Source organism: Oncorhynchus clarkii, chromosome 26, assembly GCF_045791955.1.
Source record: "Oncorhynchus clarkii lewisi isolate Uvic-CL-2024 chromosome 26, UVic_Ocla_1.0, whole genome shotgun sequence".
Lineage (NCBI taxonomy): Eukaryota > Metazoa > Chordata > Actinopteri > Salmoniformes > Salmonidae > Oncorhynchus > Oncorhynchus clarkii.
This window is the reverse complement of record NC_092172.1, coordinates 8,052,826-8,197,004: the sequence shown is the minus strand read 5'-3', so window position 1 is coordinate 8,197,004 and position 144,179 is coordinate 8,052,826. Positions and strand designations below refer to the sequence as shown.

At 42.1% G+C, this 144,179-nt stretch overlaps 5 protein-coding genes, 1 non-coding gene and 1 pseudogene across 10 annotated transcripts; 4 read left to right on the top strand and 3 right to left on the bottom strand.

The window, feature by feature from the left end:
* The first annotated feature begins 31,100 nt into the window (after nt 1-31,100).
* LOC139385078 (anoctamin-1-like) lies at nt 31,101-83,625 on the top strand. The gene is made up of 25 exons (XM_071130123.1): nt 31,101-31,208; nt 33,159-33,331; nt 49,647-49,985; nt 53,889-53,987; nt 54,479-54,630; nt 56,747-56,801; nt 57,210-57,261; nt 57,446-57,501; nt 57,595-57,636; nt 61,633-61,697; nt 61,880-62,014; nt 62,855-63,015; nt 64,822-64,904; nt 66,298-66,369; nt 67,338-67,412; nt 70,999-71,200; nt 71,478-71,589; nt 71,781-71,838; nt 72,228-72,328; nt 72,504-72,646; nt 74,939-75,091; nt 75,649-75,701; nt 75,843-76,027; nt 81,869-81,974; nt 82,130-83,625. Exons 1-25 carry the CDS (start codon nt 31,142-31,144, stop codon nt 82,340-82,342), a joined length of 2,952 nt encoding a protein of 983 aa, XP_070986224.1. The 5' UTR covers nt 31,101-31,141; the 3' UTR covers nt 82,343-83,625.
* Nucleotides 83,626-87,483: 3,858 nt separating this feature from the next.
* On the top strand, nt 87,484-88,807 carry LOC139384873 (FAS-associated death domain protein-like). 2 transcript variants are annotated; one of them, XM_071129773.1, is made up of 2 exons: nt 87,484-87,818; nt 88,162-88,807. In XM_071129773.1, the coding sequence occupies exons 1-2, from the start codon at nt 87,521-87,523 to the stop codon at nt 88,449-88,451; spliced, it is 588 nt and encodes a 195-aa protein (XP_070985874.1). In that variant the 5' UTR covers nt 87,484-87,520; the 3' UTR covers nt 88,452-88,807. The 2 variants fall into 2 exon arrangements, with proteins under 2 accessions (XP_070985874.1, XP_070985873.1); XM_071129772.1 differs by having other exon boundaries at nt 87,495-87,830.
* A 1,020-nt stretch (nt 88,808-89,827) lies between these two features.
* On the bottom strand, nt 89,828-99,175 carry LOC139385296 (low choriolytic enzyme-like; annotated as a pseudogene).
* Nucleotides 99,176-106,702: 7,527 nt separating this feature from the next.
* LOC139384383 (low choriolytic enzyme-like) lies at nt 106,703-109,507 on the bottom strand. The gene is made up of 9 exons (XM_071129131.1): nt 109,405-109,507; nt 109,266-109,299; nt 108,980-109,057; nt 108,742-108,894; nt 108,246-108,363; nt 107,900-108,078; nt 107,455-107,536; nt 107,163-107,287; nt 106,703-106,974 (listed from the first exon to the last, which is right to left on the bottom strand). Exons 1-9 carry the CDS (start codon nt 109,471-109,473, stop codon nt 106,949-106,951), a joined length of 864 nt encoding a protein of 287 aa, XP_070985232.1. The 5' UTR covers nt 109,474-109,507; the 3' UTR covers nt 106,703-106,948.
* Nucleotides 109,508-119,536: 10,029 nt separating this feature from the next.
* LOC139384419 (mitochondrial carrier homolog 2-like) lies at nt 119,537-132,534 on the top strand. The gene is made up of 13 exons (XM_071129183.1): nt 119,537-119,720; nt 120,745-120,829; nt 127,858-127,964; nt 128,287-128,313; nt 128,435-128,491; nt 128,796-128,853; nt 128,976-129,027; nt 129,120-129,179; nt 129,444-129,537; nt 129,950-129,997; nt 130,317-130,384; nt 131,605-131,680; nt 131,827-132,534. The coding sequence occupies exons 1-13, from the start codon at nt 119,634-119,636 to the stop codon at nt 131,911-131,913; spliced, it is 906 nt and encodes a 301-aa protein (XP_070985284.1). The 5' UTR covers nt 119,537-119,633; the 3' UTR covers nt 131,914-132,534.
* trnaa-ugc (transfer RNA alanine (anticodon UGC)) lies at nt 130,107-130,182 on the top strand. Its single transcript has one exon. It is a non-coding gene; the product is annotated as a tRNA-Ala (tRNA).
* Nucleotides 132,535-132,759: 225 nt separating the features above from the next.
* On the bottom strand, nt 132,760-142,756 carry LOC139384417 (26S proteasome regulatory subunit 6A-B-like). Of its 4 annotated transcripts, none has more exons than XM_071129180.1 (13): nt 142,609-142,747; nt 142,036-142,287; nt 141,438-141,518; nt 141,150-141,275; nt 140,867-140,971; nt 139,217-139,279; nt 138,949-139,086; nt 138,710-138,853; nt 136,804-136,952; nt 136,575-136,671; nt 133,498-133,643; nt 133,272-133,353; nt 132,760-133,039 (listed from the first exon to the last, which is right to left on the bottom strand). In XM_071129180.1, exons 2-13 carry the CDS (start codon nt 142,075-142,077, stop codon nt 132,929-132,931), a joined length of 1,284 nt encoding a protein of 427 aa, XP_070985281.1. In that variant the 5' UTR covers nt 142,078-142,287; nt 142,609-142,747; the 3' UTR covers nt 132,760-132,928. The 4 variants fall into 4 exon arrangements, with proteins under 4 accessions (XP_070985281.1, XP_070985280.1, XP_070985282.1 ...); XM_071129179.1 differs by having other exon boundaries at nt 142,630-142,734; XM_071129181.1 differs by lacking the exon at nt 142,036-142,287 and having other exon boundaries at nt 142,630-142,756.
* Nucleotides 142,757-144,179: the final 1,423 nt, after the last annotated feature.

Genomic DNA, 144,179 nt, shown 5'->3' with positions numbered 1-144,179 from the left:
AATAAGAGGCACTTCCTGATTGGATTTCCCTCAGGTTTTCGCATGCAATATCAGTTCTGTTATACTCACAGACAATATTTTTTACAGTTTTGGAAACTTTAGAATGTTTTCTATCCTAATCTGACAATTATATGCGTATTCTAGTTTCTGTGGCTGAGAAATAGGCCGTTTCAAATGGGTAGGTTTTTTAGCCAATAAAGAAAATACTGCCCCTTACACGCACAAGGTTAAGGTCCTGGAGTAGCCTAGCCAGTCTCCAGACCTTAATCCCATAGAAAATCTGTGGAGGGAGCTGAAGGTTCAAGTTGCCAAACGTCAGCCTCGAAACCTTAATGACTTGGAGAAGATCTGCAAAGAGGAGTGGGACAAAATCCCTCCTGAGATGTATGCAAACCTGGTGGCCAACTACAAGAAATGTCTGACCTCTGTGATTGCCAACAAGGGTTTTGCCACCAAGTACTAAGTCATGTTTTGCAGAGGGGTCAAATACTTATTTCCCTTCATTAAAATGCAAATCAAAGCAACATTTCTGACATGCGATTTTCTGGATATTTTTGTTGATATTCTGTCTCACTGTTCAAATAAACCTACCATTAAAATGACAGACTGATCATTTCTTTGTCAGTGGGCAAATGTACAAAATCAGCAGGGGATCAAATAATTGTCCCTCACTGTATATATACATATACACAGTGCCTTTGGAAAGTATTCAGACCCATTGACTTTTTCCACATTTTGATACGTTACAGCCTTATTCTAAAATTGATTTAATCATTTTTTTCTCATCAATCTATACACAATACCCCATATTGACAAAGCAAAAACAGGTTTTTCGAAAAATGTTCAGAGGTATAAAAATTAGAGGTCGATACCGATTATTGGAGGACCAAAAAAAAGCAGACACCGATTAATCGGCCGATTTAGAAGAAAAAAAATGTATTTGTAATAATGACAATTACAACAATACTGAATGAACAAATAAATAATGAAACATGTTCAATTTGGTTTAAATAATGCAAAAACAAAGTGTGGGAAAAGTAACAGTGCAATATGTTCCATCTAAACAAGCTAACGTCTAAGTTCCTTGCTCAGAACATGAGAACATATGAAAGTTGGTGGTTCCTTTTAACATGGGACTTCCATTTAAGAACGATGGAGTCCACTGTGTTATTGGGGACCTTCAATGCTGCAGAATTGTTTTGGTACCCTTCCCCAGATCTTTGCCTCGACGCAATTCTGTCTTGGAGCTCCACGGACAATTCCTTTGACCCCATGGCTTGTTTTTTGCTCTGACATGCACTGTCAACTGTGGGACATTATATAGACAGGCGTGTGCCTTTCCAATCATGTCCAATCAATTGAATTTACCAAAGGTGCCTTACAAAAGCCCTCAGTCCAGCCTCTCTCAGCCTATTGTGGACAGTCTGAGCACTGATGGAGGGATTGTGCGTTCCTGGTGTAACTCGGGCAGTTGTTGTTGCCATCCTGTACCGGTCCCATAGGTGTGATGTTTGGATGTACCGATCCTGTGCAGGTGTTGTTACACTTGGTCTGCCACTGCGAGGACAATCAGCTGTCCGTTCTGTCTCCCTGTAGCGCTGTCTTAGGCATCTCACAGTACGGACATGCCTTCATGCAGCATGCCGAAGGCATGTTCACGCAGATGAGCAGGGACCCTGGGCATCTTTCTTTTGGTGTTTTTCAGAGTCAGTAGAAAGGTTTCTTTAGTGTCCTACGTTTTCATAACTGTGACCTTAATTACCTAATTACCTATAAAAGACACCTGTCCACATAAGCAATCAGATTCCAAACTCTCCACCATGGCCAAGACCAAAGAGCTCTCCAAGGATGTCAGGAACAAGATTGTAGATCTACACAAGGCTGGCATGGTCTACAAGACCATTGCCAAGCTGCTTGTTGAGAAGGTGACAACAGTTGGTGCGATTATTCGCAAATGGAAGAAACACAAGAGAACTGTCAATTTCCCTCGGCCTGGGGCTCCATGCAAGATCTCACCTCGTGGAGTTGCAATGATCATGAGAACGGTGAGGAATCAGCACAGAACTACACAGGAGGATCTTGTCAATTGTCTCAAGGCAGCTGGGACCATAGTCACCAATAAAACAATTGGTAACACACTATGCCGTGAAGGACTGAAATCCTGCTGCGCCCGAAAGGTCCCCCTGTTTAAGAAAGCACATATACATGCCCGTCTGAAGTTTGCCAATGAACATCTGAATGATTCAGAGGACAACTGGGTGAAAGTGTTGTGGTCAGAGTTCTTTGGCATCAATTCAACTTGCCGTGTTGGGAGGAGGAGGAATGCTGCCTATGACCCCAAGAAACCATCCCCACCGTCAAACATGGAGGTGGAAACATTATGCTTTGGGGGTGTTTTTCTGCTAAGGGGACAGGACAACTTCACTGCATCAAAGGGACGATGGACGGGGCCATGTACCGTCAAATCTTGGGTGAAAACCTCCTTCCCTCAGCCAGGGTAGGTCACGAATCAGAAAAGCAATCAAATTAATCGTTTACCTTTTGATCTTCGGATGTTTTCACTCACGAGACTCCCAGTTACACAGCAAAAAAAACATGGCTTAAGCCTGATGAATTTACTGTGTTAAATGAGGCCTCACCTCCTGGCTACACTAGTGACCATATCCCCCGTGCATCCCGCAAAGGCGGAGGTGTTGCTAACATTTACGATAGCAAATTTCAATTTACAAAAAAAAAAATGACGTTTTCGTCTTTTGAGCTTCTAGTCATGAAATCTATGCAGCCTACTCAATCACTTTTTATAGCTACTGTTTACAGGCCTCCTGGGCCATATACAGCGTTCCTCACTGAGTTCCCTGAATTCCTATCGGACCTTGTAGTCATAGCGGATAATATTCTAATCTTTGGTGACTTTAATATTCACATGGAAAAGTCCACAGACCCACTCCAAAAGGCTTTCGGAGCCATCATCGACTCAGTGGGTTTTGTCCAACATGTCTCTGGACCCACTCACTGTCACAGTCATACGCTGGACCTAGTTTTGTCCCATGGAATAAATGTTGTGGATCTTAATGTTTTTCCTCATAATCCTGGACTATCGGACCACCATTTTATTACGTTTGCAATTGCAACAAATAATCTGCTCAGACCCCAACCAAGGATCATCAAAAGTCGTGCTATAAATTCACAGACAACACAAAGATTCCTTGATGTCCTTCCAGATTCCCTCTGTCTACCCAAGGACGCCAGAGGACAAAAATCAGTTAACCACCTAACTGAGGAACTCAACTTAACCTTGCGCAATACCCTAGATGCAGTTGCACCCCTAAAAACTAAAAACATTTCTCATAAGAAACTAGCTCCCTGGTACACAGAAAATACCCGAGCTCTGAAGCAAGCTTCCAGAAAATTGGAACGGAAATGGCGCCACACCAAACTGGAAGTCTTCCGACTAGCTTGGAAAGACAGTACTGTGCAGTACCGAAGAGCCCTTACTGCTGCTCGATCATCCTATTTTTCTAACTTAATTGAGGAAAATAAGAACAATCCGAAATTCCTTTTTGATACTGTCGCAAAGCTAACTAAAAAGCAGCATTCCCCAAGAGAGGATGACTTTCACTTTAGCAGTGATAAATTCATGAACTTCTTTGAGGAAAAGATTATGATTATTAGAAAGCAAATTACGGACTCCTCCTTAAATCTGCGTATTCCTTCAAAGCTCAGTTGTCCTGAGTCTGCACAACTCTGCCAGGACCTAGGATCAAGAGAGACGCTCAAGTGTTTTAGTACTATATCTCTTGACACAATGATGAAAATAATCATGGCCTCTAAACCTTCAAGCTGCATACTGGACCCTATTCCAACTAAACTACTGAAAGAGCTGCTTCCTGTGCTTGGCCCTCCTATGTTGAACATAATAAACGGCTCTCTATCCACCGGATGTGTACCAAACTCACTAAAAGTGGCAGTAATAAAGCCTCTCTTGAAAAAGCCAAACCTTGACCCAGAAAATATAAAAAACTATCGGCCTATATCGAATCTTCCATTCCTCTCAAAAATGTTAGAAAAGGCTGTTGCGCAACAACTCACTGCCTTCCTGAAGACAAACAATGTATACGAAATGCTTCAGTCTGGTTTTAGACCCCATCATAGCACTGAGACGGCACTTGTGAAGGTGGTAAATGACATTTTAATGGCATCGGACCGAGGCTCTGCATCTGTCCTCGTGCTCCTAGACCTTAGTGCTGCTTTTGATACCATCGATCACCACATTCTTTTGGAGAGATTGGAAACCCAAATTGGTCTACACGGACAAGTTCTGGCCTGGTTTAGATCTTATCTGTCGGAAAGATATCAGTTTGTCTCTGTGAATGGTTTGTCCTCTGACAAATCAACTGTAAATTTCGGTGTTCCTCAAGGTTCCGTTTTAGGACCACTATTGTTTTCACTATATATTTTACCTCTTGGGGATGTCATTCGAAAACATAATGTTAACTTTCACTGCTATGCGGATGACACACAGCTGTACATTTCAATTAAACATGGTGAAGCCCAAAAATTGCCCTTGCTAGAAGAATGTGTTTCAGACATAAGGAAGTGGATGGCTGCAAACTTTCTACTTTTAAACTCGGACAAAACAGAGATGCTTGTTCTAGGTCCCAAGAAACAAAGAGATCTTCTGTTGAATCTGACAATTAATCTTAATGGTTGTACAGTCGTCTCAAATAAAACTGTGAAGGACCTCGGCGTTACTCTGGACCCTGATCTCTCTTTTGAAGAACATATCAAGACCATTTCAAGGACAGCTTTTTTCCATCTACGTAACATTGCAAAAATCAGAAACTTTCTGTCCAAAAATTATGCAGAAAAATTAATCCATGCTTTTGTCACTTCCAGGTTAGACTACTGCAATGCTCTACTTTCCGGCTACCCGGATAAAGCACTAAATAAACTTCAGTTAGTGCTAAATACGGCTGCTAGAATCCTGACTAGAACCAAAAAATTTGATCATATTACTCCAGTGCTAGCCTCTCTACACTGGCTTCCTGTCAAAGCAAGGGCTGATTTCAAGGTTTTACTGCTAACCTACAAAGCATTACATGGGCTTGCTCCTACCTATCTCTCTGATTTGGTCCTGCCGTACATACCTACACGTACGCTACGGTCACAAGACGCAGGCCTCCTAATTGTCCCTAGAATTTTTAAGCAAACAGCTGGAGGCAGGGCTTTCTCCTATAGAGCTCCATTTTTATGGAACGGTCTGCCTACCCATGTCAGAGACGCAAACTCGGTCTCAACCTTTAAGTCTCTACTGAAGACTCATCTCTTCAGTGGGTCATATGATTGAGTGTAGTCTGGCCCAGGAGTGGGAGGGTGAACGGAAAGGCTCTGGAGCAACGAACCGCCCTTGCTGTCTCTGCCTGGCCGGTTCCCCTCTTTCCACTGGGATTCTCTGCCTCTAGCCCTATTACAGGGGCTGAGTCACTGGCTTTACTGGGGCTCTCTCATGCCGTCCCTGGAGGGGGTGCGTCACCTGAGTGGGTTGAGTCACTGATGTGGTCATCCTGTCTGGGTTGGCGCCCCCCCCCCCCCCTTGGGTTGTGCTGTGGCGGAGGTCTTTGTGGGCTATACTCAGCCTTGTCTCAGGATGGTAAGTTGGTGGTTGAAGATATCCCTCTAGTGTTGTGGGGGCTGTGCTTTGGCAAAGTGGGTGGGGTTATATCCTTCCTGTTTGGCCCTGTCCGGGGGTGTCCTCGGATGGGGCCACAGTGTCTCCTGACCCCTCCTGTCTCAGCCTCCAGTATTTATGCTGCAGTAGTTTATGTGTCGGGGGGCTAGGGTCAGTTTGTTATATCTGGAGTACTTCTCCTGTCCTATTCGGTGTCCTGTGTGAATCTAAGTGTGCGTTCTCTAATTCTCTCCTTCTCTCTTTCTCTCTCTCGGAGGACCTGAGCCCTAGGACCATGCCCCAGGACTACCTGACATGATGACTCCTTGCTGTCCCCAGTCCACCTGGCTGTGCTGCTGCTCCAGTTTCAACTGACCTGAGCCATAGGACCATGCCCCAGGAATACCTGACATGATGACTCCTTGCTGTCCCCAGTCCACCTGACTGTGCTGCTGCTCCAGTTTCAACTATTCTGCCTTATTATTATTCGACCCTGCTGGTCATTTATGAACATTTGAACATCTTGACCATGTTTTGTTATCTCCACCCGGCACAGCCAGAAGAGGATTGGCCACCCCACATAGCCTGGTTCCTCTCTAGGTTTCTTCCTAGGTTTTGGCCTTTCTAGGGAGTTTTTCCTAGCCACTGTGCTTCTACACCTGCATTGCTTGCTGTTTGGGGTTTTAGGCTGGGTTTCTGTACAGCACTTTGAGATATCAGCTGATGTACGAAGGGCTATATAAATAAATTTGATTTGATTTGAAATGTTCCTTTTGTTCCATAAAGATTATTTTTATACCCAAAATACCGCCATTTGTTTGTCACGTTATGTTCAGAAATCCACAGGAAAGAGCGGTCACGACAACGCAGACGAAAATTCCAAATAATATCCATAATGTCCACAGAAACATGTCAAATGTTTTTTATAATCAATCCTCAGGTTGTTTTTAAAATATATATTTGATAATATATCAACTGGGTGTGTAGCTTTTTCAATAGGACCTGGAGAAACAATGGCCGCTTTACTCAGTTGCGCAGAACTCACTCTGAGAGCCCCCACCTATCCACTTACGCAATGTGATCTTTCTCGCTCATTTTTCAAATTAAAACCCTGAAACTATGTCTAAAGACTGATGACACCTTAGGGAAGCCATAGAAAAAGGAATCGGGTTGATATCCCTTTAAATGGAGGATAGGCATGCATAGGAACAGAGAGGTTTCAAAATAAGAGGCACTTCCTGATTGGATTTCCCTCAGGTTTTCGCATGCAATATCAGTTCTGTTATACTCACAGACAATATTTTTTACAGTTTTGGAAACTTTAGAATGTTTTCTATCCTAATCTGACAATTATATGCGTATTCTAGTTTCTGTGGCTGAGAAATAGGCCGTTTCAAATGGGTAGGTTTTTTAGCCAATAAAGAAAATACTGCCCCTTACACGCACAAGGTTAAGGTCCTGGAGTAGCCTAGCCAGTCTCCAGACCTTAATCCCATAGAAAATCTGTGGAGGGAGCTGAAGGTTCAAGTTGCCAAACGTCAGCCTCGAAACCTTAATGACTTGGAGAAGATCTGCAAAGAGGAGTGGGACAAAATCCCTCCTGAGATGTATGCAAACCTGGTGGCCAACTACAAGAAATGTCTGACCTCTGTGATTGCCAACAAGGGTTTTGCCACCAAGTACTAAGTCATGTTTTGCAGAGGGGTCAAATACTTATTTCCCTTCATTAAAATGCAAATCAAAGCAACATTTCTGACATGCGATTTTCTGGATATTTTTGTTGATATTCTGTCTCACTGTTCAAATAAACCTACCATTAAAATGACAGACTGATCATTTCTTTGTCAGTGGGCAAATGTACAAAATCAGCAGGGGATCAAATAATTGTCCCTCACTGTATATATACATATACACAGTGCCTTTGGAAAGTATTCAGACCCATTGACTTTTTCCACATTTTGATACGTTACAGCCTTATTCTAAAATTGATTTAATCATTTTTTTCTCATCAATCTATACACAATACCCCATATTGACAAAGCAAAAACAGGTTTTTCGAAAAATGTTCAGAGGTATAAAAATTAGAGGTCGATACCGATTATTGGAGGACCAAAAAAAAGCAGACACCGATTAATCGGCCGATTTAGAAGAAAAAAAATGTATTTGTAATAATGACAATTACAACAATACTGAATGAACAAATAAATAATGAAACATGTTCAATTTGGTTTAAATAATGCAAAAACAAAGTGTGGGAAAAGTAACAGTGCAATATGTTCCATCTAAACAAGCTAACGTCTAAGTTCCTTGCTCAGAACATGAGAACATATGAAAGTTGGTGGTTCCTTTTAACATGGGACTTCCATTTAAGAACGATGGAGTCCACTGTGTTATTGGGGACCTTCAATGCTGCAGAATTGTTTTGGTACCCTTCCCCAGATCTTTGCCTCGACGCAATTCTGTCTTGGAGCTCCACGGACAATTCCTTTGACCCCATGGCTTGTTTTTTGCTCTGACATGCACTGTCAACTGTGGGACATTATATAGACAGGCGTGTGCCTTTCCAATCATGTCCAATCAATTGAATTTACCACAGGTGGATTCTAATGAAGTTGTACAAACATCTCAATGATGATCAATGGAAACAGGATGCACCGGAGCTCAATTTTGAGTCTCATAGCAAAGTGTTTTAATACTTATGTAAATAAGGTATTTATGTTTTTAATACATTTTCAAAATAGCTGGTGTTGCTTTGTCATTATGGGGTATTGTGTGTAGATTGCTGAAGGAATTGTTTTATTTAATCCATTTTAGAATAAGAATGTAATGTAACAAAACGTGAAAAGTGAATACTTCCCGAAGGCACTGTATATAGAGTAGGTATGTACAGACAGTATGAACAGTATATGAATATAAAAGGTGTGTACAGCAGTAGTTATAACGGACGAGTCTTTCCTAGAATACAGTATTTACATATGAAGTGGGTAAAACACTATGTAAACATTATTAAAGTGACCAGTGTTCCATGATTATATACTGTACATAGGGCAGCAGTCTCTAAGGTGAAGGGTAGAGTACCGTGTGGAATCCGGCTAGTAACAGTGACTAAGGTTCAGGGCACGGTGTTCAATAGCATCTCCGCTGCACATGCAATCCCAGAAATATTGTTTTTCTACAATTTGGCCTACACGACTGCTGTATTTCCATCTGACCGTCGTTATATCATACTGTGTGAAACTGGGAAATCTTTTGGTTTTCCGGGGATACCGGCCAAGAATTATAGGCCATGAATTTTTGTATATTAAAGGTTTGTAAAATAGTGGTACACCAGTACGGGTCATTTGGAAATATGGCTGCCTCGACCCCAGGGGCCAAATCTGGGGTGGCTCCATATCTAATTATTTTAAGGGTACATTAAACAGCATCTCTGCCAAATTTGGTGCTTTAATTAAAAAGTCAGCTTAACCGCCCCAACCGCCCCAATAGAGGTGATAAGTGAACTAAAAATTAGCTTGTTTCGTTATGTTGAAATGGACAGAGGTTTGTATAGCAGCTGAAAACAGACATACTGTAACTGTGTGGTATTCAAATATGCATTCATAAATAAGCCTTAACAACAGTAGATAATATGATTTAATAATGACCTCTCACATACTGGGGATAATCATGGCAACAAAAAAATAGCTTGATGTCAAAATGTTACCTTAATACATAATGCCCAGGCACTTTGATGTCTCTTACAGACTATCTTCCAATAGGGAAGCTTTTTAAAATGTATTACTGATTTCACCCACAGTTGTTGCCTTTTAGAGTATTTGTTTTTCCTCTGCCTTTATGGCTGCAAGTGGACTTTAGAGAGGTAGTATACTGTGGTCGGATAACCTGAAAAGAGTGCCTCCCACATGTTAGGGCACGGCTTTTTCTAACATCACTTTGTGCAAACATAAAACACCATATCAGGCAACTTGTGGAAAGGCATTTATGACTACTGTTTAGAGTAGACATAGTGATCCCCCATAAAATAACACTTCACTTGCCCTTAGGGCATCACACTAACCAAAGTGATTAACTTGTGTGTCTGAGAGTTAGCCTGTGATATTTGCCTCCAAGTCTCCAGAAAGGGGAGAGCATCACAAAATGGAAGTAGCCAGAATCCACTACACTGCCCCTGTACTAGAGGAGAGTAGTGTATGTTTCTATTTTTGGGACAGCAATTCCTTTAAAGGGGCAGTGCCTTTTTTTATGACATTTTCGCACAATGTGGTCAAAATAACTCTGAAATTGTGAAAATTATGATAATGCCCTTTTAGTTTTAAGAGCTTAAAAAATAAATGCCTGGAATTTCAGCCTGTTCAGGTAGGATGGAGTTTTTGGCCCACAGCATGACATCACAATCTGCTCGGATTATTCTGGCCAATGACCAGTCATCTTTTCCTTGCATATGTATCCTACTTTGAAGGGATAAACTGGCCTGGGCAAAGGCCGGCCCAGGGGTCGTATGCGGCCCGCAACCTGATTTTAATACGGCCCGTGGAATCATGCTCAGATCACATAAAGAATTTGCGATAGTAAAGTTTTGAAAAACAGATTTGTTATTCAAATGAAAAGCCCAATGAATACTCGTCTTTGTGTAATGATTTAACTATTTTGAAGGCACGTATAAATAACAACTGCACGAGGACAGAGTGACTGACAGGCTGACACACACGTCACAGTTACAAATAGTAGCTAGCTAGAAATTGCGCAAAAATTAGTTTTTCAAAGATTTCAAAGAAAATGAAAGTAGACAGTTCGAGCAAGAGTGGACATCGACATTTTTATTTATTGCGGTATCAGGGCTTACCTTCACCGTTTACATCATGGCCCTCATGAATGAACTGAATTCCAAACTACAAGGGAAGGGCCTTTTTGCACATCAGATGTACAGCCTTGTCAAATCCTTCAAGGGAAAATGACTCCTGACCCGCCAAGTAGAAACCAACAATCTCACCCACCTTCCGACACTACTAGTCTGTTCCCTTTCAGATGATCAGCGAGAGAAGTATACATCACTGATGCGCGCTTTGAATGGTGAGTTTTCTTGTCGTTTTGAGGATGTCAAAGTGTTCAATGTGGATAACGCTCCCACTGACCTGCAACTTGAGCTTATCGATCTTCAGTCCGATGCAGCGATTGGAGAACTATTCAAAACAATGTCACTGACGAGGTTCTATGCATCTCTCGATGAACATTACTTTCCAAAGATTAGGAGTCATGCTCAGAAGATGTTTGTAATGTTCGGGTCAAGCTATGTATGTGAACAGATGAAACGCACAAATCATCTGTTACTGACTCTCACCTCTCAGCAATCCTGCTTATACCTGACTTCACTGCTCTAGTAAATGCCCATCAGAGACTTCACACCGATTGAGTAATTTAAATGTAATGTTGAGCTCTCTCTCTTACCCGTTAACAAGAGTTCTGTACGTGGTGCTGAATCCACAGTGTACTTTTCCCTCCATGGAGTTCATTGCATGTTTTATAATGAAAATACCTACCAAAAGGAGAACATGGATGTGGTTTATTTCTGTGCATGTTAAAAAGTTAAACAAGCAGCAAATCTGGACGTGATTTACAATCATACACATGATGTATAATCCTGTAATAAGATTCTGGCCCGTGACGGCAAAAATATATTCTAATGTGGCCCTCCATGGAAAATAATTGCCCAGGCCTGCTCTAGAGTAGATGAACCTGTCCGCCAATCAGGGCTGTGTACGGTATGTAAATATATTTTCAATTTGTATGAACATGCCCACAAGACTGAGCATTTCAATGGCAAAAGGAGGCTCAGGGAAATAAATGATTAAAAATATATATTTTTGAGCTATGTTCATGGAATTAAATACACACTGTGAATTCTTAGACAGGGAGATGATTTAAAAAATAACATTAAAAAAACACAGTATTCCGTTCAAGTTGAAAGAAATCTCCCCCACATCCAGCGGTGCTCTATCAATCTCGATTGACAGTCTCTATCTATGAGAAAATGGTCTCTCTCATTGTCTGCTCTAAGGGGTTGGATCTGCCAGCTTGTTTTCATTTCAGCCTTGTCGTGACAGGATGTGTGGGGGGCAACAGGAAAATGACAGTGCATGGGAAATGGGTAATACACTTAGTTTAGAAGAGAGTGTTTTGATGGTGTGAGGAGGACACTCAAATTGCTTCCCATGGAGAATTAGGAGGACCCATGTTCAAGACTCGTGGGCTTCTCAGACTCCCATGCCACGGTTGTCTCGCCAAGCTCCAGTGCGTCAGGCTGCTGGTCAGGTTCCTGTGCCTCTATGGAGGCGACCGGTCCGCTCCTGATCCTCGAACGTCCCTTTGGTCGGCCCCCTGCAGCTGAAGTCGCGCATCGGAGAGGGGGTTCTGTTTCGTCTGCTCCTCCTTCGGCGCTCTAGGTCACCGGCTCCCGCACCCCAGCCGGCTCGACAGGTTCCCACGCTCTGGAAGAGGTGGCCGGTCTGCTCCTGATCTCCGGGATCGTCCCTGTTGTCAGCGTCCTGCAGCTGAAGCCGCACATCACGTATACTCCCTCTCTGGCCTCTAGGTCATCAGACTGCTAATTATTACACACACCTGCCACCATTGTCACGCGCACCAGCGCTTATTGACGCTCACCTGGACTCCATCACCTCCTTGATTACCTGCCCTATTTATGTCACTCCCTTTGGTTCCTTCCCCAGGCTTCATTGTTTCTGTTTCATATCGGTGCGCTGTTCATGTTTCTTGCGCTGTTCATGTTCGGTATTTATTAAATGTATTCACTCCCTGAACTTGCTTCCTGACTCTCAGCGTACAACAGTCTCTATCCTGTAAAGTCTAATTGAGCATTGCATTAGCCTGTTAGTCTGCTAGCTACCCTCCCCCACAACTACACACACAGCCCAAGAAAGATATTCTGCACTCAATGGAAACAGAAACGCATCTTCCAGTCCTCACATTGTGTCCCAACATTTTTCACAAGTGTAGGGAAATATGACAAAGACAATATGAGTGGCAGAGAAATGTTGGTTTGTTCAGAGTAGGAATAGGCAACACCAGCCCTTGGGGGCCGGCCAATACTTGTTACACAGCACATAGTACTTGTTACACAGTACTCAAAATGAATCATATGATAAATGTTTACTGTTTTAAAACACTTATTACAGGTTTAAACTTTAAATCAGTTTATGAAAGGTTTTTGTCTTCTATTCTTTATTATAAGAACGTAAACGTCTCTGAGACCAAATCGTTTTAGAGAAGGGAACCCACTGAATAACTAGTTTTAGAGGAGAGGCGGGGACCAACTGATGAACTGAATGCCTCGGTCTTGCCCTGATCTGTTTCACCCCCCTCCCCTTCCGGTGTCGCCCATCTTCCCCTGTGTACTTATACCTGTGTTCTGTTCGTCAACCTTACCAGCATTTGTACTGTCAGCTCCTGTTTTTTCACAGACTGTTTTTCTCACCCTCCTGGTTTTTGACCCTTGACCCTTACCCTGAACTCGCCTGCCTGACCACTCTGCTGGCTCCTGAGCCTGCCTGCCGTCCTGTACCTTTGCCTCTGAGGTAATAAACGTTGTTACTTCGACACGCTCTGCATCTGGGTCTTACTGATAGCCTCCTCATAGCAAGGCATCTATATCCTGTGAGTTGTAAAGTAAAAAATAAATATCTGAAAGTAAAAAATAAATATCTGAAGATGAACACACTTTCAATATTCTACCTCGGAAGTTAAATGCTTCATGATCAACACCTATTTAATTTCTTCATGCAACATACCTTATTAAAATAAACAGAGTAGAATTTATTCCTTCAGAAGTTGGTACCCTGTACTTAAAACAATTACATTACAAGTTTTAATAAAGTTGAATCTGTTCAATTCTTTATAGTAACGTACAATTCCCTGAGGCCAAATAGTTTTACAGGAGGAGGGAACCCACTGTGATTAACTAGTTTTACAGGAGAGGTTGGGACTGACTGTGATTAACTAGTTTTACAGGAGAGAGTGCCTCTTCAGAGCAAGGCATCTATATCCTGTGAGATGTAAAGTTAAAAACAAATATCTGAAGATAAACACACTTTCAATATTCTACCTCAGCAGTTACATGCTTCATGATCAACCAATATGTATTCATTTCTTCATGCAACAAACCTAGATAGTTGTTTTAGGTCTGTTTACTGTAAACAGTTTGATATGTGAATGTAAATACATTGCTTTTTATTTTCTTAAAATGGCACTCGTCTGCTTTTCACCTCATGTAATACCTGATTTACTTAGAGGCACATCTCAATAGCTGGTCCAGGTAAGTCATGACACAGAAAAAGTGGGGGCTTTCCTTTGTTTTCTAGGTTTCCTTTATTGTTCCTCAAGCAAGATGACATCACAGACTCCCATCAGACCAACACCCTGAATGACTAAAACGTGTCCAAAAAACACTACTTTGTTAAACATGTATTTTGTAACCTGTGTACTTTACTGTATTTATAGTTGGGATATCGCTCAAAGGTAAAAGTAGAGACATCGCTGGAGGACGTCTTGCATTTGGAGGACGTTACATCTACCATTGTAATGCATATAAAGACAATATTAAAAAAACAAGAAGATTGCTTTATGTTGATGTTGTCACGTTCTGACCATAGTGCTTTTGTGTTTTCTTTGTTTTAGTGTTGGTCAGGACGTGAGCTGAGTGGGCATTCTATGTTGTGTGTCCAGTTTTCCCGTTTCTATGTTTGGCCTGATATGGTTCTCAGTCAGAGGCAGGTGTTAGTCATTGTCTCTGATTGGGAACCATATTTAGGTAGCCTGTTTTGTGTTGGGTTTTGTGGGTGGTTGTCTTCTGTCTTCGTGTGTCTGCACCAGACAGAACTGTTTTGTTTTTTTCACATTTGTTGTTTTGTATTTTGTAGTGTTCACATTTATCGTCTTTATTAAACATGATGAACACTAACCACGCTGCGTTTTGGTCCTCTCCTTCGTCCACAGAAGAAAGCCGTTACAGATGTTTAATTTAATGAAATCATACTTGAATAAAAGTAAAGTTACTTTAATAGAAAATTATTCGAGTAGAAGTGAAGGTCACCCAGTAAAATACTACTTGAGTAAAAGTACAATATTTTCTTTAGGAATATAGTAAAGTAAAATGTGTCAAAAATGAACAGTAAAGTACAGACTTAAAATCGACTTAAGTAACAATACTTTAAAATACTACTTAAGTACTTTACAGCACGGATAATATATACAGTGATATTTTTTTATTTTTTTTTTACCTTCATATACAGCAATGTATGTACAGTAATGTAAAAGAATGAACAGTACCTGTGAAATAAATACAAATCAAACAAGAGTCCAAACCACTTCCATCAATGGAAATATATCTTCAGCTCCAATTTATTTCAGGTGTGTGTGTGTGTGTGTGTGTGTGTGTGTCTGTAGAGTCACTCCCCCTTACCCACCATCCATCTCTACTTTTCAGTCTCATAAAAGGCAGTCTGTTGGCGTTCGCGCCAATGCCCTGTGCCAGGTAAAGGGAAAACACTTTGGCTAGGCAGTAGATATTTTCCTGCCACTCAAGGAAAGCCGGTGTGTGTGTGTGATGGCTGTTGGGGCCTTGATTCAGCGACTGGTGGCAGAACCTGTTGCTCTAAGGATTTTCTCTTTCCTCAGTTCGCTCCTTCCTCACTACCTCCCTCTGCTTCGAGGCCTCCAGCTTCAATTGAAAGAAGGCAGCGGCAGCAAAATCCTAAACTGGCATCCTTGAATTGGTGAGGCTTTCCGCTGTGTAAGTGCAGGTGGAAGGGAACGTGACTGGGACACTGACCATTTTACTCTCTACAGTAACATAATGTCACAGCTGTGTGTCTCTTGGAGCTTCTCTGGGCTGGTGATAAGAGCAAAGCAGATCTACCCACTTCAGGATCTCTTCCTCTCTGTGTTGCCTGGCCAGTAGGACATCACTGGCAGCTCTAATGGGCTCTGTCCATCAGCCGTGGTAAAAGATGAAGAGGCAACCTCCTCTCTTGATGGATCCAGCGAAAAGGCTGTCAAGGGCAGTGGTGGTGTGGCTGGCAGAGGTGTGCTTGGAAGATCTTGTCAATTTTGCTTTAATGACAAAGTCTTTATCATACACTAACCTAAATCAAGTGTGCGATTATGTGTGATATCAGCAGGAACTCTCAGAGGAATCCTCTTTTGTTGGGGCAGGAGCTGTTGCCAAAGGGGAGCGGAGCAGGACAGCCTGTAGAGAAGGCCACTGTTAGAGCTGGGCCTGCTCTGCTGGGGCCCGAGCAGAGAGGAGAGCCAGAAGGTCATGCATGTCTTTCCTCTCCTGAAATAGAGGCCCGATTATCTTAAATGAGGATAATTATAAAGCTAAACTATGTGATTAAGTGAGTGCGTGAGTGAGCGAGTGTGTGATTGAGAGGCGGAGGGTGTGCTATGTCATCATGTCGCTGTGCTGTTTTCTTTTTTGTTGCATTCAGTCACTGTACCCGCCCTGGCAATCCCTGGTATGTGTGTGTGTGTGTGCGTGTGTTCATATGACACAGAAGTTTGTCAAGCTGACCGAGTCCTTGTAGTAGGACATTCAATGATTAGCTTTGGCATCAACTACCATCAACAGTGTACAGTAAAAAAGGATATCAAACATTCCGATCTGTATTGACATAGGCTTAATCATGTGAAGTTACAAAACCTCTTGGGCTTAGTCATCACTCAAGTTTAACAATGGATGTAGGTCACAGTGTGTACGCACCTCTCGACCGTTGTGATACGCATGAATTGGCACAACGGTTGTTGACAAATGCATGACATATCCGTTGTTCCACCTGAGTGCAGACGAAGCCTGCTCCAATTCACGTCAGTTCCTCTAAATCTAAATATGAACTTGAAAGATATCCACACAACTTAAGTGGCTGCATTTATGAATGAAATTACATTTGAATGCGATATTTACCACCGTTGTCTACACGGCGCCCACAATGGTGGCAGCTTTTTCTTTGCGGTGTGTTTAAAAAAACAACAGCACATCGTTACACTATGAGCAATGAAAGATATGGAAATCATTCTCAATCTAAGTAACATCTATAATTGAATGAGACCAGGTGTGTCTCATCTGATTGAGAGTTGCTGATACTGTCCTTGTGTATTTTATGTAGAAAATCTGGCACTGAACCACACACTTCTATCTAGTGAGAGTGCACAGAACATTGTATCTTTAATTACAAAAACAAAGAAAGTATCGACAAGTTAAGGTTGGTTGAAAATGATCTGTGCTACCCCAAACAGTACCAGTCCTGTAATGGCTAACCACACACAGCCCCAGGAAAGATGTTCTGCACTCAATGGAAACAGAAACACCTCTTCCAGTCCCCACTTTTTTTTTCATTGTTCAATAAAGGGTGTGTCCAAAAAAATGTCGCACAAGGAGGTGTTGGGACACAAGGAGTGGCAGAGAAAATGTGGTTTGTTTAGAGTAGGGATGGGCACCACCAGCCCTCGGGTGCCGGGTATTAGTGCATAGCCATAGCACAATTTTGGTTGCCTTACTTTACCTTTTCTGCCTTGTTTTGAGATATGGTTCGATCCCACCCAGGGACACATGGCTATTTACAATAGTTGTTACACTGTACTCAAAACATGAATCAGATGATAATAGTTTACTCTGTTTATTAAAATAAACAGAGTAGAGTTTATTCCCTCAGTTGGTACACTGTACTTATTAATACAATTACATTACAAGTTTTAATAAAGTTGAATCTGTTCAATTCTTTATTATAGTAACGTACAATTCCCTGAGGCCAAATAGTTTTACAGGAGGAGGGAACCCACTGTGATTAACTAGTTTTACAGGAGAGGTTGGGACTGACTGTGATTAACTAGTTTTACAGGAGAGGTTGGGACTGACTGTGATTAACTAGTTTTACAGGAGAGAGTGCCTCTTCAGAGCAAGGCATCTATATCCTGTGAGATGTAAAGTTAAAAACAAATATCTGAAGATAAACACACTTTCAATATTCTACCTCCGCAGTTACATGCTTCATGATCAACCAATATTTATTCATTTCTTCATGCAACAAACCTAGATAGTTGTTTTAGGTCTGTTTACTGTAAACAGTTTGATATGTGAATGTAAATACATTGCTTTTTATTTTCTTAAAATGGCACTCGTGTGTGTGAACCTTGTGAAGACTTACAGAAAACGTTTGACCTCTGTCATTGCCAGCAAAGGGTATATAACAAAGTATTGAGATATACTTTTGTTATTGACCAAATACTTATTTTCCACCATAATTTGCAAATAAATTCATAAAAAATCCTACAATGTGATTTTCTCTTTTTATTTCTCATTTTGTCTGTCATAGTTGAAGTGTACCTATGATGAAAATTACAGGCCTCTCTCATCTTTTTAAGTGGGAGAACTTGCACAATTGGTGGCTGACTAAATACTTTTTTGCCCCACTGTACTATTTGGGTCGACCTTGGAGAGGACCCAAATGACACAACTCCCACTTGGCAAAGTCTGATTGAATCAGTGTTGTTTCCACATAATTTCAACCCCCCAAAATGATGTAATAAATTCTAGTTTTGTGATTCCAACAAACATAACTCACATGTGTTACATTAGCAAATCAAGTTGCACCCCAGATACCATTGTGACGTCTAGAAAATGTTGCCATTCATAAAATTGTTCTAGAGTAGTTCAAGTCTAGTGTACTTGGACCGTTGATGGTTGAAATGTGGCTTCTCAAGCTGAAGGTGTGCACTGAGTTTGAGCACGATGCAGGAACCCTGCAGTCAGAGCTAAGCTCTAAAGCAGAGGTGCCCACTGGGCACAGACATTCAACGTCTATTCCACATCTATTCCATATTTCAACGTAATTTAATTGCGATGATGTGGAAACAACGTTGATTCAACCTTGTGTGCTAGTGGATGGGCACTCCAATTTTGCCCCAGACCTTGCTAACACATCTACCATAACTCCAATAAATTGAAGGCCACTAATCATGGTCTTCAGTTTGGAATGCAGTTCGTTTTATCAGGTGTGTTTGCTATTAGGGATTGGGGAAAAAGTGTGACATCAATCAGGCCCCGAGGGCTGGAGTTGCCTATCTTTACTATAAACAAACCAAACTTTCTCTACCACTCCTTTTGTCTCTGTCATATATCCCTACACACCCTTGTGTGATTTTGTTCTTGACACACCCTTTACTGAATAATATATATATATTTTTAAAGATGCGTTTCTGCTTCCATCTTCCTGGGGTTGAGTGTGTAGTTGTGGGGGAGGGTAGCTAGCCGATTGTAAGGGGCTAATGTGATGCTCCTTGATCTGTTACAGGATAGGTACTGTTTGGGGTAGCGCAGAGAATTTTAGACCAATCTTAACTTAGGGATACTATTTTCGTTCTCAATTCGGCCAAACATGTATCTTCTAAAATGTCAGTGTTCAGTTGCAGGTGTTTCGTTTTTTTATTAATACATGTTTTGCTCCACGAAGTAATACAACATGCAGCCATCTTGTCTATTTTAAATATTTTCTCACTGATCGAGACAGCCCAATGGGTACAGATGTCAGTTCAACATCTAGTTTTGATTTTCATTTGTTTGAGTTGCAACTAACGTGAATTCAACTAGAAATCAACAAAAAATGTTTCCGTGTCATTGGATTTAGGTTAAAAGTTGGGTGAAGCCTCCCGGGTGGCGCAGTGGTTAAGGGTGCTGTACTGCAGCGCCAGCTATGCCATCAACGACTCTGGGTTCGCGCCCAGGCTCTGTCACGACCGAGAGGTCCATGGGGTGATGCACAATTGGCCTAGTGGAGGACTCATGACTTTTAGCCTTCGTCTCTCCCGAGCCCGTACGGAAGTTGTAGCGATGAGACAAGATAGTAGCTACTAAAAAACAATTCGATACCACAAAAAAGGGGTAATATTTTTTTTTTAATTAAAAAAGTTTGGTGAAAATAAGAGGAAATGCTCTTATGTTGATGACATTTTGAAAAGCCAATGAGTTTTCCACCGGTTTGTTTCAAGAACTGCAACGCTTCTTGGTTTTTCACACTCAAGTTTCCTGTGTGTATCAAGAACGGTCCACCACCCAAAGGACATCCAGCCAACTTGACACAACTGTGGGAAGCATTGGAGTCAACAGGGGCCAGCATCCCTGTGGCATGCTTTCGACACCTTGTAGACCTTGTCATACCCAGACAAATTGAGGCTGTTCTGAGGTTAAAAGGGGAGGGGTGTAACTCAATATTAGGAAGGTGTTCCTAATGTTTGGTATACTCTGTGTGTGTGTATATATATATATATATATATTATTTTTTTCAGGATGTAACATATCATACAACATGGATGACGTTGTACACAATTGTGCACGATTTTTGGGAACCCATTTTGTCGTGAGTGCTACTTTCAAAACTACCGGCTGAAATTATGCAAAATCATTAACGCATTTTTAAGAAGGTTGTACAGTAGACACCTAACAGCTGTGATTTAAGGTTGCTTGCGTAACCCTGGTTCACTGATAATATGATTGAGGTCTCTCACTATGGGAACACGCCCTTCTAGGCAGTCACAGAAAGCTACAATCACACAACATCTATCAGAAACAGACAGGAAGCATAGTGAAAAGTGGGGAACCCCATTCATTATAAGACGCCAGGATCCCATCTTGTTGAAGTCTCAAAATAAATGAGGGGTAACTAAAGTACCAGATAATACGTCTCTATACAGAGATGCTGCAAGCGATGCCCTTGAGTGGTCTTGAACACGGTAGCAAAGAAACCCTCAACCTCACCAGGGTAGCATACCCGTGCCAAATTAATGGGAGGCGTCATGCCCCTTGGGGCGGCACCCAGCAGACAGTTCTCTTGTCAAGCCCAACTCTGGAAAACAGATGCACCCCTCGTCCACTTTGGGGGTGGTCTGTCTTCTGCCCGAGAAGGTGCAGGGCCGAACACTGTATGAGCTGTGCCCTGTTCCGCTCCGCCTCTGGGGAAGGATCCCTAGGTCAGGACTTCGAAGAGGCTGCAGTGAAGGACAGCTTGACCCAGGACTGCGTCGATGGGGTCTGGAGCCCCTGGACGCCGAGAGCTGTTTACAGAGGTATGATTTTATAAGACATATCAAGGCTCTGTGCCCCTTTGCAAGGGGACATAGAGTGATATATTTCTGGAGGTAGGGTGCTGTAAGCATGAAGTGAGGACAGTGCATGGTGGAAACTGATATTTACCCATCCAGCCTCGGCTTGAACTTAAAGCGGTACTGAGGGGAGAGCTTTAGCTTGGAGGGCACTTGTGCCTAGAACAACCATGTTTTAGCCCAGCTTTGGCTACAGTTTGTGAAAACTAGCCTTGATGCGGGAGCTGCCTTGGTTTTAGAGTCACCCAGTGGACTACTAGCTTAGCTATAGCTAGCACAGTGTTAGCTGAAGAGAACCATGTTGCCATTCCGTCTAGAGAGCCTCTTTTGACCTTATTTCCTTGCTGTGTAACTGGTCAGTTTAACCTAAACTATTAATTCCATGAATTTGAGTGCTTGGCTTAGTTCGCCCAGTACGGGGAAGGTGTAGCTGTACCTCAAGGAGAGAGAGAGACTGTTCTGTCAGCCAGGTTGTGTGTGTACTAATCAAAGCCTGAACATGGGGCCTGTACAGCTTTGCTAGCTAGTAGCAGCCTAGTGGGTTAAACGCCTAGCTGTAGTTAGCACTTCGTTAGCCGGAGTGCACCGTGTGGGGGTGTTCCTCTATAAGCTGAAAATCTCCGACAACTGTAGTACGGAGAGGCAAAACCAGTTAGTCTAGCCAGTGCGGGCGCTGGTAAGCTAATCGAGGAGAGAAGTAATAATACCAAGTGTAGGTAGAAATAACTAGCAGAAAGATTGAGCTTTAATCGTTTGCTGGCCGACCTTAGCTGTGGAGCTAGTCCTGGCTCCGTGGCTAAACAGGTCACCTGTGAATAGTTACGCAGGACAGAAGTGGTTCAAGTCATGCTGAAGAGAGATAGAGATCTTACCTTTGCAGTAAGGAAGAAAACAAATCATAAAAGTAGAGGATGGAAGCGTGGCGCCTTATAAGGAGTGGGGTTCTGACAGACTGTGTGACTGGAGCTTCCCATGACTCTGCCTAAAAGGGTGTGGCCCCATAGTGAGAGACTACAATTAGTATTTGAAAGAGATGTTTGCATATCAAAGCACAAGGTGAGACCCAAATGCAGACACAGGAGGCAGATGGTTGGAGTCTTACAATGTTTATTAATCCAAAGGGGTAGGCAAGAGAAGGGTCATGGACAGGCAAAAAGGTCAAAACTAGATAAGAGTCCAGGAGGTACAGAGAGGCAGACAGGCTTGAGGTCAAGGCAGGCAGAATGGTCAGGCCGGCGGGTACAAAGTCCAGAAACAGGCAAGGGTCAAAGCCGGCAGGACTAGAAAAATGAGAATGCAAAAAGCAGGAGAACGGGAAAAACCGCTGGTTGACTTGGAAACATACAAGACGAACTGGCACAAAGAGACAGGAAAAGCAGGGATAAATAGACTGGGGAAAACAAGCAACATCTGGAGGGGGTGGAGACAATAACGAGGATAGGTGAAACTCATCAGGGTGTGACATGAAGAAAGAAATAAATTCCACAAATACATTTTTAAGAAGGCACACCTGTTAATTGAAATGTATTCCAGGAAAATACCTCATGAAGCCGGTTGAGAGAATGCCAAGAGTGTGCTAAGCTGTCATCAAGGCTAAGGGTGGCTATTTGAAGAATCTCAAATATAAATATACACTGCTCAAAAAAATAAAGGGAACACTTAAACAACACAATGTAACTCCAAGTCAATCACACTTCTGTGAAATCAAACTGTCCACTTAGGAAGCAACACTGATTGACAATACATTTCACATGCTGTTGTGCAAATGGAATAGACAACAGGTGGAATTGATTGGCAATTAGCAAGACACCCCCAATAAAGGAGTGGTTCTGCAGGTGATAACCACAGACCACTTCTCAGTTCCTATGCTTCCTGGCTGATGTTTTGGTCACTTTTGAATGCCGGCGGTGCTTTCACTCTAGTGGTAGCATGAGACGGAGTCTACAACCCACACAAGTGACTCAGGTAGTGCAGCTCATCCAGGATGGCACATCAATGCGAGCTGTGGCAAGAAGGTTTGCTGTGTCTGTCAGCGTAGTGTCCAGAGCATGGAGGCGCTACCAGGAGACAGGACAGTACATCAGGAGATGTGGAGAAGGCCGTAGGAGGGCAACAACCCAGCAGCAGGATCGCTACCTCCGCCTTTCTGCAAGGAGGAGCACTGCCAGACCTCCAGCAGGCCACAAATGTGCATGTGTCTGCTCAAACGGTCAGAAACAGTCTCCATGAGGGTGGTATGAGGGCCCGATGTCCACAGGTGGGGGTTGTGCTTACAGCCCAACACCGTGCAGGATGTTTGGCATTTGCCAGAGAACACCAAGATTGGCAAATTCGCCACTGGCGCCCTGTGCTATTCACAGCTGAAAGCCGGTTCACACTGAGCACGTGACAGACGTGACAGAGTCTGGAGATGCCGTGGAGAACGTTTTGCTGCCTGTAACATCCTCCAGCATGACCAGTTTGGCGGTGGGTCAGTCATGGTGTGGGGTGGCATTTCTTTGGGGGGCCGCACAGCCCTCCATGTGCTCGCCAGAGTGCCATTAGGTACCGAGATGAGATCCTTAGACCCCTTGTGAGACCATATGCTGGTGCGGTTGGCCCTGGGTTCCTCCTAATGCAAGACAATGCTAGACCTCATGTGGCTGGAGTGTGTCAGCAGTTCCTGCAAGAGAAAGGCATTGATGCTATGGACTGGCCCGCCCGTTCCCCAGACCTGAATCCAATTGAGCACATCTGGGACATCATGTCTCGCTCCATCCACCAACGCCACGTTGCACCACAGACTGTCCAGGAGTTGGCAGATGCTTTAGCCCAGGTCTGGGAGGAGATCCCTCAGGAGACCATCCGCCACCTCATCAGGAGCATGCCCAGGCGTTGTAGGGAGGTCATACAGGCACGTGGAGGCCACACACACTACTGGTTCTCATTTTGACTTGTTTTAAGGACATTACATCAACGTTGGATCAGCCTGTAGTGTGGTTTTCCACTTTAATTTTGAGTGTGACTCCAAATCCAGACCTCCATGGGTTGATACATTTGATTGATAATTTGTGTGTGATTTTGTTGTCAGCACATTCAACTATGTAAAGAAAAAAGTATTTAATAAGAATATTTCATTCATTCAGATCTAGGATGTGTTATTTTAGTGTTCCCTTTATTGTTTTGAGCAGTGTATTTTCATTTGTTAATAAAATGGGTTACTACATGATTCCATGTGTGTTATTTCATAATTTTGATGTCTTCACTATTATTCTATAATGTAGAAAATAGTAAAAATAAACAAAAACACTTGAATGAATAGGTGTTCTAAAACGTTTAACAGGTAGTGTACATATTCTTATTCCATCCCTTTACTTGGATTTGTGTGTATTATGGAGTTGAGGCGGAATTGTTAGATTACTTGTTAGATATTGCTGCAATGTCAGAACTAGAAGCATAAGCATTTTTGCTACACTCGCATAAACATCTGCTAACCATGTGTGACCAATAACGTGTGATTTGATTTGTTGACTCACCTTTGTCATTCAATGTCAGACTTGGATGTTCTTGGGTGTGACGCTACAAGCTTGGCACACCTGTACAGTGCCTTGTAAAAGTATTAATCCCCCTTGGCGTTTTTCCTATTTTGTTGCGTTACAACTTGTCATTTAAATAGATTTTTATTTGGATTTCATGTAATGGACATACACAAAATATTCCAAATTGTGAAGTGAAATGAAAAAATAACTTGTTTAAAAAAACTGCTAAAAAATAACAAACGGAAAAGTGGTGCGTGCCAATTGTCACGCCCTGATCATAGAGAGCCCTTGGTTCTCTATGGTATTGTAGGTCAGGGCGTGACTAGGGGGGTGTTCTAGTTTTTCTATTTCTATGTTGGTGTCTCTAATTGGGGATCATATTTAAGTTCTCCAATGTTCCCACCTGGGTTGTGGGATAATGTTTTGGTTAGTGCTTTGTTGCGCTCCGTGACTGCACGTTTGTTATTCTTTGTTGTAGGTTTCACTATTAAAGATAATGTGGAACTCTACGCACGCTGCGCCTTGGTCCACTCATTTCAACAAACGTGACAGAATATCCCACCAACACTGGACCAAGCAGCGTGTGACAGAGATAAAGGAGTTTTGGACCTCGGAGGAGATCATGGGAGGTTGTGAAACCGTTCCTTGGAAGGAGACACCAAGGAGGGTGGAAGGACAGCGACGACGCTAGGGACCGCGGCCACAGAAATCCCAATCTTTTTTTAGGAGGGGAAACGAGGGGTGGTCGGCGGAGCAGCGGAAGAGCGGTTCATCAGTCCCGTGCCATCTGTGCCAGCTCCCCTTACTCACCCTGAAGAGCCAGAGACCGTCTGGGAGGTGATGGATAAGTTAGGAGAGAGAGAAATGTTATGTAGGTGTGTTCTGCACGACATCCGACCTGAAGATCCTGTCAGCCGTCTGGTGACTCCTGTGCCAGCTCCCCGCACTAGCCCTGAAGTGTGTGTCCGCAGTCCGGTATGTCCTGTGCCAGCTCCCTGCACTAGCCCTGAAGTGCGTGTCCGCAGTCCGGTATGTCCTGTGCCAGCTCCCCGCACTCTCCCTGAAGTGCATGTCACCAGTCCGGTGCCACCTGTGCCGGCTCCCTGCACCCGGCCTCCAGTGCGCTTCCCCAGTTCCGCTCCTAGGCTGGACCATTCCTCTGAGCCAGTGCCCAGTCCAGCTCCAAGGCGGGAGCCTTCCTCTGCGCCGGTGCCCAGTCCAGGCACGGCGTCCAGTCCCGCTCCATGGCAGGAGCCTTCCTCTGCGCCGGTGCCCAGTCCAGGCACGGCGTCCAGTCCCGCTCCATGGCAGGAGCCTTCCTCTGCGCCGGTGCCCAGTCCAGGCACTGCGGCCGGCCCAGCTCCATGGCCGGAGCCATCCTCTGCGCCGGTGCCCAGCCCGGGCACGGCGTCCAACCCAGATCCATGGCCCGAGCCTTCCTCTGTGCCGATGCCCAGTCCAGGCATGGTGTCCAGTCCCGCTCCAGGGCAGGAGCCTTCCTCTGCACCGGTGCCCAGTCCAGGCACGACGTCCAACCCAGCTCCATGGCCGGGGCCCTCTGTGCCGATGCCCAGTACAGGCACGGCTTTCAGCCCGGCACCATGGCTGGATCCGGGGTCTGGGCGGTGGCTGCGACCCGCACCAGAGAAGCCACCGACACTAGTCAACCACCCTGCCCTCCCCATTTGGTTTCAGGTTTTGCGGCGGCCGGAGTCCGCACCTTTGGTGGTGGGGGGGGGGGGTTGGTTCTCTATGGTATTGTAGGTCAGGGCGTGACTGGGGGGTGTTCTAGTTTTTTCTATTTCTATGTTGGTGTGCTTGGTATGGTTCCCAATTAGAGGCAGCTGATTATCGTTGTCTCTTTTTGGGGGATCATATTTAAGTTCTCCATTGTTCCCACCAGCGTTGTGGGATATTGTTTTGGTTGGTGCTTTGTTGCGCTCCGTGACTGCACGTTTGTTATTCTTTGTTGTTTTGTTGTAAGTTTCACTATTAAAGATAATGTGGAACTCTACGCATGCTGCGCCTTGGTCCAATCATTTCAACAAACGTGACACCAATGTATTTATCACCTTTGCTACGAAGCCCCTAAATAAGATCTGGTGCAATCAAATACCTTCAGACGTCACATAATTAGTTAAATAAAGTCCACCCGTGTGCAATCTAAGACTCACATGATCTCAATATACATACACCTGTTTGGAAAGAGTCCCAGAGTCGGCACCACCACTAAGCAAGGGGCACCAACAGGCAAGGGGCACCACCAAGCAAGCGGTACCATGAAGACCAAGGAACTCTCCAAACAGTTCAGGGACAAAGTTGTGGAGAAGTACAGATCGGGTTGGGTTATAAAAAAAATATCAGAAACTTTTAACATCCCGCGGAGCACCATTAAATCCGTTATTAAAAAAATGAAAGAATATAGCACCACAACAAACCTGCCAAGCGAGGGTCGCCTACAAAAACTCACGGACCAGGCAAGGAGGGCATTAATCAGAGAGGCAACAAAGAGACAAAATTTAGCCCTGAAGGAGCTGCAAAGCTCCACAGCGGAGATTGGAGTATATGTCCATAGGACCACTTTAAGCCGTACACTCCACAGAGCTGGGCTTTACGGAAGAGTGGCCAGAAAAAAAACATTGCTTAAAGAAAAAAATAAGCAAACATGTTTGGTGTTCACCAAAAGGCATGTGGGAGACTCCCTAAACATATGAAAGAAGGTACTCTGATCAGATGAGACTAAAATATAGCTTTTTGGCCATCAAGGAAAACGCAATATCTGGCGCACACCCAACACCTCTCATCACCCCAAAAAACACCCTCCCCACAGTGAAGCATGGTGGTGGCAGCATCATGCTGTGGGGATGTTTTTCATCGGCAGGGACTGGGAAACTGGTCAGATTTGAAGGAATGGTGGATGGCGCTAAATAAAGGGAAATTCTTGAGGGAAACCTGTGTCAGTCTTCCAGAGATTTGAGACTGGGACAGAGGTTCACCTTCCAGCAGGACAATGACCCTAAGCATACTGTTAAAGCAACCCTTGAGTGGTTTAAGGGGAAACATTTAAATGTATTGGAATGGCCTAGTCAAAGCCCAGACCTCAATCCAATTGAGAATCTATGGTATGACTTAAAGATTGCTGTACACCAGCAGAACCCATCCAACTTGAAGGAGCTGGAGCAGTTTTACCTTGAAGAATGGGCAAAAATCCCAGTGGCTAGATCTTCCAAGTTTATAGAGACATACCCCAAGAGACTTGCAACTATAATTGCTGCAAAAGGTTGATCTACAAAAAATTCACTTTGGGAGGGTGAATAGTTCTGTACACTCGAGTTTTCGTTTTTTTGTGTTATTTCTTGTTTGTTTCACAATAAAAAATATCATGCATCTTCAAAGTGGTAGGCATGTTGTGTAAATCAAATGATACAACCCCCCCAAAAAATCTATTTTAATTCCCTCTTGTAAGGTAACAAAATAGGAAAAATGCCAAAGGGACTGAATACTTTCACAAGTCACTGTATTTGGGGAGTTTGTCCCTTTCTTCTCTGAAGATCCTCTCAAGCTCGGTCATGTTGGATGGGGAGCGTTGCTGCACAGGTATTTTCAGGTCTCTCCAGAAATATTTGATCTGGTTCAAGTCCGGGCTCTTGCTGGGCCACTCAAGGACATTCAGAGACTTGTCCCGAAGCCCATCCTACATTGTCTTGGCAGTGTGCTTAAGGTCATTGTCCTTTTGGAAGGTAAACCTTTGCCCCAGTCTGAGGTCCTGAGCACTCTGGAGCAGGTTTTCATAAAGGATCTCTCTGTTCTTTGCTCCGGTCATCTTTCCCTCGATCCTGACTAGTCTCCCAGTCCATTTCCAGCATACCAAACTGTTAGCTGAAGGCAAAACACACATTGATTGTTACTCAGTTGATTACTACATAAAGTTAATGAATGGATACATTCATTGGGATTGTGGTTTGAGAAGACCACAGCCTCTACCAAAGGACTGACATCATGAAAAGACTACAGACAATTCATCAAATGAACAATACAAGGATACCAATGCTTGGATACATTTTAAGGGGAAATCATTTTTGTTACCGCCCAGAATGATATGCCTATTATTCTATATTCCACTTGTATATAGTAATTACGGTGTTTAATGCTAGTGGTTATCAATTGAGATAGGCCTGTAGTTCATGCACCAGCATTTCTCCAGATCACTACAGGAAACATTTTGCATATGTAAAGTCACTGTTGCAGAAGCATTTGGTAGGAAAATCTATGCAGATGGCCTCATTGTCCATTGATTATTTGCATAAAATAAGGCCATCTGCTGAATAAGACTTTTTTTTGTTTTACGAATTCCATCCGTATTTCCATTCCATTTCCCATCAGTATCTTCAACATCTTAAACAAGACTGTATGCAGACACAGGATACTTTTTAGAGAACAGGTGGTTGAATCTAGATGTGAATTATGCACAATATAATACTTTTTTATGCATGTGCATTCACTTTAGTTAGAAGTCTCAGGTACTCTGGCTCTGATCTGAGAACAGCTGGGAATGCCATCCTTTTGGTTCTCATTCCCTGCTTCATAAGAGCCCCTACACGCCCAGGCTGGTATGTGTGTGCAGAGATTACATTTGAAAACATTCCTAATGTGTTGTATTGCGTTTCCTACTGTCATCCTAGGCCTACCTGATATTGACGTATCATTATTCTGATTCACAGACTTGCAAGACAATTTGTAAGCTTAATTCAATGCCAAACTCTGTAGGTTATTGTTTGTTGTGGCACTAAGGTGACGACGACAATTTTACATTTCCTGATTCTCGAGGAGGGAGTCGCAGGGAGGTTGCGAACAGGTAGACACAGGCAGAGAGGAAGAGGCGAAGGGAGAGTATTTACTCCGCTCAAAATCTGTCCGCGTGAGATGAGCCTTTTTTTGCATGGAGGTCTATAAGAGAGTGTCGAATTAGGTCAGTCATATTTCATCAAATATAAGTTTCGTAATGTTTAGGCTTTTACAAATGTATTGACATAAGTGAATGCAAGTGGCATTCTGGCAACTTTGAGAAAAACTACTTAGACTACGCGTGTGAACAACAGGCACAACTATCTGCCCTCTCGTTGCCACCTGATCGCGCTTTCCCCTAATAATTGAGGACATGCATTGCCATTATTAGAGCGGTCAGACGGGTATCTTGTCATTTTAACAGATCATCTTTGACACAGGTGAGTCGCCGACAAATGTGATACTGGAATAATTTGGGGAAGTGCAGTTTTGTGTACTTGTGTGTCTTGACATCATTGCGTTATTGTACTTAACTAAGGTAGGCCTAATTGCTGTCTTTCAGTAATTTCAGTAAATGTTGTTTGGTTTGACCAAGTTGGTTCAAAGCCCAGATGCGCCTTCTTGTCGGGGTGGGGGTTTCCCTATAAAATACCAGTTTTTCCCTGTGGCATCCTGGTAGCATAATTGTAAATAGTATACTTTCCAGAATGTTTTTAAAACTGATTATCCACATGTAAATATAGGCCTAACATCGTACACGGATATAGGCTATCAAGTGTGTTTTTGATCACGACGAACTATTGCTGATTATCCACATGTAAATATAGGCCTAACATCGTACACGGATATAGGCTATTAAGTGTGTTTTTGATCACGACGAACTATTGCTACATATTAAAACACGTTTAAAATATTTTGTTATGGAGATTTACATTTGCACCATGATGATGCGCCTGACACATTTAAGCATCATACAGAAGAACGAAGTCGTTTCAACTCAGGCTGCGTAAAATTCAAATTCCGCGGGTATCGAGAATGTCCCGCATAAAAGTTAGATATAGTGGGCGATTGGGCATCTACATTTGACATGCTGTACACGTTCTAGGCTACTTCTGACATTTTTCGTGAACGCTTCATCTGTGACTGTCGCTCTAGTTTCCTATTTGAAGACAGAGTAGCCTAAATTCATTGGACACACAAGCATTGCGTTGCGCACGGACTGTTGTGTCCAGGTATTGACGTGGTCGCCAGGCTCGAGGTAAATGAAATGCCCTCATTTGAATTCCTCTATAATGGGTTATTTCATTGAAAATATAACCATTGATTAAGTCCATTTTCTGAATTTGGGGGTTCACAAAATCAGCAATCAAGTTTTTTATACGAGTATGAAAACCTGAGTGCATGACAGTACAGGCCAAATAAGGTGCAGGTCAAATCATTACATTATTAGAAATCATATAACCATATGCGCTGTAAGATGTTGCCACGTTGCTCAGTCAAATTAGTGTATCGTAATTCATGTATTTCAAGCATGAAACATCCCCTGTGTTTGACGGATAGCCTCACACCTACCCATGTTGGAGGAGACATCAGATCGTGGCGTGGGCGGCACCAGCTGTCTCTTGCGGGTGCTCTCACAACCATATTGACCATCCTATTGATGCACTGCACTGAAATATATTACAGCTATTTTGCACGACGTGTTGTGGGAGGGCACATAATGGACATTATGTAGTTCGTAACGCGTATGGATTCGAATTCTTGTTGAGAGAGAGAGAGAGAGAGAGAGAGAGAGAGAGAGAGAGAGAGAGAGAGAGAGAGACTGTAGTAGGCTAGCCTTCGTGGGGAGGCAGGGGCACGTTCTGTGGGAAACCCATCGTTTCCATGCCTCACCACAGCATTGAGCCCACGGGCGCAGTGAAGGCATCGACTATATGGTTTTCAGAGCGTGGAGGATAGAGAGAGGAAAATCTGTTGAGATCACTGGTGTAAATAGTCTGTTCAAATGGAGAGACATGGTGATGATGATGATGATCCGATGCAAGCCATAAACAGTCATGATAAAGTAACTGGTAAGTTAATGCTGTTTGATGAATGGTTCATTTGAAATTATTTTCTAAATGTACAAGCTCCAATACAAGAAGAAGCGCACCACAGGTAGGAGGATATGGTTGCATAAGGTATAGAGCTACATTTGATGGATGGATATGCGGCAGGTTAGCGGTTAGGAGCGTTGGCCAGTAAGGTCGCTGGTTAGAATCCCCATGTCCATGTGCCTTTGAGCAAGACATTTAAACCTAATTGATCCTGTAAGTCGCTCTTGATAAGTCTCTGCTAAATTACTAAAGTAAATGTCAAATGTAGGAAGGCAGGCTGTAGCCAATATTTAATTAAATGAAAGCCCACTCGATGTATTTTTTAACACATCACTTTTGCATGTTTAGATTTTAGGCATTTTTTTTATGGGGTAGGCAACGATTTATTACACATTAATGACCATTCACTGTAAGGTTATGGCCTACTGAAATTTAGCTTTGAGAGGTTTGTTTACCTGGCTGTCAGTGCTGAGCAGTATTCCCGAGGCAAGTGTTCACTGTGTTCACACCCTCGGCTACAGTAGCTGATAGGGAAAGGCGCACAGACAGATTTATTTCTGAAAGCACGACTCCATTTAAGCATGCCTTATACTGTCATCCAAACCATTCCAACTTGAATTCATAAAAACAAATATGTTAATAAATATGTTTTTGATAGCTCTTATTATATACAGCATCTATCTACGACTACTGTTGAATTATTCTACATGTTGAATGGGATGAGGAATGGAATTAGCAAAGAAAGACGTTCTTTCTGATAAGTATGAAGACTGGATCATAGTTGGGAAATCGAATTGGTGTAATTTAATGTTGCTTTAGCTACTCCGTCACATCATATTCCTTCAGCTCTCAATAAGTTCACATAGGTTAGTTTCATGTTGATATAACAAATCAAGCATCTAAATCAGAAAAAAGGACTTTACTATTTGGCCATTTTGATCAATACAGCATCTTTATGGAGAGATACAAAACATTTCTTTGTATCATTACTGAATATCAATGAATTGTAAATTCCAACATACAATTTTGCAGTGCAAGACAACATCAGGTCACTAGTTTTGATTGAATGGAGTTGTCAGTGTAATTATATAATGTAATCCTTCAACCTATTATGGTCCATATCAGGCTCCTGCTAATTTCAGCACACACTCCTTTTTTCTCCTGAAGAGCACTCAAGGGCCCTTATCTGTGAAGGTTATTACAAGGACTTGACTTACAGCACATATGTGTCTTTGACTGTCAGAAGCTGTCCCTGGCATTGCCACGGGTAGGGAAATCCTTGTGAGTCATTGCCCAAGAAAAGGCAGATACTTGGTGGAGCTCCTTTGTATTCCCTCTAAAAGGTTTTCTCAACGTAAAAGGATTCGTAATGTTTCGTGATCAAAGACCAGATGTGTACGTTGTCTAGGTACGCTCAGATATTCAAATATTTATAGAAATATTGTCATACAGGCATGTGGGGTGACAAATGAACAAAAGACCAATCGGTAAACCGAGGCAACATTAGCCTTTAGGCCATGAGAGATTCATGGACGTGCTTACACAACCAATGCCTTTACATTAGCTCTTTGGAAGAAAAAGAAAACGTTTTTGCTCAACATTCACACAACATGCACGTAGATGTTGAGTGTAAATAAACTATGGTCAGATTCTCAGTGATTATAGTCAACTATATGGGTACTTCCTCATCCACGTTGTTAATTTACCCTAAAAATGAACACCCAAAGCATGTTGGTTATTTTATGTGGCTGTCAAGAACCTCATCAGACAATATACCGTACAATGGTAGAATGCTTATTATGCTTCTCGTGCCATTGAGCTGGACAGTACACTCTTAGCACCATTTGACCTGGAAGCACATATCAGAGTAACAAATACTTACAGTATATTGTTCCATGCTAATCATATCTTTTTCCTCCCTCACAGGTCAAACTTTCCTCGTACACGACCTCTCTGGTAGTCTTCTCCCTGAGTTGGAAGAGCAAGGCGCCATGAGGAGGAATGACTATTATATCCCTGTATCCTGCGAGGAGAAGGCAGCTGACTTTGGGAACACTAAGGATGGTGGCGATAGCAAATATAACAAGTATGACTCCATCGTAAGTGGTCTTCTCTACATTGAGAGTTTGTATTTGTATTTATTAGGGATCCCCATTAGCTTTTGCCAAGGCAGCAGCCGCTCTTCCTGGGGTCCAAACACATGAAGGCACTTGAATTGTAATATTGTTGTATGGTGGTATTATACAGTTTGTATTGTAGATATGTAGTGGTGTAATAATGTTATATGATGTATTGTTTTATCGTTTGTTTTATGTGTATAGAATGCTTGTGCTAGTGTGTGTGCGTATGCGTGTGTCTGTACCTGTGTGTGTGTCTCTTCACAGTCTCCCCTGTTCAATAAGGTGTATTTTGATGTTTTTTAAAATCTGATTCTACTGTTTGCATCAGCTACCTGATGTGCACCTCTCATAGTCTGTTCTTGACTTGGGAATTGTGAAGAGACTTCTGATAGCATGTCTTGTGGGGTATAACACAAAATCATTTGACTTTTTTTCTCTCAAGATCAAAGCATTTAATAAAGTAGTTCAAAGTGTGTAAACAGCTGATGGGCATACACAGAAGTTAATCTTAGTGTGGTAAATATGAAGATCAAAACAAAGATTCCACCCATCTAATCATGGGTGGAATCTTTGTTTTGATCTTCAGTCATCATATTTACCACACTAAGATTAACTTCTGTGTATAATTACTGTATGTTAATAACCTAAAACCATTCATAATCATTTAAAAAATATATATTTTTATTTGATTTATTTCACCTTTATTTAACCAGGTAGCCTAGTTGAGAACAACTGCGACCTGGCCAATATAGCAATTCGACACATACAACAACACAGGAATAAACAAAACATACAGTCAATAATACAGTAGAAAAAAATAAAACAAAAAGTCTATATACAGTGAGTGCAAATGAGGTAAGATAAGGGTTGTTCAGGAGTTAAGGCAAAGTTATTACAATATAGCAATTAAACACTGTAATGGTAGATGTGCAGAAGATGAATGTGCAAGTAGAGATACTGTGGTGCAAATCTCTTCAGCACTGTTCAATTGGCTTTTATAATTTATTTATTTAGCTGGGCAAGTCAGTTAAGAACAAATTCTTATTTTCAATGACCGGCCTAGGAACAGTGGGTTAACTGCCTTGTTCAGGGGCAGAACGACAGATTTTTACCTTGTCAGCTCGGGGATTCGATCTTGCAACCTTTCGGTTACGCCAACCACTAGGCTACCTGCCGTCCCATTTTGAAAAAAGAAATGGTGCAAATAACGAATTATCATAGGAAGTCGCCCTCATGTACTGCCCTGTGTTAGCAGTGTAGAAGGTTAAAAAGTCAGAGTTGGTGTTCCTCTCTTGATGAGGACTACTGCCCCATCACTATGGAAACTGTATTGGGTCAAACTTGTGTACCTTCTACTGGGTCAGAGGGTCATTTGGACAGTAATTGCAGTCTTGTTCTATCTAATCACAGACACACTGGAATTATTAAGCAAGCTGATATACGCACCTAAAGCAGGCAAGAAAGGTCAAGTACATTGTTTGAAACACAGAGTCAATTAAATCAGTGCAGAATGCGGATGTATTGCTATGTATCAAGTGACTGCTAAAACAGACACTGATGGATGTTTTGTTGTTGTGAGGACCTATTTCCAGAATTAGTTTATGTATTCATTAGGATATAAAAATGATGCAGTATTGTTATTCAGCTATCCTATAGTGACCCTACGGATGTTATGTCCAAACCTCTCTCACAGGACTCTCAGATGGCTTAGATCTAGTAGCTATACAGCTGTAAAGGTTTATATGCAAATGTGTAAGAAGATATGCATGCCTCCCTAGATTAGAGGGCCTGTGGCTGAGTAATAACACTATTGATATGCATGCTGGTTTTTCTCACAGCACAGGAGTTAGGAGGTGGGTGGTTGAAGGAAGGGTTCTGGTTCTCTCCATTCCTGTATCTGCAACATGCCGTAACCACAACCTTATTTTCCCCTGTGAGGAGTGACCTTTGCTGTGACTTCCTGTTCTGAGGGGGCTGAGGCTTGTCGTCCAGTGGGATGCTTGTATTGAGATGTTTTCCAACAACTAGAGCTCTTTTGTCTCTCAATTATCAAATAGGTTTGTTTTCCATAAGAAAGCTACTGTTTGTTCTCAACAAAAGCGATGAATTTCAAGCAAATAATTGCAGAGCAAATATTGTGTTTGGGTGTGCCGTACCAGTAGAGAGAACATACAGGTGAGGCCATTAAAACTAGAGTCCATAAAACAATATCTACACGTGTTTAGTTTGTGTTAAACCTTCAACATTTAGAATTTATTATCCCTTGGGCCAGGGACGGGGGCCTCGCCGGGCCAGTGGCTCAAGGTGGGAGGGGTCGAGGGCACGTTTTGACAGGGGTGACCTAGGGGAACTCGAATCTGCCCTGTTTCTTTTGTTTGTTTGCATTTTTAGATATGGTTTTATTTTGATGTTCCTTTTTGTTTCTGTTGTACAGTACCAGTCAAAAGTTTGAACACACCTACTCATTCTAGACTTTTTCTTTATTTTTACTATTTTCTACATTGTAGAATAATAGTGAACACATCAACACTATGAAATAATACATATGGAATCATGTAGTAACAAAATAAGTGTAATATAAATTTAAATAGATTTTTAAATGAAATAAAAAGGAATAAAAACACAAACAAAAGATATACAAAATCTAGTTACCACACCTTAATCGTCTAATTGGACTCGATTCTATGTACGTCCACGGTCTAGGCTAAATGACTCTATCATGGCATTTTGTCTAATGTCATATCTAGGGCGATCCTACTTAGTGGTGTGTTGCTTAGGGCACTATCCTAAGTTGATAACTACATGATAAGTCTACAGCTGTAAGGCACTAGCTTCGGACAGTCTACAGGGATGACCTATGGACCTCTGGGGAGAAACTGGTGATTATTGTAGCTGTAGAATCAAAGGGGCTTTAGGGTCTATTTTCAACTTTACCAAGACTGGTATTTTACTCAGACCCTTAATTGATCCTAGTATAAATCCTCATTAAATGTTCTGTTGTGCATATGCATTTATGCTTGCACAAGCGCACATGCCAAGGGAAAGAACCAAGTATCATGTTAGGCTGCAACCTGTTCAGTAAGAATCGGTGCCGACCTCAAGCCATATGCTAAGGGGGCCTGTAATGGTTTGACTACAAGTCAATGTGTCTTACACCATTGTAGTGGCTGGAATGACTGTTGCTGGGGGATCAGCTACCCTACCAATTTATCCAGAACTGTTATCCTACCGAAACACATGATTAGAGCAAATCCAAGTTGCATTGTAGTTGAGACTACACATGGCAAGGAATTATTATTGTTACCATTTGTTTTTGGAGGTGGAAAGACCACTGGACTTCTTTTACGACCTGTATGGACACCTCAGTGATATTTCAGATGTATTCCAAGGTTATCCCCGTTGAGGGGTTTGTCTGCTCCTCTCTGTTCTCGTGGGGAAGTTTACAACTTGATTTGTTTTCTGATCATACTGCCTTGTACAGTGAGGCTCGACGAGGCTTATCATGGGTCTGGGCCAGTATTTCTCCCCTTTGTACCTCGGGACCCCCCCCACCAGCGGTTGCTGTTGGTGTCCGAGTGTAACGATGACACTGTGAGTCGAGAAGCAGGTGCAGAGGAAACGTTTAATAAAACAACAAACATGAAACAAGACAGCGTATCAGTGGCGAGATAGCATGAAAACAGGAAACAATACCGACTGAGGAATGAACATAAGGGAGGGACATATAAAGTGGAGGTAATGAGGAAGGTAATGGATTCCAGGTGTGATTCACGATGATCTGCAGGTGCGCGTAATGAAGGATGCCAGGTGTGCTTATTGATGAATCCCAGGACCAGTGGTTAGTATTCCGGCGACGTTGCGCACCGGAGGGGAGGAGCAGGAGTAGATGTGACAGTACCCCCCCCCCCCCCCCCCCTCTGACGCGCAGCTCCTGCCGCAGGTAAGATATGACTGGGCAACTGTAACCTATAGGTCACCTCGTTGACCCTCCGGAGAACCTTGAACGGCCCCACAAACCAGGGGCTCAGTTACTTGCAGGGCAGGCGGAGTGGGAGGTTCCTGGTAGAGAGCCAGACGCGATCCCTAGCGTGGAACACAGGGGTCTCACTGTGGTGGCGTTCTGCCTGTTCCTTTTTACGATGGACAGCACGTGGTCTGCCTATTCCTTTTGACAATGGAACCACTCATCAACCACAGGAGCTTCGGTCTAGCCCGGGGTCCATGGACGGCTGAAAACCCAGAACACACTGGAAGGGGGTCAACCCAGTGGAGGAGTGACGCAGCAAGTTCTGGGCGTACACTGCCCATGGACGGAATCGTACCCACTTACCCTGCCGGTACTGGCAGTGACTGAGGCCGGTACTCGGAAGTGAGGCTGAACGTGAGCCCGAGCTTCTCCATGAAGGCACTCCATACTCATGATGTGAATTGGGGGCCACGGTCAGAGACTTTGTCCTCCGGAAGGCCATAATGCCGGAAGACCTGCTGGAAGAGTGCCTCAGCGACCTGGGGAGCAGTTGGGAGACCAGGAAAAGGGATTAAATGACATCACTTAGAAAATATATCCACTACCACCAGAATGGTGGTGAAACCGTCAGAGGAGGGGAGATCGGTTACAAAGTCAATGGATAAATGAGACCAGGGTCGCTGAGGCACGGGAAGCGGCAGGATCTTCCTTGCTGGTGCATTCTGTGGACTTGGTTTGGGCACATTCAGAACAGAAGTTGACAAAACAAGTTACATCCTGCGCCAAGGTGGGCCACCAGTACTTCTCAGCGATGGAGTGGATAGTGCGAGAAATACCTGGATGTCTAGCGACGACAGCTTTGCGTGCCCAGGTCAGCAGCCGATCACTTATCCCTGTGGGAACGTAGATGCGCTCAGGAGGACAGTTCAGGGGTGCGGGCTCCCTCTCTGAAGCCTGGCAGATTTCCACATCTACGTCCCAGGCATCTGGACCTACGACTCGGGAGGATAAGATTATAGGTGCACTCTGGACAGGACCCTCTACCGAATCGTAGATACCGGACAGGGCATCAGCCTTGATGTTCTTGGAACCTCGGCGATAGGTCAGCTTGGTGAAGAAAAGTTCCCACCTGGCATATCGTGGATTCAGTCTCCTCGCTGTCCGTATGTACTCCAAGTTCCGTTGGTCGGTGAGGATGACGAAAGGTTCCTTGGTACCCTCCAGTCAATGTCTCCACTCCTCTAATGGCAACTTCACCACCAGAAGCTCACAATCGCCAACGTTGTGATTTCTCTCTGCGGGGGACAGTTTCTTAGAAAATAATGCACACAGATACAATTTGAATGGGTTACCCTGTTGTTGAGACAAAACTGCCGCCACGCCCACTTCTGACGCGTCCACCTCAACCACAAAGGAAAACGTGGGATCTGGGTGTTTGAGCAATGGGGCAGAGGTGAAATGTCCCTTGAGGAGATGAAAGGCCTTGTCGGCTGCTGGGCTCCACACCAACCTACGAGGCCCACTGAGGAATGAACATAAGGGAGGGACATACAAAGGGGAGGTAATGAGGAAGGTAATGGAGTCCAGGTGTGAGTCATGATGATCTGCAGGTGCGCGTAATGAAGGATGTCAGGTGTGCGTAATGATGAAACCCAGGACAGGTGGTTAGTATTCCGGCGACGTCGCGTGCCGGAGGGGAGAAGCAGGAGTAGACGTGACATTGAGGCACAAACAAAAGGGTTGGACCCTTTGTACGAGTTGTCAGCAGCCGCGTTGTTAGTAGATTGTGATTCAAAATGCTCAGTGGCTGTCGTGGCCTGCCTTTCACCACAGTGTCCGCGTGTGGCAACTGTTCCAGTACCCTCGAACTTAGACAGGGATATCTTTTGGCGATATCGCACAGTGTTTCACCAGTTTCAATCACCGGGTCAGTAGTTTCATAGAAAGGGGTTTCAGTCCCTCTCAAAGCGGAAAATGTATCATCGGAAGCAGAGTCCACTCTGAACGTTGATGCTTTGTTTCCTGAGACGGCTGCGTTGCTTGCGGAAGTGTCTGAAGGACAAGAGAAGTTAATCTTAGCTACAGTATCGCATGACTCCAAGGAGGAGGGAAGTTGCTCACTCACAGAGACTGCTGGCTCGAAATCATGAAAATAATAGTCTATCAGGTTTGCTGACTGAATGTGACAAGATATCGTAATATCGGCTTGAGTCAGATTCTACATCAAGAGGTGTCAATGTATTTTTCCCAAGGGGTCCTGTAGACAGATACTCCTTGTGGATGACTGTGTTGCAGCCAGCGTTAGGAGAAGACAGTGTGGTCAGTGGAGACGACACTGTGACCATACCTGGTTGGTTTTCCAATCCATTTGTGGGATCAAACGATCCATCAAGTCTGCTCCGAATACCAGGTGTTCAGTTTCGAGGCTGGTAACATACACAGGGTGAAAAAGCGATACGTCTTGAAAGTTTAGTTTCAGCATGAGTCATATTGTGAGAGGCGAGGTAGTGTGAGTAAAACCTCGAAGTTCAGTGTCACATCGTTCCGTTTTTTAACCAACGTTTAGCTAGGTTCACAGCCCTTTTGAGATCATTAAACAACATTTGAGAGATGAGCGATATTGTTGAGCTCGGATCAATTAACGCATCACATGTTAAGCAGTCCTCTAGGACTGTTCCCACGTAGTGACTTTCAGAGTTGCGTTTTGTGGTCATATTCTCCACAAAGTGGAGTGACTGTTCGCAATGGCATGATGTGTCATTTGTCTTCATGGTTAAAACAGATTGACTTATCTGAGTTTGAGTGGAATTGGCTATTGCGATGTGGTTGAACTTCTGCGTCGCAACATTATTGTTATTTTTTTAAACTTTATTTATAGATTTTCAAATATGAGAACAAAAACAGTACAACCCCAACCCCTCCTTCTCCCAACCATCCATCCATCCCTCAAATCCACCCTCCCACCCTCCCTCCAATCCACCCACCCACCAGCCAAGGCATCAATAGGATATACTATTAAAGTAAATTAAATATGACAGGAACACACAGAAAAACAGTAATAGAAACAAAAACAATGGAAAAAGTGTAATAAAAATTATCAGCACAAACGGCCACTAGAACAGACATGGCTGCTTACCAAAACATGCAAGTTACACTAAGTAAAAGACAGGCTCTCCACGTATTGTATTAATGAGGACCAGGTTAAGTCAAACTTTTGTCGAGACCCATGCACAGTGTACCTAACCTTCTCCAGAGGAGGATATGACATCACCTCTTTAACCCACTGCATAAAGGAGGGCGGCTTTGCAGACCTCCAGTGAAAGAGAACAAGGTGGTGAGCTAGCAGCGAGGCAAATGCTATCGCATTTCCTGATGGATGGTAGCATTCTGGTCTAGGGGAAGTACCGCAAAAATGTCAGTGAATGGCTTGGGGCTAACAGTTGTATTACACATACAGTGGGGCAAAAAAAGTATTTAGTCAGCCACCAATTGTGCACGTTCTCCCACTTAAAAAGATGAGAGAGGCCTGTAATTTTCATCATAGGTACACTTCAACTATGACAGAGAAAATGAGAAAAATAAATCCAGAAAATCACATTGTCAGATTTTTAATGAATTTATCTGCAAATTATGGTGGAAAGTAAGTATTTGGTCACCTACAAACAAGCAATATTTCTGGCTCTCACAGACCTGTAACTTCTTCTTTAAGAGGCTCCTCTGTTTTTCCACTCATTACCTGTATTAATGTTTGAACTTGTTATCAGTATAAAAGACACCTGTCCACAACCTCAAACAGTCACACTCCAAACTCCACTATGGCCAAGACCAAAGAGCTGTCAAATGACACCAGAAACAAAATTGTAGACCTGCACCAGGCTGGGAAGACTGAATCTGCAATAGGTAAGCAGCTTGGTTTGAAGAAATCAACTGTGGGAGCAATTATTAGGAAATGGAAGACATACAAGACCACTGATAATCTCCCTCGATCTGGGGCTCCACGCAAGATCTCACCCCGTGGGGTCAAAATGATCACAAAAACGGTGAGCAAAAATCCCAGAACCACACGGGGGGACCTAGTGAATGACCTGCAGAGAGCTGGGACCAAAGTAACAAAGCCTACCATCAGTAACACACTACGCCGCCAGGGACTCAAATCCTGCAGTGCCAGACGTGTCCCCCTGCATAAGCCAGTACATGTCTAGGCCCGTCTGAAGTTTGCTAGAGAGCATTTGGATGATCCAGAAGAAAATTGGGAGAATGTCAAATGGTCAGATGAAACCAAAATATAAGTTTTTGGTAAACTCAACTCGTCGTGTTTGGATGACAAAGAATGCTGAGTTGCATCCAAAGAACACCATACCTACTGTGAAGCATGGGGGTGGAAACATCATGCTTTGGGGGTGTTTTTCTGATAAGGGACCAGGACGACTGATCCGTGTAAAGGGAAGAATGAATGGGGCCATGTATCGTGAGATTTTGAGTGAAAACCTCCTTCCATCAGCAAGGGCATTGAAGATGAAACGTGGCTGGCTCTTTCAGCATGACAATGATCCCAAACACACCGCCCGGGCAACATAGGAGTGGCTTCGTAAGAAGCATTTCAAGGTCCTGGAGTGGCCTAGCCAGTCTCCAGATCTCAACCCCATAGAAAATCTTTGGACGGAGTTGAAAGTCCGTGTGGCCCAGCAACAGCCCCAAAACATCCCTGCTCTAGAGGAGATCTGCATGGAGGATTGGGCCAAAATACCAGCAACAGTGTGTGAAAACCTTGTGAAGACCTACAGAAAATGTTTGACCTCTGTCATTGCCAACAAAGGGTATATAACAAAGTATTGAGAAACTTTTGTTATTGACCAAATACTTATTTTCCACCATCATTTGCAAATAAATTCATAAAAAAATCCTACAATGTGATGTTCTGGATTTTTTTTTCTCATTTTGTCTGTCATAGTTGAAGTGTACCTATGATGAAAATTACAGGCCTCTCTCATCTTTTTAAGTGGGAGAACTTGCACAATTGGTGGCTGACTACATACTTTTTTTGCCCCACTGTATGTGAGAATGCCTCAAAATGGGGCCCCAGAAGCCACTCAAAGATTGGCATGACCAAAACATGTGTCCCACAGTCGCTGGACTCTGGTGGCATCTCAAACATTTGGCGTCCACATTTGGATATATTTTTGCCAATCTGTCATTTGAGTAATGGAGACGGTGCAAAACTTTAAACTGAATGAGCCCATGCCTTTTGCAAAATGATGAGGTGTGGATACGCTCAATATGTTGTTGCCTTATATCATCAGGAGCTCGGCACCCATGTCTTGCTCCCATGCAGATTTTGTATTTGCCAAGGAAGGCGGATTAATGTTCTGTATTATGTTGTATAATCTGGAGATTGTGCCCTTCAGATACGGGTTAAGATCTAAGCACATCTCGACTGGACACTTAGTGGGCTCGAGTGGAAATGAAGGGAAATGTTTTTTTTAGCAAAGCTGCGAGTATGCAGATATCTAAAAAAGTGGGTATTGGGAACATTATGGGCAAACCTCAGAGTCACAAAAAACACCAGACCGTTCCTATGCCAGAACTGGAATGCCGTGTCAGTCTGTGACACTGGGAAGATATGATTAGATGTTAAAGGAGTTGAAAGTAGTTGCTTGCTTATTTAAGGCTAAAGTGATTTCGGAATTGGGACCAGATTTTAAGGGTGTTCTTGGGATTCAAAACATGGGTGCCAAGGTTCATGGACTGTGGGGAGCACAGGAGCGAGACAGGATAAGTTGGAAGACTTGACTGTAGCTCCATGAGGGCCCAAGTTGAACCATCCTTGTTATAAAATGTAGGAACCCAATAAACACATTTAGATATATTTGCATGACTAGTATTAGTGTAAAAAATGTGGAAGGCCTGCGGGCTTAGGTCTCTCTAGATATACCTTTCTCATTCGTGTATTTGACTTATTCCAAATGAAGTTGGAAATGTAGCTGTCCAGTTGTTTGAACATCGACTTTGGGAGAAAAATGGGGATCATTTGGAATAAGTACAAACATCTAGGTAGTATCTTAACAGAATTAATGCGACCTGCTGATGAAATGGGACCACCTTATGAAATCCTGCTTGGGGCGCTCCAGGAGTGTTTTGAAGTTATGTTTAACCAGAGCCTTAAATGAGCAGATGACATTTATCCCCAAATACGTAAAGACCTGATGCTCCACCATTAAATGGGAAGTTGGCGTACCCAGTTCCTTCTGCTAACTGATTAATGGGGAGGAGCACACTTTTTTGTTAGGTTTAACTTATAACCAGAGAATGTCCCAAAACCTTGTAGCATGTCCAAGAGATAGGGTATAGACTCCACAGGGTTAGAAATGTATAAACGAAGAGTTATGTCGCCCATTTAGTATTTCCTTAATCCTCTCCTCCACCCACAGGGCAACAGCAAGAGGCTCAATAGCCATATCAATTAGGAAAGGGGATAAACAGCAACACTGCCTACCCCCCCCCCCCCCCCTTTCCCCCTGTGAAGAGGGAAGTAGCTGGAGGTAACATTGTTGGTGCGAACGGAAGCCACTGGGAACGAGATCAACATCTTAATCCAGGAAAGGAATAAGGGGCCAAACCCAAGTCTCTCTAGTACCGTAAATGGATATTCCCACTCAACCCGGTCGAAAACCTTTTCAGCATCAAGAGAGATGACAACCTCTGGCTGTTGAGTTGAGTGGACAGAATAAAGAACATTACATAGCCGGCTCATATTATAGAAAGATTGCCTACCTGTCAGAGTTAATTATTATATTAGGCATCACTGTCTCTAAACGGCGTGAGAGGACCTTAGTGAGAATTTTAAAATTGCAACACAAAAGGCTTATAGGGCGGTATGAGCCACAGTCTAGGGGGATTCTTGTCTTTTTATGCAAAACCGAAATACTCGCCTGGGTAGGTGTCTGTGGCAGGTTCAGACTAGAAAGGATTTCAATGTACATTGAGCTGAGGATAGGGGATAATTTAGAAGAGAATGCTTTATAAAACTCAATAGGAAACCGTCAGGCCCAGGAGCTTTACCGCTCTGCATGGACAGGATTGCCAGAGTAGCTTCATTATCACTTATGGAGGCATCCATGTTGGTTTGTTCATCTGAATTGAGACAGGGGATGTCCAGATTGTCTAGAAATGCAGGCATACGAAATGTGTCAGGAAGAGTACGAGTAAAGAGCAGAGTAGAATTGCTTAAATTGATTGTTGATTTCTTTGAGATGGGTAGAAGTTGAATCAGCTGCGACACACATTTCAGGTATGGTGCTGCTGGTAGCGGATTGTCGAAGCTGATGAGATAACAACTTGTCTGCTTTCTCTCCATGTTCATAAAATGTCTGCCTCGACTTAAACAGAAGCTGCTCATGTTTGTTTAGTGGAGAGATTGTCAAATTCTGATTGGTGTAGCAGTCTCTCTTTGTAGAGTTCAGGAGTCAGAGAAGAGGCATATCTGTTGTCCAAATCTAGTGCGCTGTTTGTTGTATGAAATCATTTGGCCCCTTAGATATTATTTTAATGACTCCCACACAGTAGAGGGAGACACGTCAGGGGAGCAGTTGATCTGTAAAAATACATCAATATGAGTTGATGTGTATTTTTTTTAAACACTACAGGATAGTAGCAGTGGGTCAAGTTGCCACGTGCGTTGTGACACAGTACTGTCCAGAAAGCGGATATCTAGCTATAGTCTGAGATGATGATGCTGTGAGATTGACTATTAGTTACAAAAGGAAAAATTATATTGTCCAGCAGGAAAAAGTCAATCCTAGAGTATAGTATATTCTCCAGGCGGACTGGAGAAAAAAAGGAGTAATGTTTAGGGATTGCTCCTCCTACATGGATCAGACAAATTATACGATTCTAGAAATGAGTTGATTACTGCGCCTGATTTTGAAATTACATTGTTGGACTTCGGTCTGGATCTGTCTAGACTTGGATGCAATACACAATTGAAATCTCTGCCCAGTATCAAGTGATGAGAGGTAAGGTCAGGAAGTGTTGCAATGAGGTCAGAGAAAAATATAGCGTCATCCCAATTAGGACCATAGAGGTTAGCCAGAATAACCTGTGTGCTAAACAATTTCCCCATCACTATAATATATCTGCCGTTAGTATCCGAAATGACTTTGGAGGAGACAAACGGGGTGCCTTTTCTGATAAGGATGGCTGTCCCTCTGGCCTTAGCATCAAAGTTGGAGTGAAATATATGGTCTACCCATCCTGTCTTTAGTTTATCATGGTCGCTGGACCGGAGGTGGGTCTCTTGGAGAAAAACAATGTCCGGACTTGGACTTAAGATGAGCAAACACTCGGCTACGCTTGGCCAATTCCTTTTAAATTCCAGCTGATAAAACAAGTGGAGCCTAGAGTATGTGAATTAGGCATAGCTATAGTAATTAGAAATGAATGTTGGTACGATCACATGGCCAGTGTGCTGAGAGGTCAGAGTAATAAAATATAAAGAAAAGAACAACAAAATACTCCGAATAAAGTATTTGGTGGGGGGGAACATATACCCCGTCCCCTTGGGATGATATATATATAATATTGCTTGTGCTTCTGCTGTGCACTGTTGTACAGGACCGATGTCAATCTCTGCTGGCGGCCATATATCAGGGTTATACTGGAGAGAACCTTTACATGGCCTGCGCCTGAAGGTCACAAAAACATTTTGTGATGGTGATGTATTGATACAAGTGGCGCGTGCCGGCAGTCAATCACGTAACCTCTCACTCCCACTCTGAGACATTCAGTGTTGTTGTTTATGTATGTAGCTAGTGAGCTAAGCTGTAGCATTAGTAATGTCTTTCAAAAGGAGACAACTTACAAATGGGGAAATTCCAGAGATTTTTTTTATCAATTCTGACAATGAGTCTGGGTATGAAAGTCAGGAATCAGATTCTGACAGTGACAATGATGAGCTGCCCCCAACCTTGTAGCCATTGAGAACCATGAATCTGAGGACCCCTTGTTTCACTGACGAAGTCCCAGGTCCCTTTGAAGATGCTGGTGGTGATGGAGGCAGACTGACAGTGGATGAAGTACAGGAGTTCTGTGGTAGCTGGAAGGCCTCCAGCCATTTCACCCCTCCTGGCCCTGCTGTTTGCTTTGATGAGTCCCAGTCTGGAGTGCAAAGCCCCTTTCCATTCCCCCTGAGGCAGTGCTTCAAGCTGTTTCTGACAGAGAAGCTGTTGGGAGACATAGTAGAGGAGACCAATCGCTATGCCTTGGAGCTACAGGAGAAGAGAGAGACAGGAGTGATGGGGAAACTCGCTAAATGGTTGACAACCACAATTAGTGAAATGTATACCTTCCTGGTGACAGTCCTTCTCATGGGAATAGTAAAGAAGAACTTCCTAAGAGAATACTGGAGCACAGATCCTATGTTTGTAACTCCCGTCTTTGCCAACCGCTTCCTAGTTCTGCTGCGATGCCTGCATTTTGTCAACAATGCTAATGCCAACCTAAATGACCCGTTACACAAAATAGTAAATGTTCTTATCAGCCTTACATCAGCATTTGGTTGGGTCTTTGTGCAATAGAAGGACCTATGCATTGATGAGTCCCTGATGTTATGGAAGGGTAGGCTGGCGTTCCATCAATATATTCCCTCCAAAAGGCACAGGTTTGGGGTCAAGTTCTTTGTCGTGTGCAATTGGTGCTTCCGGGTCAGTAATGCCCAAAAAGTTATTGTCCGCAAAGGTGAAATGGCCTACTTTTATGTGAATTAATAAGGAGGTGGAACACACTTCAATTCAAACGGTTGTTAAAAAATAAAGACGTGTTCGAAAATCATTTGAAATTGCCAAGTTGAAACAGTCTATAAATAAAAACAGGCAGCGTGCCTTGGTTTGAGGGCAGCGCGGATGAACTGTCCTGTAACCATCACATTTTGGAAGAGTGAGCGCATTCTGACATCACGTGCATAAAATAGATATTGGAGATATTTAGAACTCCAGTATGAACAGGTCAACAAGAACACTTTCATAATTTTTCATAATTCATACACAACGGGGAGGATGGAGACTTCGTACATGTAGTGTGTATACTTTTCAAGTTACAGTATTTCCTTTATCATTTTTTTTAATGACATCTCAAAATAACAACCAAAATTACATTAGTATTCTTTAGATCGCCTCTGACCATTCCCCATGTTCTGTGTTAGAAATATTGTTACAGTATTTGCTTTAGAACGTGTCTGTGAAAACAAAGGCACATTCCTGTGTGATTTTGGAGAGGGAGAGGAGAGGGAGATAGCTGAAAGTTCTAATCCCTGATTTTACAATAGGGTGTGAACTGTCAACCCCCCACCAGCTCCCTCCTCCCCCTCTGTGGGTGAGGCCGAAGTCATCCACTGAAAAGTTAATCCGACCCATCTGGATCCTTACAGTACAGTCATTACACACCCTTTGCCTTGATGACAGCTTTGCACACTCTTGGCATTCTCTCAACCAGCTTCATAAGGTAGTCAACTGAAATGCATTTAAATTAATAGGTGTGCCTTCTTAAAAGTTAATATGTGGGATTTCTTTCCTTCTTAATGCGAGCCAATCAGTTGTGTTGCGACAAGGTAGGGTTGGTATACAGAAGATATGCCTATCTGGTAAAAGAACAAGTCCATATTATGGCAAGAACTGCTCAAATAAGCAAAGAGAACGACAGTCCATCATTACTTTAAGACATGAAGGTCAGTCAATCTGGAAAATCCAGAAAGTTTCTTCAAGTGCAGCCACAAAAACCATCAAGCACTATGATGAAACTGACTTTCATGAGGACTGCCACAGGAAAGGAAGACCCAGAGTTACCTCTGCTGCAGAGGATACGCTGATTAGAGTTACCAGAGTTCAAGTAACAGACTGCGTGAATCAGACCTTCATGCTCAGACTGCTGCAAAGAAACCACTACTAAAGGACACGAATAAGAAGAAGAGACTTGCTTTGGCCAAGAAACACAAGCAATCGACATTAGACCGGTGGAAATCTGTCCTTTGGTCTGATGAGTCCAAATTTGAGATTTTTGGTTCCAACCGCCGTGTCTTTGTGAGACGCAGAGTAGGTGAACGGATGATCTCTGCATGTGTGGTTCCCACCATGAAGCATGGAGGAGGAGGTGTGATAGTGTGGGGGTGCTTTGCTGGTGACACTGTCTGTGATTTATTTAGAATTCAAGGCACACTTACCCAGCATGGCTATCACAGCATTCTGCAGTGATACACCATCCCATCTGGTTTGCGATTAGTGGGGCTATCATTTGTTTTTCAACAGGACAGTGACCCAACATACTTCCAGGCTGTGTAAGGGCTATTTTACCAATAAGGAGAGTGATGGAGTGCTGCAACAGATGACCTGACCTCCACAATCACCGGACCTCAACCCAATTGAGATGGTTTGGGATGAGTTGGACCGCAGAGTGAAGGAAAAGTAGCCAACAAGTGGTCAGCATATGTGGGAACTGCTTCAAGATTGTTGGAAAAGCGTTCCAGTTTAATCTGGTTGAGAGAATGCTAAGAGTGTACAAAGCTGTCATCAAGGCAAAGGGTGGCTACTTTGAAGAATCTAAAACATAAAATATATTTTGATTTGGTTAATACTTTTTTGGTTACTACATGATTCCATATATGTTATTTCATAGTTTTAATGTCTTCACTATTATTCTACAAAAGAGTAAAAATAAAAAAAAACCCTTGAATGAGGAGCCGTGTCCAAACTTTTGACTGGCACTATATATAGAGTTTTTTTTAAACATTCCATTTAATTTAAAACCTTGCTTAAATTTGCTGCCAAATCTAATTTCACACTAACATTTCACACTAACAAATAATGTATTCAAGGACAATGAAGCAGAAATGTTTTTAAGACAAACACCAGAGTCACTTTGTTACCATATGTTCCTCTATGAGTCGTACTGTCAAGTAGCATATAATTGATTTGGTCACTGGTCTTCAGGTACAGTATGTCTTCATGAGGATTAGGACAGCATTATGAGAAAGTCTAACGTAATGTGTTGCAGGGTGCAACGATTCTTTTGTCATCTTTTGAGGGGCAGCATTTAATCTGTACAAAATGATTCAATTCCCACTCCTTGGAGAAGGCAGTAGCAGAGATATGGTTGAGTGCACTGATTTATCACGGTGGAGGGGATTTGACTATCCACAAGGCTTAAGCTTTTGCAATTTTAAAAGATAAACAGATGTACACACAACAAACTCTCACAGGCTAGAATGACACATGCCTTCTCCTCATGATCTGCCAAAATGTCTCCATTAAAACTATAATCCCCCTTTCTCTCTCTTCTCAGCCCTTGAACTCCCTCAAGTCAGATGAGGCAGGCCCAAAACAGGGGCCTACATTCCAGGATGGCCAGCGGCGGGTGGACTATGTTCTCACATATCATATCCAGAAACCCCAGAGTTTTCGTCGCAAGACATCCCACTTCGGGGATTACCGCATCCTCAGGAGCCTGCGCCGCAGTCTGAGCATGATGAGAGGTCGGGACACGCCACCACCCAAAGAAGACCCTGAGGTTGCTGCCCACAAGCATCGCCTTGACTACCATGAGGATGACAAGCGCTTCCGCCAGACTGAGTTTGAGGATAACCTTCGAGAGATGGGCCTGGAGCTAGAGAAGGATGAGGGGGTGAGTTAGTGGCCTTGGACTGTGTTTTCCCCACATGTTTGAAAACCTCAACAGTAGAACATCTCAAAGTCTTTTTGGAATAACCTAGCAATTAGACTGCCTAATCTAACTGATATAAAAAATGTTGATCAACCTATTTTGTCGTAGACTCAATCCCTGGTGTAATGGCGTAATACTTAATAATATTCGGCAATAATATATTACGTAATATTCTGGCGTAATATTCAATCCCTGGTGTGGTTGTGCATTTAGACTAGATGCTTGCTTGTAGCTGCATTCTTTCACATCTTGGCAATCAGTATTCAGATATAGTCTTTGATGTCATGTTGTTCCATTGCACGCAACTTAATTCTCCATTCCTCCTCATTTTGACTGGTTGACATTTGTCCATCTATTGTTCATGTAGCGATTGTATCACGTATCTTCTTCATACCGGAACAAAGCACATTGAACTTCCTCTTGCGTTGAGGGTTTACTGTGATCAGATATGATTTTTCAAATCTACAATTGACCTGCATTCGTCACATTATTGATCTTAATCAAATGAACAGCTTTCATCCAATATATATCTGATAAGAAAGGACAGCATGTGCAATAGATTTTCCCTACAATGGAAGTAATTATTTTCAGCCTTACAAGCTTAAAGAGGCCTAATGTCATAGGTTATTATATACACTAGGGAGTGGCTATAGACCCATTAATCATTACTCATTCATCATAAATCGTTACATTGATCAAGACCCAAGATACATTGGCTGCGGACCAAACACTTAAAAGACACACCCTATCCCCTCAGTCCTTAAATTAAGTGGACACTTCTGATGATGTATCATGACGTCTGACGAGTATACACTTGCAGGGCAAGGGGCGAGAGAGGAAGGAATGATTTTTAAATGGACCACCTTTGGCTGGAAATTCATCACTTGCTCATCCTGTGATGATTGTGTTTTCAGCCACCGGTAGCTTGTGGGTACTTTAGATGCTTTAGATGTCAATTGTGAGTGCATGTCTACTTACAATTGAAGTCGGAAGTTTACATACACCTTAGCCAAATACATTTAAACTCAGTTTTTCACAATTCCTGATATTTAATACAAGTAAAAATTCCCTGTTTTAGGTCAGTTAGTATCACCACTTTATTTTTAAGAATGTGAAATAATAGTAGAGATAATGATTTATTTCAGCTTTCATTTCTTTCATCACATTCCCAGTGGGTCAGAAGGTTACATCCACCTAATTTGCCTCCCTCATGATGCCATCTATTTTGTGAAGTGCACCAGTCCCTCCTGCAGCAAAGCACCCCCACAACATGATGCTGCCACCCCCGTGCTTCACGGTTGGGATGGTGTTCTTCGGCTTGCAAGCTTCATCTTTTTCCTCCAAACATAGTTTGGTCATTATGGCCAAACAGTTCTATTTTTGTTTCATCAGACCAGAGGACATTTCTCTAAAAAAGTATGATCTTTGTCCCCATGTGCAGTTGCAAACTGTAGTCTGTCTTTTTTATGGTGGTTTTGGAGCAGTGGCTTCTTCCTTGCTGAGTGGCCTTTCAGGTTATGTCGATATAGGACTCGTTTTACTGTGGATATAAATAATTTTGTACCTGTTTCCTCCAGCATCTTCACAAGGTCCTTTGCTTTTGTTCTGGGATTGATTTGCACTTTTCACACCAAAGTACGTTCATCTCTAGGAGACAGAACGCGTCTCCTTCCTGAGCGGTATGACGGCTGCGTGGTCCCATGGTGTTTATACTTGCGTACTATTGTTTGTACAGATGAACGTGGTACCTTCTTGGCGTTTGGAAATTGCTCCCAAGGATGAACCAGACTTGTGGTCTACAAAAAAAGTGTTTAGGTCTTGGCTGATTTATTTTTATTTTTCCATGATGTCAAGCAAAGAGGCACTGAGTTTGAAAGTAGGCCTTGAAATACATCCACAGGTGACTTCCAATTGACTCGAATGATGTCAATTAGCATATCAGAAGCTTCTAAAGCCATGACATAATTTTCAGGAATTTTACAAGCTGTTTAAAGGCACAGTCAACTTAGTGTATGTAAACTTCTGACCCACTGGAATTGTGATACAGTGAATTATAAGTGAAATAATCTGTCTGTAAACAGTTGTTGGAAAAATGACTTGTGTCATGCACAAAGTAGATGTCCTAACCGACTTGCCAAAACTATCGTTTGTTAATTTAACAAGAAATTTGTGGAGTGGTTGAAAAATGAGTTTTAATGACTCCAACCTAAGTGTATATAAACTTCCGACTTCAACTGTATATTAAATAATTAATTATTAATATATGCCTACTGTATGATGGCTAGTATATTAATTAGCTAACTAACGTTAGCCTGCCTAGCTGGATCTTCCAAAAGTCAATAATCCAGAGAGGGTGTAAGGTACAGGACAGCAGGCGGGCTCAGGGTCAGGTCAGGCAGAGGTCGCTAATCCAGAGTAGTGGGGCAAAAGTACAGGACGACAGGCAGGCTCAGGGTCAGGGCTGGCAGAACGGTCAGAACCGGGAAACTAGACAACAGGAGCAGGAAAACAGGTAGGAGCAGGGAAAACAAAACACTGGTAGGTTCTATGAACAAAACTAACTGGCAACAGACAAACAGAGAACACAGGTATAAATACAAAGGGGATAATGGTGAAAATGAGCGAAACAAATCAGGGTGTGACATATGTGGAGTTTCAAGCCCCGGAGTGAACATAATTGTACACTCGCAAAGCCGACTAAAAACGAGGGCTGAGGGGCTTACGTTGCAAACCTCCCTTGCTTGGCTAATCATTTGGACGGCCCTCCAAGATGACGACGGGGATTCCCCAAAGGGCACAAGGCTATGGTAAGTGTACGAGGGTGTGTCTTTTAAGTGTTTGGACCGCAGCCATTGTGTCTCCCATTCAGATTTAAATATCTACAGTATACAGCATAAAACATATTTGGGATTTAAAAACTATGGGAAACTGCCCTGTAAGAAAGAGTAATGGTAAGGCCTAGTTCCTAACCACTCCATTTGCAAACCACTACTGAAACCACTTAAGTAAAGATTTGACATGTGTTTACTGTTCTATCTTTTATCGTTGATTTGTGTTTTGTAATGTCTGTTACGTGACATTTTGCAGAAAAATGGTAGGAGGCATGTGGTTCTGTGGGAGTTGGGTTCCTATTGCATGCATGAAGAGGTCTCTTACCATTTAGTGATTGTTGCTCACATGGGTTGAAGTTTTGTTTTGAGTGATATAAAGGCAAATTCAAAAGGATTTGATACTTATTGACAACATCTGTATGCTTTGTTGATGAGTAAGTCGGAAAAACCCTCCCTGTTTTATTTTATTAATTTACTTTGTCCATGAATGAGGGTTGTTTGTGGATAATCGAACCAAAGCCCCAAAATAGAATTGGCAGGATCTGTTCTGCTTGATATTGCTGTGAAAAGTGTAGTCTGCCACAGTGTTCTCAACAGACAGGGCCAGGACCCTGAAGTGGGCTGGGAGGTGTGAGGATGTAGGTCAGGAGCATATGAGAGGGACTTACATAACCACTGTTGTTTTTGATAGAGGAGATTGTGGAGAGAGAACTTTTATCCTGTATATATTAGACTATGAGACATTGCTTTCTATTCAAGTGGATACAGCCGTTGGCTGACTCAAACCAACAACAATCCTTGCTATTGTAGCATTGCGACTTTTTTTCAGTTGCAATGCTGCAGTAGCATTGCTGTGCTTTATCTTGGAGAGACTGATTAGTCCTTAGAGATGTGACATTAGCTTCATTCTAGGGACACATATATCACGCAGATAAAACAGGGGGAACTTATTTCATCGCACATTAAAATATCCATGAAAACCTTTTGCCTTATTTTTATTATTTTATTCAACATCACATGCTCTGTTTTCCAGAACAAAATCCCAGGAATTGGCTTCCTGAAGATCCATGCTCCCTGGAATGTGCTCTGTCGGGAGGCAGAATTCATGAAGCTCAAGATGCCCACCAAAAAGGTATGGCCTGCCTTTAGATGGATCACTGTAGATCACTGGTCAGTTTCTATGGGAAGGCACCCCAATGTGAGAACACGCTTTCCCCTAAAGTCAGGACAGCGAAGTCCCTGCACGGCTTCTGAAAGGTCTAAAACCCTCTCTCTACCTCTCTCTTACCTCTCTCTACCTTAAATAACTCTCACAGCACCCCGACGCCCCCCCCCCCCCCCCCCCCCCCCCCAAAAAAAAGAAAAAAGGGACTTGTCTTTTTCTACTAGCACTGATGTTTCTGATAAACACATTGTTGAGGGAACATGTCCTTGATACGATTGTGATGGGCTGTTGTCTCACCTAGCTATCATAAGATGAAGGCACTAATCGTAAGTCGCTCTGGATAAGAGTGTTCTGTTAAATGACTAAGTTGTTAAAACAAACAAGTAAAATGAAACTGATAGCCTTTCCATGCACTCATTTCTCAACACGTTTTCCTCCTGTTTCCCCTTTCCCTTCAGGTGTACGAGGTCAAACAGGGAAGTGATGTGGTGGAGAGGATCAATCTGTTCATCCGCAAAGCGACTGCACCACTTCATCCTAAAGTGGAGCCGAATAGAGCCCAAAATGTGAAGCATCTCTCCCACCCTTTCTCCAGGGAAAAGCAGCACCTGTGAGTATAGTAGTAGCACTGAGACCTGTGGCATTGCTTCAGGGGTTTAGTCTCATCATTGAACATTAAATACAAAGTGGCTTGAAATGTTTATTGCAACCGGAAAGACGTTTATTTTCAATGCAAGACATGGGTACAATGCCACAGTATAGCTATTTAAATCATTACAGCACAGGTTGTGGCGTTATTAACACTAGAACCGCTAAAGCAGTCATTTTGATTGCACATAAGTTTTAAAACAACTTACTCTGCCATTTTTTCAGTTTTGCCCGCCTCTGTCCTTGACTTTTTCCTAAATAGGTCTATATAACACACTGCCGTTGTTAGAATCTCAATATGACAAACAGAACTGGAGTTATAACCAGTTTTACGAGGACATGCCATTTAAAAAATAAATCATTGGGGGAGTACATAGTGTACATAGTGAGCGCGTGCGTAATTTACAATGGCAAGAAGACCAAGATGAATGGATGCACATGTTGCCTTAGCGATGCTACAAGATCCAAATGAAAATGACTCAGATGGCGGGGAAGAAATGAATCATGATGATTATTCGTCGGATTCTGAGCCTCAGCCTGAATAACCTACACCTTCTAGGCTTAAGTGCAAAAAGGAAGCCAGAATGGTGGGAACTGCGTAGGTTCCCCCGCCACAACCAAATGGAACAGTGAGAGAGGAGAGCAGATGGGATGGCACCATTTGGATAGAACTTGCCAATGACACTGCTCCATGGAGATTATCAACACGTTACAGAGTAAGGACACTTCCTGGGATCTGTCTGTTGATGACCTGGAAGTGTTCATTTTAATCCGGTATGTCCGTAGAGTATTCGGTGGAAAGAGCGTGTGTATGGAGAGCTTTTGGTCAGACTTGAATGGGATACTTTTATTTCGAGAAAACTTGTCACGGGATTGCTTCAGAGAGATCATGCGTTACCTCCATTTTGATGACAAAGATACAAACAAATTCGCCATGGTATCCAGCGAATAAATAATTGACTATTTTTCACTACTGTCATATCGACACTTCTTATAATGCCATTATTGCATATGTGCTGATTTTCAGTATTTATCAAGCACACTTATAATGATGTTTAGGCTACTGATGTTTTCATCATTAGACTGTGCGTCTTGCTGACTGCGCACCTTGGTGGTTGGGGTATTACTTTTTGTGTGTGTGTGTGTGGGGGGGTCATTATAAAAGGAAGCTGTTAGCGTGTTCAATGGACGTACTGTAAGCTTTCTGTCAAAATGACTGCTCATTTGCTTGAAGGGGGGTCCCACAAGGCCCAGCAGTTTTAGTGTTAAAGATTGTAATTAGTGAGCTGGATGCTTTTATGTGCAGAATATGTGATTATGTATGAATGATACAGGCTGCTACCTGTAATTATTCATCTCAGTAGGTGCGTTTCCCCATAATGTGATATGGCTGAGCTAAAATAAAGGTAATTTAAAGGGTTCTTCTACCCCCGCAGTCTTCACCAGTCTCGAGCTCTTTGTCATTTTTGACATGGTTAATGGCCCCACTGTGCCATGACGGTAATAATGTAGAGGTGCAATCAACAGGCCCAAAATCAACAGGCACAAAATCAACGGATACAAAATCTGAACAAAGATGTTGTTTGGAAGAGATCCACTCTGCGATTCAATATTATTTTTAAACAGATGTTCAAGGCATAATTAATCCGCATAATTAATCCGCGTTTGGATGTTAGAATATTATGTATTGTAAAAAGCACAATGTTTGAATGTCTTTCGAGCGAGGCTAGTAAACAAGCTGGATTTTATTCAAGAGAGTGGGCACAGAGGTTACAGGCTATTTTGAGCTCCTGACTCTCAATGAACACTGTGTAGGCCAGGCTGCTGACTAACCCTAGCTACCAATACATGTTGCAACCATATTCTCCTTGTAACCACCTTGTATTGTATGTCTGGTCTAACTAATGACAGCACGTGTGTGGGACATCTTGGCCAGAAAAGAAAAAATCGCTGTCCACGTACCTACAAATCTGATATGACATGTCTGCACGGAACACGAACATAGCTTCTCCTGGTTGAGTACATGGCTCTTTAAATCAACCACTGACAGAAAGCTCCTCTGTCTTCTGTATTAACAGGTTTGATCTCTCAGACAGAGAGTCTTTCTTCGACAGCAAAACCAGGGCCTCAATAGTAAGTACTATAGATCTGCTTGAATGATGGGCAAGTCAATAAAAAGCCCGTCACACCACAAGTAAACACATTTTGTTTTGTTCATGTGATTTACTATCCATTGGATTCTTCCTCAATCAGCGGATGTTGCTCCCAGTGGAGATGGTGTAGAACTTTACCGCTCAACAGAAACATCAATACTGAGCTAAAATGACTTTGGAGATAGCCATGACGTTTGAAAACAACTTGCCCATCAATGCATTATGAGTGGTTCGTTAATGGCCAGGAGCTGAGGTCCATTTCTGAACAAATTCATTGCACAGGACAGGATTTCTGCCCTATTTGGATGTGATTATTACCTGAGATCGTCTTAATACATTGAGGAAGTATTATTTATTTTTTAAACATTTATGTTATTTACCCATTTAGGTTTATGAAGTGTTGAAACGTACAAGATGCACTAAAGCCAAATACACCATGGGTAAGCCGAGCCATGTCCCCTCTCTCTTGTAGATATTACAATGAATTTGGGTCCTTTAGGGTTGTAAATTACACCTGTCTTATCTTTCTAGACACCACTAGTATGCTGTAGTAGAATATTACTGCTATTGTGTGCCTTCTGTTTGATAGTAAAATTTGGAATCTCTTGAAAATGACGTTTACAGGAATCACCAGTCTCCTTGGCAATGGTGTTTACAGTGCTGCGTACCCTCTTCACGATGTGGGTATATTACTACACATATTATCAATACCCATGCAAAGCCAAGTGCTCTGTGACCAGACAACACTCATTGTGTCATTACGTGTCTTGCAGGGGGATGTTGATGGCATGGGGCCGGAGGCCAACGACAGGAAGGTGAGACGAGCAAATCATCGGTCATGTCAATATGCAATCAGTGAAATCACCAACTGATCCATTCTTTTGTGTCACTGTTAGCGATTATCATAAACCATTTTATTGTGAGGACAGGAAAGTCTCGTCGATAGCGACAGAGCATATTGAAAAGGTTCAAGCACAGAATTCAAATACTGTCTAAACGCCCATTTGGCTTAGAGAATAATTACACTGTATTGAAAGTGTCACCACGGCAACAGGCTTAATCCCTTTTCACCATCCTCAAGCATTGTACGACAACCAGTCTGGTCGAATCTAAGCGATTTAAGCCCAGAGCAAAGAAAATCGAAAGAATTTCCAAGTTGCCGTATGGCAGTGGTATGTTTTTTCCCACCCATCTTCTGTAGTCCGTGCACAGAGCAAATTGAGTGCTCTCTCACAGAAATTACTTATGTCCTTGAGATGATGGCATGATCACATTTTAGAGGTGATGTTGTTATGAGTTGTTCCATGGTTTGTTGTTTTTCCAGTCCTGTGTTACGCTGGTCTATGATGAGTCACAGGCATCACTAATTTGTCTTGCAAAGTGGGAGCTCTGTTTGGGAACAGACAGGGCCATTGGGGTGGAGGATGGTAACCTACTGAAGCTCTGTTTGGTGCTGTGCCATTGGGACTACAGTTCACTGTTCAGTAAAAAAAAAAAATTGTGAGACTCTGATGGCATGACCCCTGTGTGCCCATTTCCCTGCCTGAGAGCGATGGCACTTTATTAGTGAAACCTCATGTCTGACAGGCAGAGGAATACAACATGAGACCAACAGTAAAATGTACTTATATAATTTCATGTAGATGCAGGCTAGCGTCTTCTGAGTAGCAATATAAGAGTCATCTAAATAACATTCGATGCTCAAGGATGATCTTGACCTGTCAGACGACGCAGACCACAGCACCCTGTCCCTACATGCTGATCCTGGGCCCGGTTTCATAAAACATCTTAAGTGGTTCCCTTAAGTACAAAAGTCCAGAGAGGACATATGACTAAAAATAATTCCCTCGTTATCGAGATCACAACTTATTTATCTTATGATCATGACATAAAAGTTGTTTTGTCAAGATCATGAGATAAACTCTATAAATAGGAGTGGACGTAAAGATGATAGATTGTCAGTGTGGCTGAGGCGGCAGAGTCCACAGTGGATCAGCGCATGCGTTTTTATTGATTGCTACACTAAGGGATGGTACGTTTCATGGTAACATCATGCTTTCATTTGTGTTTGGAGCTCATTATCAGTTTTTAGGTTAGAATGTTAGCAAGCTAAATATTCCTTACCTTGAGCTAAGGGCTTCTGAAATCGTGGGGCATTCAAGCCCAGAATGATGCCTGACAGGCAGCACTGTCTCCCAGACTGAGTGCCACCCCAAAGACCATAGCCAATCGTATGCAAGCAACAACGTAGCTAACTTGGCTAGTCTTGTGAGCAAGCAAGCTAGTAGTCCTGTTAGCTAGCTAGTATCTCAGGCTCTGTAGTAGTCACATTATTATTTTTTTGTTTTGTTTGTTTATTACCCACTTTTTCTCCCCAATTTCGATTTTGTCTCATTGCTGCAACTCCCCAACGGACTCGGGAGATGAAGGTCGAGTCATGCGTTCTCCCGCCAAACCATGCTTCTTAACACTCGCACCAATGTGTTGGAGGAAACACAGTTCAACTGGCGACCAAGGTCAGCCTGCAGGCTCCCGGCCCACCACAAGGAGTCGCTAGAGCGTGATGAGCCAAGGAAAGCCCCTCCCCCAACCCTGATGATGCTGGGCCAATTGTGCGCTGCCTTATGGGACTTCCAATCACGGCCGGGATGGAACCCGGGTCTGTAGTGACGCCTCTAGCACTACAGTGCCAATAGGACTGTCTTATACCGCTGTACCACTCGGGAGGCCCAGTAACATTATTTCTGACACCTTTATCAAAATCCCACAGTTCTTCCATTTTTACTTAATGAGAATAGTATACATTATTATGCATAATTTAGAAAATGCCACCAGAGGGGGTCAGAGTTTAACATGTTAATCAGTTGGTCCCCCGCGGGATTGTTGAGCTGATTATGGCTAATGTGATTAGCAGGAGGTTGTAAGTAACAAGAACATTTCCCAGGACATAGACATATCTGATATGTGCAGAAATCTTAAATTCTTGTTAATCTTACTGTGTTGACCAATCTACAGTAGCCATTACAGTAGAAGAATACCATGCTATTGTTTGAGGAGAATGCACAGTTATGAACTTGAAAATGTATTAATAAACCAATTAGGCACATTTGGGGCAGTCTTGATACACAATTTTGAATTGAAATGCAATGGTTCATTGGATCAGTAAAAACAACTTTGCACATACACTGCTGCCATCTAGTGGGAAAAATCTAAATTGTCCCTGGACTGGCATAATACATTATGACCTTTCTCTTGCATTTCAAAGATGATGGTACAAAAAAATACCAAAAAATTCATGTTTTTTTCTTTGTATTATCTTCTACCAGATCAAATGTGTTATAATCTCCTATAGTAATTTAACATTTCAACAAACTTCAAAGTGTTAACTTTCAAATGGTATCAAGATTATGCATATTCTTGCTTCAGGTCCTGATTTGGGTATGTCATTATTTTTTTTAATATATTTTTTATTTTTTTTATTTATATATTTATTTATTTTTCTCCCAAATTTCGTGGTATCCAATTGTTGTTGTAGTAGCTACTATCTTGTCTCATTGCTACAACTCCCGTACGGGCTCGGGAGAGACGAAGGCTGAATGTCATGCGTCCTCCGATACACAACCCAACCAGCCGTACTGCTTCTTAACACAGTGCGCATCCAACCCGGAAGCCAGCCGCACCAATGTGTCCGAGGCTACACCGTGCACCTGGCAACCTTGGCTAGCGCGCACTGCGCCCGGCCCGCCACAGGAGTCGCTGGTGCGCGATGAGACAAGGAGATCCCTACCGACCAATCCCTCCCTAACCCGGACGACGCTAGGCCAATTGTGCGTCGCCCCACGGACCTCCCGGTCGCGGCCGGTTACGACAGAGCCTGGGTGCGAACCCAGGGACTCTGATGGCACAGCTGGCGCTGCAGTACAGCGCCCTTAACCACTGCCTGTCATTTTTTTTTTAAATGGGCGGATCCTTAAAAGGTTTTAAAATGTGTTCTGCAACTGACTAAAGTTAAGGAAACTTTAAGGGAAAAGATCATGGGAAAATAAACTTAAGGGGTTTTATGCAACCGGCACCTGGACCTTAATGGCACTGATTCTGTGTCACGGCTGACTATGTGTGTAGATTGGAATCAGGCGCAGAGAGCAGAGAGTTCCAGGGGAAAGATGCACTTTATTCCGGCACCAAAAGTAAATGCCCAAACACACAGGACACAAAATACTGACCAACCCAAAACACAGGGTAACACGGTCCGTAGCACAAACAACACCAACGACACAAACGTGAACACCAAAATAATCCCGCACAACAAAGGTTGCGGGTTCCACACGCTAAATAGGGAAGCGAATCAAGAACACACAAAATAGGAACAGGTGTAACTAATGAGACAAAACTAACCGAAAGGAAAAAGGGATCGGTGGCGGCTCCAACTTCGGCGGGAGTCGTGACATTCTGTGTACAGATGTACTCAATCACACAGACATAATGTACTTTGCCTTTGGCAAAACTCAGGCTGCCATTATAGCATTGAGATCTCAGCGCAGCTGTGACTAGTAACGGCCATGCGATATTTCATAAGGGCTTTGTGATGGGACTGACCGTTTCCTATCAGCATTTTTTAAATGCATAATCTGCATGATGAATTTCAATCATCTATGAGCCCAAACCGACTTGTCCTCTGTTTTATAATGAGTCTCGGAAGTAAGATAAGAAGCTAGATTAAATAGTAATTACATTTTGTTTTCCATCATGGATTTGCCTCTAAGTATTTTGTTTAATTAAAGATGTTGTTTTACCCGTTATTGTCTTGTCAGATCTTGTATGATGAATGGGCAAGCTACAGTGTCTTCTACAAGTACCAACCAATTGGGTTAATCAGGTGAGAGAATCCTGCTCTAAATTCTAGGACATGACAATGCAGAGAGCACATACTGCACTCTATTGTAGCAATCAAACAGACAAATCATTATATCATGTGCTTGAGTTAATGTTAGTTAATCACCATATCTGAATTGATTCCTGATGTATGTACTCCGTGCTGCTTCCCTTTCTCTCCTGCAGGAAGTACTTTGGGGAGAAGATTGGCCTGTACTTTGCCTGGCTGGGGGTTTACACCCAGATGCTGATCCCTGCTGCCATAGTGGGGGCCATAGTGTTTCTGTACGGCTGTGCCACTGTGGACAATGACATTCCCAGGTACACTGACCTCCCACAACTACAATTAAACCCACAACTACGAACAACGTCACTTATAAATACTATGTACAACTACACCAACATGTTTAGATTTCTAATGGCATGGAAGCACTAGTGAGGGTTTATCAAAAACCCAAGAGTTGCTAGTCTGTGCGTTAATGGTATTTCAAGTAAATGCTGCCTACAGCCAGCACTTCTATGCAAAACACGGGTTGTTTTTCAATATTTTGTTTATCAATACATGATTGTGTTTCTATCTCTTGCCTTGTTATAAGGCTCTGAGATTAAATAGGCCATTATGTCGTGCTCCTATTGCACAGCAATACTGTAGCCTATACTGTCCCATACTGTCATAGGCTACCTGTCTATTAAATGAGCGATGGAATGGTAGCCTAATATTTGTTGTGTAGCAGTAAATAAATGCTGCTATGTGATTTTCTTACCAACGGCAAATGCATCCATTTTATCATTAGACCTGTGTTGTTATTAGCCTACCATTATTATAATTACTGTTCATCAACCACCTCCATTTCCCCAAATGACAATATTTGCTTGCAATACTGTTGATTAACCACTAGAAGTTGTGCATACGCATGGTCTGAGATTTGCGTGGAGATACGCACACACTTTCCCGTCAAATTCAAAATTTGATAAATAACAACCTTTGCGGGAACTGGCGGTATGCAAGGATTAGTCTTTTTTGTGCACTACTACATTTGTTCATTCCTTGTTGCTGTTGGACTCTATAGCCTCTAAAACTGGTAACTGAGTTTATGCTGGTCATTATGGTTAGATCTCTTTTACTGAGGTTTTCCACAAATATTCTTCTCCCACGCGCAGCATGGAGATTTGTGATCCGAGAAACAACATCACCATGTGCCCACTGTGTGACCGGGCTTGCAGCTACTGGAAGCTGAAGACCGCATGCGGCACGGCCAGGGCCAGCCATCTCTTTGACAACCCGGCCACTGTCTTCTTCTCCATCTTCATGGCCCTCTGGGGTGAGCCATCCCTCCCATGTTCTCTCTCTCTCATCTTCTGCCAATAAAACAATGCCATCTGCTACAGACCACAGGACCAGGCAGAGTCCTGCAGGGCAACCTGGTCTCAGAGCCAACCTACTATTATTTTTTACTTAAATAACCATCTGTCTTATGTAACCATACCAAACAAAACATATAATACTACTTTGAGTGTCCTGGATTTACATTTACTATGTTACGTCTAGTCTATGAGACCAGGCTGTGCAGGGCCACGGGAGACCAGTGTCAGTTGCCATTAGAAGACGGTCTTTTGAGTTAAAATTGTGGTAAAGGTTCGGATTGTAGGTTCCTATATTAAGAGGAGATGAGATCATAACCTGTTTGAGTTTCAGAGATGTTGATCTTTTGGACTATATTTTGACGTTTAAACCCTGGTCCATTCACTTTGCTCTGTCTTTCTCGTATTGTAGTCATTAAGCAGTCCCTCCAGGATTTCGTGGTGATTAAAAAAATTAAAAAAACTTGTGGGCAAAAATGCCTGATTATACTGCGGCAATTATAATATTGTTCATTGCAATATGCAATGATTTTGTCCAATTTGTCACAAATAGGCTGATGAAGGAAAAAGTTTGACGTGCGGCTTGTTTGAACCATATTATGTGGTAAATGTGCCGTGATTGGTTGACATTGCGAGTCCTCTTTGTTAGGCAGTGATCTGTCAGTTCTAATGCAATAAAACTGAAATTATTTGACTGTTTTATGTGGTAATATTGCAGTAATTGGTCAAATTTGAAAGCTCTTGCATAATAGTCTCGAAAAACCAAACCTTAGGCAGTGACTAGACCTAGGGTCTGGTTTCAATGTTGGACTATTTTGGCATATACCATAGCAGGGGTATTCAACCAGGGGTCCGTGGAGGTACTGCAGGGGGTCTGCATTTTTCTCCCAGTGTATCGCTAGCAACAACAGAATAAAGGAATTTTGAATTACATAAGTACAGGAGAAACGAGGAGAATCTCTTCTTTCTAATGATTTCAACTTTATTGCTAAACTGCTAATTGTGAGCAAATTAAACTCATTGGAGCAAATTACACTCACTGGTGTATTTGACAGACTTTAACCCCCCCCTCGAATAGGCTACAGTGTGGCTAGTGCCACTGGCTCCTGGTAGTGGATATGTATTTTTGCCAACACATGGCTAACCTTTGTTTAAACAGCTGCTCTTAGGAGTTTTGAGTTACCTTTCTAGCTAAAAACTATCTACCAAATCTATTCATTTTAATATGTTGCCATATTATTACATTTTTTGCTAACGTATGATGAGGGCCCCTGGCCCGCCGGTTTGCCTGGGAGGGGATCCCTGGGCATAGGGGAACCTCAACCTTTCCGACGTCAGTTGTCACACTTTAATAAAACACAAAATAGTGGCCAGCAAGATGGAGATCAGAGGTTATTTTTAATGATTGCATTTCACAAGTGGCTAGTTTGCATCAATTACCTTTACTAAAAACCACTGCAAAGGTTTTGCCTTCAAATTTTTGTTTCGAATCGCGACGTTCTGACTTGTCTGCCTCGTGATTTGTTGGGAGAGTTTTCCGTCTGAATAGGACCCACCCCGGATAGAGTAGTGATGTACGCAGAGACGTAGTTCATCTTTGCCAAAAGAGTCCATCACTGAAACCAGACCCTGGACACTGTTGCCTTGTGTCTGGTTTCCCGAGACTACGCATAATAAGATGGCTATTGTAGGTTTTGCTAAACAAATTTTGATTGCAAAATCCTGGAGGGAATGATTTTAAGGATGAGTTGTGTTTTGTTTCCCAGCTGCCATGTTCATGGAGCACTGGAAGAGAAGGCAAATGAGACTAAATTACATCTGGGATTTGACTGGCTTTGAAGAGGAAGAGGTGAGCCTATGCCCTTGTTTTGGAACCTGTTTGGCCAATTTGGACAAGAACATCTGATACAATAAACATTGAAAAATGATTTCTCCTCTTAATCATGTTTTTTTATGTTTTATATTATGGTGGTTCCTGAAGCAGATGCACAAGGTTTGAAATTGATTTTATTTATTTATGAACTTCATTTTCTAGCAGCTTTCTCTGCAGATGCTGTTACTCAATACTAACCAACTTCCCTCAACAAGGTTTATATCACTCTCCTTCACTCTAACACTCTTATCTATTTCAGAAAGAATTCATGGTATGTTACCTGTAAAAAAAAGAATACGGCATTGTTTATATGACCCCCTATCAAACAGTCCCTTATTTGCCACTTTGAGGGGTGAGGGGTGGGAGTAGGCTAATGGCGATCTGGCCACCAAGTTTCAAAGTTTAATCGCCACGTGCACAGGATACAACAGGTGTAAAACAGTACAGTGAAACACTTAGTTGTGAACTATGTCCCAACAGTGTAGTGATGAAAGTAATAACATAGATAAAATATTGAATAAAACTCAAGAAATAGGAGAAAAGATCAAGACAATACCGCAACATTGACTAGGTCTTGAGGCAGAATTTAATGTTTTTTACCCCCACACCTCACTAACTCTCTCTCTCTCTCTCTCTCTCACGCACACACACACACACTAAGGTGCTTCTTAACATCCCCGGTCCTCATCTTTTTTTAACATTTAGGCACTAGGCAGCACCTCCTGATGGTAGCAATTGTTTCCCTTATACCTGCCTTACCACCAGAGTATCTGGTAAACTGTGCTTCATGGCTGACTGCTGTGGTTCTCCTTTGGCTCTTTGCATGTCAGTGATGGTTTAAAATTAAAATAAAAAGACACTTGCTTTACCTTCTCTGTTTCTGTCTGCTCACACAGATATGGGCTTGCTTCTGTTTAATATGAAATGACTGCAATGACTGTTTAGGTTTACTGGTAGATGGGGGTAAGGTTGTTAAGTAGACAGGCAAGATAATTAATATAACCTGTAGATGTATTCTAATAGGTGTCCTTATCAGAATGAGGGTAAAGTAAACGTTTCCAAATGCATGAATGCCAAACCCATTTTGTAAAACCTGCATCCCCTCTAACAGATACGGTACTCCTAACATTGTTCTGTTACGCATTTCCTCCTGTATGCTAGAAATGTTGGTGGTGTTCCCCACCGCACTGAGCTGAAACACTTAGCAGATGACAAGAGTTTTCTGTGTGGGTGTTGCTATGTACTTGACAACTGGTAAAAACGCCATTTGACCTGGTTGATGTCAGTTCCTCCATCTTGAGGAAAAATGTGTTGATACCGCTAAGGTGATACCGCTGGATGTTGATTCATGGGTATCTGTCCCCCCTAGGGCCACCATAGGGCTGAGTATGAGATCCAAGTCATGCAGAAGACCCTGAAGAAACAGGATATGTCTCCCAAGGTAAGCCTTTTCCTATGCCTCTTGGTGGGCTGTTAAACAACACACTATCAATATTATTCAATTATTTATTTATTCTATGTATGCGTCCGTGCATAGAACAAATCAACGATTGAAGATTATGCATGTGTTCAGTGTTTTCTCTGTCTATTATTTTGCTGCATCAAGTGTCTGTTGCGCTGGTGCGCTTGATTTATAGTGTCAGAGGTGGGGACTGGAACCATCGTAGTAGAAGCACACAGAGTGCTTCTCCCCTCTTTCTCTATCCTCTGGGCGACATTTCCCTTTCGCAAACACACATGGCATTTGTCGCCTCCACTTTTTGTTCTCGCGTGAACTCCACCATTGTAAAGTTATCAACGTACTCCACATGCACGTTTCAACTTCTCCTAGGCTGTAAAATATAGTGTATCCTGGAGTTGTCCACAACCCATACCCCCCCCCTCAGATATAGCTATCAACTCTTTTATTAGTCTTGGATGCTCTGCAGTCTATCGTAAGATGAACAGCCTTTGCTGTCTCTATGTACTGCTGCATAACAACAGTTAGCACATGTTGGATATCAACACATGCCAGGGTGGTTGTTTATGTCTGGCTTTCTCTGTTTAGCAGCAAAACTGTAGCTCAGGCATGTCAGCTCCTTTCTCATCAGACCTCGAAGGGGTCATTACTTTCCCTTGCTCCTCTGGAAACAGGGTCTGATGTCGCTGACCCTCTTTTTTTTAATACACATTAAGATGTGATTTGACTGCACAGTTTCGTGTCCGGGAGCTCCTATTATGTGTGCTTGATTGGAGCGGCGTCAGTCCGCTTGGGGCGAGAGTCCCTCAGACTTGTTTGAAAATGGCTGCGTCAGCGTAAGCAATCACTGCTGAGGTCACGGTCGCTGTCAGATAGATACTACTGCTTGTTTGCTCCTTTATGTTTGCTCTTATTTCTCACTTGATTATGTATTAATTACTCTGTTTCAGGAAAAAAAAGTGAAACTGACATGTACAGACCGTGCACCAGCATATATGACAGGACTTTTCACTATGCTTATTATGGTAAGTTGATGTGCCCAGGGCCCACATGGCTTGTTAGTCTCTGGTATTAGATACAGGGACGTCACTAGTCTAGCAATTGAAAGCAATGCAGATCTTCTGCAGACACACACACACACAAAAATTAGGCCTACGTGTAACTGCCAGAATAGTGGAAACACTTGAGTAAATGAGGGATACAAAATATATTGAAAGCAGATGCTTCCTCACAGATGTGATTTCTGAGTTAATTAAGCAGTTGTAACGATTTTCGTTGGTGGAAGAAGGAGTAGACCAAAGCGCAGCGTGGTACGTGTTCATGATACCTTTAATAAACTGAACACTGAATACAAACGAACAAGAGAATAAAGGAAAACCGAAACAGTCCTGTATGGTGAAAACAAAGAAACAGAAAATAACTACCCACAAACACAGGTGGGAACAGGCTACCTAAGTATGGTTCTCAGAGACAACGATCGACAGCTGCCTCTGATTGGGAACCATACCAGGCGAAACACAGAAATACAAAACATAGAACAAAACCATAGAATGCCCACCCCAACTCACGCCCTGACCAAACCAAAAATAGAGACATAAAACGTAGACCCCACTCCACCTTAGTCTTGGCCCACTTATGTGGCACCTCTGGAGTGGCAACCCTCGCCGCCGACCTCGGACTGGGGACCCTTACCGCAGGCCCCGAATAGGAGGGAGACTCTGGCGGCTCCGGAGTGACGGGCGGCTCTGGCAGCTCCGGACAAGCGGGAGTGAAGGGCGCCTCTGGCAGCTCCGGACAGACGTGCGGTTCTGGCAGGTCCGGACAGACGGGCGGCTCTGGCAGCTCCGGACAGACGTGCAGTTCTGGCAGGTCTGGACAGACGGGCGGCTCTGGCAGCTCCTGACTGACAGGCGGCTTTGGCAGCTCCTGACAGACGGGAGGCTCCGGCAGCTCCTGACTGACGGGTGGCTCCGGCAGCTCCGGACTGACGGGTGGCTCCGGCAGCTCCTGACTGACGGGCGGCTCTGGCAGCTACTGATTGACGGGCGGCTGCGGCAGCTCCTGACTGACGGGAGGCTCCGGCAGCTCCTGACTGACGGGCGGCTCCGGCAGCTCCTGACTGACGGGCGGCTCCGGCAGCTCCTGACAGACAGGAGGGACAACCTGGAGGGAGAAGACGGAGAGACAGCCTGGTGCGTGGCGCTGCCACAGGGCCCACCAGGCTGAGTAGACCTACAGGAGGCCTGGCGCGTGGAGGAGGCACCGAATGTACTGGGCCGTGGAGGCGCACTGGAGGTCGAGCAACGAGCCTGCACAACCTGTCCTGGCTGGATACCCCCTGTAGCCCGGCAAGTGCGGCGGGTTGGAACAGACCGCACTGGGCTGTGCTGGCGAACCGGGGACACCGTGCGTATGGCTGGTGCCATATGACCCGGGCCGAGGAGACGCACCGAGCTATGCGTGCGCAATGGGGACACCGTGCGCCTCCCCATGTGCTCCCCCCAAGAAAATAGAGACATAAAAAAGGAACTAAGGTCAGGACGTGACAGCAATCCCATCATGCTTAGGGTCATGTATTATTTTGGCTACCATAGCTATGCCCCCATAGTATGACAATTCCCTCATCCACAGGGCACGAGTGGTCACAATGGTTTGTTGATCATGAAAACGATGTATGCCATGGCCGTCTCAGTCACCAGATCTCAACCCGATTAAACATTTATGGGAGATTCTGGGGCAGAAATATGTGTTTATTTATTAAAAATAAAAAACTGATATCACATTTACATAAGTATTCAGACCCTTTACTCAGTACTTTGTTGAAGCACCGTAGGCAGCGATTACAGCCTCGAGTCCATTGGGTATGAAGCTACAAGCTTGGAACACCTGTATTTGGGGTGTTTCTCCCATTCCTCTTTGCAGATCCTCTCAAGCTCTGTCAGGTTGGATGGGGAGCGTTGCTGCACAGATATTTTTAGGTCTTTCCAGAGATGTTGGATTGGGTTCAAGTCCGGGCTCTGGCTGGGCCACTCAAGGACATTCAGAGACTTATCCTAATGCCACTCCTGCGTTAATCTTAGCTGAGTGCTTAGGGTCGTTGTCCTGTTGGAAGGTGAACATTCGCCTCAGTCTGAGGTCCTGAACTCTCTGAAGCAGGTTTTCATCAAGGATATCTCTGTACTTTGCTCTGTTCATCTTTGCCTTGATCCTGACTAGTTTCCCAGTCCCTGCAGCAGAAAAACATCCCCACAGCATGATGCTGCCACCACCATGCTTCACCATAGGGATAGTGTCAGGTTTCCTCCAGACGTGACGCTTGGCATTCAGGCCAATGAGTTGAATCTTGGCTTCATCAGACCAAAGAATCTTGTTTCTCATGGTCTGAGATCCTTTAGGTGCCGTTTGGCAAACTCCAAGCGGGCAGTCGTGCATTTTAATGAGGTCTGGCCGCTCTACCAAATAGGCCTAATTAGTGGAGTGCTGCAGAAATGGTTGTCTTTCTGGAAGGTTGTCCCATCTCCACAGAGGAACTCTAGAGCTCTGTCAGAGTGACCATCTGGTTCTTGGTCACCTCCCTGACCAAGGCCCTTTTCCCCTGATTACTCGGCTTGTCCGGGCTGCCAGCCCTAGGAAGAGTCTTGGTGGTTCCAAACTTCTTCCATTTAAGAATGATGGAGGCCAATGTGTTCTTGGGACCTTCAATGCTTCAGAAATGTTTTGGTACCCTTTCCCATATCTGTGCCTCGACACAATCCTGTCTCGGAGCTCTACAGACAATTCCTTCGACCTCGTGGCTTGGTTTTTGCTCAGACATGCACTGTCAACTGTGGGACCTTATATAGACAGGTGTGTGCCTTTCCAAATCATGTCCAATTAATAAGAATGTTCATCAGGTGGAATCCAATTAAGTTGTAGAAACATCTCAAGGATGATCAATGGAAACAGGATGCAGCTGAGCTCAATTTCTAGTCTCATAGCAAAGGGTCTGAATACAAATTCAAAATCTCTCAACCTGTTTTCACTTTGTCATTGTGAGGTATTGTGTGCAGATTGCTGAGGATTTTTATTTATTTAATCCATTTTAGAATAAGGCTGTAACGTAGAAAAGTCAAAGGATCTGAATATTTTCCGAAGGCACTGTAATGAATTAAATTTATTTTCGTGTCAAATCTCCAGTTGGCAACCCATGCCTTATGGGATTAATTGACTAATTAACAAACATTACAATAATTCACTGTGATAATTCAGTGATAATTCTTTAGTATTTTACAGATTGAAAGCTGAAAAAAAATATGATCCACAATCTGCTCTGGACAAGTCCAGTCCTGGAGTGTCTTGACAAAATGAAACAAAATTATTGAGGCTGACATCATCCAGTGTCCAGAAAAATGAATTTGAATGGTATGCAAATATGTGCATATTTAATTGGATATATAATTTGCATATTTTAACACAATATTTCAGAAACATTGTAATACAAAAATGTATTTTATTTGTGTTTACATTCAACTGGTAAAAGTTAAGATAAAATATATATTCCTTATCAGGGTGTGGTGCTGGTCTTAAACAGCTCATGAACTCGAAGTTTGTGTTCTCTTGTCTCCTCTGCAGGTTGGTGTGACCTTTGCCGTAGTGTTCGGGGTCATCCTGTACAGAATCTCCATCAAGGCGGCCTTACACATGAGCTCCAATCCCACGGCTCGCACCAACATCCGGGCAACTGTCAAGGGCACTGCTGCTGTCATCAACCTGGTGATTATCATCATCATGGATGAGGTCTACGGTGCCTTAGCTCGCTGGCTCACTCTTCTTGGTTAGTCCCTCAACTATGACCAAAATGCTGTGATCACACAACTGTACCATGTTAGCAAAGCTCACCCTGTGTATTAGGCCCTGCAGTCTATCCGGGAGTGCTATCCGTATTGACTGTATTTACCCAGTTTTAATACATTTATAACTACCTTTCTCTACTAATTTTCAGTGTCGGCTACAAAAGCTACAGTTCTGGATTATAACCCCCTTGATCACTGAATCCTCTTCAGTTTTGTATCAATCAGGTGATATAAACTCATTTTGTTTTGTATTCTCAGAGGTGCCAAAGACTGACAAGAGTTTTGAGGAGAGGCTGATAATCAAGACCTTTGTTCTGAAGTTTGCCAACGCCTTCTCCCCCATCGTCTACCTGGCCTTCTTCAGGGGCAGGTTGAACTCTCTTCTACTCTATTTGGCTAATAAGCTTCTTCACAACTCAAACATCTTAGCAGATATCCGCCATTGATACACTTTCACCATAAAACCTGATTATGTTTAATATTTTGTTTTTTATTGTGATTTACACCTCTTAAGGATAGTGGCCAATGAATGTTACCTTTTTTCAACCTGTACGTCCACAGAATGGTTGGGCGTCCTGGGGACTATGTGTATGTTATCGGGTCATACAGGATGGAGGAGGTAATCAACTGGATTCATCTTTGTTTATCTTTAAACATTGACCAGAATGCCTTTAAATGTTGACCAAAATAAGTCCAAATGCTTCATGATTCAATGCTGGATAATCAATGGAAATATTACCATATGCTGTAATGGTTATAACCCTCCCTTATTTACAAAGTAACAGGGGCAAGATCCTCTATAGGTATCCCAGGGCAGTTGTGTAGGTTCCAGGCCTGGTGCCCTTGAGCCCTATCCTAAAGACAATTGGCATGGTAGATAACATCAAAGCTAACCAACCTATCAGAGAAAGCAGAAGTGTAACAATTACAGGCTAGCCCTTCCAGTCTGTTAGATGGAGATTACCTCTGTTATCTGTGTGTCTGACTGCTGTCTCGTCTGTACACCAGTGTGCCCACGCAGGTTGCTTGATGGAGCTGTGTATTCAGCTCTGTATCACCATGCTGGGCAAACAGCTCATCCAGAACAACCTGTTTGAAATCGGCATCCCGTAAGTACAGTACAGAGCAGGTACCATACTGTCTGGATGAAACTAGGACATAATCACACACCCACTCACACACACACACACCACACCCACTCACATGCAAGCACACAAGCACTAAAATAAATATGCTCAGGGCTAGACTCATATTGCTACCATTTCTTTTCTCTGCTTGCTACAGTAAAATCAAGAAGCTGATCAGGCGCCGGAAGTCTGACATGGACTCTCAGCAGCAGGAGGACTATAACATGACCCTACAGCGTCATGAGAAGGACCACTTCTTGGGTCCCTTCGTGGGACTCAGCCCAGAGTACATGGAGATGAGTGAGTCATATGTCAGTCTGTCCAGTAAAGCTCCTGACAGCTTACTGAGGATCAGCCGCCCTCAGGCCACCCTATTCCAATTCTCCTTATCACATGAGACAGGAGGAAAATTAACTACTGCAGTGTGCCGTGAGTAGAGATTTGGCGCAAAGGATCATAGAGATCATAGATATACTATTACATTCTAGCGCTGTGATAAGCATGTCTGATTGGCTTTTCCCTTTTACTGCCAATGAATTACTTCTAATGTACTGTGCACGACTTACATAATTAGTCAACTAATGTAGCGTGTACATTAGTTATCAATCATTTTTTATCTTTTTAAGCTCTTGCTATTTAGGTCAGGTCTTTGTGTGGGGGGGGGGGGTTAGGGTTACAACCATGTTTGTATGAAACTGGCAACTTTTATAAATGTTACTGATTACTGGAATTAGCAAGCCAGAAAATGTTATCCTCAGTAACCACTTCTCTTTACGCTGTAAAGCGTGACATTTGATTTAACAATAAGACATTTTACTTCATGCCGCTCACGGTACTAGATCCTGATTAGTTGTAAAACCTCCGATGTGGAACCCTCTCTGAAAATGCATATTCTCTGCATGAGATAATCCTCAGTGGAGAAGCAGAGAACCATTCTGTCTATAATGCCCACGTAATCAGCACAAGTGGATTTAGTTGACCTGATTTTGACTTTAGTCCTTAGATGTCTTTATCAGCGGCCTCTTTCCTTGCAGCATCAGACTGAATAACTGGACAATCCCTACAGCATGTACATTGAAAAGACACACTGTGTAAGACGAAGAATGGGGGGAAACCTCAAACGTCTGTACATCTGTGCCATAACATACTGATACTACTACATTACTTACTGTATACCAGGAGCGATGGGCCAGTAACCAAAAGGTTGCTGGATCGAATCTCTGAGCTGACAAGGTAAAAAAAATCTGTCGTTCTGCCCCTGAGCAAGGCAGTTAACCCATTGTTCCCCGGTCGATTAAGGCAATGCGGAAGACGTTTCAGTTGTAAAAACTGACTAGGTATACCCTTTCCCTTTCCCCACACCATATCCGTCATAAAAAATATTACTGCTCCCTCTCACGATCCGTGCAATGGATAAACCATGAATAATTACTGTATGGAATTCATTCACAGTATTGTGAACTAAAGTGTTGATAATGCAGTTCCATGACCATACCCTGATACACAGAATGTCACGGCTTTCTTCTGTTGAAGGAGAGGCGGACCAAAACGCAGCGTGGTTATTTTGATACATCTTTAATAAAGATGAAAATAGAACAATATACAAAAACAAGAACCGTAAAAAAAAACAGCCCTATCTGGTGTAACAACCACAAAGACAGGAACAATCACCCACAAAACCCAACACAAAACAGGCTACCTAAATATGGTTCCCAATCAGAGACAATGACTAACACCTGCCTCTGATTGAGAACCATATCAGGCCCAAACACAGAAACAGACACACAAGACATCCAACATAGAATGCCCACTCAGATCACACCCTGACCAAACAAAACATAGAACATACAAAGCAAACTATGGTCAGGGTGTGACACAGAAGCCATAAAGAAGGGTTATGGTGATGATTCCAGGGTTAGTTCAATATGTCTAGTTGTTATTTCTACTAGTTATACTGTACAACTTCATCAACTAGAAATCTCTGGGTAGCAGCTATAGAAGCACAGTCATATTGTTGTGGCATAGCAGTCCTATCTACACCGACTCAAAGATTCAGTCCATCTTTAGGTTTTTAGGCATGCCTGTTTAAGTGGCTTTTTCAAGGGTACTCAACTGAAAACCAGCTAGGATTAATATATGGATGCAGGCACAAAAGGCCAGAGTGTTTGAACCCATTCAGAGTGTGAAGTGGGCACATTTTAAAAAAATAAAACGTTTTTTTGATTGGATCTCTGGAAGTTTTACCTAGTACATTTCAGTAAAGTTTCTGACTGTGGCCATCCGAAAGCAAGTGCAGAAACATGGCATGCTCTCATTCCACCATCTCATGACTTTTTGCTTAGACATGTTCATCTCTCATGTGTTCTCCTTGTAGTGTGTACTGTGCATTTCAAATGGGAAAAAAATGGAAACGCATATATTGCGTAGTACGGTATTAGAAGTAGATTATTAACGGCTCCTCTTTCCACTTCCCTCTATACTTGTGCTCCAGTTATCTAATTTGAGACTTAATCTACCCAGCAAGCTTTGTGTTGATTTCCTTGTGGTCATAATGTCCAGTTGAATATATCTGTTTTGTTTTTTAACTCGCAGTCATCCAGTTTGGCATGGTGACCCTGTTTGTGGCCTCCTTTCCCTTGGCACCACTCTTTGCTCTGCTCAACAACATCATCGAGATCCGTCTTGATGCTAAGAAGTTTGTGACAGAGGTCAGGAGGCCCATCGCAGCCAGAGCAAAAGACATTGGTAGGTTTCCATCTCCAGACTTTAACAGCACTGGTCTATTGATGTTATACTAAAGGGGACATTTTAACCTAATTTCTTCCACTTTTCAAATTGAATTTGACTTAATTGGAGATTCCCAGAATTGGCCCTACATGATAGATACCAAATTGAAATAGGTAGCAGGAATTTCCCATCTGAAAACACAGGTCCCTCACAAATGTTTTGGTCATGTTTGTGTGATTACATCATTGAGTCAGTCTCTGACTTTGACCAAATACTGTGGCTATTTGGTTTGAATGCGATACATTTTTATAATACAATAATCTAGTAAAATCGAATGATCCTTAAAACACCTTATCATTATATCCATTCAGTGACTATCAATGGGATACACATTTATTTTTGCCAATGTTTTTCTGGTGGTGCACATTTATGATGTGACCATAATACATTTTTTCAACCAATTAATTAACCATTGCATCTACCATGTCTAAGTAAAGTAGGTACATATAAAGCCCCCTTGTCTACCCAGTTATTGGTGTTTCGGGCAAATCTCCATATCTTATTTCTTCTCTCAGGCATCTGGTATAATCTTCTGAGAGGGCTCAGCAAAGTAGCAGTCATTGTCAATGTAAGTACATACCTTCACATTAATAAAAACATTTAAAGTGCTCATTATTTCCAGGTCTGTCGTCAAGATTACACAATGTTGACGTTTGAAGATCATTTTGGTCATCACACCTCTCCCCTCTCCTCTGTCTGCTCTCTCCAGGCGTTTGTGATTTCCTTCACGTCCGACTTCATCCCTCGACTAGTCTACCAGTACATGTACAGCCCTGATGGCTCCATGCACGGCTTTGTCAACCACACTCTGTCCTATTTCAACGTCAGTGACTTCCAGCCTGGCACTGCCCCTCTGCAGCCAATGCACCTGGGGTATGAAGTGCAGATATGCAGGTAAGACATTCAAAATATTATGGTCCCCTTTGATGAAATCAGGAAGGGGACTATGAATCTGTCTCTGTCCGTATGTGTGTGCACGTGCGTACGTCACACGCTATATCTCAGACATCACTGGACCGATTTTGACGAAACTTGGGTGAATGATGTCTTGCCATAGAGGTCCGACATTTACAAAATGACAGTGATTGGCCAGATGGTAGTGCTATAACAAGCGATTGAAAATTACAACTTTGAAAGGTCACGCTCCTCACTCTGTTTGGCATAATGTCATGAAATTCACTACATACTGTAGGTCCCTCTCCTCGCAAGTAAAATATTTGCCTCAGCGATCCAAAAGGTCCACCATGATGGATTTTCCACCATTTTGAATGTTGTGAAAAACACACAAAACGCTACTCCTCTAGCACCGAATGATTGATCTGCACAAAACTTGCACGAAAGGGCTCAACGTAATATGTTCCAGACTAGTAATTAAAACAATATGGCCGCTATTGACTAAAGCTAACGGTAATTTACCACGGTAATTTTGAAGAATAATAGTGACGACATCAAAACTATGAAATAACATGTAGTAACCAAAAAATTGTTAAACAAATCAAAATCAAAAGAGTGTGCGAAGATGTCATCAAGGCAAAGGGTGGCTATTTGAAGAATCTCAAATATAAAATATATTTTGATTTGTTTAACACTTTTTTGGTTGCTACATGATTCCATATGTGTTATTTCATAGTTTTGATGTCTTCACTATTATTGTACAATGTAGAAAATAGTCCAAATAAAGGAAAACCCTTGAATGAGTAGGTGTTCTAAAACTGTTGACCGGTAGTGTATCTGTGTCCATATTGTCCATGAGTTTATATTAGATAATCCATATGGTTCAAGAGAAAAATAGCCTAATTAATAAAAAAGGATCTAATCAACACTAGCATTATTTTCAGTAAACTCTACAACTCTTCCAACTACTGACTTTTTTCACAACTGCCACCAGTTTGATGATGTTGAACATCTCATTCCAAGATCATGGGCATTAATATGGAGTTGGTCCCCCCTGTGCTGCTATAACAGCCTACGCTCTTCCAGGAAGGTTTTCCAATAGATGTTGGAACATTGCTACGGGGACTTGCTTCCATTCAGCCACAAGAACATTAGTGAGGTCGGGCACTGGTGTTGGGCGATTAGGCCTGACTCGCAGTCGCCGTTCCAATTCATCCCAAAGATGTTTGATGGGGTTGAGGTCAGGGCTCTGTGCAGGCCAGTCAAGTTCTTCCACACCGATCTCAACAAACCATTTCTGTATGGACCGCACTTTGTGTACGGGGGAATTGTCATGCTGAAACATGAAAGGACCTTCCCCAAACTGTTGCCACAAAGTTGGAAGCACAGAATCGTATAGAAATTAATTGTATGCTTCGGTGTGTTAAGATTCCCTTCCCTGGAACTAAGTGGCCTATCCCTAACCATGGAAAACAGCCCCAGACCATTATACCACCTCCCCCAAACTTTACAGTTGGCACTATGCATTCGGGCAGGTAGCGTTCTCCTGGCATCTGCCAAACCCAGATTCGTCCGTCAGACTACCAGACAGTGAAGCGTGATTCATCACTCCAGAGAACGCGTTTCCACTGCTCCAGAGTACAATGACAGCGAGCTTTACACACTTTCAGCCGACGCTTGGCATTGCACATAGGGATCTTAGGCTTGCTCGGCCATGGAAACCTAGAAGCTCTGATGAACAGTTCTTGTGCTGACATTGCTTCCAGAGGCAGTTTGGAACTCGGTAATGAGTGTTGCAACTGAGGACAGACGATTTTCAGCACTCTGCGGTCCTATTCTGTGAGTTTGTGAGGCCTACCACTTTGCGTTGTTGCTCCTAGACGTTTTCACTTCACAATAGCGCCACTGACATTTGACCGGTGCAGCTCTAGCAGGGCATACATTTGACGAACTGACTTTTTCGAAAGGTGGCATCTTATGACGGTGCCATGTTGAAAGTCACTGAGCTCTTCAGTAAGGCCATTCTACTGCCAATGCTTGTCTATGAAGATTGGATGGCTGTGTGCTTGATTTTATACACCTGTCAGCAACCGGTGTGGCTGAAAAAGCCGAATCCACTAATTTGAAGCCGTGTCCACATACTTTTCTATATATAGTGTACATATTGACATAGTCATTTTTATTTATTTATTTCAACTTTATTTAACCAGGTAGGCTAGTTGAGAACTAGTTCTCATTTACAACTGCGACCTGGCCAAGGTAAAGCACAGCAGTTTGACACATACAACAACACAGAGTTACGCATGGAATTAACAAAACATACAGTCAATAATACATTGGAAAAAAATAAAACAAAAAGTCTATATACAGCATGTGCAAATGAGGTAAGATAAATAGGCCATGGTGGCGAAGTAAATTACAATATAGCAATTAAACACTGGAATGGTAGATGTGCAGAAGATTAATGTGCAAGTAGAAGTACTGGGGTGCAAAGGAGCAAGATAAATAAATAAATACAGTATGGGAATGAGGTAGTTGGATGGGCTGTTTACAGATGGGCTATGTACTGGTGCAGTGATCTGTGAGCTGCTCTGACAGCTGGTACTAAAGCTAGTGAGGGAGATATGAGTCTCCAGCTTCAGTGAAAAATATATACAAGTATATAACAAAAGGGATCATACTGAAACACTCATATTAAACACCAATGGTATTCACTAAGTTGATGGTTTAGGATAATGTTTTACAGCTTTGTCGTTCTATAAAAAAAAAAATCAGCATCATTTTTTCATATATTTCACGTGATAAGGCCACACAGAGGGCCAAAGATAATTGCAGACACCTGTAATAGTCTGTTTTGTGATAGATTACATATAATCCTTGAATGAAATCAACATTCTAGTTGTATACTGGTAAACTTCACAAGTTTCCAGTAATATATTGTCCCTTTGCAACCCTTCTCAAGACTCAAGAACATTAATATCAACCACACGGTGGCACTATAACGGCCACATGTTTTGTTACTTTCAGTTAATCTAGGTTGAATTGGGCACGGATATACAGACACACCTTGTTCACATAATTGACGACGTATTTCACGCAGTGAGAGTTGAGCAGGGACAAACAGATTGGGTTCAGTCAGTTCAGTCAGTCATCCTAATGATCCTTCCCCAGCTAGCTAGTTTATGCTTGTGGCTAGAAAATTCAGTGCTAATTTAAAACTTGTCTGCATTGTGGGGACTTGGGAGAGTGTCCAGAATCATTCTGTTTTAATCAGAGTAATTGTTTGTTTTTCCCTTCCCAAATATAGATGTTAATGCTGTAGTTGTACATTTTGGGTGAAAATCACTCCAATAAATGGGTTTTAGCTGTCACACTGGCGTGATGATATTGGCCACACTATCGAGCTACTTCCCTCAGCAGTGCTTTGCAGTCGGCAAGCGGGAGAGAATGAAACACTGTGCACAATGATTTATAAACTCTGAACAAAAATATAAACGCAACATGTAAAGTTTTGGCCCCATGTTTCATGAGCTGAAATAGAAAATCCTAGACATTTTCCATATGCACAAAATGCTTATTTCTCTCAAATTTTGTGCAAAAATGTGTTTACATCCATGTTAGTGAGCATTCCTCCTCTGCCAAGATAATCCATCCACCTGACAGGTGTGGCATATCAAGAATCTGATTAAACACCATGATCCTTAAACAGGTGCACCTTGTGCTGGGGACAATAAAAGGTCACTCTAAAATGTGCAGTGTTGTCACAAAACACAATGTCACAGATGTCACAAGTTTTGAGGAAGGGTGCAATTGGCATGCTGATTGCAGGAATGTCCAGAGCTGTTGCCAGAGATTTGAATGTTCATTTCTCTACCATAAGCCGTCATTTTAGAGAATTTGGCAGTACGTCCCACCGGCCTCACAACCGCAGACCATGTGTAACCATGCCAGCCCAGGACCTCCACATCCGGCTTCTTCACCTGCAGGATTATCTGAGACCAGCCACCTGGACAGTTGATGAAACTGGGGGTTCACACAACCCAAAAAATTCAGCACAAACTGTCAGAAACCGTCTCAGGGAAGCTCATTTGCGTACTCGTAGTCCTCGCCAAGGTCTTGACTTGACAGCAATTTGGCGTCGTAACCTACTTCAGTGGACAAATTATGAATCCCAGTTTCAACAGTACCTGGCAGATGGCAGACAGCGTGTATGGCGTCGTGTGGGCGAGCGGTTTGCTGATATCAACATTGTGAACAGAGTGCTCCATGGTGGCGGTGGGGTTATGGTATGGGCAGGCATAATCTACGGACAAGGAACACAATTGCATTTTAATCGATGGCAATTTGAATGAATTGGAATTGTTAGTTAGATTACTTGTTGGTTATTACTGCATTGTCGGAACTAGAAGCACAAGCATTTCGCTACACTCGCATTAACATCTGCTAACCATGTGTATGTGACAAATAAAATTTGATTTGATTTGATTTGATTTGATTTGAATGCACAGAGATACCATGACAAGATCCTGAGGCCCGTTGTCGTGCCATTCATCCGCTGCCATCACCTCATGTTTCAGCATGATAATATACAGCACGATGTCACAAGGATCTGTACACAATGCCTGGAAGCTGGAAATGTCCCAGTTCTTCCATGGCCTGCATATTCACCAGACATGTCACCCATTGAGCATATTTGGGATGCTCTGGAACTACGTTTATGACAGCGTGTTCCAGTTCCCGCCAATATCCAGCAACTTCACACAGCCATTGAAGAGGAGTGGGACAACATTTCACAGGCCACAATCACCAGCCTGATCAACTCTATGCGAAGAAGATGTGTCGCGCTGCACGAGGCACACCAGATACTGACTGGTTTTATGATCCACGCCCATACTTTTTTTTAAAGGTATCTTTGACCAACAAATGCATATCTGCATTCCCAGTTGTGGAATCCATAGATTAGGGCCTAATGAATTTATTTCAATTCACTGATTTCCTTATATGAACTGTAACTCAGTAAAATCTTTGAAATTGTTGCATGTTGCGTTTACATTTTTGTTCAGTGCATATATACACTACATGACTGACAGAGTGCGCTGTTTTGAAGTGAGTGCGCAGAGTGCGCTGTTTTGACGCTACCCCACCATTGTAAAAAATAAGCATTTATTAATGTCTACATTTTTTTTGCCATGTTTATGACATAACACCTTAATGCATATTCTGAAATTATATTATTTGAGCTAAACATAAAATAGAAAATATATGAAAAATATTTTCTAACGTACCTACCGCCAGCGACATGTGATACAGCTGACCGGTGCTGACCGGTGGGAAGCAACATTGGTAATTGGGAAACACCTCGATATAACACTGTTGCTCTTGTCATTCACACCGACTCGTCATTACGTTAGCTTATTGGCATGTCACGATGACATCCAGATGGTAACCAATACTGCAGGTTTTTTTCTCCCTCGCCCATCGAAAAAAACATAACTTTCTTTTACAAGTTTTAACTAGAGCTGTGCTGCTGTTGTTGCCAGCATCAACTAGCTAGCTGGGAAGGGCTCATCAGGACGACTGACTGAACCGAATCCATTCGTCTCCAGTGGACTCTCGTCAACAATTTGGGCACTAGGCGTGTCCGGATAACCTCTCCCGTTTGAATTGTTGCCACTAATTTTCCCAAGTGGGGGCGCTGCATCATTCGTAGGGGACGACATGTTTACTGTGCCTTGTTTCAAATAGGTGTTACGTCATGAGAATGTGTGTGAAGTCTATCATACTGGTTGGATGCGTTGTCATTTATAGTAAATCATTTTGCCAATTCAATCCCCTCTCCAGATACAAGGACTACAGAGAGACACCATGGTCCAACACACCCTATGACCTCTCCAAAGAGTTCTGGGCTATACTGGCTTGCCGGCTGGCCTTTGTCGTCGTTTTTCAGGTCAGATGCCTACACAAAAACAAACATATGAGTCATTGAGGGTTCAATCTTTTTATGCTGAAAGCATTTTGTCATATAATTTTGAATAACTGTTTTTGGTTATATTATTGAAGGAATTGTGAAAGAAATGCTGCGAATGTCTTTTCTCCTTCTAGAACGTGGTGATGCTGATGAGTGACTTTGTTGACTGGCTGATCCCAGACATCCCCAAGGACATCAGTCTGCAGATCCACAAGGAGAAGGTCCTGATGGTGGAGCTCTTCATGAAGGAGGAAGAGGGCAAGAAGCTCCTCCGAGACAGCCACGCCAACCAAAGTCCTCTTCAGCCCCGCTCTCGCCCTGCCTCACATACACCTTCTAACTGCTAGTGCCCTGGTGGGTGGCTCCATCTGCCCGTTCATCTGGTCTGTTCAAAAACCTTCAGCCCCCCTGTCTGGACTTGGACACTCCACATACACAGTGGCCTACTCAAGAAAAGAGGGAGGCAGCTATTGGCAGGCTTCTGCACGTGCACCCTTTCTGACTTAATAGCAAGCCATTGCCCAACCTTTGGTGAACCAGGTATCAGGCAGAAGGCTCAGAGGGCTGTTTTTCTCTTTTGCACAAAAATGATACAATGCAGGAAAACATGTCGATCTTTTTTGAATATGCAATTTTGCTAGCTAATGTTTTTATTTTGAAACTTTTGCCTTTTTAAGACACTGAGATCAGGTAAAGGAGCTTGCCATTCTGCTTGTTTACCATGCCAATTTTCCCTTATGTCATGTGTTTTATGTCCTGTTTGTTATTATACTAATTCATACCTATCGTGGGCTAGGTTTCCATCGACAGATTTTCATGCAAATATTCTACAATCCGCATAAAAACAACATTTCCCACCAGAGATGTTTCCATCAAATATACGTGTTGCAGATGAAAGTATGTGCATGATGACTTAGTGCACATAAACATATATTTTACAGTTCAATTCCCACATACCGAACACAAAATAGCCTACAAGTTAAAGGTTTCCATCACATTTTCAAATTGACTGATGTTTTCTCACCCCCAAAAATGTTACGTTATATAGCGAGTGTGCCCATTCTGGTAAGTGCGCTCTAGCCAACGTATCTGCGCGCTGTTGACTAGACTGCGCATATAGCCTACGCGATGATATTATTATGGACAAAAGAGCGAGATCACTTTTATTTGTCAAACAGCAGCCAAGCATCGATGATTATGTCAACAACTATTTCAAGGGGAGGAAGAAGGTATTTTGTCAGCTCATTTTGTATATAATTTGTGAGTAAACAATACTTTTTAATGCATATCCAATACATTGTCAATATTGAATCCTATCAATATACACAGTCTACAAAACATTATTGACTTGCGCCCCCTTTTGCCCTCAGAACAGCCTCAATTCATCAGGGTATGGACTCAACAAGGTGTCGAAAGCATTCCACAGGGTTACTGGCTCATGTTGACTCCAATGCTTCCCACAGTTGTGTCAAATTGGCTGGATGTCCTTTGGGTGCTGAACCATTCTTGATACGCACGGGAAACTGTTGAGCGTTAAAGAAAACAGCAGCGTTGCAGTTCTTGACACACTCAAACCTGTGCGCCTGACACTTACTACCATCCCCGTTCAAAGGCACTTCAATCTATTGTTTTGCCAGTTCACCCTCTGAATGGCACACATAAACTATCCACGTCTCAATTGTCTCAATTCTTTAAAATGATTCTGTAGCATGTCTACTCCCATTTATCTGCACTGATTGAAGTGGATTTAACAGGTGACATCGATAAGGGATCATGTCTTTCACCCGGATTCACCTGGTCAGTCTATGTTGTGGAAAGAGAAGGTGTTCCTAATGTTTTGTACGCTCAGTGTATAGGGTTTGTAAAAGAGGAGAAACGTTCATCCATCTTGTCTTAACACAAGAAAAACAACATTATTAAAAACATTTTAAAAACCTCATGATCAAACCAAGGACATATTTACCAATGAAGCACAAAAACAAACAAGAAGAAACATTTTAAAAATCTATCCTTTGTGGTACCATGTCATGTTTTGCTTGTTTGTGACCACTGTTTCTCATACAGAAGGATCTGTAATTCTATGTCTGTGTTTAGGAATGTGACAGACCTTTGATTTAGTCTCTTCTGATCAAACAGGGAAAAAATGTAGATACTTCACGTCAATGGAATGGCATGGAACCTGGCCCCCAGACTGTTGGAATGTATTACATTATTAACAATTATTATATATTTTATATTTTCAATGATATGTACGATATTTAACTGTCAACTGTTAACTGTTCAACTTCTATTTTGTGTGTCTACGGTATTGAAATGTATCAACATTGACCTCTTGCAATATAAAATGTTTGTAATATTACATTACTCCTGGATGCATACCCAGGTGTTTGTACTTTGATACTGGTTATATGAGATGTCTTTCCTTTTGCTTATAGAAAGAACTCTGATGGCCATTAACGTAGTCTCAAATGTATTTGTTAGGACATTGCAGAATATTGCATCACCTCATATTTTAATTTCTGATTCAAGGACATGTTCTTGTTGTTTTTTTTCAACTACTAATATTGTATGTGCATTGTATGACTTATAGGCCAATGCTGAATGGCAGCCACAATACCTTGCTTTTGAGCTAGTGGCATCTTATTCCCAACTGATACTTAGATATTTCAATCCTTGATATTCATCTTGGTATACTAGAGCAGTAGAGAAGAACTTGGTGTTTAAATATTTGCCTGAATTGTACAGCAACATTACAACTATATTTGATTAGGATAGTACTATATTTATTTCATATTTCAGGCTTATATTTCCACTAGAGGTCTGTCAGCCTAAAGTAAAAGTTTTAGGATATTTTAATTACAATAAAATAATACAAGTTATGAGAAGTGTATGTGTATTTGTATCATGTGTTCGTTATAGAATTGATGTCTACTGTTGTCTACCCTGAACATGGAACAAAAGCACCCCCAGTGTAAATCAAAGCGAAGCATTGGCAAGCGCTGTTGTGTGTGTGTGTGTGTGTGTGCGTGTGCGTGTGCATGCATGTGTGGGGCAAGGAGGGGGTAAGCAGAGAGTGTACGTGGACATGACTGAGGCTAGGAGAGGATGGGTTAAGGACGTGAGAAGGTGTGTGGAGAGATGTAGAGATAATCAACTTTATTTGTTTTTAAGGATATATTGAGATGGTTCAAAGGATCCAGTCAGTGGAAGGGTGGGGGCTGTGGTGTATATCCCAGATTTTAATGTTGGAGTATGTACACGGTTAACTGATTGTGTCAGTGTATGGGGCAGAGATGATGGCCATGATTGTAGGTTTGAGATGGGTAGAGGAGGTGAAACCACGAGGTGGTGATCTGCTCTGATTCGGCTTCAGTGTTGACTAGTGTGAAGACGGGCAAGTCGAATGCCAGTAGTAAAGTGAGGCAATTTTATTGCATGCATCAGTCAGTAAAGGAAGAGGTGGGGAGTATGGGATGTAGGAGAGAGGAAGTTGTGTGGAGTAGACTATGGTTTGGGCATAGAGGTTTGAATGCCACGTTGTGGCTGATAGGGAGACATGAAACAGGTACAGTGCCTTGCGAAAGTATTCGGCCCCCTTGAACTTTGCGACCATTTGCCACATTTCAGGCTTCAAACATAAAGATATAAAACTGTATTTTTTTGTGAAGAATCAACAACAAGTGGGACACAATCATGAAGTGGAACGACAGTTATTGGATATTTCAAACTTTTTTAACAAATCAAAACTGAAAAATTGGGCGTGCAAAATTATTCAGCCCCCTTAAGTTAATAATTTGTAGCGCCACCTTTTGCTGCGATTACAGCTGTAAGTTGCTTGGGGTATGTCTCTATCAGTTTTGCACATCGAGTGACTGAAATTTTAGCAAAACAGCTCGAGCTCAGTGAGGTTGGATGGAGAGCATTTGTGAACAGCAGTTTTCAGTTCTTTCCACAGATTCTCGATTGGATTCAGGTCTGGCCTTTGACTTGGCCATTCTAACACCTGGAAATGTTTATTTTTGAACCATTCCATTGTAGATTTTGCTTTATGTTTTGGATCATTGTCTTGTTGGAAGACAAATCTCCGTCCCAGTCTCAGGTCTTTTGCAGACTCCATCAGGTTTTCTTCCAGAATGGTCCTGTATTTAGCTCCATCCATCTTCCCATCAATTTTAACCATCTTCCCTGTCCCTGCTGAAGAAAAGCAGGCCCAAACCATGATGCTGCCACCACCATGTTTGACAGTGGGGATGGTGTGTTCAGTGTGATGAGCTGTGTTGCTTTTACACCAAACATAACGTATTGCATTGTTGCCAAAAAGTTAAATTTTGGTTTCATCTGACCAGAGCACCTTCTTCCACATGTTTGGTGTGTCTCCCAGGTGGCTTGTGGCAAACTTTAAACAACACTTTTTATGGATATCTTTAGGAAATGGCTTTCTTCTTGCCACTCTTCCATAAAGGCCAGATTTGTGCAATATACGACTGATTGTTGTCCTATGGACAGAGTCTCCCACCTCAGCTGTAGATCTCTGCAGTTCATCCAGAGTGATCATGGGCCTCTTGGCTGCATCTCTGATCAGTCTTCTCCTTGTATGAGCTGAAAGTTTAGAGGGACGGCCAGGTCTTGGTAGATTTGCAGTGGTCTGATACTCCTTCCATTTCAATATTATCGCTTGCACAGTGCTCCTTGGGATGTTTAAAGCTTGGGAAATCTTTTTGTATCCAAATCCGGCTTTAAACTTCTTCACAACAGCACCTCGGACTTGCCTGGTGTGTTCCTTGTTCTTCATGATGCTCTCTGCGCTTTTAATGGACCTCTGAGACTATCACAGTGCAGGTGCATTTATACGGAGACTTGATTACACACAGGTTGATTGTATTTATCATCATTTGTCATTTAGGTCAAAATTGGATCATTCAGAGATCCTCACTGAACTTATGGAGAGAGTTTGCTGCACTGAAAGTAAAGGGGCTGAATAATTTTGCACGCCCAATTTTTCAGTTTTTGATTTGTTAAAAAAGTTTGAAATATCCAATAAATGTCGTCCACTTCATGATTGTGTCCCACTTGTTGTTGATTCTTCACAAAAAAATACAGTTTTATATCTTTATGTTTGAAGCCTGAAATGTGGCAAAAGGTCGCAAAGTTCAAGGGGGCCGAATACTTTCACAAGGCACTGTATGTGTAATGGGTGTTCAATGTTGATTATGTTGTGAATTGTATGACTTAGATAGGAATAGATTGTGTGAAAGGGTTAGAGAGGCAGGACAGGGTTGGGGTTTGGGTGGTGTAGTGGGGGGAGACAAGAGGAGGAGGGAAGTGGTGTCTATTGATCTATTTAACTTTCTTAGAGGAACAGGACTAATTAAGATAATTGAATGTAGCTCGGCGTGCCTGGCCTCCCACTACAGTACAGTAGGTGGCAGTGTATGCACCTTGAAAGTTGGATGACCCGCCAACCCAATCCCAAAGAAGAAGAAGACCTTTCGCGTGAGATATTTACTTGGTTCACTACAGTCAAGATGAGTACGTTTAACAGCGTTTTGCTGAACATTTCAGGTGAACTTGTTGGTGATCAATTGGAGAAAATGAATTTCCTGTGTATTACAGAAATAGGAAAAAATCGTCTCGAGAAGATGACCAGAGGCTTACAACTTTTCATGGTCCTAATGGAAAGAAATAAACTTGGACCTGACAACACAGTATTTCTAGTTTTTCTTTTGACAGACATTGGTCGCCTAGATCTTGCGGACAAACTTACCAACTGTGAAAGCCAATATGCTGGAACACCGAATTATCTTCCCAACGATGAGGAGCAAGGTAAATTACGTGGTTTGCCCCACTCCCGAATATTAATGGGAAAATGTTGAAATACCATAGCGTGGGCCATGAATGTATGTAAGAATGTATCAGAGATCATGGCTACATGTTATCTGGGGAACCCTGTCACAACTGCTATGAAAGATATTAGGCTAAGTTACATTGTCACTATCTTTCTGACATGCTCTCCCATACAGTAAATGTTTGCCAGTGTATTGTATTTCCTCTGAGGGCAAATATAAAATGCAACTGTATGCCTTAGATAATGTACTGTATATTGTGTTGGAAATATGACTTTTGTAGTGGACTTATTTACATTCCATGGCATCTTCTCTTTTCCCAGCAAAACTTGACATCGCAACAGAAATGATCACTAACAACATTGGAAAGAAGTGGCGAACATATGGTCGTAAACTTGGTCTGCCAGAGGCCAAACTGGACCATATCGCGCAGAAGCACCCAAACAACCTGGAAGAGCAAGTGGTGGAGCTTTTGAAGGAGTGGCGGAAAAAGCAGAAAGCTGAGGCCAAAACAGACACTTTGATAAAGGCCCTTCGCTCCTGTGATCAGAACTGCACTGCTGATCTGATACAGACAGAACTTGAAAAACTTAATGCCAATGGTGGACAGTGAAAGTGTGACAAACAATCTTCATCTTTTCTTAGGCCTCTTATGTTGTTTACACAATGGATTATTTATTGATTGCTTTCACAATGAGTTTGGTGCTTTTATACGATTCAGTAAATTCACCACAATTTGTTGGCAATATTGGTATACCAGTATACTCATGGACCAGTATAATTTTATGGAAAGTAGCCCAGTGCACTCTGGGTACATACATTCCTACTACATATTGTAAGGGAATTTGGGAGAAACTTGATTGGACTATGGATATTATAAAATTGTATAGATAATGTGCATTTAAATGTGATATTGATGTATCCACTGTTGAGATTAGTAAACTGGTAAAAGATTAGTAAACTCCCTCAAGCTGGTAAAAATACTTTTCTAATTATTTAATGTTGAAGTAAACTCAAATGGATTTGTTTATGTTTGTAGTCATGCCATTCCAAATTCAACAAAACCCACAAATGTTTATGTTTGGGGTTACTGTGAACATGTTCCATAGTTGCTGTAATACTTGTCCCTAGCATTTACACGGAACCCAAACCGGCTGCATGCGTGCGCTATCGTGCATAAATTTATGTTTAGTCCCCCTACACCAAACGCGATCACGATACGCAGGTTAAAATATCAAAACAAACTCTGAACCAATGACATTAATTTGGGGACAGGTCGAAAAGCATTAAACATGTATGGCAATTTAGCTAGGTAGCTTGCACTTGCTAGCTAATTTGTCTTATTTAGCTAACTTGCTGTTGCTAGCTAATTTGTCCTGGGATATAAACATTGAGTTGTTATTTTACCTGAAATGCACAAGGTCCTCTACTCCGACAATTCATCCACACATAAAACGGCCAACCGAATCGTTTCTAGTCATCTCTCCTCCTTCCAGGCTTTTTCATCTTTGAACTTTTATGGTGATTGGCATCTAAACGTTCATAGTATTACCACGACGACCGGCAAAACAGTTCGCCTTTCAATCACCGACATGGGTATAACCAATGAGTAGATGGCACGTGGGTACCTACTTCTATAAACCAATGAGGAGATGGGAGAGGCAGGACTTGCAGCGCAATCTGCGTCAGAAATAGGAATGAGTTCTATTTTAGCCCTTGGCATCACAGACGCTCGTTGCCGCCCGCGAGCAGTGTGGGTGCAATAATTGAATAACATGGATTTCAAAATCTATTTTGCAACGCTCGCGTCCGGTCTGGTCAGCATATTAGAATACTTATGATGAGTAAAGCATGTTGTATGGACACATATTTGGAGAACTGTATTGAAATGGAATTATAGATACAGATTAAGCTTTTGATTTCAATTGATCAGAATTTTTATTGTGATTATTAGAGACAAATTACATTAATAGTTCTTACCACTAGAGCTCACTCCACTCCTTCAGCGGAATGATCTTGAGATTATCGGAAGTGAGACCACAGGTTTCTATTGGGGGAGGTAAGGTGAAAAAATAGGGATTATTTAACCATACACATAAAGCTATGTCCAGTGTGATATATTCTCCCACCCTCAATGTCACAATTCTTACATTGTTATTAAGCTCTAGATATATTAGAACTGGGGAAGAGGTGTCTAGGGGGGCAGAACGAGGAGTTTTGTTCCGGTCACGCAGCCTTGGCCTAGATTTGAATCATCCAAACCCATGTACAGTAAATTGTTCAGTGTGGCAGTACTCACAGCAGCCATACAGCCTGTTCAGCCTGTCGATGTCGTTCTTGCTCATCTGGGTGGCCTCGCCAAAAGACACGTTGCTGTCGGGGAAGAGCACCGTGGTGGGGTGGTTGTTCTTGGAGAAGGCATACAGTGGGGAGAACAAGTATTTGATACACTGCCGATTTTGCAGGTTTTCCTACTTACAAAGCATGTAGAGAGGTCTGTAATTTTTATCATAGGTACACTTCAACTGTGTGAGACGGAATCTAAAAAATCCAGAAAATCACATTGTATGATTTTTAAGTAATTAATTTGCATTTTATTGCATGACATAAGTATTTGATCACCTACCAACCAGTAAGAATTCCCGCTCTCACAGACCTGTACGTTTTTCTTTAAGAAGCCCTCCACTCCACTCATTACCTGTATTAACTGCACCTGTTTGAACTCGTTACCTGTATAAAAGACACCTGTCCACACACTCAATCAAACAGACTCCAACCTCTCCACAATGGCCAAGACTAGAGCTGTGTAAGGACATCAGGGATAAAATTGTGGACCTGCACAAGGCTGGGATGGGCTACAAGACAATGGGCAAGCAGCTTGGTGAGAAGGCAACAACTGTTGGCGCAATTATTAGAAAATGGAAGAAGTTCAAGATGACGGTCAATCACCCTCGGTTTGGGGCTCCATGCAAGATCTCACCTCCTGGGGCATCAATGATCATGAGGAAGGTGAGGGATCAGCCCAGAACTACACGGCAGGACCTGGTCAATGACCTGAAGAGAGCTGGGACCACAGTCTCAAAGAAAACCATTAGTAACACACTACGCCGTCATGGATTAAAGTCCTGCAGCGCACGCAAGGTCCCCCTGCTCAAGCCAGCGCATGTTCAGGCCCGTCTGAAGTTTGCCAATCACCATCTGGATGATCCAGAGGAGGAATGGGAGAAGGTCATGTGGTCTGATGAGACAAAAATAGAGCTTTTTGTTCTAAACTCCACTCGCCGTGTTTGGAGGAAGAAGAAGGATGAGTACAACCCCAAGAACACCATCCCAACTGTGAAGCATGGAGGTGGAAACATCATTGGTTGAATTGCTGCAAAGCAACCAGTACTAAAAGACACCAAGAAGAAGAAGATACTTGCTTGGGCCAAGAAACATGAGCAATGGACATTAGACTGGTGGAAATCTGTCTTTTGGTCTGGAGTCCAAATTTGAGATTTTTGGCGGTGTGGGTGAACGGATGATCTCTGCATGTGTGGTTCCCACTGTAAATCATGGAGGAGAAGGTATTGTGGTGTGGGGGTGCTTTGCTAGTGACACTATCTGTGAGTTATTTAGAATTCAATGCACACTTAACCAGCATGGCTACCACAGCATTCTGCATCGATATCCCATCTGGTTTGGGTTTAGAGGGACTATCAAATGTTTTTCAACAGGACAATGACCCAACACACCTCCAGGCTGTGTAAGGGCTGTTTTACCAAGAAGGAGAGTGACGGAGTGCTGCATCAGATGACCTGGCCTCCACAGTCCCCAAACCTCAACCAAATTGAGATGGTTTGTGATGAGTCGGACCAGAGAGTGAAGGAAAAGCAACCAACAAATGCTCAGCATATGTGGGCACTGGTTCAAGACTGTTGGAAAAGCATTCCAGGTGAAGCTGTTTTTTTTAATTTATTTTTATTTCACCTTTATTTAACCAGGTAGGCTAGTTGAGAACAAGTTCTCATTTGCAACTGCGACCTGGCCAAGATAAGGCATAGCAGTGTGAACAGACAACACAGAGTTACACATGGAGTAAACAATTAACAAGTCAATAACACAGTAGAAAAAAGGGGAGTCTATATATACATTGTGTGCAAAAGGCATGAGAAGGTAGGCAAATAATTACAATTATGCAGATTAACACTGGAGTGATAAATGATCAGATGGTTATGTACAGGTAGAGATATTGGTGTGCAAAAGAGCAGAAAAATAAATAAATAAAAACAGTATGGGGATGAGGTAGGTGAAAATGGGTGGGCTATTTACCAATAGACTATGTACAGCTGCAGCGATCGGTTAGCTGCTCAGATAGCAGATGTTTGAAGTTGGTGAGGGAGATAAAAGTCTCCAAAAAGTCTCCAACTGGTTGAGATAATGCCAAGAGTGTGCAAAGATGTCATCAAGGCAAAGGTTGGCTATTTGAAGAATCTCAAATATAAAATATATTTTGATTTGTTTAACACTTTTTTGGTTACTACATGATTCCATATGTGTTATTTCATAGTTTTGATGTCTTCACTATTATTCTACAATGTTAAAATAAAGAAAAACCCTTATGAGTAGGTGTTCTAAAACTTTTGACCAGTAATCTATAACACAGGTTTCTAATCATGACCCTCCATCTTCACCTAAAACGCAACGCATCCTCCTCCAGTGAATCCAGGTTTAATGTTGCTAAACTACAGTTCCCTGTTGTAAAACCCACCTTCCACCTTAAGCTGCAGAACCGCTTCTCTGTTCTCGCCCACAATATACCAGCCAATCCAGAGAAGATCTTCAAGAACGACATCACTAAAGCAGCTGGGCACAAAATAACAAAGGAGGACATCTCAGGAGTATACGTGAGGTCAGAAGAGTGTACTGTGGCGTTACAGCAGGTCAGCCACCATTTGGAGAATTGTTGAGGCCTGGTGACAGACGGTGTAAACATCACGAGGCGATGGCCCCATCTGCTGGACGTGCCAGGTCTCGACGGGCTCTCTGCCCAGGACTAATTGGGGCTGATTGGGGAGTTGGTGAGTAATCAAGGGCTGATTGCTCACCACCCATACAAGCCCCATAAAGCCGCCAGAAGGGCAGCACACAGGAGAGGACTGGGGGAAGTAAGGTGACTTCTGTGTAGTTGGAGACGGTTGTGTGCCCGACAGGATACAGCAAGACCCGGAGCCCAGAAGACGGTATCCCGCAGAGGGTCTCATGGGGGAGACCTTTCCTTTTCTTGTGATTCATTATTTAATAAACACCCTTGAAGCCGAGCTAATCATACTCTGTCCGTGTCTGATCTGTGTAAAAGTCTTGACAAAACCCCCTGGTCTGCCAGAGTACATAAATACAGAAGGCTGAACTCCTTGTGCCAGAAGTACAAACATAAGTGGCATGACACCCTTGCTGATGAAGCCAAGGCTGCCTCTAAGGCAAGCAACTATTGAGCTCTTTACAAAACCCTCCGGGTTCTCACTGGGAAGACTACAATTCAACACAGCCCACAAATGTTTCTGTTTTGGGTTACTGTGAAGATGTTCCATAGTTGCTGTAATACTTGTTCAAAGCATTATTATACTTATGTGGAGTAAAGTGTGTTGTATGGACACATATTTTGGAGAACTGTACTGAAATGGAATGATAAATAGATTAGCTTTTGATTTCAGTTGATCAGATTTTTATCGTGATTATTAGAGGTCGCACAGCCTTGATGTTTTGAAGAAAATGTCATTCTAATAGTTCTACCAGCGGAGTGATCTTGAGTCCATCGGAAGTGAGACCACAGGTTTCTATTGGGGGGGAGAGGAGAAAAAAAAAGAGTGATTATTTAGTCATACACATAAAGCTATGTTCAGTGTGATATATCCTCCCACCCTCAATGTCACAATTCTTACATTGTTATTAAGCTTTAGATATATTAGAGCTATGTTAGCTCGGGGGAAGAGGCATCCGAGGGGGTGGAACGAGGAGTTTTGTTCCGGTCACGCAGCCTTGGCCTAGATTTTAATCATCCAAACCCATGTACAGTAAATTGTTCAGTGTGCCGGTAATCACAGCAGCCATACAGCCTGTTCAGCCTGTCGATGTCGTTCTTGCTCATCTGGGTGGCCTCGCCGAAAGACACGTTGTTGTCGGGGATGGGCTCCATGGTGGGGCGGTTGAAAGGACACTGAGGAAGGGATGGAACGTTACGTGTAATAGGAGTTCATTCCAGAAATATTTGTCAGTATCAGAAAGACATCACATAGCTGACCTCTCGTACTGCATGACAGTGTTGAAGTCATAGGGAGTACCTTGGTTCAGGGGGGCGATCTTGTGGAAGTGGTACTTCATTGTTCATAGAGCTGATAGGCTGTGTTTCACCCCACTTTATGAGCAAGATCAATCAGCTACAATATTACATATTTATGAACAACAATAGATAACGGAAATGAACAACTCTATATCTATAGATGACTCAACCGCTCATAAAACAAAAAGCAGATTGGCTGACATATTATTATTATTAGGCAGCCCCCAAAATATACAATTTAACAAATCCATTGTCTTTTGTTAGAATTAGCAGGCAGTTTCTTATCGTGTAAAGTGGACGTCAATTAAAGGCAAACAGGATAAATGCATGGTATCAACCATCAATTATGTTCTCCCAGTAGACATGGTTGTACGGTCGCTGTGGGTCTGCTCGTGCTTAAAGCCCAGGGCATGGAGGAGCTCGTGCTGGACGGTGCTGTGGTACTGGCAGCCCTGACGGGCCAGAGACACAGTCTGGGCGTTACCCTAAACGGCCAACATAGGAGTAGCATCTGGGGAGAAGAGCAGAGCAGAGGGTCAAGGTGCACTAATCCAATGCCAGAAATAGGGCCTACCCTAATCATCTAGTTTATTGTAATGGTTTTAGGAAACCTCCGGGTAATGAGTTCATAAGAGATAAAAGTGGTGGGGGATCACCTGACAGTGCAGGTTTGCAAAAACAAACATTGCATGGATTATGATCCTCAACGGGAAATTCAACGACGTATGTATTGATGTGATATTCGAATTGTTTAAACGTGTTATTGAAATTTAGGCTCACCCGCTGCGAGACTCAATGCTGAGTTAGTCCCTCTCGTTCTGGCGCTGGAAGAAGTGGACCTTTTTTTGTTTTTACTATTTATATACTTGGTAATGTGAGATAGTGCCGAAACAGTTTTTTCTCACCTTCGAACTTTGGATGACAACGTGAAAAAATACAGACAATGACAAAGAATATATGAACTCATGAAGAACACAATAGATGAATATACATTGAGCTCCAAAAGTATTGGGACAGTGACACATTTTTAGTTGTTTTGTTGTTTTACTCCAGCATTTTGGATTTGAAATGATACAATGACTATGAGGTTAAAGTGCAGACTGTCAGCTTTCATTTGAGGGTATTTTCATCCATGTCACAATTAGTATACCCCCAAGACATGCTAACTTCTCACCTTTACAATAACGGGAGGCTAGCATTTTTTGGGGGGGGTTATGATATTTGTGGGTCTGTAACTTTCTTAACCATGGTAGCATCGACATTAATGTAGAAGTGTTTAGAAACATATTATATTCTTATTTACAATAAAAGTGACTCCAAAATGACACAATACATTATTTACCATTCATTTCTATTGGGCACAAAATAATCTGAAACACAACCAAAACAAACAGAAAATGCATGCAACAAATCACACGCTTCACAGTGTGCTAGGAATATGGGACCAAATACTTCTTTAATACACATAATAGACATTTGGACAAAAAGTGCTGTAAATTCTAAACGGTTCCCCCGATATGGATGAAAATACCCTAAAATTAAAGCTGACAATCTGCACGCTAACCTCGTAGTCATTGTATAATTTCAAATTCAAAATGCTGGAGTATATAGCCAAGAATCTAATACCTTTGGAGCTCACTGTATTTATTGTGTGAAGTATTTTTAAGGTCCCAATGTTACTGGGGTCCAAGTAGGTCCTAGTGTTACTTTGAATATGCGTTGACTGGTCGATTGAGTTTAGCAAAGCAGTGATCTTATGGCATGGTAGCTTCGTATCCTGTGTCACTCACCTCAGTCAGTTCCTCAATCCAGGCAGCATCAGGGTCAGGAGACCCACAGTGAACTTGAACACAAACATGGCAGCAAAAGGACTGTAGGATAAATACAACCATATAGGGAAAATAATTCAAACCAGCCATAGTGTTGGTCATTGAAGCTCACACTCATACAGTATGAACACCGAGCACAGTGCTTACCTTAGAGCTCCGAGAAAGGAATGGGTGAAATGGAAGTAGTTAGCGTCGTTTTTGTACTCTTTCCTCAGGAATATACACGTAGATAGATAACAGACCCCCAAATAAGTGAATATGGGCACAAAAACATGCTGACAGGTAAGGAAATGTCATATTGAGTCGAGGTTGCTGCACGTCATGTGGAAATTCTGCAGTTTATCCTTGAAACGTGTGTGAAACATGACATGTGTGAGGTGTGCATGTTAACATTTTGTACCATATCATGTATCATATCATGGCTAAATATGTTTGACCTTGACGATTTGCAAACAGGTTTGCCCTTCTCTGTGTGTCGTTCTACCTTTTCAGGATGCGTATAAGTAATTCAATTAATAAAGCCTCTTATTTAAAGTTAGATTTTTTTTCCTTTTTTCATTGCATTTTTCATATTCAGAAATAGTAGTTATACGTTGAGGTTTGACAGGAGTGTTACAAGTGTTAAAATGTATTGATGGATTTTTTTTGTAATTTTCTCATTGAACAGAATTTTTAAAAATCATTTAGCAGACGCTCTTATCCAAAGCAAGTTACAGAAGTGAGTGAATACGTTTTCGTTCGCAATGGTCCCCTGTGGGAATCCAACCCACAAACCAACTGAGCTACAAGGGACCACAATAACATACTGTGAAATCTTCTTATGTAATATCTAATGCTGGGAAATCTTTGTTGGCAGCCCACATACTTCATTACGTGTCAGTGGGTTCTCTCGTTCAACATAGATATTACATTAGCTTCATGAAAGAGGCAAATGTTGTGCAGATCAGAATAGGGCTTATAAAGTATGGATGGGGGCTGAAAGTAGCTATATTTCCTTACTGTTGTGTTTATATACTCACTCTATCTCTATGGTGGCCTGGTTTAGTCATTTGAACATGTGCATCAAGAACAGACTGGATAAGATTGTGCAGGTTTCCAGCAAGGTCATAGAAGGGCAACCGACACAATTATCAGACGTTTTTAAGAAATTGACATAAGTAGTGAAAAGAATTGTAACCCTTTACAATAAGATTCCATTTATAAAGGGTTTATCAAGGGTTTGTTATTCCTTTATTAACGGTTATTTAATCATTTGTAAGTGCATTATAAACCATTAATAAATGGGTTATATAAATGGGTTATAATTGGTCAAAATAGTGTGAAAGCTAAATAAAGCCTGCCAAATAGTGAGCCACTATTTACCTCCAGCTATTAATCATTTATAAATACACTTACAAATGCGTATAATATTGAACCCTTGTGTATCATCATGCAACCTTGTTTTTTAATGGTTGCACAGTTGAACAATAGTTATTTTCTCACTTTTGTGTGTGATGAATTGTTGCTGTCCCCAGGAACAGAAATGGTTGGTTTTCAGACCAATGGTCAACTCGCATGACGTGCCTTGCCTCACTTTTGAAACTCTGATGATGCATTGGTACACTTATTTGTTCCAGGAATGAAGGCTTCAGCTGAAGATTTCAAGCCATAATATTGGTGTGGTTTGCTGGTTTCGGAGAAATTCCCCCAAATTTGTGAGATCTGCCCACCTGGAGGAAACCTGACACAATCCCTACGATTTTTAAATTTATTTTATTTCAACCTTTATTTAACCAGGTAGGCAAGTTGAGAACAAGTTCTCGTTTAACACTGCGACCTGGCCAAGATAAAGCAACGCAGTGCGACACAAATAACAAGATAGAGTTACACTTAGAATAAACAAAACATACAGTCAAAACACAATAGAAAAATGTATATATACAGTGTGTGCATAAGAGGTAAGATGAGGGAGGTAAAGGCAATAAATAGGCCATCGTGGTAAAATAATTACAATTTTGTGATTAAACACTGGAGTGATAGATGTGCAGAAGATGAATGTGCAAGTAGAGATACTGGAGTGCAAAGTAGCAAAAAAAGAAATAACAGTATGGGGATGAAGTAGTTGGATGAGCTATTTACAGATGGGCTATGTACAGGTGCAGTGATCTGTGAGCTGCTCTGACAGCTGCTGCTTAAAGTTAGTGATGGAGATGTGAGTCTCCAGCTTCAGTGATTTTTGCAGTTCGTTCCAGTCATTGGCAGCAGAGAACTGAAAGGAAAGGTGGCCAAAAGAGAAATTGGCTTTGGGGGTGACCAGTGAAATTTACCTGCTGGTGTGCGTGCTATGTGTGGGTGCTGCTATGGTGACCAGTGAGCTGAGATAAGGCGGGGCTTTACCTAGCAGAGACTTATAGATGACCTGGAGCCAATGGGTTTGGCGATGAATATGAAGCGAGGGCCAGCCAATGTGAGCATACAGGTCACAGTGAGGGGTACTATATGGGTCATTGGTGACCAAACAGATGGCACTGTGATAGACTGCATTCAATTTGCTGAGTAGAGTGTTGGAGGCTGTTTTGCAAATGAAATTGCCGAAGTCAATGATCGGTAGGATAGTCAGTTTTACGAGGGTATGTTTGGCAGCGTGAGTGAAGGATCCTTTGATACGAAATAGGAAGCCGATTCTAGATTAAATTTTGGATTGGAGATGCTTAATGTGAGTCTGGAAGGAGAGTTTACAGTCTAACCAGACACCTAGGTATTTGTAGATGTCCACATATTCTAAGTCAGAACCGTCCAGAGTAGTGATGCTGGTATGGGGATGACCTCGGCAGCTTTCCAATCTTTGGGGATCTCAGATGATACGAAAGAGAGGTTGAACAGGCTAGTAATAGGGGTTGCAACAATTTCGGCTGATAATTTTAGAAAGAGATGGTTTAGTCCTGCTGATTTGTAGGGGTCCAGATTTTGCAGCTCTTTCAGAACATCAGCTATCTGGTTTTGGGTGAAGGATAAATGAGGGAGGCTTGGGCAAGTTGCTGTGGGGGGTGCAGGGCTGTTGACCAGGGTAGGGGTGGCCTGGTGGACAGCGTGGCTAGCCGTAGAAAAGTGCTTATTGGAGTTCTCAATTATTGTGGATTTATCGGTGTTGACAGTGTTTCCTAGCCTCAGTGCAGTGGGCAGCTGGGAGGAGGTGCTCTTATTCTCCATGGACTTTACAGTGTCCCAGAACTTTTTGGAGTTTATGCTGCAGGATGAAGCATGGTGGTGGCAGAATCATGCTGTGGGGATGTTTTCAGTGGCAGGGACTGGGGGACTAGTCAGGATCGAGGCAAAGATGAACAGAACAAAGTACAGAGAGTTCCTTGATGAAAACTTGCTCCAGGGAGCTCAGGACCTCAGACTGGGATGAAGGTTTACTTTTCAACAGGACAACGACCCTAAGCACACAGCCAAGACAACGCAGGAGTGGCTTCGGGGACAAGTTTTTGAATGTCCTTGAGTGGCCCAGCCAGAGCCCGGACTTAAACCTCATCGAACATCTCTGGAGAGACCTGAAAATAGCTATGCAGCAATGCTCCCCATCCAACCTGACAGAGCTTGAGAGGATCTGCAGAGAAGAATGGGAGAAACTCCCCAAATACACATGTGCCAAGCTTGTAGCATCATACCCAAGAAGACTCGAGGCTGTAATCACTACCAAAGGTGCTTCAACAAAGTACTGAGTAAAGGGTCTGAATATTTATATAAATGTGATCTTTCAGTATTTTTTGTTTTTATAAAAAGCAAAAATTGTAAAAACCTGTTTTAGCTTTGTCATTATGGAGTATTGTCTGTAGATTGATGAGGGGGAAAAACAATTTAATCAATTTTAGAATACAGCTTTAACCTATCAAAATGTGGAAAATGTCAATGTGTCTCTATACTTTCTGAAGGCACTGTATATGACTAGACACTGTATACAACTATCAATCACTTAGATCAAGCATTATCAGGCTCAGGGAGCAACTGCTTTCTATCACTCTCAATCACCTGTTCTTTCTTCTCTCAGTCTGTGTTTGCTCCGTAAAGACAGGACAAGTTTAAATGGGAGTACAGTGGATTATGGTCATTGTAGTTAATTACCACGTTTTCTGTCCTAAACTATGTAGAATATTTGCATGATGGAAATTACAACTCCATACTTTTTTAAATGTTTTACTTTATTTAACCTTTATTTAACTAGGCAAGTCAGTTAAGAACAAATTCTTATTTACAATGACGGCCTACCAAAAGCCAAAAGGCCTCCTGTGTGGATGGGGCTGGGATTAAAAATTTAAATACACCACAACACTACATAAAGAGAGACCTAAAATAACATAGCATGGCAGCAACACATGACAACACAGCATGGTAGCAACACAATATGACAACAACATGCTAGCAACACAACCTGGCAGCAGCCCAACGTGGTCGCAGCACAAAACATGGTACAAACATTATTGGTTACAGACAACAGCACAAAGGGCAAGAAGGTAGAGACAACAATAAATGATGCAAAGCAGCCACAACTGTCAGTAAGAGTGTCCATGGTTGAGTCTTTGAATGAAGAGATGGAGGTAAAACTGTCCAGTTCGAGTGTTTGTTGCAGCTCATTCCAACCCGGGGATGCGTGTGCTTTGGGGACCTTTAACAGAATGTGACTGGCAGAACGGGTGTTGTATGTGGAGGATGAGGGCTGCAGTAGATATCTCAGATAGGGGGGGTGAGGCCTAAGAGGGTTTAATAAATCAGCATCAACCAATGGGTCTTGCGACATGTATAGAGAGATGACCAGTTTACAGAGGAGTATAGAGTGCAGTGATGTGTCCTATATGGAGCATTGATGGCAAATCTGATGGCCAAATGGTAAAGAACATCTAGCCGCTCGAGAGCACCCTTACCTGCCGATCTATAAATTACATCTCCGTAATCTAACATGGGTACAATGGTCATCTGAATCAGGGTTAGTTTGGCAGCTGTGGTGAAAGAGGAACGATTACGATAGAGGAAACCAAGTCTAGATTTAACCTTAGCCTGCAGCTTAGATATGTGCTGAGAGAAGGACATGTAGCCATACTCTCAATACTTGTATGAGGTGACTACCTAAAGCTCTAAACCCTCAGAGGTAGTAATCACACCTGAAGGGTTATAAGACCCATCCCCCACTACATTTATAGGGTCATAGACTACACATTAACAATATAGATATTCATTAGAAAGGCTTAATATTGTTCCACAGTCTTTTCTGGTCTCTGCCTCTTATAATGAAACAGTCTGAGAGATGTGTGAAATATTGCATGGGGTCTGTGAGAAAGCACTTCAAAGATAAGCACAGAACCCCGCAGAGGAGTAAAAGAGATAAGAGACTAGTCAGACATACCTCTATAAATCAACTTGGGGGAGTGGACATTTACTGCTGAGCCCTTAGAAAACACTGGAACTATTGTATCTCTCTTGCAAGTTTGTATAGCTGTATATGCATGGGCTTGGTCTGATGAGTAGAAGGTAATGACGTATGCTGTGACATCACTAGGGCTGGACTTCAGGCTTAATAAAATACCTTGGGACTTTTACTATGGGGCAGAACTCAGGAGAGACATCAGTTGTATGTGTGATATTTGATCTTTGACTTCTGTCTACAGCTGTTTTTTTATTAAAATAGTTATGATTTATAAGTGCACATTTTGAGTGTTCCTTATTTGTTAATTAAATGAAACGGAGCACAGAAAAACGGGAACCAACAAGAAGAAAGGGTCTAAATCATCTGACCCAGATTTTTTTGGGTCAGGTTTAGGGAGCTCCTTTTGCACCTCAGACTCAGTGACGGCCTGCAGGGAGAAACTTTGTAGCGGGGCAGGGAAAAAAGAGGGAGGAGCATCGGGGCTAGGCACATTAGAAGGGATGGGGGATTAGGACATTTTGGACGGTCAAGGAGGCATGACTGAGTCAAATAGGAATCCTGACTTTATGAAGTGGTGATTAAAGAGCTCAGTCTTGTGCTCCTTGTCAGTAGCAACCACGTCATCAACGTTAAGGGCTGATGGATTGCTGGTTCGGGTCTCTGTTATTGACCTTGTTGGAGATCTGTCGACGTACCCTTGAGCAGGGCATTGACCCTGCTTGCTTCTGTGTGTCTCTCTGGATGGGAGTCTGTTAGATGACTAATGTGATGTAGTTGTTGAGCGGCTTCACTGCAAATATATTTTATGATTAAATATTCCATTATAAAAAACATTAAGGTACATGACCAGCTATGAGAAGAAGGGTTTATTCTCCAGGTCTTTAACCGCTTTCCAGCGTGTTTGTTGACAATATCACTGAAAATATCAAACAAGATGGTCGAAGCATCTTCGACAAAGGGGATCAAGCTGATTCTATACCAATTTACAGAGGCCAGGTCATGAAGGAAGGCTTGCTCATTAAAGTTTTTAGCAAGTGTCTATTACAAATCAGGACAAGTTGTTTCACTGAGCAGTTATGTGAACACAGGCGGTAAAACAGTGATCACATTACAGAAAACACAAGACTGATACCTATCAGGATTATTTGTGAGGATAACATCAAGGAGAGTAGCCTTTTCTGGGTGTTTGGAGTCATACCTTGTAGGATTGGTGATAGTCTGAGAAAGATTTAGGGAGTCCCATTGCTTTAGGACTTGTTCAGGTGGTTTAAGCTTGTCCCAGTTTTGGTCACCTAGCAGGACAAATTCAGACTTAGTGTACGGGGCCAGGAGAGAGATTAGGGCAGGTGGGGTACAGGCCGGTGTTGATGGAGGACGATAATAACACCCAGCAACAGTCAACAAAGAGCTATTTGAAAGTTTAATGCTTAAAACCAGCAAATCAAATTGTTTTGGTGGAGACAACCGAGCACTGAAGGTGTTCCTTGGTAAAAATTGCCACTCCACCACCTTTGGAAGATCTGTCTTACCGAAAAAGGTTATTTTCGGTAAGTTTTCGGATCTGTCTTACCGAAAAAGGTTATATACTGTCACGCCCTGACCATAGAGAGCCCTCAGAATTCTCTATGGTGCTTTAGGTCAGGGCGTGACTCGGGGGTGTTTCTAATCGTTAGTACTTCTTTGTTGGTGTGAGTATGGTTCCCAATTGGAGGCAGCTGATGATCGTTGCCTCTAATTGGGGATCATACTTAGTTTGGTTCTTTCCCACCTACATTTGTGGGATGTTGTTTGTTTGTGTTTCAGTTAGTGCCTATGTGCGCTCTGTACTGGACGTTCGTTGATTCTTTGTTGTTTTTGTTAAGTTTCACTTTTGTAATAAAGTATGTGGAACTCTATTCACGCTGCGCCTTGGTACGCTTATGTATACGACGATCGTAACATAAACAAGCAAGTTCATACTACATCGCACAGTTCAGGCTTCATCTGATTTATCTATACAGAAACTGCACATCAATCTCACTGAAAAAGATTTAACCTATGTCAGTCAATAAGTTGTTTAAAAAATAAAAAATAACCAACGTTTTGGTTAATCGCTCAGCACTACAGTACACTAGTGGTTCCAATTTTAACACTAACTTACTAGCTAGTGTATTAGCAAAAATTGTGATGACTAGCTAACCCCTTTAATCTGTGGTATCTAGATATTAGTGTTAGCAAGTAATGTTAAACACTAGCTAGATATTATTAATATTATTATTATTAGCTAGCAGTGGATAACATAACTAGATAAGACTAACTTGTATAAATCCTGATAATGAGGATAAGAGTTATGTGTAGCTGTGCTATGCTAAATTGTCATATATTCCTCTTCTCTCCCACATATTCCCATAAGGTCTCAGACTCCAGGATGGGAAAATGCTTAACAAGAAAGAAACAGATGAAGACACAAAAGGGGACCATGAGACCCTATGTTAGTGTTGTATTTTTAAATAGTTCATCTGTTGTCAATTTATAGTCTGACTTGTAATGTTAAAATTGGAGAAAAAGACACCCCAATGTTGGTCTGAATTAGCTAAGCTACTCACTACCAATGACAGGCTACAGATTGAGACACCGCAATTGAAATCGTTTTCCCAATGTATCCTTCTATTAAATTACATTTTGTTCTTACTATGTATTGCATGATTGGGGAGTTTATATGCTGTTATAAATATTTGCATCTCATTCATAAATGGTCAGCAGATTTCCACTTTCTTTAAAAGTAGTTTTTCAGTAGTTATAAATGTTGGTAACTCATTTGTTAATGGTCAGTGGATTGCCACTTTAAAATATGGTATAATTTTAGCAGTTCTAAATGTTGATAACTCAGTTATACATGTTTGTAGGTCTGTCACTTTAAAATAAGTTGTACTTTTAGCAGTTATACATGTGGGTAAATCATTTACAGATGATTTGAGAGTTCACTCAGAGCTAAGACAAACAGACACACTTACACATTCAAGTTTATTTTCTTTATCTTTACTATTTTCTACATTGCAGAATAATAATGAAGACATCAAAGCTATGAAATAACACATATGGAATCATGTAGTAACCAAAAAAGTGTTACACAAATCAAAATATATTTTATAAAGTAGCTTCAAAGTAGCCACCTTTTGCCTTGATGACAGCTTTGCACACTCTTGGCATTCTCTCAACCAACTTCATGAGGTAGTCACCTGGAATGCATTTCAATTAACAGGTGTGCCTAGTTAAAAGTTAATTTGTGGAATTTTTTTCCTTCTTAATGCGTTTGAGCCAATCAGTTGTGTTGTGACAATGTCCCGTTCGTTGTACGGAGGAGACCAAGGCGCAGCGTAAGATGAATACATACATTAATGAAGACGAAGAACACTTAACAAACTATACAAAACAACAAACCGAACGTGAAGCTATAACAATACTAGTGCAGACACAGGCAACTAGACATAGACATAGACAATAACCCACGAAATACCCAAAGAAGATGGCTGCCTAAATATGGTTCCCAATTTGAGACAATGATAAACAGCTGCCTCTAATTGAGAACCAATCTAGGCAACCATAGACATACATAAACACCTAGATAGTAAACGACCCCATAAACCCCTAGACAGTACAAAAACACATACATCACCCATGTCACACCCTGACCTAACCGAAACAATAAAGAAAACAAAGAATACTAAGGTCAGGGCGTGACAGACAAGGTAGGGCTGGTATACAGAAGATAGCCCTATTTGCTAAAAGACCAAGTCCATATTATGGCAAGAACAACTCAAATAAGCTAACAAAAATGACAGTCCATCAATATTTTCAGACATGAAGGTCAGTCAATCTGGAACATTTCAAGGGCTTTGAAAGTTTCTTCAAGTGCAGTCGCAATAACCATCAAGCACTATGATGAAACTGGCTCTCATGAGGCCCGAAACAGGAAAGGAAGTCCCAGAGTTACTTCTGCTGCAGAGGATAAGTTCATTAGAGTTACCAGCCTCAGAAATTGCAGCCCAAATAAATTCTTCACAGAGTTCAAGTAACAGACACATCACAACATCAATTGTTCAGAGGAGACTGCATGAATCAGACCTTCATGGTCAAATTGCTGCAAAGAAACTACTATTAAAGGACACTAATAATAATGGGCCACTTTGAAGAATCTCAAATATAAAATATATTTTGATTTGGGTACTACATGATTCCATATGTGTTATTTCAAAGTTTTGATGTCTTCACTATTATTCTGCAATGTAGAAAATAGTAAAAAAAATTAAGAAAAAACCCTTGAGTGTGTAAGTGTGTCCAAACTTTTGACTGGTACCGTAAATGAGAAAAGATTCAACACTTTGTTCAACACATTTCGTCAATGAATGGTGGGTATGAAGACCAAAACATTCAACGTTGTGAGAAGATACCCCCTCCGCTGTTTCACCAACCAAAGGCATTACGGTTACCATTTAACACCAGAGCGTTCGCCACACGTGGACTATCACTGAGCAGTGGTAAGTGTGTTGATATAATCTGGTAAGGGGTAATATATTAGGAACGATAATTGAATAATGTCCTGGATGTACATTTGGCCAGGTCATCATTTATACCAACCTCTTCTGTTCCTGGGACAGAGCATCAATGCATCACACCCAAAAGTGAGAAAATAACTATTGTTCAACTGTGCAACTATTGAAAATAAGGTTGCATAATGATACACAAGGGTTCATCTTATAAGCATGTGTAAGTGCATTTATAACGTGTTAATAACTGTAGGTAGATATTGGCTCACTATTTGGCAAACACTGACTGGTTATTGCACTATTTTGACCAATGCGATACAACTGTTTATTAATGGTTTATAAATGCATTTACAAATGATTTAAATAATGATTAATCATGCAATTTTAAACCCTTTATAAACCCTTTACAATTTCAACCTCTTAGTTAAGTGTTACTGAAAAAAATGAATAGGCTACTATCCTTGACTGTACTGGACACTCCCTCTACAATGTTTTTTAAGCTCATGTCATTGTTTCAGACTTCCGAAATGTAAAAGTAACAGAATGTAAAATGATTTTGTTGTCCTGTGTAATAAAGGATTTTCTGTGCATGTGGGAGTTTGGACGAGTGTTATTGCTGTAGGCTTTGGTGAGATAGCCTTGTTAACTCGACCTAACAAATACAAAAGGTTTCAGTTTTACTCACGAAACCACTTAGACACCTAGGCACATTATATGATAATCACCATCAATGTACCATTTGCAATCAGAATAATAAACATAAGCCCTCAAAAAACAGAGACTATCAAATACACATTACTACACATGTTTATTGTGATAATGTTTCAGTAGTCTGCAGTACATTCTTTTGCCATACCAATGTTCTATCTATGATAAGCCATACCAGATCTGATATACAGAAAACAATGCTTATCTACGTCTCAATTCATGCTTTCAGCATAACGTATAGTTTGTTTATTGAGTTCATGTTCAAAGTTGAAAAGCAAGCTATAACTGCAGTTCCAATCCTCAGCAGACGCTCTACCATCGCACTTGTCAAATCAAGTCTAACTGCTGTCCCGCTAGTAAAAGAGAAGGGAAAGAGAAAATACAATTATAATTAGAATACATAGTTCATTTCAAATACTATATTCCCAAATATTTGTCATTGATTGAGCAACGGTGGGGTGAAGCTTACAGGCAGGTACAATAATCACAACTTTTATCCTTCACAGTTATAATAAACAGGTATTCCTAAAATAGCACTTACTGCAGTTGTAGAGACGATTGATCCGCAGAATATCAATGGGGCTCATCTGAGTTGCCCTGCCAATAACTGCATTATTGTCAGGGATTGGAAGAATGGTGGGCTGCCTGTTCCTGGAGAAGGCAAACCTGGAACCAGACAACATAGGACAGAAAGCTCTGAAGCTATCAATTGAAATTAGAGGATGACATGAGTAGACTATGAAAGGGGAAAAGGATTTCTCTTATTTTAGCCATGTAACATTCCAGCTGTTATCGCAGTTAAGAAAACCTTTAAATTAATTTCTTTAATTTACCTTGAGTAGTGCATGACAGAATTATAGTCATAAGGAGTCCCCAAGTTAATCGTGTTGATCTTTCTGAAATTGAATTCCATTCCTAGGATGGAAAATGTATGATAAATCATTTTCTTACACAGTATAATAACATTCACTCTTGTAAAGAAATGTTTTACAGATGATTATGAATAGTGTAAATGCATATTAATTGTAAAGCTTATAATTCTTCTCAATGTTTCTACATGTTTACAAATAATGAAATACTAATGTATTATTATTCTATTCAAATAGTAGTGCACTATAAATAGTTTAATAAGGCTTTCCCATTAAAGTTATAAAAGTGTTACTAAGATTTCTTACTCAAAAGGGGCAGGAAGAATATTGTGCACAATCTAAATGATTATTTCCCTATGAAATTATGTTAAAAAAAAACAAGTATTATAAAGCATTATAAAGCACTAACCAGGAATAATGTTTTGCATCAGGATTTGAACATTGCTATCCCGGTCACTGCGTGTTTGCTCATGGTTGAAGCCCAAGGCATGCAGCAGTTCATGCTGCACCACAGACAGAAAGACACATCCGTTCCTACTCAGAGACACGACCTGGCCATTGCCCCGGCGTCCAATAAACGAGAAACAGCTACAAACAAGGGTGCATACGGAAGACAAATGTTATTTCTAAAAGTGATAAAGTATTATCTTTATGCAATAAAACAGTCAAGTAAATTGTCACGTAAATACTAAGTAAATAAGAGTGGCAAAAGACAAGTATAACGGGCCTAGTAATGGAATGTGCAGTGGTCATACCCTGACTGAGACTGGATGTCCACAAAGTCCCTCTGATTGGTTCGGGGAAAGAATCGGATGCAGGTTGATGCAGCAAAGGTTTGCAGCCCGCCTTCAATTACGGACCTCTCCCGGGCCGCTGCTCAATGGAGCAATAAGAAATAAGAAATAAGAAATCAGAAACTCTATAATCACAGGCACACACACACACACACACACACAGACTCACACACACACACACACACACACACACACACACACACACACACACACACACACACACACACACACACAGACTCACACACACAGACTCACACACACACACACACACACACACACACACACACACACACACACACACACACACACACACACACACACACACACACACACACACACACACACACACACACACACACACACACACACACACACACACACACACAGACTCATATACTATAGTAAAACCAAACCATTAGGCTCAGCATAAAATAGTTTCAGAGAACAAAATACTTACAGTATTGATCAGAGATCACAAAGGGCACGTAAACGTTCCCATCAGAGGACTTCTGCCACTTGCATCCGCGAGCTGTGCAGGGGTCAGCGTTCATGAACCCAGTATCTACTGCAATGTCCCCAAACATGACTAGTGGCTCATCAAGTCTTTGTCCTAGAAAACAACACCAAGTGAAGGTTATCTGCTATCCATTCTTGATGCCATTAAATACAGAGTAGGAATGTACAGGCTTCCGTACCAAGATTTCTGTTGGCCTTCTCAATGAGCGTTGAAACAGAGTATTCATCCTCCTCAATGCTGTTGGTGCTAGTGCCGTCTGTGGAATGGAATAAAAAATGTGCTTAAATGCAACTGTGTCCCTAATAACTCACATTTTAATAAGATAATATATGTCATTTACATTATAACAATGAATGATTAATAAAAAAACGGATTTCGTTTATGAAACACGATATTTAGATGATACAATGTCCAATACAATGTCATGCAATAGCTCAATGTTTATAAATACAGGATGAGCATACCAATGTCCTCTTCACTCCATTCATATGACGCTTTCTGTATGGCAAAACAGCAGAAGGAAATATGTACAAATGTGTTTAAAACGCACATAATTCATCATCATGCACAGCCGTTTCTCAATAGTCTCGGATGGACCCTTACCCCTGTAGATCGGCCCTGAACTGAGCAGAGAACAGCGATGAAAATGGACAGCACAAAGACAGGTGCCATGGTGAAGGACTGCAGGATGGCCCAGGATCAATCTGTTGTCAACATGATAGACCTGCAGTTTATATAATGTCGGCTGACAGACGCTGTCGTTGCTCAGAATACTGGTAAATTGCAAAATAGATGTTGACCAATTCAACCAAAGTCTTGCTTCAAGATGTTTAAAAAGAAGTGTTTCTCAAATGTTGGGGACTGTGGTTTTGTGATGTCTTGCATACATGTCATGGGTAATTAATAAGATAAATACAATACAACTGTACTAGAACGGAAGGATGCCATTGAACTAAAATATTGAAAACAATTAAATAAGAGCTTGCATAAAGGAATAAGAGCACTTTTTATTTATTTATAAAGCCCTTTTTACATTAGCAGATGTCAAAAAGTGCTAAACCTCAAACAGCGAGCAATGCAGATGTAGAAGCATGGTGGCTCTGAGGGGTGGCCAGTCCTCTTCTGGCTGTACCAGGTGCAGATTATAACAGTACATGGCCATTAAGGCCAGATTGTTCTCCAAGATGTTCAAATGTTCATAGATGACCAGCAGGGTCAAATAATAATCACAGTGGTTGTAGAGGGTGCAACAGGTCAGTACATCAGGAGTAAATGTCACTTGGCTTTTCATAGCCGGGAATTCAGAGGTCAAATCAACAGGTTCGGTAGAGAGAGTTTAAAAAAGCAGGTCTGGGTCAAGGTAGCACATCCGGTGAACAGGTCGGGGTTCCATCGCTGCAGGCAGAACAGTTGAAACTGGAGCAGCAGCACGACCAGGTGGACTGGGACAGCAAGGGGTCATCAGATCAGGTAGTCCTGGGGCATGGTCCTAGGGCTCAGGTCCTACAGGAGGGGAAGGAGAGGGAGAGAATTAGAGGGAGCATACTTAAATTCACACAGGACACCAGATACGGTTGAAGTCGGAAGTTTACATACACTTACGTTGGAGTTATTAAAACTTGTTTTTCAACCCCTCCACAAATTTATTGTTAACAAACTATAGTTTTGGCAAGTCGGTTAAAACATTTACTTTGTGCATGACACAAGTAATTTACATAATTTGAGTCAATTGGAGGTGTGCCTGTGGATGTATCATGGGAAAATCAAAAGAAATCAGCCAAAAAAATGTAGAACTCCACAAGTCTGGTTCATCCAAGGGAGACATTTCCAAATGCCTGAAGGTACCACATTCATCTGTACAAACAATAGTACGCAAGTATAAACACCATGCCGTCATACCGCTCAGGAAGGAGACACGTTCTGTCTCTTAGAGATTAACGTACTTTGGTGCGAAAAGTGCAAATCAATCCCAGAACAACAGCAAAGGAAATTGAAGATGCTGGAGGAAACAGGTAGAAAAATATCTATATCCACAGTAAAAATGAGTCCTATATCGATATAACCTGAAAGGCCGCTCAGCAAGGAAGAAGCCACTGCTCCAAAACCACTATAAAAAAGCCAGACTACTGTTTGCAACTGCACATTGGGACAAAGATCGTACTTTTTGGAGAAATGTTCTCTGGTCTGATGAAACAAAAATAGAACTGTTTGGCCATAATGACCATCGGAGGAGAAAGGGGAGGCTTGCAAGCCGAAAAACACCATCCCAACCGTGAAGCAGGGGGTGGCAGCATCATGTTGTGGGGGTGCTTTGCTGCAGGAGGGACTGGTGCACTTCACAAAAAGACACAAAAAAATAAAAGCTGAAATAAATAATTCTCTCTACTATTATTCTGTCATTTCACATTCTTAAAATGAAGTGGTGATCCTAACTGACCTAAGACAGTGATTTTGTATTACGATTAAATGTCAGGAACTGTGAAAAACTGAATTTAAATGTATTTGGCTAAGGTGTACTGTATGTTAACTTCCGACTTCAACTGAAAGACAGGAGAATTACACCAGATATTACAGACTGACCCTAGACCCCCGGCACATAGACTATTGCAGCGTAGATACTGGAGGCTGAGACAGGGGGGGTCGGGAGACACTGTGGTCCCGTCTGACGATAAGGCCAATCAGGTAGGATATAAGCCCATCCACATTGCTAAAGCACAGCCCCCTCACACCTAGAGGGATATCAACAGACCAGGCTGTGTATAACCCACAAAGATGTCCTCCACCGCACGAGCCCGAGGAGGCGCCAAACCAGACAGGAAGTTCCCGCCAGTGACTCAACCCACTCAAGCGATGCACCCCTCCTAGGGACGGCATGGAAGAGCACTAGTAAGCCAGTGACTCAGCCCCCATAATAGGGTCAGAGGCAGAGAATCCCAAAGGAAAGGGCAACCGGCCAGGCAGAAACAACAAGGGCAGTTTGTCGGTCCAGTGCCTTTCAGTTCACCATCACACCCCTGGGCCAGACTACACTCAATCATAGGACCTACCGAAGAGATGAGTCTTCAGTAAAGACTTAAAGGTCGAGACTGAGTCTGCGTCTCTCACATGGATACAGTAACAAGATTTTTCTCAGGTGGGCATTCCATATGCCCCATGTCTGACATTTGGACTTGGACAGAAGAACCAAAGTTTCTGAGGATGCTTGTGGAGATGTAGTTTTGAAGCAGTGAAGTGGGCCATGCCATGAAGAGCCTTGTACACATATTTTGTAGTATATTTTGATCCTATGTTTTACTGGCAGCCATATTCGTTTTCAAGAACTAATTATGGGGTCTCATTATATGGTCACTTGAGAACTTGGTCAGTAACACCATATACAAACTCTATTGCAGTCCAGTTTGGAGGTTGCATAGGTATCAGTGAACGTTATGCAAAAATGACAGATGCAGATGGCATTTGGCAGGTTGAGCCTGTTATGCAAACTCCCAGAAAGTGGTTTATGTTATGAAATCACTGTTGAAATACTACCCTTAATGTCTTGTCTTTGTGGAAACTGTTGCCTAATGTTAACAGCAAGTCTGAGCACATAGTTGCAAAGGCATGCAATCTGGCCATAGGTATTTTCAAGTTAAAAATACAGAAGGGAAAATATATTGCACATTATGGTGTCATCAAACCTCTACCATGTGAGAGATAGCAAAAAAAATGCATGTGAATCTCTTCAGTTAATTGCACATTGTTGTGGTTTCATTGCACACCCACATGAATAAACTAATTCAGGCAAAACTCAGGCTTTACTGTCCCGAGATTCTCTTGATCTTGCACAAAAAAATATATATTAAATGTAAAAATAAAAGATAGAAGATACATTAAAGATCAAATAAAAAATCTATTGAAAACAGTTACGTTTAGCTTGTTAAATAATGCTGAAACCTAAAGTGTTGAGTATAAATGTAAAAAATAAACAGAACTGTACATAAAGTAATAGTCAACAAAATATGCATATTTGAAGCTATTTTCCAATGGTCATAACTTAGCTTGATGACTTGATGAGCCACTAGTCATGTTTGGGGACAAAGCTTGTCTTTGTGTTGGAAATGTATCTGCACAACTACACACATTTGGATTGGCAATTATCCTGTTTGCTGCTAACAATAATTCCCTAAAGGAACTAAAACATCAATCTAATAATCAACCCACAGGTAGGGCTTTTATGAATTGTTCTCAATCAAAAATCCATTGGAAGTACATAGTTGTACACTTTTCAAATGGATGGGCAGTGTTCCACCTCAACCCCTTCACAAAATCCCTCCCCAACTCCAACCTACATTCTCCAAGCACTCAGGTGACCATTTTTAAAAAAGCATATAATTGTGAGCAGTTCCTTTAGAATCTCTGAGCAAAACAATAAGAACGTTGTTACCTAACAGCTTGTTGATGTCTAACTACCACATCAACACTGAACCATTTAGTGTATGTTTGATTTACAACCATAAGCCTATCAAAGCCACAATTGCATCATGTCTGAGTTTTCGTTCATTATGCAAAGTGAAGTAGATCATTATGTAAATGATGTCACTGTGGTTAAAATAACCGTTTCCATTTGAATGTCCTTCTGTTACATTTTTGCATTACATTTAGCCGACGCCAATAGCAACAGCTAGTCTTACTGTGGTCCGACACATAACGAAAAATACATTACAGACCAAAGACTTTACAATTGACATACATTTAAAAACATGAACATGTAGTGTGTGTGTGTGTGCATCTATCAGTTACACATACAGGTCAGTACATACACACAACAAGTAGGCCACATCAACTTTAAGGCACTGCATCTTAGTGCTAGAGGCATTACTACAGACACCCTGGTGTGAATCCAGGCCGTAGCACAACCGGCTGTGATTGGGAGTTCCATAGGGTGGTGCACAATTGGCCCACCATTGTCTGGGTTTGGCCGGTATAGGTCGTCATTGTAAATAATATTTTTTTCTTAACTGACTCGCCTGGTTAAATATAAAAAACATGGGGGCATTGTGAGGTGTTGCTTTATTTGTTTTTTGAAACCAGGTTTGCTGTCTGTATAATACTGTACGTTTCCTTGAATTTGTTCTGGACCTGGGGACTGTGAAAAGACCCCTGGTGGCATGTCTGGTGGGGTAAGTGTGTGTGTCTGTGCTGTGTGTAAGTTGACTATGTAAACAATTTGGAATTTCCCACACATTGTTTCTTATAAAAACAAGAAGTGACACAGTCAGCCTTTCCTCAACTCTTAGCCAAGACAGACTGGCCTGCATAATATTAATATTAGCCCTCTGAATACAATCAGATGTGCTGCTCTGTTCTGGGCCAGCTGCAGCTTAACTGTGTCTTTCTTAGCAGCACTTAACCATATGACTGGACAATAATCGAGATAAGATAAAACTAGAGCCTGCAGGACTTGCTTTGTGGAGAGTGGTGTCAAAAAAGCAGAGCATCTCTTTATTACGGACAAACCTTGACCCTTCTTTAAAACCATTGAATCTATGTTTTGACCATGCATGACAGTTTACAATCTAAGGAAACACCAAGTCATTTAGTCTCCTCAACTTGTCTGTTAATTAAATGTTTACAGTGCTTGCTGAGGCTACTGTCTGGATTGGATTATGGTTCATAAGATGTGTAGAGTCATTGTAGCCTATAAAATAAATGTAGCCTACAGTGTAGTAGCAGAAAAGCTAGAATAGAGCACAGTATAATAATAACGATTAACGGTTAAGAACAAATCTGCATAGAGAAAATCCTGTCACCCAACTGGGGATCCCACCCCTAGACTTATGATCAAACCTTGTCATTACAGTTAGTTCCAACACTACCACCTACTGGACCAATTGAGACCAGGGTTGTGTTCAGTATGGAGAAAACGTTTTGAAACAGTGTGAAATGGAGGGGGAAACTGAATTTGTCCAATAACGAAGCAATATTCTGCAGCAGGTGGCCCAACATAATTGTATTGCTTTTGTACTTTACTCTCAACTGCAGAGATGGCCAAAAATATCATTAGCCCAGCGTTTCCCACACTAATCTCAAACATCACAAAGTCAAATTTTCTTCCACATTGGGCACCATAACTGGAAACCATATTAGGGACTATACCGTATGAAAGTAACACGTCGTTATCCAGGAAGTAGCCTTATAGTTTTTGAACTTTTGAAGGCTTTTTGAGTAGTATCCAACAGGTAGAAACATAGAGCAATGGTCTTCAACACAATTTTTTGTTTTAAAGGCATCTGGCCGTAGTAAATTCATCCACAAACACGAATATACACTGAACAAAAATATACATGCAAGATGCAACAATTTCAATGATTTTACTGAGAACAGTTCATATAAGGAAATCAGTCAATTTAAATACATTTCTTAGGCCCTAATCTATGGATTTCACATGACTGGGAATACATCTGTTATTCACAGATACCTTTAAAAGAAAGTAGGTGTGTGGATCAGAAAACCAGTCAGTATCTGGTGTGTCCACCATTTGCCTCCTGCAGCGCGACACATCTCTTTCGAATAGAGTTGATCAGGCTGTTGATTGTGGCCTGTGGAATGTTGTCCCACTCCTCTTCAATGGCTGTGTGAAGTTGCTGGATATTTAAAGTTTTAATGTCCCATGCACAAGTACAGTGAAATGCCTTTCTTGCAAACTCATAACCTAACAATGCAATAATCAATAACAACATATTCCAAAAAACAAACTGGAGAAATAAGAATAAGAAATATGAAATACACTATAAAGTAAGTAAGTAAACAAGCATACTACATATAGAAAGTATTTAAAAGTCTGTTCCAATATCAAATTGACATGTGCAGGGATACTGGAGTAATGTAGGTAGATATGTACAGGGGTAAGGGCTAGGACTAGGCAACAGGATATAAGATAAACAGAGTAGCAGCAGCTTGCATGTGAGAGGGTGTGTGGGTGTGTTGCATATGTGTGAGTGAGCAAATGATGGAGTGTTGGAGTGACAATGTGTGTGAGTCTGTACGACCCTTTTCAGGATTTGAGGGCCCATACCAAACTTGTTCAACCTCCTGAGGGGGAAGAAGCACTGTCACGCCTTCTTCACGACTGTGCGTGTGTGTTTGGACCATTTTAAGTCTTTAGTGATTTGGACCTTGAGGAACTTGAAGCGGTCTACCTGCTGCACTGCCGCCCCGTCGATGTGGATGGGGTCTTGCTTGTCCCCCCATTTCCTGTATTCCACGATCAGCTCCTTGGTCTTGTTGACGTTGAGTGAGAGGTTGTTGCTCTGGCACCACACTGCTAGGTTAGGGACCCATACCCCCATCAGAAAACCGCTCACCCATAAGACTCCATACACACTGTCTGCCATCTGCCAGGTAGTTGAAACCGGGATTAATCCATGAAGAGCAGACTTCTCCAGCGGCCATCGAAGATGAGTATTTGCCCACTGAAGTCAGTTACAACGCCGAACTGCAATCAGGTCAAGACCCTGGTGAAGACGACGAGCAAGCAGATGAGCTTCCCTGAGACGGTTTCTGACAGTTTTTCAGAAATTCTTTGGTTGTGCAAACCCACAGTTTCATCAGACAATCCCGCAAGTTAAGAAGCCGGATGTGGAGGTCCTGGGTTGTGAGGCCAGTTAGACGTACTGCCAAATTCTCGAAAACGATGATGGAGGCGGCTTACGGTAAGGAAATTAACATTCAATTATCTGTGTCCCTCAAAACATCTGTGGCGTTGTGTGACAAAACTGCACATTTGAGAGTGGCCTTTTATTTTCCCCAGCACAAGGTGCCCCTGCGTTATGATCATATAAGGGCACAAGGCGAACCCCAGATGCAGATGGTAGAGTCTTTGTAGTTTATTTATAATCCAAAGGGAGTAGGTAAGACAGAAAAAGGTCAAAAGCAGATTCTGAGTCCAAGAGGTAAAGAGTGGCAGACAGGCTCAATGTCAGGGCAGACAAAAGGGTCAGCTAGGCGGGTACGGAGTCCAGAAAAAACAGGCAAGGGTCAAAACCATGAAGACTAGAAAACTATAATAGAAACCAGGATAACGGGAAACCACGCTTGTTGACTTGAAAACATAGAAGACAAATTGACACAGAGAGACAGGAAACACAGGGATAAATACACTGGGGAAAATAAGCGACACCTGGAGGAGGTGGAGACAATCACAATAACAGGTGAAACAGGTCAGGGCGTGACAGATCTAGCTGTTTAATCAGCTTCTCGATATGGGACCAATACTTTGCATGTTGCATTTATATTTTTGTTCAGTGTAATTGTATATACAGTACCAGTCAAAAGTTTGGACACACCTACTCATTCAAGGGTTTTTCTTTATTTTGACTATTTTCTACATTGTAGAATAATAGTGAAGACATCAAAACTATGAAACAACACATATGGAATCATGTAGTAACCAAAAAAGTGTTACACAAATCAAAATATATTTTATATTTGAGATTCTTCAAAGTAGCCACCTTTTGCCTTGATGACAGCTTTGCACACTCTTGGCATTCTCTCAACCATCTTCATGACGTAGTCACCTGGAATGCATTTCAATTAACAGGTGTGCCTTGTTAAAAGTTAATTTCTTTCCTTCTTAATGCATTTGAGCCAATCAGTTGTGTTGTGACAAGGTAGGGGTGGTATACAGAACATAGCCCTATTTGGTAAAAGACCAAGTCCATATTATGGCAAGAACAACTCAAATAAGCAAAGAGAAACGAAGGTACATCATTAAAAGTTTCTTCAAGTGCAGTTGCAAAAACCATCAAGCGCTATGATGAAACTGGATCTTATGAGGACCACCACGGGAAAGGAAGACCCAGTTACCTCTGCTGCAGAGGATAAATTCATTAGAGTTGCCAGCCTCAGAAATTGCAACCCAAATATATTCTTCACAGAGTTCAAGTAACAGACACTTCAACATCAACTGCTCAGAGGAGACTGCGTGAATCAAGCCTCCGTGGTTGAATTGCTGCAAAGAAACCACACCAATAATAAGAAGAGACTTGCTTGGGCCAAGAAATGTGAGCAGTAGACATTAGACCGGTGGAAATCTGTCCTTTGGTCTGATGAGTCCAAATATGAGATTTTTGGTTCCAACCGCCGTAACTTTGTGAGATGCAGAGTAGGTGGACGGATGATCTCTGCATGTTAGGTTCCCACTGTGAAGCATGGAGGAGGTGTGATGGTGTGGGGGTGCTTTTCTGGTGATACTGTCAGTGATTTATTTAGAATTCAAGGCACACTTAACCAGCATGGCTACCACAGCAATCTGCAGCGATACCCCATCCCATCTGGTTTGCGCTTAGTGGGACTATCATTTGTTTTTCAACAGGACAATGACCCAACACACCTCCAGGCTGTGTAAGGGCTATTTTACCAAGAAGGAGGGTGATGGAGTGCTGCATCAGATGACCTGGCCTCTACAATCACCCAGCCTCAACCTAATTGAGATGGTTTGGGATGAGTTGGACCGCAGATTGAAGGAAAAGCAGCCAGCAAGTGCTCAGCATATGTGGGAACTCCTTCAAGACTGTTGGAAAATCATTCCAGGTGAAGCTGGTTGAGAGAATGCCAATAGTGTGCAAAGCTGTCATCAAGGCAAAGGATGGCTACTTTGAATAATCTAAAATATATTTTGATTTGTTTAACACTTTTTTTGGTTACTACATGATTCCATATGTGTTATTTCATAGTTTTGATGTCCTCACTATTATTTTACAATGTATAAAATAGTAAAAATAAAGAAAAAGCCTTGACTGGTACTGCATATCTTAATAAATTACTGCATTTTCAAAAATATTATGAAATAATCATGAAGCCCATTCAAAAGATTAGAGGACAGAACCCAGAAGTATGATGTAGGATGACGTCACTTGCACATCTTATTGAGGCCAAATTTCCTCATCTATGCTGGCAAAGATTGATTTGACTTCTTCATTGAAGTAGCGAGCAAGGGAGGGTTCTTTATCATCCCAGTGAGCAGGTCAATGTTGACCTGGTCAGCACTGGTCTGGTCAACAGGTGGTTAACGCTAGTCTGGTGAGGTGGCTCAGCTCTGGTCTGGTCAACAGATGGTCAATGATGGTCTGGTCGGGTGGCTCAGCGCTGGTCTTGTCAGGTGGCTCAGCACTAGTCTGGTCAACGATCAGCTGGTCTGGTCGAAGGTCAGCTGGTCAACGGTCTGCTGGTCAATGCTGGTCTGGTCGGGTGTCTCAGAGCTGGTCTGGTTGACAGGTCAACACTGGTCTGGTCGGCTGGTCAACGTTAGTCTGTTCTACAGTCAGCTGGTCAACGCTGATCTGGTTGACGGTCAGCTGGTCAGCCAACTGGTCTGGTCGACGGTCGGCTGGTCAACGCTGGTCTGGTTGACGGTCAGCGGGTCAGCCAACTGGTCTGGTCAACTGGTCTGGTCTGGTTGATGGGTCAACTCTGGTCTGGTCGAAGGTCGGCTTGGATACTGCAGAGCTGATGGTGGGTGCGCTTTTTAAAAACTTTTATCTTCATGGTCTTCTTTTCACCTCAAGATTGTAAGACCATAACACTATTCCTTCGGATGTCTAGGCCTACTAAAAATGTATGTGTATGTGCTAAATTGATATAGCCACTAATCTTTCAGAGAGGATGAAAACTAATTATTTAAAACGTCTATATTCCAGCACAGTAGGATCCTATGAAGTCTTCGACAAAGTCATCTGAAGAATCTGCGGCCTCTTCTGTGTCATGTGAGTTGAGTTACTAACCTAGTGAAGCTTCCTTTCCTTCCTCTCTTCCCGGTTGGTGGGAGGAGAAGAATCCTATTAGTTTGCTCCATAATGGCGGACACGTGTGGCCAAGTACTTCTGGGGTCTGGATTAACGGTCCTTTCCCACCCCCTCATGTACATCAAAGTTCTAGTTCAGGTAAGATCTATATATATTGAGATTAAATAAACCAGAATGTTTGATCCTGCTAGCTTTACGTCGAGGCCGGCTCTGTAACTGACAGGCTACTGTAGCTAACGTTAGCTACAACAACAGCCATAACGAATAGCTAGCTAACTATAACTAACGTTACTTTCCATACAGCTGATAAATTCAAACTGATCTCATGACAATATTATCTAAGCAGTTTACTTATCGTTTCAAACCTTATGTTTCTATAGCTAGCTAGAATTAGTAGCTAGGGGGTTGACGCCACGCAAAGGTTAAGAGCTAAGCTACGTTAGCTTGTTAGCTAACTAAGGAAGTAGTTTTGACATTTTTGTCGGTTTTGTCGCAGATAAACAATTACATTGTTTTACAGTTATTTATATCTAGCGGTTTTGTCTAGGAGGGATGCAGCATTTGTCAAATTTGACTTTAAGTAGCAGGTTATGAGAAACAATGACATGTACTGTAACAGGTTGGGAGAATTAGGTTAAATTTAGCGAAAGTGTTAGGGTTAGCTAAAATGCACAAAAAAAAAACAACTAATTTGTACCTAAATTTGACACAGTATCCCAACTAGACATGACCCTATTTAGCCAGCTGTCATTTTAATTTGTGTGACATTATCAATACCTTGAGAGTAACGACTGGCTAACGTTAGCCGGCTAACGTAACTAGCTCTCATTCAAAACGTTCATGACAGGATGGGTGCCCTTTGGCCCACTCACCCGAGTAACGCGGGCTAGAAAATGAGTAAGGTTATAACACAACCGGGTACTTCGCTGGATCGTAATGCATTACCGTGTGTGCTGTTAGATAAGATGTATGATAATTTTACTGTGTCAAATGTCCGCAAAGAAAGTCAAACATGTATTATATTGTTAAACTAGCTAGCTAGCCTAGCAAATGGTACTAGTTCTAACTATAAATGACTGACATTTGGCCTCGTTCACTGCAATGTGTTATATAATTACCCAGAGCCTAATAAATGGCAATTGCACATGTACTCCTTTTTCAGGTTGGACATGAACCTCTCCCTCCGTCCATAGGAAGAAACCTGTTTGGTAGACAAGTGTACCAGCTGCCAGGACTGTTTGCCTATGGTGAGACCTGAATTCCAGTCTACCCACTTGCAAAATGATTAGCTGGTTTTTCTATTGGCATCGGGCTGGTTGCACAAGTTAGTTGAAAGTGGGTCGTAACTCTACAGGCCACCTTGGTATTATTTTTGGTATTGACTCGCGCATAGACAACTCTAAAACAGCGGTTGTGAATTATGAAAGATAGTCCTGCTCCCTACTGGGCGTAGTTTATACGCACAGTAGGAAGCAGGTGTAGGGTGTTTAATTGGTGCGATCTTAAATGATATTCACAGAAAATACTAGCAATTACATTTTTCAAACGTATGTGAGCTCCGTGTTCATATTTCACAACCGATTTTTCGAGTTGCCTATGCGCGAGGCAATAGCAAAATAATACAAAAGACAGTACAGAATAGGGCTGGGCGATATGGCCAAAATATAATATAATGGTATTAAAAATAAAGACGGCACGTTTGCTTTTATTAGTAGTGCGAGACCGATCCGAGGGTGCCAACAAATACTGTTGACTAACCCCATTCCGTACAAATTTTCGCCACCGCGGCATTCAAATGCGGCTGCAATGAAAATTAATGCGACTGTGTTGGCATAAAAATATGGGGTGTGAACTACGTTTCTATTCAAGCTTTGATTTACATGTTAATTGCCCGATAGTTTTGGAGAAAAGTTTAAAGAAACGGACCGCTCTGACGCCGTACGTTAAATCGTGACATAATTATTATTTTTTTAAGACCCAACGGAGCTCATTGCCTTCAGTCAAGGTCTCGTCATTGATTTTGCTGGAAAGGGGAGAAATTGACCTGGAAGTATTATGCTTTTTGGGCACTAAAATAAGGTTGATTGTATGTTACAACGCAAAGTATAAAAGTGTGTTAGCTAACTATACATTCTAATTGATTTCAATGGGTCTTTCTAAATTTTGATTGTTTTATACTGTTCAACTCAACTTCAACCAAAAATACATTTCAGCATTTTCATCAATTTCTGCATTTCCTGCACTCATTTCAGATAATTTACACACTGCCACATAGGGCTGCACGATTTGTGCAAACAATCTAGGCATTTTGACCAAATGTTGCAATTGCGTTTTGACTTGTGATTTAGAGCAAAACAGTTGGGTGAACTGTTGGAATCATGGAAATTGAATGATTATTCAAATTCGATAGTTAGAATATAATAGTGGGCTCTTTAAATAGTGTTTGATATGACAACAAATTAAAATGCCAGGGAGGAGTTATTGTGACAGGGCAGGAACCAAAGTGTTGACAAGTGTTTCCTAGGGGACCCTATAATCTTTGGCTACGTTTTAATGTTTTCTCTTAACTACTTAATTTAACTAACATATTGTTTTGCGCATTCCTCTTTGATTTAGAAGAAACTGTTGCACGAACAAACATGCAGATGTACAGTACCAGTCAAAAGTATGGACACCTACTCATTCAAGGGTTTTTATTTTTACTATTTTCTACATTGTAGAATAATAGTGAAGACATCAAAACTATGAAATAACACATATGGAGTCATGTAGTAAGCAAAAAAGTGTTAAACAAATCTAAATATATTTTAGTTTTTTCAAAGTATCCTTGATGATACTGTAGCTTTGCATACTCTTGGCATTCTCTCAACCAGCTAAATTAGGTAGTCACCTGGAATGAATTTCAATTAACAGGTGTGCCTTGTTAAGTTATTTTGTGGAATTTCTTTCCTCCTTAATGCGTTGTGTAGTGAGTGACAAGTTAGGGGTGGTATACAGAAGATGCCCTACTTGGTAAAAGACCAAGTCCATATTAGGGCAAGAACAACTCAAATAAGCAATGCGAAATGCCAGTCCATCATTACTTTAAGACATTGTCAGTCAATCTGGAAAGTTTCAAGAACTTTATAAGTGTCTTCCAGTGCAGTCGCAAAAACCATCAAGCACTATGATGAAACTGGCTCTCGTGAGGACCGCCACAGGAATGGAAACCCCAGATGTACCTCTGCTGCAAAGGATAAGTCCATTAGTTACCAGCTTCAGAAATTGCAGCCCACAGAGTTCAAGTAATAGAAACATCACAACATCAACAGTTCAGAGGAGACTGTGTGAATCAGGCCTTCATGGTCAGATTGCTACAAAGAAATCACTACTAAAGGACACCAATAAGAGACTTGCTTGGGCCAAGAAACACGAGCAATAGACTTTAGACCGGTGGAAATCTGTCCTTTGGTCTGATGAGTCCAAATTTGAGATGGTTGGTTCAACCGCCATGTCTTTGAGACGCAGAACAGGTGAACGGATGATCTTCACATGTGTGGTTCCTCCCCGTGAAGCATGGAAGAGGTGGTGTGGGGGTGCTTTGCTTGTGCCACTGTCAGTGATTTATTTAGAATTCAAGGCACACTTGACCAGCATGGCTACCACAGCATTCTGCAGCGATACACACTTAACCATCTGGTTTGCGCTTAGTGGGGCTGTCATTTGTTTTTCAACAGGACAATGACCCAAAACACACTTCCAGGCTGTGTAAGGGCTTCATGAAATGGAGCCTTTGCCTTGGCTGAGCAACCGCACGCAAGCCTAAGATCACCATGCGCAATGCCAAGTGTCTGCTGGAGTAGTGCAAAGCTTGCCGACATTGGACTCTGGAACAGTGGAAACGCGTTCTCTGTAGTGATTGAATCACACTTCACCATCTGGCAGTCCGACGGGTGACTCTGGGTTTGTCGGATGCCAGGATAAAGCTGCCTGCCCCAATGTATAGTGCAAACTGTAAAGATTGTTAGCGGATGAATGTTGGTCTGGGGCTGCTTTTCATCGTTCGGACTAGACCCCTTAGTTCCGGTGAAGGGAAATCTTAACGCTACAGCATACAATAACATTTTAGATGATTCCATTCTTCCAACTTTGTGGCAACAGTTTGGGGAAGGCCCTTTCCTGTTTCCTCATGACAATGCCCCTAAGCACAAAGCGAGGTCCATACAGAAATGTTTTGTCGAGATCAGTGAGGAAGGACTTTTCTGGAGTGCACAGAGCCCTGACCTCAACCTCATCGAACACCTTTGGGATGAATTGGAACACAGACTGCGAGCCAGGCCAAATCGCCCCACATCAGTACCCGACCTCACTAATGCTCTTGTGGCTGAATGGAAGCAAGTCCCTGCAGCAATGTTCCAACATCTAGTGGAAAGCCTTCCCAGAAGAGCGGAGGCTGTTATAGCAGAAAATGGGAGACCAACTCTATATTAATGCCCATGATTTTGGAATGAGATGTTCGATGAGCAGGTGTCCATATACTTTTGGTCATGTAGTTTACTGGAGCAGTGCAGAGCTGTTGTGAAGGAAGTTGTCAAGGAAGTGAGTTTCTGTTTATACAGGACCTCGCACCTACTGTCAACCAATCATATCAATCCAGAGCTATACGGATCTCTTTGTTACAAAATTTGGGAGGCGCATGACATTTCAGTACGGACTACGGCGCTCAGTTTGGCCTCTGCATGCCTCTGGAGGCTCCGCAATTGTCACACCCTCCGAACACATTTTCAGATCAAGCATAATACACTGCTCAAAAAAATAAAGGGAACACTAAAATAACACATCCTAGATCTGAATGAATGAAATATTCTTATAAAATACTTTTTTCTTTACATAGTTGAATGTGCTTACAACAAAATCACACAAATTATCAATGGAAATTGATCAACCCATGGAGGTCTGGATTAGGAGTCACACTCAAAATTAAAGTGGAAAACCACACTACAGGCTGATCCAACTAAAAATTATACACCCAATGAAGGCTACTGCCCCTTTAACTAGCATTGATTTTGTACCCTGTGTTGTCTTCTCACTATTCAAACCCCACAATCAAATAAACAGCTTATGAAACTCAGCCTAAAGTAGGTCTACACGGGTACAATAAGTTGGACCCTTTCCGAAATGGATGTGCCTTTCCCACCCGACCCGATATGCATAAAATATGTATTTTTAAACGGAGCCTGTTCCGAATGGACCCGAGGACAGCCTGACCCGTTGCAAAAAGGACCACGGCAAACAGACCAGCGCTGGTTCGAACCTTAGACGCTGTTCAGATCCGAGAGTAGAAAGGGAAAGAAACGTCCAACTGGTCGCTGCCAGCGCCATCAATAAACAAGTGATATTGGCCAAATTATCCAGTTTACGTGTCCTTATTAACTGCCAATGACTAAAAACTATTCCTATTGTGTTTCATTGATGTTTAGCATATTAAAAACTTTACTCACATTTCGTAAAACAATAATTGTCGTCTTCCTCACGGTTTAGCTGTTGGGGATTTGAGTGCCAAATGCATCAGGGAATTGCATGCATATAGGCATAAGCATCCACTATATGAATGTTCATGTAAAAAAAAAATATATATATATATACACTGCTCAATAAAATAAAGGGAACACTAAAATAACACGTCCTAGATCTGAATGAAATATTCTTATTAAATACTTTTTTCTTTACATAGTTGAATGTGCTGACAACAAAATCACACACAAATTATCAATGGAAATCAAATTTATCAACCCATGGAGATCTGTTTGGAGTCAGACTCAAAATTAAAGTGGAAAACCACACTACAGGCTGATCCAACTTTGATGTAATGTCCTAAAAACAAGTCTCAGTAGTGTGTGTGGCCTCCACGTGCTTGTATGACGTGCCTACAACGCCTGGGCATGCTCCTGACGAGGTGGCGGATGGTCTCCTGAGGGATCTCCTCCCAGACCTGGACGAAAGCATCCGCCAACTCCTGGACAGTCTGTGGTGCAACGTGGCGTTGAGGGATGGAGCGAGACATGATGTCCCAGATGTGCTCAATTGGATTCAGGTCTGGGGAACGAGCGGCCAGTCCATAGCATCAATGCCTTCCTCTTGCAGGAACTGCTGACACACTCCAGCCACATGAGGTCTTATTGTCTTGCATTAGGCGGAACCCAGGGCCAACCGCACCAGCATATGGTCTCACAAGGGGTCTGAGGATCTCATCTCGGTGCCTAATGGCAGTCAAGCTACCTCTGGCGAGCACATGGAGGGCTGTGCGGCCCCCCCCAAAGAAATGCCACCCCACACCATGACTGACCCACCGCCAAACCGGTCATGCTGGAGGATGTTGCAGGCAGCAGAACGTTCTCCACGGCGTCTCCAGGCTGTCACGTCTGTCACATGCTCAGTGTGAACCTGCTTTCATCTGTGAAGAGCACAGGGCGCCAGTGGCGAATTTGCCAATCTTGGTGTTCTCTGGCAAATGCCAAACGTCCTGCACGGTATTGGGCTGTACGCACAACCCCCACCTGTGGACGTCGGGCCCTCATACCACCCTCATGGAGTCGGTTTCTGACCGTTTGAGCAGACACATGCACAGTTGTGGCCTGCTGGAGGTCATTTTGCAGGGCTCTGGCAGTGCTCCCCCTGCTCCTCCTTGCACAAAGGCGGAGGTAGCGGTCCTGCTGCTGGGTTGTTGCCCTCCTACGGCCTCCTCCACGTCTCCTGATGTACTGGCCTGTCTCCTGGTAGCGCCTCCATGTTCTGGACACTACGCTAACAGACACAGCAAACCTTCTTGCCACAAATTTATTGTCAATCAGTGTTGCTTCCTAAGTGGACAGTTTGATTTCACAGAAGTGTGATTGACTTGGAGTTACATTGTGTTGTTCAAGTGTTCCCTTTATTTTTTTGAGCAGTGTAAATAAACTGTGCTGTAGACTACAGTCAGATGGCAAACCATTTTTGTTGACGGGGTGCAAGATTTATTTTGCCTAATTTTTAAGATATGTTGGTGCTTATAATTTACGACATTTTGGTAGGCTCTTCGTTAGTCAACTTGTCTAAATTTGATACATACAGCTTATCTTCTGTCATTATGTTGGCCTAGAAGACTAAATAAGCCCTTGCTCACCAGAATGTCAAATTGTTAGAATGAATGCAATCTTGTTGACATCAGAAAAGTTTTCTGCCATCTCTGCTTCTTTTGTGGAGCAAAGACATTTAGGGACTGGGAAGAAAATGCAATAAATAACAAGGAAAGATTTGGCTAACTTTCCAAAATACATTAGTTTGACCGGTTGTAAGGAAATGGAAAGCTGTGAAAGATTTCAGTTAGGCTTGGATGCATATTTTATGTGGTTAAAATACAATCAGCTTTTATGATGCTGATAAAGATAACATCTCTACAGATGGCATCTAAATGTGGATTTGCATGCTCTCAAGATGCTGAAAGAAATCAACCATATTTCTCCACTCCTGTTCCCGAGTTAAAATGTGTCCTTTACTTGGTGTATAATTTTACTGCAAGAAATGCTTAGTTCTGCAGGAGTTCATATTAAGGCGATGTGAGAGGTTATAGACCTACAGTCAGTGTCCAGATTTCAGCTTTTATTTTAACCCATTTGAACAGTAGGCTACAGTTCAAATAGACCTATGGCACGTCAAGAGAAGTCCCTGTCTTGACTGTCAAATTTTTATAGCACCTCACAATCATCACACACAACATAGCCGGCACTGCCATCATCCTCTTTTACCACTTCACCAAATCTTTTTCAACTCTCCATTTCGTGGCTTTTCTCTGATTGAATTAAACTCCGACATTGTCCTTTTTGCCTCCGTGGATCGATGTTAACTCTTTCTGCCCGTTCGCAAAAGTGTTTTGACGGTTGGCGTGTTGGATATTTGGCTGTTGTACAGTTAGGCCCTAAAGCTTATATGCATAGGCACTAATACCAGAGAGCATAAAATAATGAAAGAAAAAAATATATTTTGCCTATAGATACATTTTTTGATTTTTTTTTATGTATTGTTTTCTCTTTATTCAACCTGGCCTTCATTCACGCAATATTTCATGATACTAAACCAGCCTGCCCAGCGGATATAACCTGCGCAGCACTGCTAGTGATGGATTTAAAACTAGACTTATCTTGGTGTTAAACTCCAACTAGTAGGCTACCGGAAATAAGACTGGCCTATCCGTACCATACAGTCTGACTAATGAACATATTTTCTGTGTCCCTTTGATACTCTAATTTCTGTCTTTTAGCAAAGCACATCATAAAGATTGATGGCAAGGCAGGTCTCTTTAATGGCCTAGCCCCCAGGCTCTGTGCAGGGACCATCGGCACCCTTGTACACAGCAGAGTCTTGCAGGTGGGTCTAGCTAACAAGCTGGCTTAATGTAGCTTCTTAAATAAATGTTATCTGATGTTTCCAGACCTCAGCAGTAGTCTAGCCTCAAACATAAATAAATGGGAAATGTGATCGCATTCTGTATTGAAAGTCATGCTCGTCAGAGTATAAGCTATATGCTGGCTTGGGAATTGACTCTGACTTGAACTGCATTGGCCTTTCACTGTCTTAGGATGGTGAGTGTGACAAATGCTATTTGTTTCTAAATTCATAAATGGCAATGTGTCGACACACCACTATGGAAATGGATCTCTGTTGAACTAATCATTGCTGTCTTTAACAGAGATGCCAGGATGCAGGCAAATATGAGGTAAATATTTTGGCCTGGTTATGGATTAAATTGTATAATTGTCTCTTATTTATTTTATTAAATATTTTATCTTTTAAATGCAGGCTGTGGATATGGGTGGTCAGTTTTCAATCTTTTTTAGGTCTCCGGAACCAGTCAGAAAGCTGAAGAGGGATCCTTGCAGCATGTTGTGAATGAGGTATGAATTCATTTGTTCAGTAAAGCAGATGGTTTGACAGATGTCTTCTTTTTTTTAGCATGTTATTGCTTTTGACAAAATATTCAGATTTGTTTCATAGTTCTGTAGGACGTGGCTTGAACAGACCTTATTCTGTAAATTGTCGCTTAGCTGTCTTTTTTTCACCATACGCAAGTAAGTTAATATCTGGAGCGGAGCTGGTTCTTGGTGTAAGGGGAATTATCCCCAGCTTAAGCTGTCCAAACTGGATTCATGGTTTCTCCCAAATTCTGCATCTCCATTCTTTCGGTTTTTCTTTTACTAGACAACCAAAGAGATGATAGCCCGCTCCTGTGCCACGATCGTCACGCACCCCTTCCATGGTAATTGTACTGTTTGTGTCGAGCAACTTTTGTCATGTCACCCTTTGCCTCAAATGTTCTCATAGGAGAATGACTACTGCATGGATACTGGCTTAATGGTTTATGTTATGTTTGTTCCAAAGTGATCACCTTGAGATGCATGGTCCAGTTTATCGGTAGAGAAACCAAGTACAGGTGAGTTTTTCTTAACCTAAGTTCAATATGTGTTTATACGATTTATAGCCATGTAATACTGAATATTACAAATGTTTCTTGTTTTCTTGCAGTGGAGTGTTTGATTCCATCGTCACTGTCTACAAGAATGAAGGAGTTCTGGGATTCTTTGCGTAAGTATGATCTTCCTTAGGCTACATGACCATTGTTTCATCAAGGGCAACCTTTAGTCCTGACCTGCTAAATTACTAGAATACATTTGACCTCAGTAAATTCAGTCAATCCTTTTTGAAGTTATTTTTAAAAGTAGGTTTATGCTTGCTCCTGAATCTCGCAAATGAATTGTTGTCTAGAGGCCGTTTTCTCTGGATGTCTGTACCATGACCTCTTTTTCCCTGTCGTCTTAACCTCTGACTAATAGCTGTGCTCTCATGCAGAGGCCTTATTCCTCGTCTGCTGGGTGACGTGCTGTCTCTGTGGATCTGCAACATGCTTGCCCACCTCGTCAACACATACGCCATTGACGACTCAGTAAGTCAGAAGGATTTGGAGATTTTTGGCACTTGTTTAAAGGTCCAATGCTGCCATCTTTATCTCCGTGTCAAATCATTTCTGGGTAACAATGAAGTACCTTACTGTGATTGTTTTCACAGGCAGGCCAAAACTCCATCCCACCAAAACAGGCTGAACATTCAGGCGGCCTTTTCAGACTGTTCTTACACTAAAAGGGCATTATAATTTTCACAGTATTATTCCAACCTCAGTGTGGTATTCTATTTTTTATTTTAAACACAGGAAAACCACATTTTTGACTGCACTGGGCCTTTAAAAGTAGATGTGGACCTCACATAAAAGTGATCCTGTACTGAAGTACATTGTCAGTGTAGAATGCATGGGTAAGTGATTATTCATTTTTTATTTATTTTATATCCTTTCCTCACAGATGAGTCACACAGGAGAAATAAAGAACTGCTCTCAGGCTGTGACTGGGGTAAGTGTACAGCATTTGTTTTAAATCTATAATTTATCAATGTAAGGCCATAACACAGGCAACTAGTAATATCATACAGGTAATAAACAGTTGTTGGGATTTTTATTGGGGTCCAGTGTGGCTCAGTTGGTAGAGCATGGTGCTTGCAACACCAGGGTTGTGGGTTCAATTCCCACGGGGGACCAGTACAACATTTTAAATAAATGTATGCACTCACTACTGTAAGTAGCTCTTTATAAGAGCTGCTTAATTACTAAAATGTTAATGTATTTCCTTGGTTGCTGATGTTGTCAATTTGTATCTCCCTCTCGTGTTCCAGTTCTTCGCCAGTATGCTCACATACCCCTTTGTTTTGGTGTCAAACCTCATGGCTGTCAACAACTGCGGGTAAGTAGCTGCATTTGGATGTTTTTTTACACCAACATCACCAGTCGGTGTAAATTCATAGACCAATAACACAAAGCCTTTCAAATAGGTCTGGGCGATTATATCAAATTAATTTGTTTTGGGGTAATATTCTAAATATCTGTATCACAAGAATCCAAGTTTGTTTTTAGGAGCATTTGTCCCCTTGATTTCGTTTCGGTCTCGTCTCCTTCAATCCTTCTGTGCTGTGTATACCTTCCCATTTACACCAGAGATGCGTATATAATGACGAGATGCTCATGTCTCTGCCCCAACAATGGGAGGGAGTCATTGTCCCGAAGGCAGGCTAAGGTCCAAAATAAAACCCATGGAAACGCATTGGTTTGGCGAGAGTGAAACCTCACGCTTTGCATCTTTCTCTGTTTACACACACCAAACTCCTCCCCTGCCACTCACAACATATATGAGATCACTTCTTCCTCTCTGACAAGTGGATTCAACTCTCTATTTGCATTTGAGGTTTGGTTGAACAGAATCGGTCATATGAACACCAAAACAGTTTACTGTAATAGAGAAATTAGCCTGTCTAACAATACCCTTTGTCTCCACGGCTCAGAGCAGACAACTAAAATGGGAATATCGATTCTCTAAAATTAATGATCAGTTTGTTGCACGGTATTGCAGTACTTTAGCCAAAGACTGTAGTCGGTTTTCTAAATGTGCAATAAGCTTAAGGTAGGTCACTTGATTTCCAACATCTGACTAGGATGCTGTTCAAACAGTATTCCAAAAAAGCATGTTGAACTAATACAATTATTAGTGGAATGCTTATTTAGCCTATGTATAATTTCATAAGCTCTGAATTCGTTAATTATTGCTGACTGTTTGAAATGTAGTGTATTTTACCTTTTATTTTGGGGGGGTTGATAAATTGTGAAACAGCCATAACTAAAGAGAGGTATGTTTGTGGCCATATCGCCCATCCATCATTTCAAACCTCTGCCAATGATGGCTAGTTTCCAGGTTACATATAAGGCTCGTCCAAATAGGTCCCTCACTCATACCACTCCAACAGTCCTAGGAAAACTCTTGCTTGAGACCATTGACCATTTTAAAAACAATTACCCAGAAATCATTTGACAGCGATTTAAATTGCTCCATTGGACCGTTTAAAGTTTCCCTGTAGTGAGTGGTTTATGTCTGAGGCTGGCTGTCCACGTAAGCACTCCTGTCTTTTACAGTCTGGCTGGCGGCCTCCCTCCCTATGCTTCAATATATCCAACCTGGGTGGACTGCTGGAGGCACCTGAGCCTAGAGGTAGGTTGCTGCTACACAAAAATACAGATGTAACCATAAGATCCTTAGTTATTCACGTTGGTTAACGTGTTAAATTTTATTATTATGGATGAATTTGTGCTGTTTAAGCTGTTCCTGTTTTGTGTTTGTATCCTCTCTATTTATAGGGAAACATGAGCAGAGGCAACAGTTTATTTTTCCGGAAGCTGCCTGTGGGGAAGACTTATGCAACCGACCAGAAGAGATTTTTTTAAGTCTTGAACTACCTGCATAGAATCTAATTGTAATAATATAAATTGACATTGCCTGAAAGGGGGTGGATCGCTGGCATCTAATCCTTTGTATGCACTTGTTTACGATTTTTTTTTTTTTTTAAACAACCTGTCCGAGTCTGTCATCAAGTAAAGATAAAATTGCATTGTTTTACAGCAATGTGCTGCTTTGATTGGAAATGTGAAGAGCTTTATTTTATTATATAGAAATTTGTAAAACTGTACTGCAGGATAATTAAATGGAGCCGTTTCACATTAAACCAGATTGCAATAGTTCCCAGTTCTTCTTTCTGTGATGGGAGACTAAATTGTATGTCACCTATTGCCAATATACAAACCATCGGAATACCCTGTATATCTGGCTGGCATTGAGTGGAGGCCCTCCCTGAATATAAGATGGAAGTTTTAGCTAATCTGCATGTAATGTTTAATTCAAAAGTTATTGGGACCTTGTATTGATGTATGTAATCATGCGTTAAGGTAACCTGGGGCCACACTGAGCTATGGAGAGTGAGTTGACATGTCTATGGCCTTGTCGAAGCAGTCAGGTGCTTGTATTAACTCATTTGACTGATCCAAATAAAGATGCTTTTTTGGACTTTTTGCTTTCATTCTCCAGTGTGTAGCTAGTCCCCTGAAAACATTGACGCAACATGAATAGAATGGCAATAGGCGATTAGTTTCACAGAAGTACTCGCAGGTAACAGCCCCAATATTGTGGCAAAATGCCCCTTTCATAATATTTGTAAATGGTAACATCTGAAATAATGTGGCGATGTCTTTTCCACAGCGTGTTAATTGTTTCCATCTAGACAAAGGGCAAATGTATTAATGAAAAAAAGCTTTTTTTATTCTTTCATGGACCATTGGTACAATAATAAACCAAAACATGTCTCCAGCCTCGCACCAAAGAGTGAGAAGTGGCAATTAGTGCTGTGCAGATTGGTTCATGTTTTGGATACAACTGGAGAGTATCACACACTTCCCCTGAAGAGCCTTAGGCGTAGTACTGCAGGTTGGCCTTCTTTTTAGCTTGTACTTCCAAGATGCCTTCCATGTAGTCCTCATGATTGAGCTCAGTTGCCCCCCTGCGAAGGGCGATCATACCCTGGGAGAAGGAAAGTAAAATAAAATCCTTGTTTGTGCTTGTCGTTCCTAAATATATTGATATAGTTTAAGAAAAAAGGGCAAATGAAGTCTTAAAATCAAAACCTTGACACACAGGTGACTGAACAGTATTTCACCGGGGGAAAGGAAACAACGTAACTGTACTTTAGTTAATAGGGCTGGTTTGTTCTTTCACAAATTTGTGCATGTTTAATGTGAGAGGTATGACTCACCGCCTCCACACACGCTGCTTTGCACTGGGCGCCGTTGAAGTCATCAGTGCACCTGGCCAGCTCCTCGTAGTTGACATCAGGGCTGTGGGGAAAAAAATACAAATAATCAGATTCTGAATAATACATGAGGAACCCGTGTATAACTTTGAGCTAGACAGTACATTTAATCATAACCTGCATATCAATTTGGCTAATGTAGGATGAAGCATAGTGGATTGGTCCGAACCTGACGTTCATCTTGCGTGAGTGAATCTGCATGATGCGGGCTCGTGCTTCCTCATTGGGCATTGGGAACTCAATCTTACGGTCCAGACGTCCAGAACGCAGCAGTGCGGGATCTAGGATATCCACCCTGTTAGTGGCAGCAATAACCTGGCAGAAGAGGATCAGAAATTCAAGGTGTCTGCGTAAAGTATAGTAGTCTGGCTGACACCTAACTCAAAGTCCTCCTGACCTCAGTTTGGAAAGACTTTTGATGTGGTTGATAATGAAGGGGGCTGTGCTTTTTACTGATCATTTCTCCTCTGTGTCTTTCTCACTCAAACACCCACACACAGCCCCCGATCACCAAATCGAAACAATGAGAGGTCTCAACCTCCCAGGAAAAAATAAAACATTTGAGCGTGTTTAAAATAACTTCTCAGTCCTCTTTAAAGTGAACTCTGTGGTGAAAGCAAAAATAAATAAAAAATTATTCACACTGCCCTTGCTTTTGAATGAGGACTCCGACTCTTTTGCCAGTTCACTTCACCTATTTTGTGGTCCCGAATCCTCTTTGCATTCACATTGCTATGTTTAGAAAGGAACTAACTTCCACTCAATGCACTGGGTTTTCAAAGTGCAGGACCAGCCATTCCAACAAAACGTGTTATCGTACAGCTAGATATACCTACCTCACAGTTTGGAAGCTAGATTGTATTTAGTTAAATATTAACATAATAAATTGAATAACAATAACTAAAGACTGAATAACGCTGTAATTAAAAAGTGTACACCCAATGTAGGCTACTGCCCCTTTATTAACTAGCATTGACTTTGTACCCTGTGTGGTCTTCTCACTATTCAAACCCCACAATCAAATAAACAGCTAATGAAACTCAGCCTAAAGTAGGTCTTCACGGGTACAATAAGTTGGACCCGTTCCGAAATGGATGTGCCTTTCCCACCCGACATGCATAAAATATGTATTTTTAAACGGAGCATGTTCCGAATGGACCCGAGGACAGCCTGACCCGTTGCGAAAACGACCACGGCAAACAGACCAGCGCTGGTTCGGATCTGAGACGCCGTTCAGATCCGAGAGTAGAAAGAGAAAGAAACGTCCAACTGGTCGCTGCCAGCGCCATCAATAAACAAGTGATATTGGCCAAATTATCCAGTTTACGTGTCCTTATTAACTGCCATTAACAAATGACTAAAAACGAGTCCTTGATGTTTAGCATATTAAAAAAAACTTGACTCATTTCGTAAAACAATAATTGTCTACCTCACGGTTTAGCTGTTGGGGATTGGAGTGCCAAATGCATCAGGGAATTGCATGCATATAGGCATAAGCATCCACTATATGAATGTTCATGTAAAAAAATAAATATATGTATATAAATAAAAAGGAGACAAGCTTAGGCCTAGCAATAAAGACCGAGAGAAAGATGGTTCTATGCCGGTGCCATGTTCCCAACATAGACTTCTTTACACTTGTCCGATAGGCTACTACTGCTGTACAGGCGTACAGGACGCCGGGCTAATTCGTTCATTTTCCATCCGAATATTCTAAATGAAGATACTCGTTTTAAATCGAACAATATAATGCTTAACTCTGGTAAGCATAAAACATTCCCTCTCTCACCTCAAGTTTAACTGTCGGAGTCAGTTGGAGTGCCAATAATAACCATACCACATAAAGGTTGCTTAGCTTTATTATGGTAATAAAAAGGGGGTCAAGTCATTGTTTAAAGGGAAAATACAAACAGGTTACTATATTGCGCCATTAAATTACGTTTGGCATCTTTCCATCTGATTGATCCTTTTCATGGTTTGAGTGCGAAAAGCATAGTAGGAGTACCGGTAATTCTATTTTATTGCGATATACATTACAGCTGGAATTTAATTTTTCTAATGAAAATGACTCAACAGAATGAAATCTTCAAAAAGGTTTAACAGGCTCGGTCTATATTGCAGCTATTACCAACAAAGGAGATTACTTACCGTTGGCCTACCAAACGACAGCAATAGGCTAATTCTATAACAAACGTATAATAATTATTAGTGACTAAACAATGAATAATACATTTAAAAATAAATAAATGAAAAGGTATACAATTGTTTCAAACTTGAATAGTGAGTTGTACACAGTCCATTTGGCCGTGCCAACGTTCTTCTCATCTTTGTCCACAACAACATTAATTTGTCCCTGAGGACAACCCCCTTGTCAGCTTCTTTTAGCTATACTCTTTCTCCTCTCATTTTCCTTCAATGAAAAATAACTCCATCTTCGCAATGAACAGTAGCCTAGTCCAAGGCTCCTTTTACTCTCCTCAGAGGTGAGCAGCTGGAACCAGTTTCAGCTGGACATAAGCTATACGTTTTATTGAGTTGCAATTGGCTGACATAACAAGCTCATGCAGTTATCACACAAACAATAAATTAACAAAAAGGACGGGTCCAGTCGGTAAATCAATTTTACCCAAGACAAAAGTCCAAATTTAGAACGCAGACCTGCTCTGGGTTTCAGGTCTGTTAGAATTTCAGATCCGTTAGACCTGTGAAGACCTTTAGTCTAAAGATCACATATTGCAAAAAAAAAATATCTGAACATCGTGTCAGTATAAACTCCAGGCATTTTGTAATGTCTGTGCATCCATGACAATCGCTAATCAATATCCAAAAACAGAACACGTCATCTCTCTTTTGTGGCACCAATGTGAGGAGTTATGGCAGGGGAAATGGTGCATTGTGTTCACAATTCCCAAAAAATTCAAACTTAAGTCAGACTGCCTCTCGAGATGGTCTCAGTTTGGTTCGCTTTGGGGGCTTTTTTGAGGGGTCTGAGTTCCTTTGGAGTTCACACTGCACACAAAAAAAATCAGCGATGAGAACCAATCAATAATGCATTTACAACGGCCTATCCAGACCAGTGCATCACCGCTCTCCCTGCGCTGAGTCACGCGAGTCGCATCAGCCAGGGTAACAATTTAGGGCCTTCCTCATAGCATAGTGAAACAGGCATTTCTCCTTAGGTACCAGGTATCTTGGGTACCTCAAGTACAGCTGATTAATAAAAAAATGTAAAGAACCGAGCAATACCTTAACTTGCATCTTGGACTGGAACCCGTCCAGCTGGTTGAGGAGCTCAAGCATAGTTCTCTGTACCTCCCTGTCACCTGATTTCTCACTGTCAAACCTGGAGAAATGAAAAAAGGATCAGAGGAGTGTGTCGATGCTATTAAACAGCTATGGAAAGCAACTGTGAAACCTCTCGTGAGTAGCAGTGGTTTACAGTGTAGGACTCATACAGTTTAACTGCACCACTCACCGTTTGGTTCCAATGGCGTCCAGCTCGTCTATGAAGATGATGGAGGGGGCCTTCTCCTTGGCTAGGTTAAAGGCGTCTCGGACCAGCTTGGCACCATCACCAATGAACATCTGGACCAGCTGTGGGCCAGCCAACTTGAGGAATGTGGCCTGTAGAAGGATGAAAAGTACAGTTGAAGTCGGGAAGTGTACATGCACTTACGTTGGAGTCATTAAAACCGGTTTTTCAACCACTCCACAAATTCCTTGTTAACAAACTACAGTTTTGGAAAGTCCGTTAGGACATATTCTGTGTGCATGACACAAGACATTTTTCCAACAATTGTTTACAGACAGATTATTTCAATCACAATTCCAGTGGGTCAGAAGTTTACATACACTAAGTTGACTGTGCCTTTAAACAGCTTGGAAAATTCCCAGAAAAAGATGTCATGGTTTTAGAAGCTTCTGATAGGCTAATTGACATCATTCGAGTCAATTGGAGGTGTACCTGTAGATGTATTTCAAGGCCTACCTTCAAACTCAGTGCCTCTTTGCTTAACATCATAGGAATATCAAAAGAAATCAGCCAAGACCACAGATTTCTTTTTGTAGACTTCCACAAGTCTAGTTCATCCTTGGGAGCAATTTCCATACGCCTGAAGGTACCACATTCATCTGTACAAACAATAGTACGCAAGTATAAACACCTTGGGACCACGCAGCCGTCATACCGCTCAGGAAGGAGACGCGTTCTGTCTCCTAGAGATGAACGTACTTTGGTGTGAAAAGTGCAAATCAATCCCAGAACAGCAAAGGACCTTGTGAAGATGCTGGTGGAAACAGGTACAAAAGTATCTATATCCACAGTTAAACGAGTCCTATATCAACATAACCTAAAAGGCCACTCAGCAAGAAGAAGCCACTGCTCCAAAACTGCCATAAAAAAGACAGACTACGGTTTGCAACTGCTTATGGGGACAAAGGTCGTACTTTTTGGAGAAATGTCCTCTGGTCTGATTAAACAAAAATAGAACTGTTTGGCCATAATGACCATCCTAATGTTTGTAGGAAAAAGGGGGTAGGCTTGCAAGCCGAAGAACACCACCCCAACCGTGAAGCACGATGGTGGCAGCATCATGTTGTAGGGGTGCTTTGCTACAGCAGGGACTGGTGCACTTCACAAAATAGATGGCATCATGAGGAAGTAAAATGTGGATATAATGAAGCAACATCTCAAGACATCAGTCAGGAAGTTAAAGCTTGGTCGCAAATGGGTTTTCCAAATGGACAATGACCCCAAGCCTACTTCCAAAGTTGTGGCAAAATGGCTTAAGGACAACAAAGTCAAGGTATTGGAGTGGCTATCACAAAGCCCTGACCTCAATCCTATAGAACATTTGTGGGCAGAACTGAAAAGGCTTGTGCGAGCAAGGTGGCCTACAAACTCTACTCAGTTACACCAGCTCTGTCAGGAGTAATGGGCCAACATTCACCAACTTATTGTGGGAAGCTTGTGGAAGGCTACCCGAAACATTTCACCCAAGTTAAACAATTTAAAGGCAATGCTGCAAAATACTAATTCAGGGTATGTAAACTTCTGACCCACTAGGAATGTGATGAAAGAAATAAAAGCTTAAATAAATCCCTCTACTATTATTCTGACATTTAACATTATTAAAATAAATTGGTGATCTAACTGACCTAAGACAGGGAATTTTTACTAGGATTAAATGTCACGAATTGTGAAAAACTGAGTTTAAATGCATTTGGCTAAGGTGTATATAAACTTCCGACTTCAACTGTAAATAAATCAACCTCTGCCTGTCGACACAATTGTACCTAAAGCAGAAAAGGAGTTGACACTCCCACACTAACAAATAACCCCTTGCTAAACTGCAAGCCAGAAGGTCAGTGTTTTGTTTTACCTTGGTCTGGGCAGCACAGGCCCTAGCCAGTAGGGTTTTCCCTGTGCCTGGGGGGCCATACATCAAAACCCCCTTAGGTGGCTGAATACCCAGGTTCTCAAACTTCTCCTTGTGGTTCATGGGTAGAACAATTGCTTCCACCAGCTGAAAGTCAGAAGAATAGCACCACGTAATTGCAGTTTTAGTAACATTCATATAGGAGTTTCTAAAGAGATAAGATACAAATGATAATATCGGACCTCCTTGATCTGTTTGTCTAATCCCCCAATGTCACTGTACTGTTCAGCAGGGCGCTCGTCCACCTCCATGGCTTTGACTCTGGAGTCGTACTCCGCGGGCAGGGTTTCCAGGATCAGGTATGAGTCCTTGTTTACCCCCTGATCATCACCACAGGGAAAGAGAAAAATAAAATGCGACACTCAAGCATGGCCAAAAAATAAATCCTTAGCTTGTTGAGCAGAGGGAGCTGCTATTCAAGGACACTCAAATGAAGGTAAAGGGGCTTACCACGAGGTCTCCCGGCTTCAGTTTCTCTGCATCCACCAAGCCAATGACCGGGAGGAAGTATGCCTGCAAGAGCACAAAAAGGGGCAACCGCTGTCAACTACAACTGCTGAATAACTCCTATTAATAACTGTTTAAATTTACTAAGAATGACACAGGAAAGGTACTGATCAAAATGCAGTTGAACTTTTAAGTAGATCGGACCAGTATTTCCTCTGGGAAAATGTAGCGGAGGGGCTGATTTATTTCATTTTGTTCTAGTGAATTTAAAAAAAAATACATTTTTGTCCAAAATGAATGCAAATAAAATTATGCTGACATCTAAAATATAATTTCAACCTCCAGAAATGAATAAAATAACATATTGGTCAAATTATTTTTTACAATTATTTTTTACATATTGCTAATAGCATATTATCAGGTATTGCCTGTAGCCCAACTGATGAAGAATAGTGGCTAGAAATAAATAGGCTGAAGCATTGGGTTTCCTATCTGCATTTACCCTATTGGGCTAATCATTAGAGTCCTGCATTGGGTCGGATCCCCACAGTCTTTCAACCCGTGGGTCGGCTTATGGGTCAGAACAATTACATGATGGTCGGAAATTTTTTAAATCGAGATAATACACATTTTAAAAACCCAGGAGTTTGTTGTGTTGCAAATTCCATTCGGTGAGCGGCGAGACAGACATAAGGCTACCAGCCATGCACCCATTGAGTGTGTGGAGCCGGGAACCGTCCCTTGTGGTGGTGTGGTGCTAAAACGTTACAATTTGTTGACGTGCAAAGCTTGTTCTCTCTCCCCAAGTGATAATACGAAACTTTGCCAAGTTTACTTTCCCTGGATAGCCTTGCTCACGCAAAATTGGTTAACATAGGCCTAAGTGGAGAAATAAAAATAGTGGTTACAATAAGAGAACAGGCTACAAAAATATAGTGGAAACCAGTGCTGCATGAGTGAAATCCCCAGTTTGGAAGGACAACACAGAAGATGGATGCAAAGCCTGCAAGCAGGTAGGCCTATTTGATTTAGATAATTCAGTTCATTATGGGCGGCAGGTAGGTTAGAGCGTTGGACTAGTAACCAAAAGGTTGCAAGATTGAATCCCCGAGCTGACAAGGTAAACATGTCGTTCTGCCCGAACGAGGCAGTTAACCCACTGTTCCTAGGCCGTCATTGAAAATAAGAATTTGTTCTTAACCGACTTGCCAAGTAAAATAAAGGTAAAAAATGTAATTATTACATTAATTCAGGCATTAGTTCAGTAGACCAGAAGCAGAACATATAAAGTGGTGCGGCTGGTAAAAGTTTGTGAGTAGCCTACTAAATAAATATAGCCTATATTCAATTTTGGGACTGGTAACTTGAATGCACCTCAAGAGGATTATTCATCTCACATAGAACACAAAACAAGGTAAATAGATAAACTATTATGCGGGTGTCAGACATTTCTATGAATTACTTGTTTTGTTTGCCGAGGAAAATTACATGTGGACTGTTCCAGCATCTTCAAAGTGCGCCTTGGAATAAATAGTTTTTTCATGTTCCATATTTTGTTGGCATGGCGGCAACAATTTTGCCGTCGCGCAGCGCCACAGCTAAATGACTGCTGAAGAAAACACTGGATTGGACATACTCCTAGTTACTACTTACCTGTCTTGTAGATGTTTTGATGACAGCACATTTGCCCTTCCTCTGGGAATCTAGATCTATATTTGCTCCATCCTCCTCCTGGTCATTTGGGTCCACATCCAGAAGCTGCAAGAGTTTTAAGACATCTGAAACTTAACCTGTGATGATCCAGACACTGTTGTATGGTCATAAACACCCATCACAAAAGTGAACTCCACAATAATTGAGCTTTACTAAACTGTTCAATACATTAAAACAATGTGACATTGAGACAAAAGTGTACATATTTCTTCATTTCTCCTACCTCAATGACATTGGAGACCAGGTATGGCAGGGTCTTGTTCACTTTGATCTTCTCTGTGTTTTCTTTGATCTTGTCCTTCATGGCCTGCAGCTCATGGGTTACCCTCAATACCTCACTCTTCATGATCTACAACATAAGAGTCCAATTGAATGTATAGACCTAGGCACAACTTATTCATATCGTCATTTCAAAAACGGAACGGTTTGAAGCTGAAGAAAATAAAGAATAGTGAGGGCCATCTGATACACCAATAACAGCTAAAATTAGTAGTTAGCTATCTAACGTTACCTTTATTTCATTGTCCAGAAGACGTGTCCGCTGAACGATCTCTTCAGGGGACATGTTGAGGACGTCTTTGCCGATCCCATCCTATTGTTGACAAACAAAATTGTAATTTTGATACAACGTACATCTTACTACTACCGTTAACGGTAACGTTATACAGTAATCACGATACCTAGCTATAAGCTAACTATCCAAACTAGCTAGCGGCTAATAAGACAAGGAAAATAGCCAGGCTAACGTTAGCTAACAACTTGCAGATAGGTTTACGAATCTGTGTGTGTGTAACGTTAGTTATCAGCTAACAACGTTAAGTGACCAGAAAGTCGATAACTAGCGAACTACCTTAACAGGCTAAACACCAAGCCAAACGTGTGTTTTATGTAACCAAGCTAACGTTAAGAAAAGTTTCCTGTGTCACTCTCCCATCAATTTAACAGGCTAGCTAACGTTAGCTTGTAGCTATGCTAGCTGATATAAGGATCAGCTCTTTAGTTTATTGGATACATGTTAACTTCATCGTGACGATCATATTCAAATAATAGACGTTTTAATCATAATAAATTGATGAACACATTCAAATCAGTTAATTCAAGGAACAAACCTCCACCTCATCCCAAACTGATCTGTCATTCAGTGACGCCATCTTTTCTCTTTTTCTTCTTCTTGGTAGTCGCTTATATACCTTTCTTTGAGGTTTATCGGCAGACTACCACCGATACGGTGTATTGCCGCCCCTTCCCTCCATTGTCCATTGCGGGAATCGGGAGGTAACACATCATATACAATACATTTTAAAAAGCATCCCACTCCTTCAGTCATAGTCCACATCACAGCCCTACACAGGCTTAAGGGCCTGAGAAAACAAAACATTCGTCGACAGGATTCAGGTTAACATTTGCAGGGCTGCAGTGCCAAACGGACTACCAGGACTCCTACTCAAGAGTCCCCGTGCCCAAGAACACCAAGTTAACCTGCCTAAATAGCTATTATCCCTTTAGCACTCACATATATAGCCATGAAATGCTTTGAAAGCATGGTCATGGCTCACATCAACACCATCATCCTGTCTGGGATGATAGTGTTGATATGAGCCCTGGATCCACTACAATTATACCGCCCCAAAAGATCCACAGACGACGCAAACTCTATTGCACTACGCACTTCCTTCACCCACCTGGACAAAAGGAATACCTACTGTATGTAAGTATGCTGTTCTTTGGCTACAGCTCAACATTCAACACCATAGTCCCTTTCAAGTTCATCACCAAGCTCAGGACCCTGGGACTGAACACCTCCCTCTGCAACTGGATCCTGGACTTCCTGAGGGGTTGCCCCCAGGAGGTGAGGGTAGGCAAGAACACATCTGCCATGTGGACCATCAACACAGGGGTCTGTGCTTAGTACCCTCCTGTACTCCCTGTTCACCCACGACTGTGTGGCTACGCACGACTCCAACACCATCATACATTTTTGCTGATGACACCACAGTGGTAGGACTGATCACCGACGGCGATGAGGTGTAACCGGTGTGAAATGGCTAGCTAGTTAGCGGTGAGCGGTAGTAGCATTTCAAATAGTGATGTCACTCGCTCTGAGACCTTGAAGTAATTGTTTCCCTTGCTCTGCAAGGGCAGGGGCTTTTGTGGAGTGATAGGTAACCATGCTTTGAGGGTGACTGTTGTCAATGTGTGCAGAGGGTCCCTGGTTCAAGCCCAGGTAGGGGCGAGGAGAGGGCCGGAAGCAACACTATTACAGAGGCAGCCTATAGGGAGGAGGTCAGAGACCTGGCTGTGTGGTGCCAGAACAACAACGTCAGCAAGACATCATGGACTACAGGAAACGGAGGGGCAAGCACGAAGTCATCCACATCGATGGGGCTGTAGTGTAGCAGGTCGAGAGCTTCAAGTTCCTCTGCATCTACATCACTAAGAAATGAACATGGTCCACACAGTTGTGAAGACAGCATGACAGCACCTCTTCCCCCTCAGGAGGGTGAAAATATTTGGCATGGGCCCTCAGATCCTTAAAGAAGTTCTAAAGCTACACCATTGAAAGCATCTTGACTGGTTGCATCACCGCTTGGTACGGCAACTACAAGGCACCCAACCTCAAAGTGCAAGAGGGTGGTGAGTTCGGCCCAGTACATCACTGCATTGTCCCTTTTTTGCACTAACTCTCTTGCACTGACTCTATGAAAACACTGGACTCTACTCGCACATACTTAGAAACCCAACTCACACACACATACTTTTTTGCACCAACTCTCCTGCACTGACTATACAGTGGGGCAAAAAAGTATTTAGTCAGCCACCAATTGTGCAAGTTCTCCCACTTAAAAAGATGAGTGAGGCCTGTAATTGTCATCATAGGTACACTTCAACTATGACAGACAAAATTAGAAAAAAAAATCCAGAAAATCACATTGTAGGATTTTTAATGAATTTATTTGCAAATTATGGTGGAAAATAAGTATTTGGTCAATAACAAAAGTTTATCTCAATACTTTGTTATATACCCTTTGTTGGCAATGACAGAGGTCAAACGTTTTCTGTAAGTCTTGACAAGGTTTTCACACACTGTTGCTGGTATTTTGGCCCATTCCTCCATGCAGATCTCCTCTAGAGCAGTGATGTTTTGGGGCTGTTGCTGGGCAACACAGACTTTCAACTCCCTCCAAAGATTTTCTATGGGGTTGAGATCTGGAGACTGGCTAGGCCACTCTAGGAATTCTAGTAATTATATGTA

Bases quoted from the DNA above. Each gene is read 5' to 3' on its own strand.
- LOC139385078 (XM_071130123.1), top strand. From the start codon at position 31,142: ATGGAGAGACATGGTGATGATGATGATGATCCGATGCAAGCCATAAAC. The intron at 31,209-33,158 runs GTAAGTTAATGC...CCTCCCTCACAG, and splicing joins CAGTCATGATAAAGTAACTG to GTCAAACTTTCCTCGTACAC. The intron at 66,370-67,337 runs GTAAGCCTTTTC...ACTCTGTTTCAG, and splicing joins AACAGGATATGTCTCCCAAG to GAAAAAAAAGTGAAACTGAC.
- LOC139384873 (XM_071129772.1), top strand. From the start codon at position 87,521: ATGAGTACGTTTAACAGCGTTTTGCTGAACATTTCAGGTGAACTTGTT. The intron at 87,831-88,161 runs GTTTGCCCCACT...CTCTTTTCCCAG, and splicing joins GGAGCAAGGTAAATTACGTG to CAAAACTTGACATCGCAACA.
- LOC139384383 (XM_071129131.1), bottom strand. From the start codon at position 109,473: ATGGCACCTGTCTTTGTGCTGTCCATTTTCATCGCTGTTCTCTGCTCA. The intron at 109,300-109,404 runs GTAAGGGTCCAT...TTTGCCATACAG, and splicing joins TTCAGGGCCGATCTACAGGG to AAAGCGTCATATGAATGGAG. The intron at 107,288-107,454 runs GTAAATTAAAGA...GTCTGGTTCCAG, and splicing joins TCTGTCATGCACTACTCAAG to GTTTGCCTTCTCCAGGAACA.
- LOC139384419 (XM_071129183.1), top strand. From the start codon at position 119,634: ATGGCGGACACGTGTGGCCAAGTACTTCTGGGGTCTGGATTAACGGTC. The intron at 119,721-120,744 runs GTAAGATCTATA...CTCCTTTTTCAG, and splicing joins ACATCAAAGTTCTAGTTCAG to GTTGGACATGAACCTCTCCC. The intron at 127,965-128,286 runs GTGGGTCTAGCT...TGTCTTTAACAG, and splicing joins TACACAGCAGAGTCTTGCAG to AGATGCCAGGATGCAGGCAA.
- LOC139384417 (XM_071129180.1), bottom strand. From the start codon at position 142,077: ATGGCGTCACTGAATGACAGATCAGTTTGGGATGAGGTGGAG. The intron at 141,276-141,437 runs GTAACGTTAGAT...CTTATGTTGTAG, and splicing joins TTCTGGACAATGAAATAAAG to ATCATGAAGAGTGAGGTATT. The intron at 136,672-136,803 runs GTGAGTGGTGCA...TCATTTCTCCAG, and splicing joins GACGCCATTGGAACCAAACG to GTTTGACAGTGAGAAATCAG.